Genomic DNA, 144,179 nt, shown 5'->3' with positions numbered 1-144,179 from the left:
GCCAGAAGAAATGACGGAGGAGTCGGTCGTAGGTTTTAGTCACCCCTAGATGACCAGACCAGGGAATATCATGAGCTAGGGACAACACCTTTGTCTGAAACGGGGCAGGAACTACAATCTGGCTAACGGAACTCCAATCATTTTCTAGGTCAGCACGGGGAGTCCATTTTCTCATCAGAAGCCCCTTCTCAAGGAAATACGTGACACCTTTCCTGTTTTTGTCACTCAAAGGTAACATGGAGGAAAAACATTTGGCCAAGCCCACATCCTCTATCTGGGCAGCTATTAGCTCCTCCCGAGTAACTGGCAACCTTAAACAGTCCACCGAGGAAGCCATTGTCTTGTCTTTATTTCCATCATCATGATCAGAACTCACTGGGAACACAGGAGTAGAACACTGAATATCTTCCCCATTCAACATAGGTGCAAGCACAGAGTCAGCTAAGTCTACCATGGTACCTAAGCGACGTGACTGCGCCCGCGTAATGGCACACGCTGGAAATGCGTCGGGAAACGTAGTTCCCAAAACATCAGCACTTAACTGAGCATCAGGCTTGTCTAGTACTTCTAACACAGGCACAACTTTGCCTCCTGCTAGATCGTTACCCATGATTAGGTCAACCCCATGTACGGGAAGCTCGGACTGTACACCGATTCTGAAATATCCACTCACTAGATCAGAAGTCAAATGGACAGTATGTAACGGAACAGGCACACAACCCATTTCGATCCCCCTCAATAATACACTAGAGCCACAATAAGACTCTTCTGACCAAGGCAGAACACTCGAGAGAATTACAGACTGAGCCGCACCAGTATCTCTCAATATCAAAACTGGCTTTTGGTCTCCAGAATCATCTGTCAGGGAAACAAAGCCTTTAAATATGAACGGGTCGTACGTTTGATCAGGACGACTTAGTACAACTTCAGGACTCTCCTTTACAGAGCTCTTATTGGTTACTTTAATCAAACCCACACTTTTATGGAGTTTAGGGGTTGAAGCTGGTGACTTGTGTTTTAGAGACATACATTCTGAAATTACATGTCCTACTTTATGACAGTAAAAACATGCGCGTTCCTCCTTTTGATTCAGCCGTGTACTTCCTGAGTAACGGGGTGAATAGTAGACAGAAGAGGATACAACCGGTCTAGTCTCACTACGGTGTGTGGGAAACACCGTTTTATGTGTTAACACAAATTCATCTGCAAGCACCGCGGCGTCAGATAACTTTAACACTTTCTGTTCCTTAATGTATACAACCAACCGCTCTGGGAGGCTGTTTTTAAATTCTTCCAATAACATTAATTCACGAAGACCTTCAAAGTCATTGATTTTACTCGCTGAGCACCATTTGTCAAAGAGAGACTCCTTCTCTCTAGCGAATTCAACAAAAGTTTTTATAGAGGATTTGGAGTGCTTTCTAAACTTTTGTCTATAAGCCTCTGGCACAAGCTCATACCCACGGAGCACAGTAGCCTTAACTATGTCGTAATTAAGACTATCAGCGAGAGAAAGAGTACCCAATACCTCCTGCGCTTTACCGGACAATTTACATTGGAGTAAAAGCGGCCACACGTCCCTAGGCCAATTCAAAGCCACTGCTATGCGTTCGAATGCACAAAAGTAAGAGTCAACCTCAGACTCACGGAATTGTGGAACTAAAGCAATATGCCGGCTAATGTCAAAGGTAGAGGCAGATCCTGGGGTGGAAAACACACTATTGGAAATGGCAGGGACAGCGGCCAGCCTCGCCATCTCCGCCTCTAATTCCAATTTGCGCATTTCGAAGTCCATCTGCCTTATCTTAAGGTCCTTTTCTGCTTCCAACTCCAGTCGGCGCATCTCCAACTTGAGATGTAGCTCATCCTTTCGGATTTGTGCTCGCTCTTCTGCCTCCATCTGCAAATGTACAGCCGTAGGCATAGGAGAAAGAGGGTCAAATCGAGGCAAGGTGTCCGGGGATTTATACTCGACCTCATCGTCGGGCCTAGTCGGGGTACCCAGAGCATCCACCACCTCTCCAACCGTAGGCCGAGGCAAAACCAACACCTGCTTTTCCATCAGTGCCGCTAATACCAATGCCTTTACCTCCGCCTTAACAAAACCCCTAGGCACGGAGATATCGAAATGGTCTGCCAAAGTCTCTAAATCCACTCTCCTACAATTCTCAAAACCCTCCCACGTTGGGTTATCCAGAAAAAACTTCAGGTTAAAGTTGGCCATATTCTAAATCCACCACCTAACTACTACACAGCACTACACACTACACCAAACACAACAACCACCCAATCCACCTTTACTACCCTAGTGTGCAGGCACAAGCTGGATCAAAAATATCCCGGATGAGCCCCCATCTTACGTTCTCCCCTCGGGTGTAGCTCGTCTGAGGAGGAGACGTAAATGCCTGGGCCTAAACACACCAGGTAATACAGATGAAAAGGGAAGAAATGTGGGGTGCAATGAGCGATAAATAAATCAGACCACAACCAGAACTCAATTTTAACCCTCAGGGGATGTTTAGTGAATTAGTTAAATAAACAATATAACACACCCATAAATAATTAATAAGAAACAAAACAACCACAACAAGGGAAGGTAAGAGAAGGGAAATGTTTGGGTTCGGGGTCCAAGTAATGAAAATAAACAAAAGGTCCCTCCTCTTCTACACACCTAATCCTTCCTAACACATTCTAAACCCTAACCCACTGTCCTACCTGGTTCCAAGAAAAATACAAGGGTGACACCCGCCCGGCTAACCTAGTGTATAAAACAATGGGTTATCTACGTGAGAATGTACACCCATGGGCAGATCTACCTTTTCCCTTCTCCAGGACCTAGGTAGGGTGGAGCGCCTCAGGAGGACAGGCTGAAACACAAGGAAATTAACACAAATAATCAAACAAAAAAACAAGTGTCCTCTCTCTCTCCCCCTCCTCTCTTCTCTTCTCACACGGCAAACAGATATCCTCTCTGTAATCAGCTACAGCCACGCCCACCATCGTTAGCCGCAACTCGGTACACCTGTAATGCCCAAGACAAACACACTAGCAGGGGAAAAATGGGGAACAAGAAAAACGTAACACGTAACACCCACTCTTCCACCAAGGCACCTGCAAGTTCCCAGACATTTCTGGGGGGAATGGCCCTGGCCCTCACTTTCCAATCCAACAGGTCCCAGACATGCTCAATGGGATTGAGATCCGGGCTCTTCACTGGCAATGGCAGAACACTGACATTCTTGTCTTGCAGGAAATCACGCACAGAACGAGCACTATGGCTGGTGGCATTGTCATGCTGGAGGGTCATATCAGGATGAGCCTGCAGGAAGGGTACCACATGAGGGAGGAGGATGTCTTCCCTGTAACGTACAGCGTTGAGATTGCCTGCAATGACAACAAGCTCAGTCCGATGATGCTGTGACACACCGCCCCAGACCATGACTGACCCTCCACCTCCAAATCGATCCCGCTCCAGAGTACAGGCCTTGGTGTAACGCTCATTCCTTCGACGATAAATGCGAATCCGACCATCCCCCCTGGTGAGACAAAACCGCAACTCGTCAGTGAAGAGCACTTTTTGCCAGTCCTGTCTGGTCCAGCTACAGTGGGTTTGTGCCCATAGGCGACGTTGTTGTCAGTGATGTCTGGTGAGGACTTGCCTTACAACAGGCCTACAAGCCCTCAGTCCAGCCTCTTTCAGCCTATTGCGGACAGTCTGAGCACTGATGGAGGGATTGTGCGTTCCTGGTGTATGTGATGTTCGGATGTACCAATCCTGTGCAGGTGGTCTGCCACTGCGAGGACGATCAGCTGTGCGTCCTGTCTCCCTGTAATGCTGTCTTAGGCGTCTCACAGTACAGACATTGCACCTTAATGCAGATGAGCATGGACCCTGGGCATCTTTCTTTTGGTGTTTTTCAGAGCCAGTAGAAAGGCCTCTTTAGTGTCCTAGGTTTTCATAACTGTGACCTTAATTGCCTACCGTCTGTAAGCTGTTAGTGTCTTAACGACCGTTCCACAGGTGCATGTACATTAATTGTTTATGGTTAATTGAACAGCATGGGAAACAGTGTTTAAACCATTTACAATGAAGATCTGTGAAGTTATTTAGATTTTTAGCAACTACCTTTGAAAGACAGGGTCCTGAAAAAGGTACGTTTATTTTTTTGCTGAGTTTATATGAACAAAACTCCTGCTAGTGTAGTGTTGCTCTATCTCCTCTACCCCACCCCTCCCCTCACCCCCTCTCCTCTATCTCCTCTAACCCCTCTATCTCCTCTAACCCCTCTATCTCCTCTAACCCCTCTATCTCCTCTAACCCCTCTAACCCCTCTATCTCCTCTAACCCCTCTATCCCCTCTAACCCCTCTATCTCCTCTATCTCCTCTAACCCCTCTATCTCCTCTAACCCCTCTATCCCCTCTAACCCCCTATCTCCTCTAACCCCTCTATCTCCTCTATCTCCTCTATCTCCTCTAACCCCTCTATCTCCTCTAACCCCTCTATCCCCTCTAACCCCCTATCTCCTCTAACCCCTCTATCTCCTCTAACCCCCCTATCTCCTCTAACCCCTCTATCCCCTCTAACCCCCTATCTCCTCTAACCCCTCTATCTCCTCTAACCCCTCTATCTCATCTATCTCCTCTAACCCCTCTATCTCCTCTATCTCCTCTAACCCCTCTATCTCCTCTAACCCCTCTATCCCCTCTAACCCCCTATCTCCTCTAACCCCTCTATCTCCTCTAACCCCCCTATCTCCTCTAACCCCTCTATCCCCTCTAACCCCCTATCTCCTCTAACCCCTCTATCTCCTCTAACCCCTCTATCTCATCTATCTCCTCTAACCCCTCTATCTCCTCTATCTCCTCTAACCCCTCTATCTCCTCTAACCCCTCTATCCCCTCTAACCCCCTATCTCCTCTAACCCCTCTATCTCCTAAAACCCCTCTATCTCCTCTAACCATTTTACATTGACATTTGAGATATTTAGCAGACACTCTTCTCCAGAGTAACTTACTGTAGTGATTTCATACATTTTCATGTTGTTTCTGTACTGGTCCTCCGTTGGAAGTGAACCCACAACACTGGATTAGCAAGCGCCATGCTTATCCAACAGAGCCTAACCCTAACCCTAACCCTAGCTCCAGTCACAACCCTAACCCTAGCTCCAGTCACAACTCCAACCCTAGTTACAGTCACAACCCTAACCCTAGCTCCAGTCACAACCCTAACCCTAGCTCCAGTCACAACTCCAACCCTAGTTACAGTCACAACCCTAACCCTAGCTCCAGTCACAACCCTAACCCTAGCTCCAGTCACAACCCTAACCCTAGTTACAGTCACAACACTAACCCTAGTTCCAGTCACAACCCTAACCCTAGCTCCAGTCACAACCCTAACCCTAGTTACAGTCACAACCCTGACCCCAGCTCCAGTCACTACCCTAACCCTAGTTACAGTCACAACCCTAACCCTAGCTCCAGTCACAACCCTAACCCTAGCTCCAGTCACAACCCTAACCCTAGTTACAGTCACAACCCTAACCCTAGCTCCAGTCACAACTCCAACCCTAGCTCCAGTCACAACCCAAACCCTAGTTACAGTCACAACCCAAACCCTAGTTACAGTCACAACCCTAACCCTAGTTACAGTCACAACCCTAACCCTAGTTACAGTCACAACCCTAACCCTAGTTACAGTCACAACCCTAACCCTAGCTCCAGTCACAACCCTAACCCTAGCTCCAGTCACTACCCTAACCCTAGTTACAGTCACAACTCCAACCCAAACCCTAGCTCCAGTCACTACCTTAACCATAGCTCCAGTCACTACCCTAACCCTAGTTACAGTCACAACCCTAACCCTAGCTCCAGTCACAACCCTAATCCTAGCTCCAGTCACTACCCTAACCCTAGCTCCAGTCACAACCCAAACCCTAGCTCCAGTCACTACCCTAACCCTAGTTACAGTCACAACCCTAACCCTAGCTCCAGTCACAACCCTAACCCTAGCTCCAGTCACAACCCTAACCCTAGTTACAGTCACAACCCTAACCCTAGTTACAGTCACAACCCTAACCCTAGTTACAGTCACAACCCTAACCCTAGTTCCAGTCACAACCCTAACCCTAGTTACAGTCACAACCCTAACCCTAGCTCCAGTCACAACCCTAACCCTAGCTCCAGTCACAACCCTAACCCTAGTTACAGTCACAACCCTAACCCTAGTTACAGTCACAACCCTAACCCTAGCTCCAGTCACTACCCTAACCCTAGCTCCAGTCACAACCCTAACCCTAGCTCCAGTCACAACTCCAACCCAAACCCCAGCTCCAGTCACTACCTTAACCCTAGCTCCAGTCACTACCCTAACCCTACTTACAGTCACAACCCTAACCCTAGCTCCAGTCACTACCTTAACCATAGCTCCAGTCACAACCCTAACCCTAGTTACAGTCACTACCCTAACCCTAGCTCCAGTCACTACCTTAACCCTAGCTCCAGTCACAACCCTAACCCTAGCTCCATTAACAACTCCAACCCAAACCCTAGCTCCAGTCACTACCCTAACCCTAGCTCCAGGCACAACCCTAACCCTAGCTCCAGTCACAACCCTAACCCTAGCTCCAGTCACAACTCTAACCCTAACCCTAGCTCCAGTCACAACCCTAACCCTAGCTCCAGTCACAACTCTAACCCTAACCCTAGCTCCAGTCACAACCCTAACCCTATCTCCAGTCACAACTCCAACCCAAACCCTAGCTCCAGTCACTACCTTAACCCTAGCTCCAGTCACTACCCTAACCCTAGTTACAGTCACTACCCTAACCCTAGCTCCAGTCACAACCCTAACCCTAGCTCCAGTCACAACTCCAACCCAAACCCTAGCTCCAGTCACTACCTTAACCCTAGCTCCAGTCACTACCCTAACCCTAGTTACAGTCACTACCCAAACCCTAGCTCCAGTCACAACTCCAACCCTAGCTCCAGTCACAACCCTAACCCTAGCTCCAGTCACTACCTTAACCCTAGCTCCAGTCACTACCCTAACCCTAGCTCCAGTCACTACCCTAACCCTAGCTCCAGTCACAACCCTAACCCTAGCTCCAGTCACAACCCTAACCCTATCTCCAGTCACAACTCTAACCCTAACCCTAGCTCCAGTCACTACCCTAACCCTAGTTACAGTCACTACCCTAACCCTAGCTCCAGTCACTACCCTAACCCTAGCTCCAGTCACAACCCTAACCCTAGCTCCAGTCACAACTCCAACCCAAACCCTAGCTCCAGTCACTACCTTAACCCTAGCTCCAGTCACTACCCTAACCCTAGCTCCAGTCACAACCCTAACCCTAGCTCCAGTCACAACTCCAACCCAAACCCTAGCTCCAGTCACTACCTTAACCCTAGCTCCAGTCACTACCCTAACCCTAGTTACAGTCACAACCCTAACCCTAGCTCCAGTCACTACCCTAACCCTAGCTCCAGTCACAACCCTAACCCTAGCTCCAGTCACAACCCTAACCCTATCTCCAGTCACAACTCTAACCCTAACCCTAGCTCCAGTCACAACCCTAACCCTATCTCCAGTCACAACTCTAACCCTAGCTCCAGTCACTACCCTAACCCTAGTTACAGTCACTACCCTAACCCTAGCTCCAGTCACTACCCTAACCCTAGCTCCAGTCACAACCCTAACTCTAGCTCCAGTCACAACTCCAATCCAAACCCTAGCTCCAGTCACTACCTTAACCCTAGCTCCAGTCACTACCCTAACCCTAGTTACAGTCACAACCCTAACCCTAGCTCCAGTCTCTACCTTAACCCTAGCTCCAGTCACAACCCTAACCCTAGTTACAGTCACTACCCTAACCCTAGTTACAGTCACAACCCTAACCCTAGCTCCAGTCACTACCTTAACCCTAGCTCCAGTCACAACCCTAACCCTAGCTCCAGTCACAACCCTAACCCTAGCTCCAGTCACTACCTTAACCCTAGCTCCAGTCACTACCCTAACCCTGGCTCCAGTCACTACCCTAACCCTAGCTCCAGTCACAACCCTAACCCTAGCTCCAGTCACAACCCTAACCCTATCTCCAGTCACAACTCTAACCCTAACCCTAGCTCCAGTCACTACCCTAACCCTAGTTACAGTCACTACCCTAGAGCCCTAGCTCCAGTCACAACTCCAGAGCCCAAACCCTAGCTCCAGTCACTACCTTAACCCTAGCTCCAGTCACTACCCTAACCCTAGTTACAGTCACAACCCTAACCCTAGCTCCAGTCACTACCTTAACCCTAGCTCCAGTCACAACCCTAACCCTAGTTACAGTCACTACCCTAACCCTAGTTACAGTCACAACCCTAACCCTAGCTCCAGTCACTACCTTAACCCTAGCTCCAGTCACAACCCTAACCCTAGCTCCTGTCACAACCCTAACCCTAGCTCCGGTCCCTACCTTAACCCTAGCTCCAGTCACAACCCTAACCCTAGCTCCAGTCACAACCCTAACCCTAGCTCCAGTCACAACCCTAACCCTAGCTCCAGTAACAACTCCAACCCAAACCCTAGCTCCAGTCACTACCCTAACCCTAGCTCCAGTCACTACCCTAACCCTAGCTCCAGTCACAACTCCAACCCAAACCCTAGCTCCAGTCACTACCCTAACCCTAGCTCCAGTCACAACCCTAACCCTAACCCTAGCTCCAGTCACAACTCCAACCCAAACCCTAGCTCCAGTCACAACTCCAACCCTAGCTCCAGTCACAACCCTAACCCTAGATACTCTTTAGTTTTAGAATAAGGGCTAGATTAAACCAGTTCTGACTTGACCCACGCGTTAATTGACAATCATTGTTTTTAGTTAGCCGATGTTGGAGGTGTAACCACTGGAGCTGTCAACTCAGGAAACTGCTCTATCAGGGACATTACCATCGGATGGGCCGAGTCTCATTAGTAATAATCCCATGCAGCCTTGTTACAAATTCAAACACTGTAATGTTGTGATTTAAACCTCAATTAGGCTGATATAAATCCCTGTTATTTTGTTTTATGATTTTCACCCTACACTTCCTGGTTCTGAACTCGGGTGTGTCTTCATGACAATGACCACACAAGCAGTCGCTCACGATATGACAGTACTAATGCAGTTACACCTCCGACATTGTCAAAACACTGTCACGACCTGACCAGCAGAGGGAGTAATTGTATTCGTTTTTGGTCAGGACATGGCAGTAGGGTTGTGCTGTATGGTTTTTCTAATATGTCTGTTTCTTTGTTAGTCTGTGTGGCTCCCGATCAGGAACAGCTGGTTATCGTTGTTCCTGATTGGGAGTCATATATTAGGTGTGTGTTTTTCACCTGGGGTTTGTGGGTTGTTGTCTTTAGCTCTGCTGCTTTATGTTAGCCTGCTAAACTGTTCCTGTCGTGTTTTTGATTTTCTTGTTTTTTCGTGTTCACGTTGTTTAATAAATTAATGATGAGCACTCAACCCGCTGCGCCTTGGTCCTTACATTACGACAGCCGTTACAGAACAACCCACCAAACAAAGACCAAGCAGCGGAGAAAGGAGCAGCAGGTGGAGTACATGGACTATAGAGAGAGATGGACTTGGGAGGAGATTCTGGACGGGGCTGGACCTTGGCACCAGGCTGGGGAATACCGTCGCCCACGGGAGGAAATAGAGGAAGCTAAGGCAGAGAGGCGGCAGTATGAGGCCAGGAACGCGCTGATGGAGAAGCATGAGAGGCACCCCCAATAAAACAAATTGGGGGGGGGCACATGGGTAGTTTGGCTGGGCCAAGGAAGAGCCATAAGCCAGCTACCCGTGCTTACATGGAGGAACGTATGGAGTGGAGGGCGCCGAAGTTTGAGGAAGTGCGCTCGATCTCGCCCATACGCTCGCACAGTCCGGTGCGAGCTATTCCAGCCCCTCGCAGATGCCGTGCTAGAGTGGGCATCCAGCCTGGTAGGAGGATGCCTGCGCAGCGCGTCTGGTCGCCGGTACGCCTCCTAGGACCTGGCTACCCTGTGCCCGCTCTACGCACGGTAACCATCAAGCCCCTGCACAGCCCAGTTCGCCCTGTACTAGCACCCCGCTCGTACAGGGCTGCTAGTTCCATCCAGCCAGGACGGGTTGTGCAGGAGGTGCAATCAAGGCCACCTGTGCGCCTCCATGGCCCAGTTGTTCCAGTTCCCGCCACTCGTGCTGACCCGGAAGTGCGAACCTCTAGTCTGGCACGTCCAGTACCAGCACCACGTATCAAGCTTCCAGTGAGTCAGCCTAGTCCTACTCAGCCTTTTCCCACTCCTCGCACTAGCCCTGAGGTGCGTGTCCCCATCTTTTTGTTTAGGGGTATTATTTTTTTTTTGTGGTATTGGGGGATTTTTGTGTTTTCTTTTGAGGTGCATTCGGGGTCTGCACCTATAGGGGGGGGGGGGGGTACTGTCACGTCCTGACCAGCAGAGGGAGTAATTGTATTCGTTTTTGGTCAGGACATGGCAGTAGGGTTGTGCTGTATGGTTTTTCTAATATGTCTGTTTCTTTGTTAGTCTGTGTGGCTCCCGATCAGGAACAGCTGGTTATCGTTGTTCCTGATTGGGAGTCATATATTAGGTGTGTGTTTTTCACCTGGGGTTTGTGGGTTGTTGTCTTTAGCTCTGCTGCTTTATGTTAGCCTGCTAAACTGTTCCTGTCGTGTTTTTGATTTTCTTGTTTTTTCGTGTTCACGTTGTTTAATAAATTAATGATGAGCACTCAACCCGCTGCGCCTTGGTCCTTACATTACGACAGCCGTTACAAATACCAGCTATGCGGGTGTTAGCTTTCACCGGCTAAAGGCCTAGTGCAGTCAAAAACAGGATTTTCCTGTGTTTTATATATATTTCCATACTAGGAGGTTGGAATGAGACTGTGAAAACTGTTTGAAAAGACCACCTGAAATTTCTGCCTGTTTTGGTGGGATGGAGTTTTGGCCTGCCTGCTGACATCACAAGGTGGTAAATAAGTTAATGAGAAAAATAGTTCAAAACCTCTCTGCCAATAACAGCTAGTTTTCACTTTTTCCCTCCCCACTCAGGCCACTCCAATCCCACATAGTTGTAGCAAAATTCTTGCTTGAGAAATTGCTCTTTGCTAAGAAACCATTTATGTTTATTTTCAGTCATTGTGATTGAAAACAATCACAGTAAGGTATTTCATTGTTACCCAGAAAATGATTTAATTCTGAGATAAAACATTTTTTTTAAAACAGCTGCATTGGACCTTGTTGAGAAAGGGCTTTTAAGGCTTAATCCGATTGAATCCAACCTAAATGTCTTCTATGTTAATCAGATAAAATGAATCCATAGTCATATAATATACAGTTTAACCGATTCTATTTCTATGGATAACGACATGGAACTATTTATCCTATTTCCTTTGGTTTAGAGTGGACAGAACACGGAATGCATGTTCACATATCCCCATTAGCCTCCATCATGTAACAGCGTGAACAGAGGGGACTAAACAGAGACAGCTGTGGATTCAAGTTTGACATTGACATGTTTCTGTATAATAACAGACAAGATAGCTCACCGTTTATAATAGATTATCTGAACCTGGGATGTATTACTACAGAGTTGATTACAGACATTATATCTTTCATATTATCTGAACCTGAAGATGCTTCCCAAATGGCATCCTAGTCCACTATACTATATGGGTGAACTACATTAGGGCCTTATGGTCATCCTGACATTTTGGAAGTACATTCGGTGCCTTCAGAAAGTATTCATATCCCATTCCACATTTTGTTGTGTTACAGCCTGAATTCAAAATGGATTCAACATATTTAAAAAAAAAAATACATATACACATGTCGTGTCTTTGGCATCATTAAAACTCTGTAATTATTATTACGCGATTAACCTGATTAATCATGTAACTGTAATTAACTAGGAAGTCGGGGCACCAAGGAAAACATTCAGATTACAAAGTTATAATTTTCCTAATATAACTTTCAGATATTTTAATATCTGATCAATTAGTCTTCGAATTAATGAATTATTATTTACCTCACGTTAGTCTCATTCCGAACGTCGTAAATTGTTGGTTATCTGCACGAACCCAGTCTTCACTATGGGTCATCCATACATCAATTGTCTTAAAATAATTTATTTACTAACTAAGTAATTCACAGAAATGCATAACAAACAGTAGATATGGTTATAAAGAAATCATAGGGGAATGTGCCCTAGTGGGCTAAACCGGCATGGCGGCTTGTTAGACAAAAGGGGAGTGGGGGTCAGCTGAGAAGGCACTTCAGAGTTGATAATTATAACAATTGAAATACTAGTCCTTTGCACATGAACACTCACTCATTTGGGAATAATTGCAATCAATATATATATATTTACACTCAGTGTGTCGTCGGGATCTCTGTTGAAAAGTTTGTTTCTGTTGGAGAGTTTGTCCGCCCTCTCTCGCTCTCTGTCGTGGTTAGAATGGGTAGTTCAGAGTGACATTCATTCATGTCGTTACTTATTTATGCTTGCCATAACAAAGGACTTGAATACGTATTGACTCAAGAAACTTCAGCAATTTCAAAAAACATAATTTCCACTTTGAAATTATAGGGTATTGTATGTAGGCTAGTTACACAAAATCTCAATTTAATCAATTTTAAATTCAGGCTCTAACATAACAAAATGTGTGAAAGGTCAAGGGGTGTGAATACTTTCTGAAGGCACTGTATGCTGTCTAAAAAACTGTATGGCAAAGATGCTGACTCAAGCATAATTTGGAAGAAGAACAGTGCAGTACAGTACATGATGCTATCTGGAGGGACAACAGTACAGTACATGATGCTATCTGGAGGGACAACAGTACAGTACATGATGCTATCTGGAGGGACAACAGTACAGTACATGATGCTATCTGGAGGGACAACAGTTGGTAGAGCATGGTGTTTGCAACGCCAGCATGGTATTTGCAACGCCAGGGTTGTGGGTTCGATTCCCACGGGGGGCCAGTATGAAAAAAATAAATGTATGAAATGTATGCATTCATTGTAAGTTGCTCTGGATAAGAGCGTCTGCTAAATGACTAAAATGTAAAAATGTAAATGTAACAGTACAATACTGTACATGATGCTATCTGGAGGGACAACATTACAGTACATTATGCTATCTGGAGGGGGTACAGTACATGATTATATCTGGAGGGAGAACCGTACAGTACAGTACATTATGCTATCTGGAGGGAGAACAGAACTGTACGTGATACTATCTGGAGGGGGAACAGTACAGTACAGGATACTATCTGGAGGGAGAACAGTACAGTACAGGATACTATCTGGAGGGAGAACAGTACAGTACATGATACTATCTGGAGGGAGAACAGTACAGTACAGGATACTATCTGGAGGGAGAACAGTACAGGATACTATCTGGAGGGAGAACAGTACAGTACAGGATACTATCTGGAGGGAGAACAGTACAGGATACTATCTGGAGGGAGAACAGTACAGTACAGGATGCTATCTGGAGGGAGAACAGTACAGTACAGGATACTATCTGGAGGGAGAACAGTACAGTACAGGATGCTATCTGGAGGGAGAACAGTACAGTACAGGATACTATCTGGAGGGAGAACAGTACAGTACAGGATACTATCTGGAGGGAGAACAGTACAGGATACTATCTGGAGGGAGAACAGTACAGGATACTATCTGGAGGGAGAACAGTACAGTACAGGATGAAATCTGGAGGGAGAACAGTACAGTACAGGATGCTATCTGGAGGGAGAACAGTACAGTACAGGATACTATCTGGAGGGAGAACAGTACAGTACAGGATACTATCTGGAGGGAGAACAGTACAGGATACTATCTGGAGGGAGAACAGTACAGTACAGGATACTATCTGGAGGGAGAACAGTACAGTACAGGATACTATCTGGAGGGAGAACAGTACAGTACAGGATACTATCTGGAGGGAGAACAGTACAGTACAGGATGCTATCTGGAGGGAGAACAGTACAGTACAGGATACTATCTGGAGGGAGAACAGTACAGTACAGGATGCTATCTGGAGGGAGAACAGTACAGGATACTATCTGGAGGGAGAACAGTACAGTACAGGATACTATCTGGAGGGAGAACAGTACAGTACAGGATGCTATCTGGAGGGAGAACAGTACAGTACAGGATGCTATCTGGAGGGAGAACAGTACAGTACAGGATGCTATCTGGAGGGAGAACAGTACAGTACAGGATACTATCTGGAGGGAGAACAGTACAGGATACTATCTGGAGGGAGAACAGTACAGTACAGGATGAAATCTGGAGGGAGAACAGTACAGTACAGGATGCTATCTGGAGGGAGAACAGTACAGTACAGGATACTATCTGGAGGGAGAACAGTACAGTACAGGATACTATCTGGAGGGAGAACAGTACAGGATACTATCTGGAGGGAGAACAGTACAGTACAGGATGCTATCTGGAGGGGGAACAGTACAGTACATGATACTATCTGGAGGGAGAACAGTACTGTACAGGATACTATCTGGAGGGAGAACAGTACAGTACAGGATACTATCTGGAGGGAGAACAGTACAGGATACTATCTGGAGGGAGAACAGTACAGTACAGGATACTATCTGGAGGGAGAACAGTACAGTACAGGATACTATCTGGAGGGAGAACAGAACTGTACGTGATACTATCTGGAGGGGGAACAGTACAGTACATGATACTATCTGGAGGGAGAACAGTACAGTACAGGACGCTATCTGGAGGGAGAACAGTACAGTACAGGATACTATCTGGAGGGAGAACAGTACAGTACAGGATGCTATCTGGAGGGAGAACAGTACAGTACAGGATACTATCTGGAGGGAGAACAGTACAGTACAGGATGCTATCTGGAGGGAGAACAGTACAGTACAGGATGCTATCTGGAGGGAGAACAGTACAGTACAGGATACTATCTGGAGGGAGAACAGTACAGGATACTATCTGGAGGGAGAACAGTACAGTACAGGATACTATCTGGAGGGAGAACAGTACAGTACAGGATGCTATCTGGAGGGAGAACAGTACAGTACAGGATACTATCTGGAGGGAGAACAGTACAGGATACTATCTGGAGGGAGAACAGTACAGTACAGGATGCTATCTGGAGGGGGAACAGTACAGTACATGATACTATCTGGAGGGAGAACAGTACTGTACAGGATACTATCTGGAGGGAGAACAGTACAGTACAGGATACTATCTGGAGGGAGAACAGTACAGGATACTATCTGGAGGGAGAACAGTACAGTACAGGATACTATCTGGAGGGAGAACAGTACAGTACAGGATACTATCTGGAGGGAGAACAGAACTGTACGTGATACTATCTGGAGGGGGAACAGTACAGTACATGATACTATCTGGAGGGAGAACAGTACAGTACAGGACGCTATCTGGAGGGAGAACAGTACAGTACAGGATACTATCTGGAGGGAGAACAGTACAGGATACTATCTGGAGGGAGAACAGTACAGTACAGGATGCTATCTGAAACTCTTCATCTTAGAGCAGAAGGAAGATAACTCTCTTTGGAGACATGGGTTGCATCCCAAATAGCACTCTATTCCCTGCGTAGTGAATTCCTTTTGACCATAACCCTATGGGCCATGGTCAAAGTAGTGCACTAAGTAGGGAACAGAGTGCTTTTTGAGATGCCGTTGTTTCCTATGAGAACAATATGTGCTGATGGGTCTTGTATCATACTAAGTAGGCCTTGAGTTGTATGGATCAATGTTCAAATACTATCTTCGTGAGATCATGTACTGCATCGTCTTCTACTAACCGAAGCTGGAGTTCGTTTTGAACACCAATTCATATCTAACTCCAAGTATGAACTGGGTGGTTCCAGCCATGAATGCTCATTGGCTGACAGCAGTGGTATATTTATGCACGACGCAACGCGGAGTGCCTGGACACAGCCCTTAGCCGTGGTATATTGGCCATATACCACAACCCCCCAAGGTGCCTTATTGCTGTTATAAACTGGTTACCAACGTAATTAGAGCAGTAAAAAGAAATGTTTTGTCATACACATGGTATACAGTCTGATATACCACAGCTGTCAGCCAATCAGCATTCAGGGTTCGAACAACCCGGAGTATAAAAGATCGTATACCACGGGTATGACAAAACATGTATTTTTACTGCTCTAATTGCTTTAATACCCAGTTTTTAATATCAGTAAGTCACCTGGGGGTTTGTAGTATATGGCCAATATACCACGGCTAAGGGCTTTATCCAGACACTCCGCGATGCTTCGTTTCTAAGAACAGTATATTGGACATATACCACATCCCCTCGTGCCTTTATTGCTTATAAGTAGAAGTTGACTTGTGAGCCTTGTTCGTCATGCTTCAGCATGTTACAAAATGCAATTCATAGTGTGTGGGAGTTTTAAATGATCTTAAAATGATCTTATCTTCCCAACATTAGAAAATCTACTTTCTTAAAAATTCTATATAAACTGAGCAGCTGCATTTCGAAAACCAAATCAAACCAATTTTGACTGTCTGGCAGTTAAGAGGTCGTGGTGGCAAGACTCTCTCCTCTGAAGCGTGGAAGAAACGCCACTATTAGTTATGTTCTGTCATGGCTGTCACGGGTTATGATGACAAATCCATTTTCTTTGTATGAATAACATCTAGAATGAAGTGTTTCCTTTGACATGGAACATCACACAGAAAATGGCCTCCCTCTTAATTAACCCTCTCTCTTTCTCCTCGACCTCTGCCAGGCTCTGGCTTCCTCCTTCTTAACTCTCTCTCTCTCTCTCTCTCTCTCTCTCTCTGTCTCTCTGTCTCTCTCTCTCTCTCTCTCTGTCTCTCTCTGTCTCTCTCTGTCCCTGTCTCTCTCTCTCTCTCTCTCTCTCTCTCTCTCTCTCTGTCTCTCTCTCTCTCTCTCTCTCTCTCTCTGTCTCTCTCTCTCTCTCTCTCTCTCTCTCTCTGTCTCTCTCTCTGTCTCTGTCTCTGTCTCTGTCTCTCTCTCTCCTCAGCCGGTCTCTCCTTCTCCTTTGTCACTCTCAGTCTGAATCCCAAATGGTACCCTGTTCCCTATATAGTACACCATGGTGTATGGGGCCCTGGTCTAAAGTAGTACACATTATAGAGAATAGGGTGTCATTTGGGATGTAACGCAGCTCTTGTGAAATCCACTGTGCTGTTCCTATGGCACCAGCAACACTTTCACTCCTCTCTGACACGACGGCACCAGCCCCAAATACTCAAATCATTTCCTGGAAAACAATCATCACCTTATTTCCTGTAAAAAACAACGGTTCCAAACCTTTTTTTCTGTTACCGTACCACTACCTGCCCCGGAGTGCCCGTGATCTACCCCCTCGTGTGGATTTTACCAGTAAGCCTATGGCCTCATTAGTCTTCTCAAGTACCCGCAGGGGTCCAAGTACACCCCTGGTTGGGAACCACTGCTGTAAACCAACCAGCTTGTTATTTCCTATAAAGCTAGCTGTCTCTGTCTGATCTAATCTATGAGAGATGAGAGGTGTTCTACACAGAGCAGTTATATTTCCCTAGATGTGTTCCTTCTGAAGTTATTGTGGTGAATTTAAACAGCCAAAATCACTGCAATTATGAAACTGATGGAGCCTAGCGCCCTCCGGTGTCTGTTTGTGGTATAAATAATAATAATAAGGTATTTAAATGTTGTTTGATGTCCTTGGGATTTTATTATGTACACCAGGGCTGTCCAACACTCATCTAGAGCACCTGATTCTAATAATTAGCTTGTTGAAAAGCTGAGTCGGGTTGGTTACAGCTGGGGGGTTGGGGTGAAAACCGACAGGAGGGTAGCTCTCGAGGAACAGGGTCGGACAGCCCTGATGTACACCATCAAGTCAAACCACATTGTATAATATCTATTTAGTCTGTTTGTGGTAGAAATAATAACAATGTGTTTAAATGTTGTGTAATATCACTGGGATGTCTCTCTACTTCACCCATCCAGAGTCTGTTTGTGGTAATATCACTGGGATGTCTCTCTACTTCACCCATCCAGAGTCTGTTTGTGGTAATATCACTGGGATGTCTCTCTACTTCACCCATCCAGAGTCTGTTTGTGGTAATATCACTGGGATGTCTCTCTACTTCACCCATCCAGAGTCTGTTTGTGGTAATATCACTGGGATGTCTCTCTACTTCACCCATCCAGAGTCTGTTTGTGGTAATATCACTGGGATGTCTCTCTACTTCACCCATCCAGAGTCTGTTTGTGGTAATATCACTGGGATGTCTCTCTACTTCACCCATCCAGAGTCTGTTTGTGGTAATATCACTGGGATGTCTCTCTACTTCACCCATCCAGAGTCTGTTTGTGGTAATATCACTGGGATGTCTCTCTACTTCACCCATCCAGAGTCTGTTTGTGGTAATATCACTGGGATGTCTCTCTACTTCACCCATCCAGAGTCTGTTTGTGGTAATATCACTGGGATGTCTCTCTACTTCACCCATCCAGAGTCTGTTTGTGGTAATATCACTGGGATGTCTCTCTACTTCACCCATCCAGAGTCTGTTTGTGGTAATATCACTGGGATGTCTCTCTACTTCACCCATCCAGAGTCTGTTTGTGGTAATATCACTGGGATGTCTCTCTACTTCACCCATCCAGAGTCTGTTTGTGGTAATATCACTGGGATGTCTCTCTACTTCACCCATCCAGAGTCTGTTTGTGGTAATATCACTGGGATGTCTCTCTACTTCACCCATCCAGAGTCTGTTTGTGGTAATATCACTGGGATGTCTCTCTACTTCACCCATCCAGAGTCTGTTTGTGGTAATATCACTGGGATGTCTCTCTACTTCACCCATCCAGAGTCTGTTTGTGGTAATATCACTGGGATGTCTCTCTACTTCACCCATCCAGAGTCTGTTTGTGGTAATATCACTGGGATGTCTCTCTACTTCACCCATCCAGAGTCTGTTTGTGGTAATATCACTGGGATGTCTCTCTACTTCACCCATCCAGAGTCTGTTTGTGGTAATATCACTGGGATGTCTCTCTACTTCACCCATTCCAGAGTCTGTTTGTGGTAATATCACTGGGATGTCTCTCTACTTCACCCATCCAGAGTCTGTTTGTGGTAATATCACTGGGATGTCTCTCTACTTCACCCATCCAGAGTCTGTTTGTGGTAATATCACTGGGATGTCTCTCTACTTCACCCATCCAGAGTCTGTTTGTGGTAATATCACTGGGATGTCTCTCTACTTCACCCATCCAGAGTCTGTTTGTGGTAATATCACTGGGATGTCTCTCTACTTCACCCATCCAGAGTCTGTTTGTGGTAATATCACTGGGATGTCTCTCTACTTCACCCATCCAGAGTCTGTTTGTGGTAATATCACTGGGATGTCTCTCTACTTCACCCATCCAGAGTCTGTTTGTGGTAATATCACTGGGATGTCTCTCTACTTCACCCATCCAGAGTCTGTTTGTGGTAATATCACTGGGATGTCTCTCTACTTCACCCATCCAGAGTCTGTTTGTGGTAATATCACTGGGATGTCTCTCTACTTCACCCATCCAGAGTCTGTTTGTGGTAATATCACTGGGATGTCTCTCTACTTCACCCATCCAGAGTCTGTTTGTGGTAATATCACTGGGATGTCTCTCTACTTCACCCATCCAGAGTCTGTTTGTGGTAATATCACTGGGATGTCTCTCTACTTCACCCATCCAGAGTCTGTTTGTGGTAATATCACTGGGATGTCTCTCTACTTCACCCATTCCAGAGGTATCATTCCAGATATGTTCAGATCAAACAGTCCAGGTGATAAACAGACACTACGTCTGTTGTTCTCTCATTGTACCAGTGGTTTAAATCTTCTGGATCATCACCTCATAACAGCATTGATGATTACACTAAAGATACACACTAGGATGAACAGTATTCAATTATCTTCATGGTTATTGTATCCCGCTGTCAGATGTAGTCAGTCTGGTTTATCCTGCTGTTAGATGTAGTCAGGTCAGTCTGGTTTATCCTGCTGTTAGATGTAGTCAGTCTGGTTTATCCTGCTGTTAGATGTAGTCAGTCTGGTTTATCCCGCTGTTAGATGTAGTCAGTCTGGTGTATCCTGCTGTTAGATGTAGTCAGTCTGGTTTATCCTGCTGTTAGATGTAGTCAGTCTGGTTTATCCCGCTGTTAGATGTAGTCAGTCTGGTTTATCCTGCTGTTAGATGTAGTCAGTCTGGTTTATCCTGCTGTTAGATGTAGTCAGGTCAGTCTGGTTTATCCTGCTGTTAGATGTAGTCAGGTCAGTCTGGTTTATCCTGCTGTTAGATGTAGTCAGGTCAGTCTGGTTTATCCTGCTGTTAGATGTAGTCAGTCTGGTTTATCCTGCTGTTAGATGTAGTCAGTCTGGTTTATCCTGCTGTTAGATGTAGTCAGTCTGGTTTATCCTGCTGTTAGATGTAGTCAGTCTGGTTTATCCTGTTGTTAGATGTAGTCAGTCTGGTTTATCCTGCTGTTAGATGTAGTCAGTCTGGTTTATCCTGCTGTTAGATGTAGTCAGGTCAGTCTGGTTTATCCTGCTGTTAGATGTAGTCAGTCTGGTTTATCCTGCTGTTAGATGTAGTCAGTCTGGTTTATCCTGCTGTTAGATGTAGTCAGGTCAGTCTGGTTTATCCTGCTGTTAGATGTAGTCAGTCTGGTTTATCCTGCTGTTAGATGTAGTCAGTCTGGTTTATCCTGCTGTTAGATGTAGTCAGTCTGGTTTATCCTGCTGTTAGATGTAGTCAGTCTGGTTTATCCTGCTGTTAGATGTAGTCAGGTCAGTCTGGTTTATCCTGCTGTTAGATGTAGTCAGTCTGGTTTATCCTGCTGTTAGATGTAGTCAGTCTGGTTTATCCTGCTGTTAGATGTAGTCAGTCTGGTTTATCCTGCTGTTAGATGTAGTCAGTCTGGTTTATCCTGCTGTTAGATGTAGTCAGTCTGGTTTATCCTGCTGTTAGATGTAGTCAGGTCAGTGGCAGGAGAAGTATCCTGCTAAATCATGAGAAACAATATCATATATCAGATATGTGATTGATCTGTTGTTTACATCCTCAATTATTTTAAAGCTAATATAAATAGTTACGTTTGGTCTTGGGCCTGTTTTAGAAGAAACACCAAAAGGGATTTACACCAGGATAAAGGTTTGTTGGGTTTTTTTTTGATACTGAATGTAATGTCCTCTTCACATGAATGAATTATCAGCCTGGTCTCACAGACTAGACGTAACATATTTATCGTAAATCCGGTGACACTCAAATTAGCGTAATATGTTACGTATGGTAATGTTACATAAGACTGAAGGTTACTTAAGGCAAAAACTAAAGGACGGTGGTTGTTCGGGGTGGATTGGTGGGCGTATAACAAATCAAAGGTGGCGTATTCAAATCGCCTCACGGACAATTTTAGCATTTTTGCAACTACTTAGCATCTTAGCTAACCCTTAACCCTAACCTTTCCTTTGCTGAAAGCAAAGTTCTGTCTCTGGAGAAACCATGGTTACGTCCCAAATGGTAACTTATTCCCTGTATAGTAGTGCACCACATAGGGATTAGGTGAATAGGTCTCCATTTAGGATGCAAGCCAACTGATTACAGGTAGACTTTGCCCTGGCGGGACTGTTACAGGAAGAGAACGACCGGAGCCCTGTGTAAGAGGTAAGGTGAGTAGATCTGAGGGTAGAATTATAAGACAATCAATGTGTTTATTAAAGGATTTGTTACGCCAACTGCTGTTGTATATTACATGTATGATGTATGTCAGTAACTGACTTGCCTAGTTTAAATAAAGGTTCCTTATCAACAGTGGTGGGTTATTCCACAATGGCAGGGGAAAATTTAGAGTTGGATTTTACCTATATGATTTACAAATATAATTGTATTTTTTTTAGATGAAATATGAATATATTTTATATCTTTGTAGTTCATAATTCTGCTGCGATTACTAGTGCTTTTCTCTCCATTTCACGGATCATTCAACAGGATCTTGTGTCTATCAGGACAGTGAAAGGAAGAGGAAGGTTTATTGCCAGTTAATGACGCAGGTATATTTCTCTGTGTGTGAATGATTAGGACTTATTACCTGACAGACATCCTTTAGGAGGGTAAACATGGATCAATCGAAAAGAAGCAGAGAAGCCCAACCCCCATCGCCCTACTCTCAGGACTATGGCCAGCAGAACACCGATGGTCAACAGAACACCGATGGTCAACAGAACACCTATGGTCAACAGAACACCTATGGTCAACAGAACACCTATGGTCAACAGAACACCTATGGTCAACAGAACTACAGTTCTCCCCACTATGGTCTGAACGTTGGTCCTGGCAACATAGCAGTGGTCTCTCCAGCGGGTCAGTATGACGACATGGGTCAGGGTCATCCCGAGGACCAGCGACAACAATGGGCTCCACTACCACCTGACTATTCCACCGGGCTGGAGGACACCGGCTGCTTTGATGATAAAGCTATAAGAAGAGGTTAGTCAGTGCCTACGTCTGAAATGGTACCCTATTTGCTATGTAGTGCACTACTTTTGACCAGCGCCCATAGGGTTCTGTTGAAAAGTAGTGCACTACATAGGGAATAGGGGCCCATTTGAGACTCGGACACAGGGTTTTTTGGGGGGTTGGTGTCCTTGTATCATGATGATCTGGAGCCGCATCAAACCTCTCCGAGTAAGAGTGCTGATTTAGGATCAGTTTTCCCTTTAAGATCATAATTAATACGATTGTGTGGACAGGGGAAACCTGATCCTAGATCAGCAACCCTACTGCTTGATACACACGGCCCCTGACGCCATTGAATAAACAAGCGTTGTGGTGAAAGCAGCCCTACTGCTGTGTTCTGTCTTATTTCCCTGAAGTTAACTAGTGGGATCACTGTAAACACCTGGTTACAGTTAAGGGATTTGTTTCCACAGGCTTTATAAAGAAGGTAAACCTAACTCAGTGGGCCCATTGTAAACACCTGGTTACAGTTAAGGGATTTGTTTCCACAGGCTTTATAAAGAAGGTGTACCTGACTCAGTGGGCCCATTGTAAACACCTGGTTACAGTTAAGGGATTTGTTTCCACAGGCTTTATAAAGAAGGTGTACCTAACTCAGTGGGCCCATTGTAAACACCTGGTTACAGTTAAGGGATTTGTTTCCACAGGCTTTATAAAGAAGGTATACCTGACTCAGTGGGCCTACGGTAAACACCTGGTTACAGTTAAGGGATTTGTTTCCACAGGCTTTATAAAGAAGGTGTACCTAACTCAGTGGGCCCATTGTAAACACCTGGTTACAGTTAAGGGATTTGTTTCCACAGGCTTTATAAAGAAGGTGTACCTGACTCAGTGGGCCCATTGTAAACACCTGGTTACAGTTAAGGGATTTGTTTCCACAGGCTTTATAAAGAAGGTATACCTAACTCAGTGGGCCTACGGTAAACACCTGGTTACAGTTAAGGGATTTGTTTCCACAGGCTTTATAAAGAAGGTATACCTGACTCAGTGGGCCCATTGTAAACACCTGGTTACAGTTAAGGGATTTGTTTCCACAGGCTTTATAAAGAAGATATACCTGACTCAGTGGGCCTACGGTAAACACCTGGTTACAGTTAAGGGATTTGTTTCCACAGGCTTTATAAAGAAGGTATACCTGACTCAGTGGGCCCATTGTAAACACCTGGTTACAGTTAAGGGATTTGTTTCCACAGGCTTTATAAAGAAGGTGTACCTGACTCAGTGGGCCCATTGTAAACACCTGGTTACAGTTAAGGGATTTGTTTCCACAGGCTTTATAAAGAAGGTGTACCTGACTCAGTGGGCCTACGGTAAACACCTGGTTACAGTTAAGGGATTTGTTTCCACAGGCTTTATAAAGAAGGTATACCTAACTCAGTGGGCCTACGGTAAACACCTGGTTACAGTTAAGGGATTTGTTTCCACAGGCTTTATAAAGAAGATATACCTGACTCAGTGGGCCCATTGTAAACACCTGGTTACAGTTAAGGGATTTGTTTCCACAGGCTTTATAAAGAAGGTGTACCTGACTCAGTGGGCCCATTGTAAACACCTGGTTACAGTTAAGGGATTTGTTTCCACAGGCTTTATAAAGAAGGTATACCTGACTCAGTGGGCCCATTGTAAACACCTGGTTACAGTTAAGGGATTTGTTTCCACAGGCTTTATAAAGAAGGTGTACCTGACTCAGTGGGCCTACGGTAAACACCTGGTTACAGTTAAGGGATTTGTTTCCACAGGCTTTATAAAGAAGGTATACCTGACTCAGTGGGCCCATTGTAAACACCTGGTTACAGTTAAAGGATTTGTTTCCACAGGCTTTATAAAGAAGGTATACCTGACTCAGTGGGCCCATTGTAAACACCTGGTTACAGTTAAGGGATTTGTTTCCACAGGCTTTATAAAGAAGGTATACCTGACTCAGTGGGCCCATTGTAAACACCTGGTTACAGTTAAGGGATTTGTTTCCACAGGCTTTATAAAGAAGGTGTACCTGACTCAGTGGGCCCATTGTAAACACCTGGTTACAGTTAAGGGATTTGTTTCCACAGGCTTTATAAAGAAGGTATACCTGACTCTGATGATTCAGCTTCTAGTCACCTTTGGAATCATCTGCGCCTTTCTGTATTGGTGAGGCACTTTAAGTGTTACCCAACATTAAAACTTCAACACTTTGTTACTTAACATTAACAACTTCAACACTTTAAGTGTTACCCAACATTAAAACTTCAACACTTTGTTACTTAACATTAACAACTTCAACACTTTAAGTGTTACCCAACATTAAAACTTCAACACTTTGTTACTTAACATTAACAACTTCAACACTTTAAGTGTTACCCAACATTAAAACTTCAACACTTTGTTACTTAACATTAACAACTTCAACACTTTAAGTGTTACCCAACATTAAAACTTCAACACTTTGTTACTTAACATTAACAACTTCAACACTTTAAGTGTTACCCAACATTAAAACTTCAACACTTTGTTACTTAACATTAACAACTTCAACACTTTAAGTGTTACCCAACTTTAAAACTTCAACACTTTGTTACTTAACATTAACATTTTTAACACTTCCACACTTTAAGTGTTACCCAACATTAAAACTTTAACACCTAAACACTTCAACACTTTAAGACTTCAACACTTAAAGACTTCAACACTTTCAGTTGCCCAACACTTTGAAGTGTTGAAAGCAGTTCCTGTTAGATTCAATGTTACATTTTTTTTTAACTCCACAATACCACAGCTTTATAATGTACCTACAAGAAGTGTATAAAACAAAGAGATGAGTTGTCTTCTGTAATCGTAGGGAGGCTCTGAGGGTCTGGTCTATGAACACCTACTGGTTTTCTTCCTGCATGATGTAAGTAATGTCATGACATCCACTGAATTCTACAGAATCTCTCTACTTTGAGTCCTGGGCCAGTATTCAGAAACCTTCTCACAGCAGGAGTGCTGACCTAGGATCTGATTGGTCTTTTAGATCATGTTGTGGAATATTCTAATCAAGTGAGAGAAAACTTTGTCATTTCTTCAAACAATCATCTTTATTCAATATCGATTGATTATTGCAATAATGAGGCTGGTCGACCCAACACCGTTGAGTACTGGACCGAATATCCTAACCTTTACACAAATGCAGAGTTCTTTATACAACTGACACTAAGAATGCTTAGTCATGGTTGGTTCAACCCCTCCCATGCAGACCAAGGAGCATTATAAGCCACTCTGGGTTCATCCGGTCATTATCTGCACAGGGTTGTTGTCATAACCCCACCCTGGCTTAGTTTCCCCGATGCAAGGATGATTTTGAGATAATGAGGGATTGTTCTACTAAGCTATCTCTAGTAAAACACATTCTTGTCTAGGTAATGCAGTTTTTAAGTCATTTGTCAGCACAAGCCATCTATAGTGACTATACGCCCAGATTAGCTGCAGGAAGCTAGAGTGGAGACCATAAAAACAGAGACACTAGCAGGACAGAAATGTCTTACTACTACTTAAATATTAATGGTTAACAATTAATATCAAATAATTCAGGTAAATACGTAAATTGTCTCTCACAATCATAGTGAATGCCATGACATGGACATTGGACCTGATGCCAAATCAGCACTCCGACTCTGAGTCACTTTGAATACAGGCCCTGATATCTAAACAGTGGACAAATTAACCCCACATGAAGACCTTGATATTAAGCTCTGTGATTGTACTATATTGTATTGATATATTGTACTGTTGTTTCCTGAACAGGGCAGTGGTGCTTGTCATCATCATTGCCTTGTCCTGTTGTGTCAATATACGTCGGAAGGTCCCGTTCAATTTCCTAGCCTTGGGACTGTTTGTAAGTATCAATTCCAAAAAGGCATCAATTAAATGAAAACACGTTAGTTGTATTGTCTGACCTTTGTGTTATTTTTCTGTGCAGACCATTGCAGAAGGTCTACTGCTGGGCTCTATGACTGTGTGAGTACTGTATGCCTCTGGAGTGACCCTGATGTACTTGATCTCTGCTGGATAGACTAAATCCGTTACAAACCAGCATGTCAGTCATGCACACGGCGGGTTGGCAGTGAGTGGTTTGTAGTATAAACTTATGTCTAAACCATTCCTCCATGGGAGGTTTGCAGTATAAAAGTTTCCTCCAAAGCAAACCCGACTCTAATAAATCCAGTGATATTTCAGTGTAGGGTTGATAAACTCTGACTCTAATAAATCCAGTGATATTTCAGTGTAGGGTTGATAAACTCTGATTCTGATAAATCCAGTGATATTTCAGTGTAGGGTTGATAAACTCTGACTCTAATAAATCCAGTGATATTTCAGTGTAGGGTTGATAAACTCTGATTCTGATAAATCCAGTGATATTTCAGTGTAGGGTTGATAAACTCTGACTCTAATAAATCCAGTGATATTTCAGTGTAGGGTTGATAAACTCTGACTCTAATAAATCCAGTGATATTTCAGTGTAGGGTTGATAAACTCTGACTCTAATACATCCAGTGATATTTCAGTGTAGGGTTGATAAACTCTGACTCTAATAAATCCAGTGATATTTCAGTGTAGGGTTGATCAACTCTGACTCTAATAAATCCAGTGATATTTCAGTGTAGGGTTGATAAACTCTGACTCTAATCTATGCAGTGATATTTCAGTGTAGGGTTGATAAACTCCAGTAACTTTCCCAAAATGTGGAAATTTTCCAGAAATCATGGTTGGAGAATTCCTGCTTTCCTTCTTATTCCCCCCCAATTCCGGGGGTATCGTCCAACCAGGATTTCTGTAAAAGCCTCGGGAATTTGGGGGAAAGTTACAGAACTGTTGCAACCCTATTTCAGTGAAAGATGAGAGTTTGGTTTGTGTTGTAGGTTCTATGAGGCGGAAGCTGTTATGTGGGCTGTGGGTGCCACAGCACTGGTCTCCCTGGCTCTGAGTGTCTTCGCCATGCAGTCCAGAGTACGTCCTCTCCCTTAGATATAGAAAGATGACACACCTGAAATCCTTGTAATGAACGTGTTCTGTGAAAGCATGGGCAGCGCCATTGTGGCTATCTCCATTTTAAAGTAGTCCATTTCCTCTCCTTCAACTTGTGAGTGTACTGGTAATCTATGAAGAAACAATAACACACTGCATACCACCATCTACTGTGCTGCAGTGTGTACAGTCTGAACAGGTATAAAGTCAGGTTGGTGATTTACTGCCACCTAGAGTGTGTACAGTCTGAACAGGTATAAAGCCAGGTTGGTGATTTACTGCCACCTAGAGTGTGTACAGTCTGAACAGGTATAAAGTCAGGTTGGTGATTTACTGCCACCTAGAGTGTGTACAGTCTGAACAGGTATAAAGCCAGGTTGGTGATTTACTGCCACCTAGAGTGTGTACAGTCTGAACAGGTATAAAGTCAGGTTGGTGATTTACTGCCACCTAGAGTGTGTACAGTCTGAACAGGTATAAAGCCAGGTTGGTGATTTACTGCCACCTAGAGTGTGTACAGTCTGAACAGGTATAAAGCCAGGTTGGTGATTTACTGCCACCTAGAGTGTGTACAGTCTGAACAGGTATAAAGTCAGGTTGGTGATTTACTGCCACCTAGAGTGTGTACAGTCTGAACAGGTATAAAGTCAGGTTGGTGATTTACTGATTTACTGCAGTTATGGAATGTTTGCTGAGGAGTTTAAATAATTGGCTGACCCCTCCTGATGACCTGAATGGAATTCAAATGACTACTTCAAAATGGGGAGAATCTCAATAGCATTTCCTTGATTCGTCACGTCCTCTCTCCTCGCCTCCTTCTCAAAACCCATTGGATGACAAGGTCAGAGGTCCCTCCTTCTCAAAACCCATTGGATGAAAAGGTCAGAAGGGAGGGAGCTCTGACCTTTTCATCCAGAAGAGTGGAGGCTGTTATAGCAGCAAAGGGGGGAAACCAACTCCATATCAATGCCCATGATCTTTAAATGAGATGTTAGACGAGCAGGTGTCCACATAATTTTGGTCACATAGTGTATCTTAGTTCATTAAATGCACTGACTAAGTGGCTCTGATTAAGAGCGTCTGCTAAATGACTAAAATGTAGCTTTCAAGCAGTCTACCATCTTACCTCATTTCTGTTATAGTGGGACTTCACCTTAACCAGTGGGGGCTTGTGGGTGTTCTGTTGGACTCTCATATCCTTTGCATTGTTGTGTGGAATCATGCGATCCCAGGTAAGTCAACAGTCATTTCACAGGTATACCAGTATGTACAAAATATTTCAAAAGAGGTAATCTGCTGTTTAATAAACAGTAGCAATGCCATCCCCGCCACTATTTTGGTAAACAGCTGAAGAATGGGTCTGGACAAATGTAACCACTCTCAAATTCATAGGCTATGGATGTATTGACTGGCCCGAAAATGGATGTACCCATCGCAGATTGCCCCTTTAAATTGTATATTGTAAATGGAGATTGAAGAACATTGACCATGTTTCAGTTTTACACTTGTTCAGAAACTAACTTAGTCTTGTGTTTTAATCTATAGTACCTGTACATTGTGTATGCTTGCCTGGGAACCTTGCTATTTTCTTTGGTAAGTAACATTCTTCCTCCAGCTATTCCATTCATTGGCTAGGGTGGTTGAGAAAGCTATCCCTTTCAAGGACACCTTCATACCACCAAGCAATACACGTTCGCTGGCATCTCTATAAAAATGTATGTAGTCCTTTATACACAATCTTTAAGAAGCTTTGGAATGGTCACCCATGTGGGGTTTTTAAAATGAAAAAGATGTGTATGATTCATTCTGTAAAACAGTCAGAAACAACCTACACAGTAATATATTATTTAGCAATATAACAAACTGATTCGTGTATATGTGTGTATATCTCTCCAGTACCTGGTGATGGACACCCAGCTCATACTGGGTGGGAAACACAAATACAGCATTTCACCAGAGGAGTACGTCTTTGCTGCTCTCAACCTGTACCTGGACATTATCGGTCTGTTCACCATGCTACTGGCACTCATTGGACTCAGCCGTTAATACGTCGTTTTAGGTCAGATAGCGCAACAAGACCACCTGCCCTGATGTAGTGGAGGGACGAGCGTGGAGTAGGAATTAGGATAATGCCTTTAATAAATCAAATCAAATGTATTGGTCACATATACCTATTTAGAAGATGTTATTGAGAGTGTAGCAAAATGCTTGTGTTCCTAGCTCCAACAGTAGATCGGCATCAAAGATTCAGCCAAAGAAAGCACTTCCATGTTTCGTATTCTTTGATGTATAAATTACCATATTGACATTACATGTTATGCAACTTAATACCTTCAGAAAGTATTCACACGCCTTGTCTTTTTCCACATTTTGTTGTGTTACATTCTGAATTTTAATTTTAATTGTAATTTTATGTCACTGGCCTACACACAATACCCCATAATGTCAAAGTGGAATTGTGTTTTTAGAAATGTTTACTAATTAAATAAAAATGAAATGCAACATTTAAAAAGGTATTGTCTGATATTATTCATCCTAATCAGACAGGTTTTTTACATGGACGATACATTGGAGACAATATAAGACAAGTACTGGAAACAATAAAACACTATGAAAAATCTGGGAAGCCAGGCCTGGTATTTATAGCTGACTTTGAAAAGGCTTTTGATAAAGTACAACTGGAGTTTATATATATATAAGTGCCTGGAATATTTCAATTTAGGAGAATCTCTTATATAATGGGTTAAAGTTATGTATAGTAACCCTAGGTGTATAATAGTAAATATTGGCTACTTCTCAGAAAGTATTCAACTGTCAAGAGGAGAAAAAAGAGGAGAGAAAAAACAAGGTTGTTCACTATCGGCATATCTTTTTATTATGGCCATCAAAATCAGATCCAACAATAATATCAAGGGGCTAGAAATCCAGGGCTTAAAAACAAAGGTGTCATTGTATGCTAATGATTCATGATTTCTTTTAAATCCACAATTTGGATCCCTCCACAGCCTCATGAAGTTGTTTGCAATTTCAATTTAATCTACCAGAAAAGAAAGAACAAATATTATGATTAAATTCAATTATACTAATTGATTTAAAAAAATGTTAGTTTTGGAGATACATTTTTAAAAACAGTATAATCTTTGTAAATTATATCAGAAATAGGAATGGTGGAGTTATGTCACACACGCAGCTAACAACAATATATAGAAATGTCTGCTCTACCCAAAATTACAACCAACTAATTGCAGCATTATCGCAAAAATGGAAGAGGCAAGTGGAAGGGGGAAAAGGCAAGAAAGTTGTCTGTCGGCCCTGGATTAAAGACCAAAATTGGTTAAAGAAAATTGTGACGAATAAAAGACTACCAGTTTAATTTAAGGACCAAAACATTGACAGCTGTGCCATATACAATGCATTCAGAAAGTATTCAGACCTTTTGACTTTTTCCACATTTTGTTTCGTTACATCTTTAGGATAAAGATAAATGGAATAGAGCTGAGCACAGGCAAAATCCTAGAGGAAAACCTGCTTCAGTCTGCTTTCCACCAGACACGGAGAGACAAACTCACCTTTCAGCAGGACAATAACCTAAAACACAAGGCCGAATCTACACAGGAGTTGCTTACCATGACGACATGTAATGTTCCCGAGAGGCCTAGTTACAGTTTTTACTTAAATCAGCTTGAAAATCTATGGCAAGACTTGAAAATGGCTGTCTTGAATTGACCACGCAAAGCCTTTTACCCAGAAAGACTCACAGCTGTAATCACTGGGCAAAGGGGATTCTAACATGTATGGATTTAGGGGTGTGAATACTTGTGTAAATGAGATATTTCTGTATTTCATTTTCAATACATTTGCAAAGAAATTCTAAAAACATGTTTTCACTTGGTCATTGTGGTATGAATACTTTGACAGGACTGTATGAATGTAGATAATGGAAAGCATTGGTGAACATTTTATTTTGAATGTTTTATAATAAAAGATAGAAGATAACATTCATCTCAGAAGTAAAACTCCATAGAAAGCACTGGTTATGATTGATATAGATTTGAACGTTTTATAAGAAAAATAACAGCTTGCTAAATGACTCAAATATACATGTAAAACTCCATAGAAAGCACTGGTTATGATTGATATGTTTATGTTTTTGTATTGAAAGAAAATACAATCCACCCCAGTAGTAAAACTCCATGTTTATTGGCCACACATCAAAACAGTATGTTTTTCATTTAAAAGAGGGAATGTATAAAGTATAGACTATGAAAGTGCAAATAGTATTTTCAAGGATTAGTTACTTTATAATAAAAATGTAACAGCTTACAACATGTTTGCCTTTTTTCTTTAAATATATTTCTTTAAGTAAAATGCCAAGAAAGTCCAAATTCAATATAATTTTCTGTTTTACTCATTTCATGCACAGCATACTGTTACATCAAGGACAACTCAACCAATTTACATGACTGAAGTCCCACAAGTTCACCAGCTCCGTGTACGGCACTCACAGCAATACGTTTCTTCAGTGGTTGTTTCAATAGTCACTTTACAATTACTTCAATAAAAATCACACTAGTTTTGGCTAAAAGATCAATTCCAAAATGTGAAACTTTGAAATATCAATATCATTTATATTTCACTAATAATTTATAGACAACAAATCAATACATCTTATTTTTTCAAAATGAGTTATTCATTATATCTTGATATTTATTTTCAATCGTAATAAGACACTTTAAATTTAAATAAATACATCTGTTTTTCCCCCCCCCCACTGTCCTGCATTGTGTTTTCTGATCCAGGATACACTTCACAAATACCTTTCCAAAGTCAACACTCGTCATAAACTTGTAGTTCAGTTATCGACCCACAGATATGTCTGTCCATCCAAGAACAACCCCCTACAGCCCATCCACAACAAAATAACAAACAAACCAGTAGAACAGTGTTGAATATCATCAGGTCAAATCAGAGTTATTCATTAATAAATGCATTATATAAAACACTCTGGAAACAATCTGATATCACACTAAAGAGACGCTCCAATTATAAAAATGTCTTTAAAAAAAAGTATCATGTTTGGACACGTGTTAGTGTTGTGAGTGGAATTTCTATAAACATGTGTTTGTAGTTTGTACACTACATGACCAAAAGTATGTGGACACCTGCCCGTCCAACATCTCATTCCAAAAAAACATGGGTATTAAATCTGGAGTTGGTCCCCCCCTTTGCTGCTATAACAGCCTCCACTCTTCTGGGAAGGCTTTCCACTAGATGTTGGAACAATGCTGAGGGGACTTTCTTCCATTCAGCCACAAGAGCGTTAGTGAAGTCGGCGCATTGATGTCGGGCGATTAGGCCTGGCTCGCAGTCTGCGAACCAATTCATCCCAAAGGTGTTCGATGGAGTTGAGGTCAGGGCTCTGTGCAGGCCAGTCAAGTTCTTCCACACTGATCTCAACAAACCGTTTCTGTATGGACCTCACTTTGTGAACGGGGAACTGTTGCCACAAAGTTGGAAGCACAGAATCATCTAGAATGTCATTGTATGCTGTAGCGTTAAGATTTCCCTTCACTGGAACTAAGGGGCCCGAACCATGAAAACAGTCCCAGGCCATTATTCCTCCTCCACCAAACTTTACAGTTGGCACTATGCATTCAGGCAGGTAGCTTTCTCCTGGCATCCGTCAAACTCAGATTCCTCCGTCAGACTGCCAGATGATGAAGTGTGATTCATCACTCCAGAGAATGTTTTTCCACTGCTCCAGAGTCCAATGGTGGTGATCTTTACACCACTCCAGCCGACGCTTGGCATTGCGCATGGTGATCTTAGGCTTACGTTCGGCTGCTCGGCCACGGAAACCCAATTCATGAAGCTCCCAACGGACAGTTGTTGTGCTGACGTTGCTTACCAGAGGCAGTTTGGAACTCGGTAGTGAGTGTTGCAACCGAGGACAGATGATTTTTATGCGCTACGCGCTTCAGCACTCGGTGGTCCCGTTCTGTGAGCTTATGTGGCCTACCACTTAGCGGCTGAGCCGTTGTTGCTCCTAGACGTTTCCACTTCACAATAAAAGCACTTACAGTTGACCAGGGCAGCTTTAACAGGGCAGAAATTTGACAAACTGACTTGTTGGAAAGGTGGCATCCTAGGACGGTGCCACGGACATCAATGAGCTCTTCAGTAAGGCTATTCTACTGCCAATGTTTGTCTATGGAGTTTGCATTGCTTTGTGCTTGATTTTATACACCTGTCAGCAACAGATGTGGCTGAAATAGCCGAATCCACTAATTTGATGGGGTGTCCACATACTTTTGTATATATAGCGTAGCTACACACACCATTACTTACTGTAAGACCTCAGGAAAATGTGGCAATACACTTTAAAAGATTGACATAAAAGGCACTGTAATGAATTGCGTAGAGAACCGTTTTTACGACCCGCTGAACCCATCTACTGTAGTTGCTGAGTCCCATCAAGGCTTAAACTTTCATAATAGGTTTTTATAAATAGCTTTATAATGGGCTGGTTTCCTCATTAGGCCTAAACCTAGTTCTGGACTAGAAAGCAGGGAGAATCTTCATTGAAAGTGATGTTTAGTCCAGGACCAAGGGGTAAGTCTGAGAAAGCAGCCCTAAAATAGTTCAGAATGAACCAGTGACATCATTATTAGGTATAAAACACTAAGAACATATCTGATTCCAATTCTTCTTTAACTACTGTTATTTTCCTATTGGAGTGAACAGCAGCAGATTGTTCCTCTCTATTGTCCCTTCAGGGCTACTAGCCTTGTCCATCTTCATGAATACTTGACATCAGGCTGTCAGTCAGACAGTCTTCTAATGGGTTCAGTACAACAACATGGAATAGATCTGAGCAGGCACAATTCGTTTTGGAGTCCACTTGGTGATTACAAAACTGTGCTTTTGTTAGCCAGTGTTTGACACTTAACAACTTAGCGATACATTAGGCAGATCTGGACGGGACTGAGAGCAGGTTTTTCTGCTCAGTCAGACTGTACACTGTTATATTGGGATAATAACACTACTAGAAGCAGGTAGCACAGCATTGCTCTCCTGTACAGCTGATTACAGCCTCCCTCAGAACTCTCCTGTACAGCTGATTACAGCCTCCCTCAGAACTCTCCTGTACAGCTGATTACAGCCTCCCTCAGAACTCTCCTGTACAGCCGATTACACCTCCCTCAGAACTCTCCTGTACAGCTGATTACAGCCTCCCTCAGAACTCTCCTGTACAGCCGATTACAGCCTCCCTCAGAACTCTCCTGTACAGCTGATTACAGCCTCCCTCAGAACTCTCCTGTACAGCTGATTACAGCCTCCCTCAGAACTCTCCTGTACAGCCGATTACAGCCTCCCTCAGAACTCTCCTGTACAGCTGATTACAGCCTCCCTCAGAACTCTCCTGTACAGCCGATTACAGCCTCCCTCAGAACTCTCCTGTACAGCCGATTACAGCCTCCCTCAGAACTCTCCTGTACAGCCGATTACAGCCTCCCTCAGAACTCTCCTGTACAGCCGATTACAGCCTCCCTCAGAACTCTCCTGTACAGCCAATTACAGCCTCCCTCAGAACTCTCCAGTACAGCTGATTACAGCCTCCCTCAGAACTCTCCTGTACGGCTGATTACAGCCTCCCTCAGAACTCTCCAGTACAGCTGATTACAGCCTCCCTCAGAACTCTCCTGTACGGCTGATTACAGCCTCCCTCAGAACTCTCCTGTACAGCCTCCCTCAGAACTCTCCTGTACGGCCTCCCTCAGAACTCTCCTGTACAGTTGATTACAACCTCCCTCAGAACTCTCCTGTACAGCTGATTACAATCTCCCTCAGAACTCACCTGTACAGCTGACTACAGCCTCCCTCAGAACTCTCCTGTACAGCTGATTACAGCCTCCCTCAGAACCAAGTCCAAACACAATACAGTATACTTCAGCGGAAAACACTTAAAAATATTAATCATCAATATAAAAAAAATACTAGATCAAAAACTCCTGCAAAGTGTATTCACTATAATAATGCACTATAATCACCTCATGTTGTAATCTAAAACAGATCATCTGAAAGAAGCAACTTGTTCATCATTTTATCAGCAAATATCAATTGTGGGTAATATAATACCAATAACACTCATTCAAACACCTTCCATCCCGCTTTTTAGGAATCCACCCAGTCCTCCGTCCGTCTTTCCCCCGGGAGGGCATCTCATGCCAGTATAGACCAGCTATCAAGTGTTTGATGTGTACTTGTAAACACTGGAAAGAGAAATACACTCCCATCATAATATATCTCCTCCTGCACTACAATCAAGTCAGGATTAAATTCCTCCAACACCATCACTGGCTACTGTCCCCTCTCAGTCAGGATTGGTCCTCTCTCTCTCTCTCTGCATGTCAGTGGTTTGACCCCTCTGAAGGCTTCTGTCTTCCATCAGACCAGGAGAGTTTGCTCCTCCCACTCAGATGTTTCCTCCAATCAGAGTCATAACAGGTGGATTTGCTCCACCAACTCGGAATTTTCTTCCAATCACAAATCAGACCAGGTGCATCTTCTTCTTCCCACTTAGATTTTCCCACCAATCAGACCAGGTGTATCTGCTCCTCCCATTCTGAAGAGCTGGTGCTAGGCAAAAGGTCAGAGGTCACAGAGTCACACATGGGCGTGTCTACGTGAACGACGTTACCCCCAGCGAGCCTCTCCCCGGCCCTGTCCCCTGTCCCGGTAGTCACCATGCAGGACGGGGCCATGACCTCTGACCCCACCGTAAGGTCTAGATGGGTGGGTCTCTCCCTCTCAGCCTCCTTCTCCTCCAGACCCTGGGAAAGGAAAGGGAAACAGTCCCCATCTTCCCCCAGCTCGCCCTCACCTTTCTGGAGCTTGGCACGGGGCTGGTGGAGGTCAGCTTGGACATCCTCCTCCACGGAGGCTGTGTTGGCCGTGGTCTGTGCTGCCGTGTTGAAGTCTAGGTCTGTGTCCGAGGAGGTGGTGTTGGTGGAGGAGGGGATGAGGGTGATGCTCTGAGGATTCATATCATGGAACCAGGCCATGATGTTGCCCAGCAGGTTGGTGTTGGGGTGTGAGGGGTCCTGGAGCCCCGTTGATGTGGTGGTAGTGGAGTCCGTAGTATCACTGGAGGACGAGAACAGAGCCTCACCTGAAGAAGGCTCCCTGAATGGGTTGAGATTGTGATTGCTGTAGTGCTGCTGGGATGGGTGGTGGTGTAAGGCATAGACCCCTGGAACCCCTTCATACAGGCGCTGGCTGCTGATGGTCCCCATGTTGCCTAGTCTCATGACACGATCCTCCAGCTCCAGGAGTTCTGAGCTGCTGATGGCTCCCCGGGGCCCCACTTCCACCCCCTGGGGCTCCGCGTCCAATCTGGACGGGAGGGAGGTGCCGATGGCCCCCAGGGACGCCTCATTGGACAAGAACTCTGGAGTGTCCCCGGCCATCGCCAACCCAGACTCTTGGAGTGACAGCTGGATAGCCAATAGGATGTTGGGATCGTCCTCATCCAATGAGCCCTGTTTAACACATAAACAGAAGGAATGGGGGAAAGTACGCATGTCATGTGGAAAGGGACGAAGGCCTTGTAGAATACTAAATATTTCATCTGTTTAAGACTATTGGTGCTGTTTATATGTCTTGTAAAATGATGTTATGACGCAAGATATATGTCTGTGAAGACAGACGGTATAGAAAAATGTTAGAAAAAGCAAGAAATAAAACCATTTTAGAAATCGGCAAGACTGAACTTCACATTGGCACACAACAACTTAGTTTATTCGACAGACAAAAAAATGATCTGGCTTATGTTTAATAAGAGGTAAAGACGAATACACAGACGACATGAAAAACACACTGAACTCACCATGGGGGGACCTCGTCTTCTCCCACCTCCCATTTCCTGTGTGTCTGCTGTATGAAGAAAGATAAACCCCACAGTCAGTCAGTCAGTCAACCCACCTCCCATTTCCTGTGTGTCTGCTTTATGAAGAAAGATAAACCCCACAGTCAGTCAGTCAGTCAACCCACCTCCCATTTCCTGTGTGTCTGCTTTATGAAGAAAGATAAACCCCACAGTCAGTCAACGTTACAGAACAATCACACTGACAAACTCACAGCTCAAACTATTCAAGGTCTTCCCAGCGAAGGAAAAGCTAGAGATTATTCCTTTTGTTACTGTTTTCCAGGATCGAAGCCATTCATGTAGTGAAAACACTGACCCCATTAATGGGGGGGCCAGAAACACATCAGCCTTTTAATAAACGTGTAGGAAACATCCAGTCATAGCTGGATATCCTGAAGAAATACCAGGTAGACAGATACCTGGAAACACATCCAGTCATAGCTGGATATCCTATAGAAATACCAGGTAGACAGATACCTGGAAACACATCCAGTCATAGCTGGATATCCTATAGAAATACCAGGTAGACAGATACCTGGAAACACATCCAGTCATAGCTGGATATCCTATAGAAATACCAGGTAGACAGATACCTGGAAACACATCCAGTCATAGCTGGATATCCTATAGAAATACCAGGTAGACAGATACCTGGAAACACATCCAGTCATAGCTGGATATCCTATAGAAATACCAGGTAGACAGATACCTGGAAACACATCCAGTCATAGCTGGATATCCTATAGAAATACCAGGTAGACAGATACCTGGAAACACATCCAGTCATAGCTGGATATCCTATAGAAATACCAGGTAGACAGATACCTGGAAACACATCCAGTCATAGCTGGATATCCTATAGAAATACCAGGTAGACAGATACCAGGAAACACATCCAGTCATAGCTGGATATCCTATAGAAATACCAGGTAGACAGATACCTGGAAACACATCCAGTCATAGCTGGATATCCTGGATATCCTGGATATCCAGCTGGATATCCTATAGAAATACCAGGTAGACAGATACCTGGAAACACATCCAGTCATAGCTGGATATCCTATAGAAATACCAGGTAGACAGATACCTGGAAACACATCCAGTCATAGCTGGATATCCTGGATATCCTGGATATCCAGCTGGATATCCTATAGAAATACCAGGTAGACAGATACCTGGAAACACATCCAGTCATAGCTGGATATCCTATAGAAATACCAGGTAGACAGATACCTGGAAACACATCCAGTCATAGCTGGATATCCTATAGAAATACCAGGTAGACAGATACCTGGAAACACATCCAGTCATAGCTGGATATCCTATAGAAATACCAGGTAGACAGATACCTGGAAACACATCCAGTCATAGCTGGATATCCTATAGAAATACCAGGTAGACAGATACCTGGAAACACATCCAGTCATAGCTGGATATCCTATAGAAATACCAGGTAGACAGATACCTGGAAACACATCCAGTCATAGCTGGATATCCTATAGAAATACCAGGTAGACAGATACCTGGAAACACATCCAGTCATAGCTGGATATCCTGGATATCCAGCTGGATATCCTATAGAAATACCAGGTAGACAGATACCTGGAAACACATCCAGTCATAGCTGGATATCCTATAGAAATACCAGGTAGACAGATACCTGGAAACACATCCAGTCATAGCTGGATATCCTATAGAAATACCAGGTAGACAGATACCTGGAAACACATCCAGTCATAGCTGGATATCCTATAGAAATACCAGGTAGACAGATACCTGGAAACACATCCAGTCATAGCTGGATATCCTATAGAAATACCAGGTAGACAGATACCTGGAAACACATCCAGTCATAGCTGGATATCCTATAGAAATACCAGGTAGACAGATACCTGGAAACACATCCAGTCATAGCTGGATATCCTATAGAAATACCAGGTAGACAGATACCTGGAAACACATCCAGTCATAGCTGGATATCCTATAGAAATACCAGGTAGACAGATACCAGGAAACACATGGGTGCTACACATTAGTAGTGAGATGATGTGAGTTGGCAGTGTGATGGCTTGTTTAAAGCCACACCCAGAGGGCGGCCCATATTTCAACGTAATTCCTGTCCTAGAGGGGAAATGCCTGTTTACTTCCCTCCGAATATATATTCAGGAATTGGGGGGCGTGAACTAGAGGTCCTCACGGTTCCAGTAGACCCAGAAATTACGAGATCCCGACCCAGGACCCGAGCGGGTCCGGATTGGGTTATGATAAAATTTCCACGGGTCTCGGGTATCTGCAATTAAAATAGATTTACTAACTGGACCAGTCCTCTGTTTATTTAACACGTGTGTGGTTATGTAATGTAAATGTGATGAGAACTGAGAGAGGTTGTCATCTGTTTCAGCCAATTACAACTCAATAAAACATTCAGTTTATGTCCAGCTGAAACTGGTTCCAGCTGCTCACCTCATGCTCCAGAGGACGGACAGACAGAGAGAGAGAGAGAGAGAAAAGCCTTGGCCTAGCCTATTGCTGAGGGAGGGAGGGAGGGAGGGAGGGAGGGAGGGAGGGAGGGATGGAGGGAGGGCAGATGGACAAGCCTTGGCCTAGCCTATTGCTGAGGACAGACAGACAGGCTAAATATTCAGGAATTGGGGGTCTGAACGTGGGGGTGAATTGCACGTGGACTGGAGAGAAACATAACCACTAGGGCTCTGACACGGACAACGATCACGGTAGCTAGCTAGCATGCTAACCTTATCTAAACCTTTGGTAAGCTAAATTAGGAAATTGGCGCTGGCGGAAGGCTATTTGGCTACGGTACAGCAGAGCCAAGTCAGACATCCTGTGCTCACGGTTCTCACACAGGAAGTGAAACGATAGGTTGCGTAACAACACCCTGACATCACGGACAAACTCTGGGTATCATCTTTCAGTTGAATGTAATCTTTATTTTCTCTCACTGAGACGGCTAGTCTGAAACGCCGAGACGGCTAGTCTGAAGCGCCGAGACGGCTAGTCTGAAGCGCCGAGACGGCTAGTCTGAAGCGCCGAGACGGCTAGTCTGAAGCGCCGAGACGGCTAGTCTGAAGCGCCGAGACGGCTAGTCTGAAGCGCCGAGACGGCTAGTCTGAAGCGCCGAGACGTGAAGCGCCGAGACGTGAAGCGCCGAGACGGCTAGTCTGAAGCGCCGCGACGGCTAGTCTGAAGCGCCGCGACGGCTAGTCTGAAGCGCAGCGACGGCTAGTCTGAAGCGCCGAGACGGCTAGTCTGAAGCGCCGAGACGGCTAGTCTGAAGCACCGAGACGGCTAGTCTGAAGCACCGAGACGGCTAGTCTGAAGCACCGAGACGGCTAGTCTGAAGCACCGAGACGGCTAGTCTGAAGCACCGAGACGGCTAGTCTGAAGCACCGAGACGGCTAGTCTGAAGCCCCGAGACGGCTAGTCTGAAGCACCGAGACGGCTAGTCTGAAGCACCGAGACGGCTAGTCTGAAGCACCGAGACGGCTAGTCTAAAGCACCGAGACGGCTAGTCTGAAGCACTGTGAGCGTCTAGAATAAGCTATAGTATCTATCCATGTATCTTTTAGTTATTGATTCATTATTACCTAAAGTGCTGTCGCTAGGGTCGTCAAGATGGGGAATGTCCCCTCTCTGTCTCCTCTGCTGACGATCCCTGTGTCTCCTCCGGTACTGGAACTCTGCATACTCCTGTAGGGTCAGTCACATGACACACCATGACGTCACAGGTCGTACGTCATAACGTAAACACACACACACATTGGGAGAATCTCAATTGACTCCTGACGTCCTCTCTACTCACCTCTATTTTAAAAACCCGTTGGATGAGAAGATCAGAAGGGAGGGACTTCTGATATTCTCATCCAATCCAGTTAAAGGAGGCGAGGGCATGGGATACACTGACTCACAGGAAGACACATTGAGACAGAGTCACATTCTCCAGACATCCACTGTCTGATAGTGATGCGCAGGGTTGACTCATAACCCGCAGCCCCCCAACGGTTATATCCTCAGGGCGGGTGGGTATAAAATATTGTGTGGATGAAGGGTGGGTGGGTGCCGGGTTGAATAAACAGAAAACAATACCTTTAAAAAAGCCATGAATGTATAATTATTGTGCAATTTATAACTGTAGCAGCTCCAACTTCCTAATAGTCGCATGATGTATTAAGTAGCTCTATTCACTTCCTAATAGTCACAGGATTTAAAAAATATATATAATAATAATAATAATTTAATCTTCATTTAACTAGGCAAATAGTCACATGACAGTGGCAGAAATTAACCCTCACATACTGATCAACTAGACATTAACAGAGGTTGTTGACATTTAGCTAGATATTCAGACCTACAACCGTTAGCTAGATATTCAGACCTACAACAGCTAGCTAGATATTCAGACCTACAACAGCTAGCTAGATATTCAGACCTACAACAACTAGCTAGATATTCAGACCTACAACAGCTAGCTAGATATTCAGACCTACAACAACTAGCTAGATATTCAGACCTACAACAGCTAGCTAGATATTCAGACCTACAACAGCTAGCTAGATATTCAGACCTCCAACAGCTAGCTAGATATTCAGACCTACAACAGCTAGCTAGATATTCAGACCTCCAACAGCTAGCTAGATATTCAGACCTCCAACAGCTAGCTAGATATTCAGACCAACAACAGCTAGCTAGATATTCAGACCTACAACAGCTAGCTAGATATTCAGACCTACAACAGCTAGCTAGATATTCAGACCAACAACAGCTAGCTAGATATTCAGACCAACAACAGCTAGCTAGATATTCAGACCTACAACAGCTAGCTAGATATTCAGACCAACAACAGCTAGCTAGATATTCAGACCTACAACAGCTAGCTAGATATTCAGACCAACAACAGCTAGCTAGATATTCAGACCTACAACAGCTAGCTAGATATTCAGACCTCCAACAGCTAGCTAGATATTCAGACCTACAACAGTTAGCTAGATATTCAGACCAACAACAGCTAGCTAGATATTCAGACCTACAACAGTTAGCTTGATATTCAGACCTACAACAGCTAGCTAGATATTCAGACCTACAACAGCTAGCTAGATATTCAGACCTACAACAGTTAGCTAGATATTCAGACCTACAACAGCTAGCTAGATATTCAGACCTACAACAGCTAGCTAGATATTTACTTACCTCAGGAGATGCAAAGCCCAAATACTCCCAGTCCCACGTTCCACCTCCAAAACTAGAAATACAAAAAGTACAACGTAATAGCAGTTATTCTGTTATGTTATTAAAACAATTCAATTAGTGGAGAGAGAAAACAGAACACAACAACTGCACAAGAAAACATTCTGAGTGAACCCACATTGGGGGTGACCTTTATCTACAATTGATTGAGTTGGGGACTGAAACGGTTTGTGAGGGGTCAGGGATTCCCACCTGCGTCTAGGGGCCTCTGGGGAGTCGCTGGGGGCCACCCCCCGGGCGACGGAGGCCAGGAACTCCTGTCTCTTCTGCTGCACCAAACAGGCCGCTCGGATGATCTTATGACGGGGAGTTCGGAGGTAAGGACGGTTGACTTTCTGAGCTAGGTCCTCTGTCACCATCTCCAAGTCAGTCTACACACAGACAGGAAGAGGCAAGACAAAAAGTCTACAAACTGTAGAGGAAAAAGTAACTCTTAGCTGTATAATTTTAAACCGTGAGGAAGCAGGGCCAGCCCTCGTCAATCTGCCGCCATAGGCGGACGCCTAATCCCGCCTAATGAACAGGCCAGCCGTGTGAGGAAGTCATTAACGAAGAGAGTAAAAAGGGTTCTTCACAACAAGATCTGTTATTTTAAAACCTCAGTGTTTGAGAGGAAGTAGTTTCAAAACCTCAGCGTTTAAGAGGAAGTCGTTTTAAAACCTCAGCGTTTAAGAGGAAGTCGTTTTAAAACCTCAGCGTTTAAGAGGAAGTCGTTTTAAAACCTCAGTGTTTGAGAGGAAGTCGTTTTAAAACCTCAGTGTTTGAGAGGAAGTCGTTTTAAAACCTCAGTGTTTGAGAGGAAGTCGTTTTAAAACCTCAGTGTTTAAGAGGAAGTAGGTTTTTGACAAGACATTTCAGATGTTTTATATACGAAACCTTTCTCTAAGATCCGTCCGTACCTGCATAAGTTCAAAAATCTCTTTCTTGGTGGATTTGATCTCCAGGAAGAAGCCGTAGGGGTAAGAGCACTTGAGTATGCTGCGAGTCTTCAGCAGCTCCAGCACCGCATCTTCAATGAACGTAGTGTCGGGTGGGCCTCCGTCTCCTGAGAGAGAAGAGATCACGGATCAGGATTACTCCCTCTCTCATACACACAAACACATCATATTACATTCAGAAGAAGAAGAAGTGATAGATTTCAAGTAGTTTAGAGTGTCATTAATACATCTCCACTGTATGATTGTAGTCTGTGTGTTGGTCTATTTATGTGAAATGTCTATCTGAACAAAACTATGAAAAAACATTGAGAAATATCCACATACTTCCACTCAAGGCTCTGCTCAGCTGTTCCATCTTGTCTTTGGCTGTCTTCAACAGGCGCTGCTCCAGCTAGATAGAAGGACAGTCAAGGTAAAGGACCCACTACAGGACTTACTAAAGCTACATGACAGTTAAACAAACCCACCGCTGCCCTACTTACCTGGACAGGGTGTCAGGCTGCACAAGGACTTCATAATACAAACTGGCAAGTGTTACAAAAATGCACCACAGACCCTTTTACCTGGTAGCTGTGTTCATGGTTCTGGTAGTGGTCCAGTTCTTACCTGGTAGCTGTGTTCATGGTTCTGGTAGTGGTTCAGTTTTTACCTGGTAGCTGTGTTCATGGTTCTGGTAGTGGTTCAGTTTTTACCTGGTAGCTGTGTTCATGGTTCTGGTACTGGTCCAGTTTTTACCTGGTAGCTGTGTTCATGGTTCTGGTAGTGGTCCAGTTCTTACCTGGTCGCTGTGTTCATGGTTCTGGTAGTGGTCCAGTTCTTACCTGGTAGCTGTGTTCATGGTTCTGGTAGTGGTTCAGTTTTTACCTGGTAGCTGTGTTCATGGTTCTGGTACTGGTCCAGTTTTTACCTGGTAGCTGTATTCATGGTTCTGGTACTGGTCCAGTTCTTACCTGGTAGCTGTGTTCATGGTTCTTGAAGCGGGTGTAGTAGTGCATAAAGCGGTCCAGTTCCTGGAAGCCCTTATGCTTCTTCTCAGCCTGCAATGACAAGAAGACAAGACAGACAGTGTTACCTCTGGTCCAGAGTTGGGTAAACTACGGCCCCCGAGCCCATTTAATCCTGATCCGGGAGGTTTGAGTAATTTTTTTAAAAACAAACAAAAAAAAACACTTCACCCGACTGTCTAAAACTAGATAGAAAGTATGAAGAAATTATAAACAGACCTATACATTTCTATAGCTTATAACAGACCTTTATATTTATATAAATTATAATGGACCTATACATTTATATCAATTATAACGGACCTATATATTTATATAAATTATAATGGACCTATATATTTATATAAATTATAACGGACCTATATTTTATATTTCCCCACCCCGCTCTAGTCTCCAGACTCCCGATGTGGCCCTCCAGACAAAACGTTTCCCCACCCCGCTCAAGTCTCCAGACAAAACGTTTCCCCACCCCTCTCTAGTCTCCAGACTCCCGATGTGGCCTTCCAGACAAAACGTTTCCCCACCCCGCTCTAGCCTCCAGACTCACAGTGTGTCCCAAATGGCATCATAATCCCTATATAGTGCACTACTTTTAACCAGAGCCTATGAGGATAGGGTGTCGATTCAGCCAGCCACAGTGTGCTCTGCCAGCTAAACGACTAAACAAGCGATTCTTATTGCCTCCAGTGTCTCATCTCTCCCTGGCAGGGCTGGTCTTGTTGAGTGGAGTACAGGAATATAACACAGGACAAAGGTGTAGTGCAGAAGTACATTACCAACAGGTTGATGACCCTCTGGTCATCTGTGATGGAGGTGGACTGTCACTGAGTTTCTCTCTGAAGTCTAGAGTTGGTGTGTGTGTGTGTGTGTGTGTGTGTGTGTTCCACACCTCCACAGTCATGTCTTTGTTCTGCTCCTCCACCTGGTTGATGACCTCATAGCGGGTACAGCGGTAGTACCCTCCAGTAGACGAGCTGTGTTTCTTCCATTCCTCCAGACAGATCCAGCAGAAGTCATACTTACACTGCAGAGAGGGAAAGACGGAAGAGGAGGTAGTCAGTCAGTAGCAGGAAATAGCAAGGCCCTAACCTCTGGCATGGCTAAAGGTAGTCAGTCAGTAGCAGGAAATAGCAAGGCCCTAACCTCTGGCATGGCTAAAGGTAGCCAGTCAGTAGCAGGAAATAGCAAGGCCCTAACCTCTGGCATGGTTAAAGGTAGTCAGTCAGTAGCAGGAAATAGCAAGGCCCTAACCTCTGGCATGGATAAAGGTAGTCAGTCAGTAGCAGGAAATAGCAAGGCCCTAACCTCTGGCATGGCTAAAGGTAGTCAGTCAGTAGCAGGAAATAGCAAGGCCCTAACCTCTGCCATGGCTAAAGGTAGTCAGTCAGTAGCAGGAAATAGCAAGGCCCTAACCTCTGGCATGGTTAAAGGTAGTCAGTCAGTAGCAGGAAATAGCAAGGCCCTAACCTCTGGCATGGCTAAAGGTAGTCAGTCAGTAGCAGGAAATAGCAAGGCCCTAACCTCTAAAGCCTGGGACCCATAAGGGAGCCGGCCAAAGATAGCTGGCCTGAAGCTCAGAGGTTGCTGGAACGCGGACTGAACAAGAGTTTTCCCCTGTGGCTTAAAACTAATCAATGGTCCTCTATGTGTTCTTTTGATCTGTCACCAGGGAGACAGACCATCCGTTTACACACTGCATACAGATCTATCCATCTGGGGGAAATGTTCGACAAGAGTTAAAACCACCAAACACTACTACCTTTCAACATGATTTCCAGTCCTATTCAGCCCTCGGTCATTCCCACTAGAAACACTGCTTTGCTGTCTGGTGTGGTGAAAATGTAAAAAGGAAACTAAAACACAAAGCCAACTGCTGAAACCGCTGTTGTCCTGAGGAGACAGGACTTGGACGACACTCAAGATAATCTATACTATATAGTGACTGACAGAGAGAGAGAGAGAGAGAGAGAGAGAGAGAGAGAGAGAGACAGAGAGAGAGAAACAGAGAGGGAGAGAAACAGAGAGAGAAGAGAGAGAGAGAAACAGAGAGAGAGAGAGAGAGAAAGAGAGAAGAGAGAGAGAACTACAACATCATGTAGTACAACAGGCCTGTCACTACAGCCCTACAACATCATGTAGTACAACAGGCCTGTCACTACAGCCCTACAACATCATGTAGTACAACAGGCCTGTCACTACAGCCCTACAACATCATGTAGTACAACAGGCCTGTCACTACAGCCCTACAACATCATGTAGTACAACAGGCCTGTCACTACAGCCCTACAACATCATGTAGTACAACAGGCCTGTCACTACAGCCCTACAACATCATGTAGTACAACAGGCCTGTCACTACAGCCCTACAACATCATGTAGTACAACAGGCCTGTCACTACAGCCCTACAACATCATGTAGTACAACAGGCCTGTCACTACAGCCCTACAACATCATGTAGTACAACAGGCCTGTCACTACAGCCCTGCAACATCATGTAGTACAACAGACCTGTCACTACTGCCCTACAACATCATGTAGTACAACAGACCTGTCACTACAGCCCTACAACATCATGTAGTACAACAGACCTGTCACTACAGCCCTACAACATCATGTAGTACAACAGACCTGTCACTACAGCCCTACAACATCATGTAGTACAACAGACCTGTCACTACAGCCCTACAACATCATGTAGTACAACAGGCCTGTCACTACAGCCCTACAACATCATGTTTTGACTTAAAAAGCAGCTTGAATATCTATGGCAAGACTTGAAAATGGCTGTCTAGCACTGATTAACAACCAACTTGACAAAGCTTGAAGAATTTTTTTAAAGAATAATGTGCAAATATTGTACAATCAAGGTGTGTAAAGGTCTTAGAGACTTACCCAGAAAGCCTCACAGCTGTAATCACTGGCAAAGGTGATTCTAATGTGTGACTCAGGGGCATGAATACTTACAGAAATATCAAATTTAAATATTTCATTTGCAATCAATTTGCAAACATTTCTAAAAACATGTTTTCACTTTGTCATTAAGGGGTATTTTGTGTAGAGTGGTGAGAAAAACATTTAATCAATTTTGAATTCAGGCTGTAATAAAACAAAATGTGGAATAAGTCAAGGGGTATGAATACATTCTGAAGGTACAGTACATTCAGAAAGTATTCAGACCTCTTTACTTCTTCCACATTTTGTTACGTTACAGCCTTATTCTAAAATTGATTAAATTGTTTTTTTTCACTTGTCAATCTACACACAATATACCTCATAATGACAAAGCAAAAACAGGTCAAATTCTTTTTGCAAATGTAGTTCAAATAATATCACATAATATCAAATATCACATTTACGTAACTATTCAGACCCTTTACTCAGTACTTTGTTGAAGCACCTTTGGCAGTGATTACAGACTCAAGTCTTCTTGGGTGTGACGCTGCAAGTTTGGCACACCTGTATTTGGGGAGTTTCTCCCATTCTTCTCTGCAGATCCTCTCAAGCTCTGTCAGGTTGGATGGGGAGCGTCGCAGCACAGCTATATTCAAGTGTCTCCATAAATGTTCGATCGGATTCAAGTCCGGGCTCTGGCTGGGCCACTCAAGGACATTCAGAGACTTGTCCCAAAGCCACTCCTGCATTGTCTTGGCTGTGTGCTTAGGGTCGCTGTCCTGTTGGAAGGTGAACCTTCGACCCAGTCTGAGGTCCTGAGCGCTCCTTCATCAAGGATCTCTTTGTACTTTGCTCCGTTCAGCTTTCCCTCGATCCTGACTAGTCTCCCAGTCCCTGCCGCTGTAAAACATACCCACAGCATAATTCTACCACCACGCTTTAATGTAGGGATGGTGCCAGGTTTCCTCTAGACGTGATGCTTAGCATTCAGGGCAAAGAGTAATCTTGGTTTCATCAGACCAGAGAATCTTGTATCTCATGGTCTGAGAGTCCTTTAGGTGCCTTTTGGCAAACTCCAAGCGGGCTGTCATGTGCCTTTTACTGAGGAGTGGCTTCCGTCTGGCCACTCTTCCATAAAGGCCTGATTGGTGGAGTGCTGCAGAGACGGTTGTCCTTCTGGAAGGTTCTCCCATCTCCACAGAGGAACTCTGGAGCTCTGTCAGAGCGATAACCGGGTTCTTGGTCACCTCCCTGACCACGGCCCTTCTCCCACGATTACAGAGTTTGGCCAGGCGGCCAGCTCTAGGAAGAATCTTGTTTTTTTGCTTTGTCATTATGGGGTATTGCAGATTGATGAGGAAGAAAATGAATATAATCAATTTTAGAATAAGGCTGTAACGTAACAAAAATGTGGAAGAAGTCAAGGGGTCTGAATACTTTCAGAAAGCACTGTATATAAAAGAGAGATCCAAGTTTCAAAGGGTTGAATGTGATTAGACCCTTAGAGCGCCACACCGTCAGAGTTGCCCTACTTTCCCCTGACAGCATTTTCCAAAACAGCATTTTCCAGATAACTCTAGGTCCTCAAATACATTCTCTGGCGTATCTAACATTATAAACTGGGTGGTTCCATCCCTGAATGCTAATTGGCTGACAGTCGTTGTATATCAGACCGTATACCATGGGTATGACAAAACATGTATTTTTACTACCTCTAATTAAGTTGGTAACCAGTTTATAATAGCAATAAGGTACCTCGAAGGTTTGTGATATATGGCCAATATACCACAGCTAAGGGCTGTGTCCAGGCACTCTGCGTTGCGTCGTACATAAGAACAGCCCTTAGCCGTGGTATATTGGCTATATATATCACACCCCCTCAGGTCTTATTGCTTAATTATAACATTCCTCAGATAGATATCCTCCCAACCGGCTCCCTAATCCCTATTTAGTGCACTACTTCTGACTAGGGCCCCATAGACTCTGGTCAAAAGTAGTGCACTATATATAGGGAGTAGGGTGCCATTTGGTACTCAATCCAAGACACTGTGGCCTACCTACCTTAGCACACTGCATGTGGTTGCAGCCTTCGTTCTTCTGAATAGGGGACTTGCAGTTGGCGCAGGGTTTGGCGTTTGACAGTAACCACAAGCAGTTGGCTGCATCTTCATAGGCTTCACTCACACCAGCCACTTCCCAGGGAAAACAACAACACAACAGACCGATAACTGGACACGACTCATTCCACAGCTCAGCATTCAGAGAGGGGGAAAAGTGGTAGTGTTCCTACAACCTACAGAGTGTGTGTGTGTGTGTGTGTGTGTGTGTGTGTGTGTGTGTGTGTGTGTGTGTGTGTTTTTTTCCTCTCTAATAGCCCATTCAACCTGACGGTAATCGCTGCTATTGAAACACTGCGTCTTTATTCTCTGGTAGCATCCTAATTGGCACCCTATTCCCTATATAGTACACTACTTTTGACCAGGGTACATATGGCACATAGTATACTACTTTTGACCAGAGCCTTATGTAGGGAATAGGGTAACTTTTGAGAAAAATCACTGACTGAACAGAATGGAACCGTGACAGCTTTTAAAGCCTGAACAAAAGCACCCAGTGAAACTGGTTTCAAAGCACAACAATAACACCTTTTATTCCTGCCTGAAACCTGGTGTTGTCTGTAGCTAGCATCTGAAACCTAGTGTTGCCTGTAGCTAGCATCTGAAACCTAGTGTTGCCTGTAGCTAGCATCTGAAACCTGGTGTTGTCTGTAGCTAGCATCTGAAACCTAGTGTTGCCTGTAGCTAGCATCTGAAACCTAGTGTTGCCTGTAGCTAGCATCTGAAACCTAGTGTTGTCTGTAGCTAGCATCTGAAACCTAGTGTTGCCTGTAGCTAGCATCTGAAACCTAGTGTTGCCTGTAGCTAGCATCTGAAACCTAGTGTTGCCTGTAGCTAGCATCTGAAACCTGGTGTTGCCTGTAGCTAGCATCTGAAACCTGGTGTTGTCTGTAGCTAGCATCTGAAACCTAGTGTTGTCTGTAGCTAGCATCTGAAACCTAGTGTTGCCTGTAGCTAGCATATGAAACCTAGTGTTGCCTGTAGCTGGCATCTGAAACCTAGTGTTGTCTGTAGCTGGCATCTGAAACCTGGTGTTGTCTGTAGCTAGCATCTGAAACCTAGTGTTGTCTGTAGCTAGCATCTGAAACCTAGTGTTGCCTGTAGCTGGCATCTGAAACCTAGTGTTGCCTGTAGCTAGCATCTGAAACCTAGTGTTGCCTGTAGCTGGCATCTGAAACCTAGTGTTGCCTGTAGCTGGCATCTGAAACCTAGTGTTGTCTGTAGCTAGCATCTGAAACCTGGTGTTGTCTGTAGGTGGCATCTGAAACCTAGTGTTGTCTGTAGCTAGCATCTGAAACCTAGTGTTGCCTGTAGCTGGCATCTAAAACCTGGTGTTGTCTGTAGCTGGCATCTGAAACCTGGTGTTGTCTGTAGCTAGCATCTGAAACCTAGTGTTGCCTGTAGCTAGCATCTGAAACCTAGTGTTGCCTGTAGCTAGCATCTGAAACCTAGTGTTGCCTGTAGCTAGCATCTGAAACCTAGTGTTGCCTGTAGCTAGCATCTGAAACCTAGTGTTGCCTGTAGCTAGCATCTGAAACCTAGTGTTGCCTGTAGCTAGCATCTGAAACCTAGTGTTGCCTGTAGCTGGCATCTGAAACCTAGTGTTGTCTGTAGCTGGCATCTGAAACCTAGTGTTGTCTGTAGCTGGCATCTGAAACCTAGTGTTGTCTGTAGCTGGCATCTGAAACCTAGTGTTGTCTGTAGCTGGCATCTGAAACCTAGTGTTGTCTGTAGCTAGCATCTGAAACCTAGTGTTGTCTGTAGCTGGCATCTGAAACCTAGTGTTGCCTGTAGCTAGCATCTGAAACCTAGTGTTGCCTGTAGCTGGCATCTGAAACCTAGTGTTGTCTGTAGCTGGCATCTGAAACCTAGTGTTGCCTGTAGCTGGCATCTGAAACCTAGTGTTGCCTGTAGCTGGCATCTGAAACCTAGTGTTGCCTGTAGCTAGCATCTGAAACCTAGTGTTGCCTGTAGCTAGCATCTGAAACCTAGTGTTGCCTGTAGCTAGCATCTGAAACCTAGTGTTGTCTGTAGCTGGCATCTGAAACCTAGTGTTGTCTGTAGCTAGCATCTGAAACCTAGTGTTCCCTGTAGCTGGCATCTGAAACCTAGTGTTGTCTGTAGCTGGCATCTGAAACCTAGTGTTGCCTGTAGCTAGCATCTGAAACCTAGTGTTGCCTGTAGCTGGCATCTGAAACCTAGTGTTGCCTGTAGCTGGCATCTGAAACCTAGTGTTGCCTGTAGCTAGCATCTGAAACCTAGTGTTGTCTGTAGCTGGCATCTGAAACCTAGTGTTGTCTGTAGCTGGCATCTGAAACCTAGTGTTGTCTGTAGCTAGCATCTGAAACCTAGTGTTGTCTGTAGCTGGCATCTGAAACCTAGTGTTGCCTGTAGCTAGCATCTGAAACCTAGTGTTGCCTGTAGCTGGCATCTGAAACCTAGTGTTGCCTGTAGCTGGCATCTGAAACCTAGTGTTGCCTGTAGCTGGCATCTGAAACCTAGTGTTGCCTGTAGCTGGCATCTGAAACCTAGTGTTGCCTGTAGCTGGCAAATGAAACCTAGTGTTGCCTGTAGCTAGCATCTGAAACCTAGTGTTGCCTGTAGCTAGCATCTGAAACCTAGTGTTGCCTGTAGCTGGCATCTGAAACCTAGTGTTGCCTGTAGCTGGCATCTGAAACCTAGTGTTGCCTGTAGCTGGCATCTGAAACCTAGTGTTGCCTGTAGCTGGCATCTGAAACCTAGTGTTGCCTGTAGCTGGCATCTGAAACCTAGTGTTGCCTGTAGCTGGCATCTGAAACCTAGTGTTGCCTGTAGCTGGCATCTGAAACCTAGTGTTGCCTGTAGCTGGCATCTGAAACCTAGTGTTGCCTGTAGCTGGCATCTGAAACCTAGTGTTGCCTGTAGCTGGCATCTGAAACCTAGTGTTGCCTGTAGCTGGCATCTGAAACCTAGTGTTGCCTGTAGCTGGCATCTGAAACCTAGTGTTGCCTGTAGCTGGCATCTGAAACCTAGTGTTGCCTGTAGCTGGCATCTGAAACCTAGTGTTGCCTGTAGCTGGCATCTGAAACCTAGTGTTGCCTGTAGCTGGCATCTGAAACCTAGTGTTGCCTGTAGCTGGCATCTGAAACCTAGTGTTGCCTGTAGCTGGCATCTGAAACCTAGTGTTGCCTGTAGCTGGCATCTGAAACCTAGTGTTGCCTGTAGCTGGCATCTGAAACCTAGTGTTGCCTGTAGCTGGCATCTGAAACCTAGTGTTGCCTGTAGCTGGCATCTGAAACCTAGTGTTGCCTGTAGCTGGCATCTGAAACCTAGTGTTGCCTGTAGCTGGCATCTGAAACCTAGTGTTGTCTGTAGCTGGCATCTGAAACCTAGTGTTGTCTGTAGCTAGCATCTGAAACCTAGTGTTGCCTGTAGCTAGCATCTGAAACCTAGTGTTGCCTGTAGCTAGCATCTGAAACCTAGTGTTGCCTGTAGCTAGCATCTGAAACCTAGTGTTGTCTGTAGCTGGCATCTGAAACCTAGTGTTGCCTGTAGCTGGCATCTGAAACCTAGTGTTGCCTGTAGCTAGCATCTGAAACCTAGTGTTGTCTGTCGCTAGCATCTGAAACCTAGTGTTGCCTGTAGCTAGCATCTGAAACCTAGTGTTGTCTGTAGCTAGCATCTGAAACCTAGTGTTGCCTGTAGCTAGCATCTGAAACCTAGTGTTGTCTGTCGCTAGCATCTGAAACCTAGTGTTGCCTGTAGCTAGCATCTGAAACCTAGTGTTGTCTGTAGCTAGCATCTGAAACCTAGTGTTGCCTGTAGCTAGCATCTGAAACCTGGTGTTGCCTGTAGCTAGCATCTGAAACCTAGTGTTGCCTGTCGCTAGCATCTGAAACCTAGTGTTGCCTGTAGCTAGCATCTGAAACCTAGTGTTGCCTGTAGCTAACATCCGAAACCTAGTGTTGCCTGTAGCTAGCATCTGAAACCTGGTGTTGCCTGTAGCTAGCATCTGAAACCTAGTGTTGTCTGTAGCTAGCATCTGAAACCTAGTGTTGCCTGTAGCTAGCATCTGAAACCTAGTGTTGCCTGTAGCTAGCATCTGAAACCTAGTGTTGTCTGTCGCTAGCATCTGAAACCTAGTGTTGCCTGTAGCTAGCATCTGAAACCTAGTGTTGCCTGTCGCTAGCATCTGAAACCTAGTGTTGTCTGTCGCTAGCATCTGAAACCTAGTGTTGCCTGTAGCTAGCATCTGAAACCTAGTGTTGCCTGTCGCTAGCATCTGAAACCTAGTGTTGCCTGTAGCTAGCATCTGAAACCTAGTGTTGTCTGTCGCTAGCATCTGAAACCTGGTGTTGCCTGTAGCTAGCATCTGAAACCTGGTGTTGCCCGTAGCTAGCATCTGAAACCTAGTGTTGCCTGTAGCTAGCATCTGAAACCTGGTGTTGCCTGTAGCTAGCATCTGAAACCTAGTGTTGTCTGTCGCTAGCATCTGAAGTGGTGATGTGAGCAGTGCTGAGTCCCAAATTGCATCCTATTCCCTATATAGGGCTCAAGTCAAAAGTAGTGCACTATAAAGAGAATAGGGTGACATTTGAGTCCATGAAGTTGAACTGTCCATCAATGGATGGTAGATATCAAACCTAGCAGCACTGACTTGATACAGCTGAATTTGTTTTGGGATTATTTGATTTCTAAAAGACAACGTGTCCATATCATCACACAGGAAACAAACATTTTGGGGTTGTGGCTCCCTCAGTAGCAAGCTGTTTGGGTGACTGAACGGCTTTCATAAATAGAGCATCTGTGACTGATTCCACATTTCTGCTTCTGTCAAAAGACATTGTTGTAATGTGTAATGAAGGACAGAAGCCATATTTAGTATGTGAAGAGATGCACAACAACAACAACATCAGATGAGGAAGTCCACTGGGTTTTCCTTTAGAAAACGAACTCATCAATAGTAGAGATGCTTACATTCTTGGGGTCTCATCTCAGTAACTTCAGCCAGCCACATCTTCCATGTCTGGCAGTCGCATGGTTCATGGGCTTCTCCCTGGCACTCCCTGGAGACAGACAGACAGACGACTTTACCCTCCAGACACATCATACTGTCTGTTTATGTTCTGTCTGGGAACACATCCTAAGCATTACTCAGACTACCACAGACATGAAAGGAGTAGACAATAGAATGCAGTATCAAAACATCTCTGTGTTCTAACAAGATTGTAAGAGATGTCTTACTGCTCATACCACACATCTAATCTAATGACTAGACAGGATAGAATGCAGAATCAAAACACTGTGAGATCCCTAGGTCTATATCGAACCTCTCATTGGGGTTGGGTGTGTGTGGGCGGGCGGGGCTGGGGGTGTGGGGGGGCGGGGCGGGGTTGTGTGGGGGCGGGGCTGGGGGTGTGTGTGGGGGCGGGGGGTGTATGGGGGCGGGGCGGGGGTGTGTGGGGGCGGGGCGGGGGTGTGTGGGGGGGCGGGGGGTGTGTGGGGGCTGGGGGTGTGTGGGGGCGGGGCGGGGTGTGTGGGGGCGGGGCTGGGGGTGTGTGTGGGGGCGGGGGTGTGTGGGGGCGGGCTGGGGGTGTGTGTGGGGGCGGTGGGGTGTGCGGGGGCGGGGCTGGGGGTGTGCGGGGCTGGGGGTGTGCGGGGCTGGGGGTGTGCGGGGCTGGGGGTGTGTGGGGGCGGGGGGTGTGTGGGGGCGGGGTGGGGGTGTGTGGGGGCGGGGCTGGGGGTGTGTGTGGGGGCGGTGGGGTGTGGGGGGGCGGGGCGGGGCTGGGGGTGTGCGGGGCTGGGGGTGTGCGGGGCTGGGGGTGTGCGCCCCGTTGGGTCCCCTGGACCAAGATTGAGAAGCACTGCCTTTGAACAATGTAGAAACGTCCTGACCCATCTAAATGTCAGATTGTATGAAGTCATCTGACATTCTAAATCATGAAATGTGTAATAACTTGAAATATGAAACATTTAGAAAAATAACAAGAATAAATATATACAGGTAACTGCCAAAATAAAGGAAACACTTGAGTAAATGAGGGATAGAGAGTATATTGAAAGCAGGTGCTTCCACATCATGTTTAGGGTCAGGTATAAAAATGCCCAGTTGCCCATTATTTTGTCTACCATAGCTAGAAGAGATCTCAGTGTGTGTGTGTGTGTGTGTGTGTGTGTGTGTGTGTGTGTGTCACCAGATCTCAAGCCAATTGAACACTTATGGGAGATTCTGAAGCGGCGCCTGAGACAGCGTTTTCCAACACCAGAATCTACGCCAAGGTTCATTGAAGGTGTTCTGGAGGCTGGTGATGGCCCAATGCCCAATTAAAACACTTTATGTTGGTGTTTCTTTTACTTCGGCAGTTACCTGAATATATATTTTTTAAATGCAATGAACAGGCCCCAATTAACACCACTACAGCCCCGTTGATGTTATCTAACTAGCTATATTAGCTACCATCAAAGACTATGATAACTAACCCTTTCATCTGTGGCGTTATTAGCTACTATGCTAGCTAGCTGACTAGATAAACATGTAGCTAAGATATCTGATAGGACAGGGCTCTCCAACCCTGGTCCTGGAGTGCTACCCTCCTGTAGGTTTTCAATCAAACCCCAGTTGATTCAGCTTAATCCTGGACTATCAAGACAACCATCTTATTACATTTGCAACAAATTATTCACTTAGACCCCAACCAAGGATTATCGAAAGCCACACTATAAATTCTTAGACAACCCAAAGATTGTCTGAGAATTCCTAGATGCCCTTCCAGACTCCCTCCAACTACCGAAGGACGTTGGAGTACAAAAATCAGTTAATCACCTAACCGAGGATCTAAACTTAACCTCGCGAAGAACCTAGCTGCCTTGTATGCAGAAAATACCCGAGCTCTGAAGCAAGCTTCCAGAAAAACGGAAATGGCGCTCCACCAAATTTGAAGTCTTCCGACTAGCTTGGAAAGACAGTACCGTGCAGTATCGAAGAGCCCTCACTGCTGCTCGATCAGCCTACTTTTCCAACCTGAATGATGGAGAATAAAAACAATCCTATGTATTTTTGATACTGTCTTGTTAAGGCTAGTAGCTGATAAAGGTTTTACTGCTAACCTACAATGCATTACATGGACCTGCTCCTACCGATGTCTCTGATTTGGTCCTGCCGTACATACCTACAGAACCAGTCAAAAGTTAGGACACACCTACTCACACAAGGGTTTTTCTTTATTTTTACTATTTTCTACATTTTAGAATAATAGTAAAGACATCAAAATGATGAAATAACACATATGGAATCATGTAGTAATCAAAAAAAGTGTATATTATATATTGTAGATTCTTCAAAGTAAGCCACCCTTTGCCTTACATTTACATTTACATTTAAGTCATTTAGCAGACGCTCTTATCCAGAGCGACTTACAAATTGGTGCATTCACCTTATAATATCCAGTGGAACAACCACTTTACAATAGTGCATCTAAATCTTTTAAGGGGGGGGTTAGAAGGATTACTTTATCCTATCCCAGGTATTCCTTAAAGAGGTGGGGTTTCAGGTGTCTCCGGAAGGTGGTGATTGACTCCGCTGTCCTGGCGTCGTGAGGGAGCTTGTTCCACCATTGGGGTGCCAGAGCAGCGAACAGTTTTGACTGGGCTGAGCGGGAACTGTGCTTCCTCAGAGGTAGGGAGGCGAGCAGGCCAGAGGTGGATGAACGGAGTGCCCTTGTTTGGGTGTAGGGCCTGATCAGAGCCTGAAGGTACGGAGGTGCCGTTCCCCTCACAGCTCCGTAGGCAAGCACCATGGTCTTGTAGCGGATGCGAGCTTCGACTGGAAGCCAGTGGAGAGAGCGGAGGAGCGGGGTGACGTGAGAGAACTTGGGACGGTTGAACACCAGACGGGCTGCGGCGTTCTGGATGAGTTGTAGGGGTTTAATGGCACAGGCAGGGAGCCCAGCCAACAGCGAGTTGCAATAATCCAGACGGGAGATGACAAGTGCCTGGATTAGGACCTGCGCCGCTTCCTGTGTGAGGCAGGGTCGTACTCTGCGAATGTTGTAGAGCATGAACCTACAGGATCGGGTCACCGCCTTGATGTTGGTGGAGAACGACAGGGTGTTGTCCAGGATCACGCCAAGGTTCTTAGCACTCTGGGAGGAGGACACAAGGGAGTTGTCAACCGTGATGGCGAGATCATGGAACGGGCAGTCCTTCCCCGGGAGGAAAAGCAGCTCCGTCTTGCCGAGGTTCAGCTTGAGGTGGTGATCCGTCATCCACACTGATATGTCTGACAGACATGCAGAGATGCGATTCGCCACCTGGTTGTCAGAAGGGGGAAAGGAGAAGATTAATTGTGTGTCATCTGCATAGCAATGATATGAGAGACCATGTGAGGATATGACAGAGCCAAGTGACTTGGTGTATAGCGAGAATAGGAGTGGGCCAAGAACAGAGCCCTGGGGGACACCAGTGGTGAGAGCACGTGGTGCGGAGACAGATTCTCGCCACGCCACCTGGTAGGAGCAACCTGTCAGGTAGGACGCAATCCAAGCGTGGGCCGCGCCGGAGATGCCCAGCTCGGAGAGGGTGGAGAGGAGGATCTGATGGTTCACGGTATCAAAGGCAGCAGATAGGTCTAGAAGGATGAGAGCAGAGGAGAGAGAGTTAGCTTTAGCAGTGCGGAGAGCCTCCGTGACACAGAGAAGACCAGTCTCAGTTGAATGCCCAGTCTTGAAACCTGACTGATTAGGATCAAGAAGGTCATTCTGAGAGAGATAGCAAGAGAGCTGGCCAAGGACGGCACGTTCAAGAGTTTTGGAGAGAAAGGAAAGAAGGGATACTGGTCTGTAGTTGTTGACATCGGAGGGATCGAGTGTAGGTTTTTTCAGAAGGGGTGCAACTCTCGCTCTCTTGAAGACGGAAGGGACGTAGCCAGCGGTCAAGGATGAGTTGATGAGCGAGGTGAGGTAGGGGAGAAGGTCTCCGGAAATGGTCTGGAGAAGAGAGGAGGGGATAGGGTCAAGTGGGCAGGTTGTTGGGCGGCCGGCCGTCACAAGACGCGAGATTTCATCTGGAGAGAGAGGGGAGAAAGAGGTCAAAGCACAGGGTAGGGCAGTGTGAGCAGGACCAGCAGTGTCGTTTGACTTAGCAAACGAGGATCGGATGTCGTCAACCTTCTTTTCAAAATGGTTGACGAAGTCATCCGCAGAGAGGGAGGAGGGGGGGGGGGGGGGGGGGGAGGAGGATTCAGGAGGGAGGAGAAGGTAGCAAAGAGCTTCCTAGGGTTAGAGGCAGATGCTTGGAGTTTAGAGTGGTAGAAAGTGGCTTTAGCAGCAGAGACAGAAGAGGAAAATGTAGAGAGGAGGGAGTGAAAGGATGCCAGGTCCGCAGGGAGGCGAGTTTTCCTCCATTTCCGCTCGGCTGCCCGGAGCCCTGTTCTGTGAGCTCGTAGTGAGTCGTCGAGCCACGGAGCAGGAGGTGAGGACCGAGCCGGCCTGGAGGATAGGGGACATAGAGAGTCAAAGGATGCAGAAAGGGAGGAGAGGAGGGTTGAGGAGGCAGAATCAGGAGATAGGTTGGAGAAGGTTTGAGCAGAGGGAAGAGATGATAGGATGGAAGAGGAGAGAGTAGCGGGAGAGAGAGAGCGAAGGTTGGGACGGCGCAATACCATCCGAGTAGGGGCAGAGTGAGAAGTGTTGGATGAGAGCGAGAGGGAAAAGGATACAAGGTAGTGGTCGGAGACTTGGAGGGGAGTTGCAATGAGATTAGTGGAAGAACAGCATCTAGTAAAGATGAGGTCAAGCGTATTGCCTGCCTTGTGAGTAGGGGGGGAAGGTGAGAGGGTGAGGTCGAAAGAGGAGAGGAGTGGAAAGAAGGAGGCAGAGAGGAATGAGTCAAAGGTAGACGTGGGGAGGTTAAAGTCACCCAGAACTGTGAGAGGTGAGCCATCCTCAGGAAAGGAACTTATCAAGGCGTCAAGCTCATTGATGAACTCTCCAAGGGAACCTGGAGGGTGATAAATGATAAGGATGTTAAGCTTGAAAGGGCTGGTAACTGTGACAGCATGGAATTCAAATGACGAGATAGACAGATGGGTCAGGGGAGAAAGAGAGAATGTCCACTTGGGAGAGATGAGGATTCCAGTGCCACCACCCCGCTGGCTCGATGCTCTAGGGGTATGCGAGAACACGTAGTCAGACGAGGAGAGAGCAGTAGGAGTAGCAGTGTTATCTGTGGTAATCCATGTTTCCGTCAGCGCCAGGAAGTCTAGGGACTGGAGGGTAGCATAGGCTGAGATGAACTCAGCCTTGTTGGCCGCAGACCTGGAACTCCACGTGGGTCGTGCGCGCTGGGACCACCAGGTTAGAGTGGCAGCGGCCACGCGGTGTGGAGCGTTTGTATGGCCTTGATGACAGCTTTGCACACTCAGTAAAGCAGGGCCAGTCATCAATTAATATGCTAGGATATTCTACACGCAACAGACTGAACACACACTGGCATCGTGAGCGAAGAGAGAGAGCAGACCAGCCAGCTGGGATTTACATTTTGTGGTGAACCAAAAAGAAAAAAGCATTTTCCTGTTAGGGATTTTTCTTACCATGAACGATCCCAATTTCATTTAAAGGTTTTAAACGTTAACACCGCTAATGTATACATGTAGATTCTAATCCTATTCTCTGAGGAGAAACAGGTGAGTTAACATTAACAGCAAGAGAAGAACTAAAGTGGTTAAAATAACTTCTGCTAAGTTCGTTAGTGAATATTGCAGGGCACCATAGCCTACATGAAAATAGATGTCTGACAGCAGAGACGTTCTTTGCATTTTAAAATGCAAATTTACAAATGTATATTTAGGCCGGTATCTGTGTGTTCCCCCTATTGACAAAGAACAGCTGACAAAGGAGATGTGTAATGTCGCACAGCACATGTAATGCTTATGAATGATCTGTGAAGCACCTATGCAGTGGCCTATAAAGCCTTTATAAGCTGCTGTTAGTTCACCTTATTAACACATGTAATGGCCCCTGTGGACCAAACAGCAGCAGCAGCAGAAGACGTGTGCCCTGCCACAGTCGATAGTCCCTGATCTACGTATGTAGTGCTTATCAATGCTCTATAAAGCCTTTATAAGCTGTTGTTCCAAGTGCATCACATATAATGACCCCTATGGAAAACAGAGCAGCAGTACTGACCAGGGAAACGGTGTCCCTTGCCACAGTCTATGTATTTTTTAAAATATTTTTTATTGATTTAATCTTTATTTAACCTGTTAGGGCTAGGGGGCAGCATTTGCACGTCTGGATAAAAAAAATGTACCCGATTTAATCTGGTTACTAATCCTACCCAGTAACTAGAATATGCATATACTTATTATATATGGATAGAAAACACTCTAAAGTTTCTAAAACTGTTTGAATGGTGTCTGTGAGTATAACAGAACTCATTTGGCAGGCAAAACCCTGAGACATTTTCTGACAGGAAGTGGATACCTGATGTGTTGTATTACCTTTAAACCTATCCCATTGAAAAACACAGGGGCTGAGGAATATTTTGGCACTTCCTATTGCTTCCACTAGATGTCACCAGCCTTTACAAAGTGTTTTGAGTCTTCTGGAGGGAGATCTGACCGAACAAGAGCCATGGAACGATGATGTCCCATTAGACACCTGGCGCGCGAGTTCATGTTGGGTACCCTCGTTCCAATACGTTATAAAAGAGTATGCATTCGTCCACCTTGAATATTATTCATGTTCTGGTTAAAAAAGGCCCTAATGATTTATGCTATACAACGTTTGACATGTTTGAACGAACGTAAATATATTTTTTCCCCTCGTTCATGACGAGAAGTCCGGCTGGCTTAGATCATGTGCTAACAAGACGGAGATTTTTGGACATAAATGATGAGCTTTTTTGAACAAAACTACATTCGTTATGGACCTGTGATACCTGGAAGTGACATCTGATGAAGAGAATCAAAGGTAATGGATTATTTACATAGTATTTTCGATTTTAGATCTCCCCAACATGACGTCTAGTCTGTATCGCAACGCGTATTTTTCTGGGCGCAGTGCTCAGATTATTGCAAAGTGTGATTTCCCAGTAAGGTTATTTTTAAATCTGGCAAGTTGATTGCGTTCAAGAGATGTAAATCTATAATTCTTTAAATGACAATATAATATTTTACCAATGTTTTCTAATTTTAATTATTTAATTTGTGACGCTGACTTGACTGCCGGTTATTGGAGGGAAACGATTTCCTCAACATCAATGCCATAGTAAAACGCTGTTTTTGGATATAAATATGAACTTGATAGAACTAAAAATGCATGCATTGTCTAACATAATGTCCTAGGAGTGTCATCTGATGGAGATTGTAAAAGGTTAGTGCATCATTTTAGCTGGTTTTATGGTTTTGGTGACCCTGTCTTTGACTTGACAAAACATTACACACAACTCTTGTAAATGTACTGTCCTAACATACTCTAAATTTATGCTTTTGCCGTAAAACCTTTTTGAAATCGTAAAACGTGGTTAGATTAAGGAGATGTTTATCTTTCAAAGGGTGTAAAATAGTTGTATGTTTCAAAAATTTGAATTTTGACATTTATTTGGATTCAAATTTGCCGCTCTTGAAATGCACCTGCTGTTGATGGAGTGCACCACGGGTGGCACGCTAGCGTCCCACCTAGCCCATAGAGGTTAACAAGGCATGTAGCGCTTATGAAGCCTATATGAATTCTCTATAAAGCCTTTATAATCTGATGTATGAATATCAGAGTAGAACTGACCAACAGAAGACGTGTCCCTTGCCACAGTCCACAGCAGGCGCTCTGAGGAGAGGTAGACTGAAAGGGTCCGAGGAGCTGCTACCTGGACCCTGGGATGAGAGACGGACCGCCCGCTCACACCCCGCCTTGGGACACCAGCGGATAGCTGGGTTGTTCTCCACAAACGCCTAGGGAGGAAATACATTAAAAAAACACATGAATACAGTATTAATATTTAGCTACAGAACTGAGGGAGAGAGAGCAGTGTTTTGCAACATAGCTGAAACATTTCTAAACTGTAACATCTGTGCCACTTAAGACTACGGGTTCATTACAGCGCCGCCTGCTAGTAGGGCCAGCGCCGCCTGCGGTTAGGGCCAGCGCCGCCTGCGGTTAGTACACACAGTCTCTGACCCTATGTACTGGGACAGGGTCAGGGACAGCAGCAGATGTCTTCTCTCCTCATTAAAATACATGTTTAAATGAATACAGCTTGACATTCAAAGATAAATAAATCATTTCCTTCCTTTTCAGTTTGCCTGCCTGCAGGTGTAGCTTGTGTACCTCTGTGTCTGTGTGTGTGTGTGTGTGTGTGTGTGTGTGTGTGTGTGTACCTTTGTGTCTGTGTCTGTGTCTGTGTGTGAGTGTGTGTACCTTTGTGTCTGTGTGTGTGCCTCTGTGTGTGTGTGTGTGTACATTTGTGTCTGTGTGTACTGTGTGTGTGTGTGTGTGTGTGTGTGTGTGTGTGTGTGTGTGTGTGTGTGTGTGTGTGTGTGTGTGTGTGTGTGTGTACCTTGATGTCGAACTGCAGGTAGCGCTTGTCCATCTCTCTGGAGACGACACTCTCTATGACCTCCACAGGAACCAGATGGAAGCAGTCGTGCGCCGGGCAGACGATGTTGTGAGCCTCCCCCTCCTGGATCTTCAGATTCAGAAACCTGACACACACAGAGAGACAGAGAGAGAGAGAGAGAGAGAGAGAGAGACAGAGAGAGAGAGAGAGAGAGAGAGAGAGAGAGAGAGACAGAGAGAGAGAGAGAGACAGAGAGAGAGAGAGAGAGAGAGAGAGAGAGAGAGAGAGAGAAAGAGAGACAGAGACAGCGAGAGAGACAGAGACAGAGAGACAGAGACAGCGAGAGAGACAGAGACAGAGAGAGAGACAGAGAGACAGAGAGAGCGAGAGAGACAGAGACAGAGACAGAGAGAGAGACAGACAGAGAGAGAGACAGAGAGAGAGAGAGAGACAGAAAGAGAGAGAGAGACAGAGAGAGCGAGAGAGACAGAGACAGAGAGAGAGAGAGAGAGAGAGAGAGAGAGAGAGAGAGGAGAGAGAGAGAGACAGAGAGAGCGAGAGAGACAGAGACAGAGAGAGACAGAGAGACAGAGAGACAGAGAGAGAGAGAGAGAGAGAGAGAGAGAGAGAGAGAGAGAGAGAGAGAGAGAGAGAGAGAGACAGAGAGAGACAGAAAGAGAGACAGAGAGACAGAGAGAGACAGAGAGAGAGAGAGAGAGAGACAGAGAGAGAGAGAGAGAGAGAGAGAGAGAGAGAGAGACGACAGAGAGAGAGACAGACGACAGACAGACAGACAGACAGACAGACAGACAGACAGACAGACAGACAGACAGAGGCTTAAAGTTAAGTATCCTACTAGTGGTTTATCTTCCCCCTATTAATCACACTTAGTCCTAGAAAAAACAACTCAGTTAAAATCAATGAAGAAACCCCAGAGATAACCAATCTGCATCCCAAATGGCACCCTACTCCCCATGTAGTGCCCTTCACTTGAACAGGGCACTGGTCAAAAGTAGTGCACTACGTAGGGAATAGAAGGTGCCAGTTGGGCCGCAGCCATTGTTTTATGGAAGGAATAAGCTCACCCTTCCCAGCAGGCTCGGCAGAACTCGTGACCACATGACATGTCGACTGGTTCCTCGAAGATAGAGAGGGGGCACATGCAGATACCACACTGTCAGAGAGACAGGGAGAAGAACACAATGTAAATGCTTACAGATCGATTGATTGATTGATTGTATTAATATAGTGCCATTCATCTTCAAGGATGCCCAGCTCACATGGGCTTAATAGCTGCTTCGATATGTTTTGACAATCTAAAAACTGTTCAACAATCTTTATGAACTTTTTTCAAAAAAGGCACAGGGAGAACAACACAGGACGGAGGAATGACAGGAAACACATATTTTGACAGGAATTACAAAGTCTCTTTACAGAAAAATATATTACAAAACTAACACAAATGAAATAGCTGCTTAGATTGTCAGAGCATCAGGAGAAGAGAAAACACAAGACTGACAGAATGACAGGCAATATTTTAGATTCCGTTTAGTACAAATTAAAATTGAAAACACAAATATCCTGCTTGGATAAGTTTGAGGATCTGGCTACAGTGTTACAGTGAACAGGAAGTTCTTTCTTAACCAATACACATTTTAGACTTGACTATCTGTGATGGTGGAGAACAACCAAGAAAAACGTCATCATGTCTTTTGACAAAATGTCTATCCCATTAAAATACAATGCAATGCCCAGGCCCACTCTACTCCACACACTGCTTCCTTGTTGTAGAGTCTGAAGAGGAACAATGGACTGTGAGGCACCCACTGGAATTCAACAATGACTGTATTGATCTCTGAAAGAGAAGCTTGTAATCCCATCTACTAAAACCTTCAGAAAGGACCCTTGAGCAGAGAATTGGTCAATCAACAAAGTATGTAGCCTAACAGTTAGGTTCAGGACTGGAACAATACAACACAGTATAACCTAACAGTCAGGTTCAGGACTGGAACAATACAACACAGTATAACCTAACAGTCAGGTTCAGGACTGGAACAATACAACACAGTATAACCTAACAGTCAGGTTCAGGACTGGAACAATACAACACAGTATAACCTAACAGTCAGGTTCAGGACTGGAACAATACAACACAGTGTAACCTAACAGTCAGGTTCAGGACTGGAACAATACAACACAGTATAACCTAACAGTTAGGTTCAGGACTGGAACAATACAACACAGTATAACCTAACAGTCAGGTTCAGGACTGGAACAATACAACACAGTATAACCTAACAGTCAGGTTCAGGACTGGAACAATACAACACAGTATAACCTAACAGTCAGGTTCAGGACTGGAACAATACAACACAGTATAACCTAACAGTCAGGTTCAGGACTGGAACAATACAACACAGTATAACCTAACAGTCAGGTTCAGGACTGGAACAATACAACACAGTATAACCTAACAGTCAGGTTCAGGACTGGTCTAACTATTCACTGGAACAATACAACACAGTGTAACCTAACAGTCAGGTTCAGGACTGGTCTAGCTATTCACTGGAACAATACAACACAGTGTAACCTAACAGTTAGGTTCAGGACTGGTCTAGCTATTCACTGGAACAATACAACACAGTGTAACCTAACAGTCAGGTTCAGGACTGGTCTATCTATTCACTGGAACAATACAACACAGTGTAACCTAACAGTCAGGTTCAGGACTGGTCTAGCTATTCACTGGAACAATACAACACAGTGTAACCTAACAGTCAGGTTCAGGACTGGAACAATACAACACAGTGTAACCTAACAGTCAGGTTCAGGACTGGAACAATACAACACAGTATAACCTAACAGTCAGGTTCAGGACTGGTCTAGCTATTCACTGGAACAATACAACACAGTGTAACCTAACAGTCAGGTTCAGGACTGGAACAATACAACACAGTGTAACCTAACAGTCAGGTTCAGGACTGGAACAATACAACACAGTGTAACCTAACAGTCAGGTTCAGGACTGGTCTAGCTGTTCACTGGAACAATACAACACAGTGTAACCTAACAGTCAGGTTCAGGACTGGTCTAACTATTCACTGGAACAATACAACACAGTATAACCTAACAGTCAGGTTCAGGACTGGTCTAGCTATTCACTGGAACAATACAACACAGTGTAACCTAACAGTCAGGTTCAGGACTGGAACAATACAACACAGTGTAACCTAACAGTCAGGTTCAGGACTGGAACAATACAACACAGTATAACCTAACAGTCAGGTTCAGGACTGGTCTAGCTATTCACTGGAACAATACAACACAGTGTAACCTAACAGTCAGGTTCAGGACTGGTCTAGCTGTTCACTGGTTTCCTCCCCCACTGAGTTGATTTGCTGATAAAGTCTGACATAAATTGTTATTAGTTCATTTTCATGTCAGAGATGATATGTGATTTTTCTCCAAATCCTATTTGTCTGGTCGATCCATGACACAACCCAATAAGTACTAGAGACTCTGTAGGAAACTGGGAATAAATCTCAATACTGACTCATGGCTTCCTTTCCTTGTGTCTGACACATGAAACTGGGAGTAAATCTCAATACTGACTCATGGCTTCCTTTCCTTGTCTCTGACACATGAAACTGGGAGTAAATCTCAATACTGACTCATGGCTTCCTTTCCTTGTCTCTGACACATGAAACTGGGAGTAAATCTCAATACTGACTCATGGCTTCCTTTCCTTGTCTCTGACACATGAAACTGGGAGTAAATCTCAATACTGACTCATGGCTTCCTTTCCTTGTCTCTGACACATGAAACTGGGAGTAAATCTCAATACTGACTCATGGCTTCCTTTCCTTGTCTCTGACACATGAAACTGGGAGTAAATCTCAATACTGACTCATGGCTTCCTTTCCTTGTCTCTGACACATGAAACTGGGAGTAAATCTCAATACTGACTCATGGCTTCCTTTCCTTGTGCTCTGACACATGAAACTGGGAGTAAATCTCAATACTGACTCATGGCTTCCTTTCCTTGTGTCTGACACATGAAACTGGGAATAAATCTCAATACTGACTCATGGCTTCCTTTCCTTGTGTCTGACACATGAAACTGGGAGTAAATCTCAATACTGACTCATGGCTTCCTTTCCTTGTGTCTGACACATGAAACTGGGAGTAAATCTCAATACTGACTCATGGCTTCCTTTCCTTGTCTCTGACACATGAAACTGGGAGTAAATCTCAATACTGACTCATGGCTTCCTTTCCTTGTCTCTGACACATGAAACTGGGAGTAAATCTCAATACTGACTCATGGCTTCCTTTCCTTGTCTCTGACACATGAAACTGGGAGTAAATCTCAATACTGACTCATGGCTTCCTTTCCTTGTCTCTGACACATGAAACTATAAGTAAGTCTCCTTTTCACCAGAGATAAGAGAGGAAGGGAAGCCACTCTACACTATTGAGATGCCCCCAGTCTTTGATTAGATGAATCTATAAGCACCAGTGTGTGTGTGTGTGTGTGTGTGTGTGTGTGTGTGTGTGTGTGTGTGTGTGTGTGTGTGTGTGTGTGTGTATATTCTTAATCGATTCCTTACTTAGATTGACGTGTATTTTGGGTATATATGTTGTGAAACTGTTCGATATTAATTGTTAGATATTACTGCACTGTCGGAGCTAGAAGCACAAGCATTTAGCTACACCCCCAATAACATCTGCTAACCACGTGTATGTGACCAACACATTATATTATAGTTGTGTTTCCCTGTATGTGTCTCCTCCTCTCGCGATGTTCCCTGCTCTCACCAGTGTTCTACCGTCGTCCCCGGGGGTGAGGCTGATCTCATCAGGGGAGGTGATGGAGGAGCGGGTGGTCCTGGGGGTACGAGGGGAGGGCAGGGTGTCCCAGGCGTTGTACCCACTAGGAGGAGCACTGGGCATGTGGACCCCAGACCGCTGGCAGCATTCCTGAGCGTTAGACATCCAGGCCTCCAGCAGGTTCTCTCTGTCCCAGTCTACAGCAGGAGAGATAGAAAACACTAGTTAGGTAATACCCTTTACAGTCTGAAGGCTGTACTCTCCACTACATCCTCCAGCAGGTTCTCTCTGTCCCAGTCTACAGCAGGAGAGATAGAAAACACTAGTTAGGTAATACCCTTTACAGTCTGAAGGCTGTACTCTCCACTACATCCTCCAGCAGGTTCTCTCTGTCCCAGTCTACAGCAGGAGAGATAGAAAACACTAGTTAGGTAATACCCTTTACAGTCTGAAGGCTGTACTCTCCACTACATCCTCCAGCAGGTTCTCTCTGTCCCAGTCTACAGCAGGAGAGATAGAAAACACTAGTTAGGTAATACCCTTTACAGTCTGAAGGCTGTACTCTCCACTACATCCTCCAGCAGGTTCTCTCTGTCCCAGTCTACAGCAGGAGAGATAGAAAACACTAGTTAGGTAATACCCTTTACAGTCTGAAGGCTGTACTCTCCACTACATCCTCCAGCAGGTTCTCTCTGTCCCAGTCTACAGCAGGAGAGATAGAAAACACTAGTTAGGTAATACCCTTTACAGTCTGAAGGCTGTACTCTCCACTACATCCTCCAGCAGGTTCTCTCTGTCCCAGTCTACAGCAGGAGAGATAGAAAACACTAGTTAGGTAATACCCTTTACAGTCTGAAGGCTGTACTCTCCACTACATCCTCCAGCAGGTTCTAGATCCCAGTCTGTGGCACAGCAGAGAGAGACAATCTGGTCAGCACCTGCAAATTAGTGCAAAGCAATCATTTACGCCAGTCTTTTGTCTGCACAGGAAGAAAAAGGTACCGAGTCAATGTGTGGGGGTACAGGTTAGTCGAGGTAATTTGTAAAATGACCAGGCATTGATAATAAACAGCGAGTAGCAGCAGTGTAATAACAAAAGGGGTTTGTGTGTGTGTGTGTGTGTGTGTGTGTGTGTGTGTGTGTGTGTGTGTGTGTGTGTGTGTGTGTGTGTGTGTGTGTGTGTGTGTGTGTGTGTGTGTAGTCCATACCATGCGCTCTGAGCAGAGCCTCAGCAGTAAAGAGGGGGGTCTGCAGCATGTCTGCCGTCTCCACTATCAGCATGTCCTTCAGACGACGCAGCTCCTGAGGCCTCAGACCCTCGTATAGCTGGAGGGAGAGAGAGAACGAGAGACAGAGAGAGAGACAGAGAGACACAGACAGACAGAGAGACGAGAGACAGACAGAGAGACAGAGAGCGACACCCAGACAGAGACAGAGAGACGAGAGAGACAGAGAGACACAGAGAGGGGAGAGAGAGAGAGACAGATACAGAGACAGAGAGCGACAGAGAGAGAGAGAGAGAGAGAGACGAGAAAAACAGAGAGCAGGACAGTCACATGCATGGGACTCCAACACTAATAATGTTTCTGTAGTTTGGCCATTAGCCCTGCAGCTGACAGTTCTGCCTGGCTGTTCAAGTGGTCAGCTCATTTCCTACAACAACATTGGACTGCTGTGAAAGACAGTCCCCTGTATTGAAAAATACCTTCTGCTAAGTTGCACTGAAGATGACCTTGGTTGGGTCTGACATCCTCTGAAGGTAAAGTGGTATCTCTCTGTGGTCCAGAGCAGTGTACTCTGCCTCTACGCCATCTGGGGCCAGACTGAAGACATGGTGAGATAACTACAGTATCTCTCTACAGTAGAGATATCTAGTATCTAGCCTACCTCTCTGTGGTCCAGAGCAGTGTACTCTGTCTCTACGCCATCTGGGGCCAGACTGAAGACATGGTGAGATAACTACAGTATCTCTCTACAGTAGAGATATCTAGTATCTAGCCTACCTCTCTGTGGTCCAGAGCAGTGTACTCTGTCTCTACGCCCTCTGGGGCCAGACTGAAGACATGGTGAGATAACTACAGTATCTCTCTACAGTAGAGATATCTAGTATCTAGCCTACCTCTCTGTGGTCCAGAGCAGTGTACTCTGTCTCTACGCAATCTGGGGCCAGACTGAAGACATGGTGAGATAACTACAGTATCTCTCTACAGTAGAGATATCTAGTATCTAGCCTACCTCTCTGTGGTCCAGAGCAGTGTACTCTGCTCTACGCCATCTGGGGCCAGACTGAAGACATGGTGAGATAACTACAGTATCTCTCTACAGTAGAGATATCTAGTATCTAGCCTACCTCTCTGTGGTCCAGAGCAGTGTACTCTGTCTCTACGCCCTCTGGGGCCAGACTGAAGACATGGTGAGATAACTACAGTATCTCTCTACAGTAGAGATATCTAGTATCTAGCCTACCTCTCTGTGGTCCAGAGCAGTGTACTCTGCCTCTACGCCATCTGGGGCCAGACTGAAGACATGGTGAGATAACTACAGTATCTCTCTACAGTAGAGATATCTAGTATCTAGCCTACCTCTCTGTGGTCCAGAGCAGTGTACTCTGCTCTACGCCATCTGGGGCCAGACTGAAGACATGGTGAGATAACTACAGTATCTCTCTACAGTAGAGATATCTAGTATCTAGCCTACCTCTCTGTGGTCCAGAGCAGTGTACTCTGTCTCTACGCCATCTGGGGCCAGACTGAAGACATGGTGAGATAACTACAGTATCTCTCTACAGTAGAGATATCTAGTATCTAGCCTACCTCTCTGTGGTCCAGAGCAGTGTACTCTGCCTCTACGCCATCTGGGGCCAGACTGAAGACATGGTGAGATAACTACAGTATCTCTCTACAGTAGAGATATCTAGTATCTAGCCTACCTCTCTGTGGTCCAGAGCAGTGTACTCTGTCTCTACGCCCTCTGGGGCCAGACTGAAGACATGGTGAGATAACTACAGTATCTCTCTACAGTAGAGATATCTAGTATCTAGCCTACCTCTCTGTGGTCCAGAGCAGTGTACTCTGTCTCTACGCCATCTGGGGCCAGACTGAAGACATGGTGAGATAACTACAGTATCTCTCTACAGTAGAGATATCTAGTATCTAGCCTACCTCTCTGTGGTCCAGAGCAGTGTACTCTGTCTCTACGCCATCTGGGGCCAGACTGAAGACATGGTGAGATAACTACAGTATCTCTCTACAGTAGAGATATCTAGTATCTAGCCTACCTCTCTGTGGTCCAGAGCAGTGTACTCTGTCTCTACGCCCTCTGGGGTCACCCTGAAGACCATCTGAGACTCCAGGCTGAGGGCCAGCTCCTTGTGGTGCTGCTTCTCTGCACAGTCACACGGCGTCTCACGGTCCTCATTCTCCGCAAACAGGTCCGCTTCCCTATTTACTAGAATCTAGAGAGAGGACAGAAGAGACATGGCATTCATTGGAAAGAGAGAATAGTCAAACAGGATGGATTCTCTTGCCTGGGAACTAGAGGGAGAGGAGAGTCACTGTTATAAAGGAAACACCAACATAAAGTGTTTTAATAGGGCGTTGGGCCACCACCAGCCTCCAGAACACCTTCAATGAACCTTGGCGTAGATTCTATAAGTGTCTGGAACTCTATTGGAGGGATGCCACTCCATTCTTCCACAATAAATTCCATCATTTGGTGTTTTGTTGATGGTGGTGGAAAACGCCGTGTCAGGCGACGCTCCAGAATCTCAGATAAATGTTCAACTGGGTTGAGATCTGGTGACAGACGGCCACCATGGCATATGGTTTACATCATATTCATGCTCATCAAACCATTCAGTGATCACTGTCCTCTGGATCGGGGCATTGTCATTCTATGGGGACATAGCCATGGGAGACAAAAATAATGGCCTGCCCAGCATTTTTATACCTGACCCTAAGCATGGTGGGATGTTAATAGCTTAATTAACACAGGAACCACACCTGTGTGGAAGCACCTGCTTTTCAATATACTTTGTATCCCTCATTTATCTTGGCAGTTACCTGTATATAAGATGTTAGAGGAAAATCGACAAGACAGATTTTCATTGTTGTGAAATCTGATCAGATCTACAGAGGTGTCTAGAACAGGGCTGTCCAAGCCTCTTCCTGGAGAACTACCATCCTATTGGTTCACTCCAACCCTACAGAGGTGTCTAGAACAGGGCTGTCCAAGCCTCTTCCTGGAGAACTACCATCCTATTGGTTCACTCCAACCCTACAGAGGTGTCTAGAACAGGGCTGTCCAAGCCTCTTCCTGGAGAACTACCATCCTATTGGTTCACTCCAACCCTACAGAGGTGTCTAGAACAGGGCTGTCCAAGCCTCTTCCTGGAGAACTACCATCCTATTGGTTCACTCCAACCCTACAGAGGTGTCTAGAACAGGGCTGTCCAAGCCTCTTCCTGGAGAACTACCATCCTATTGGTTCACTCCAACCCTACAGAGGTGTCTAGAACAGGGCTGTCCAAGCCTCTTCCTGGAGAACTACCATCCTATTGGTTCACTCCAACCCTACAGAGGTGTCTAGAACAGGGCTGTCCAAGCCTCTTCCTGGAGAACTACCATCCTATTGGTTCACTCCAACCCTACAGAGGTGTCTAGAACAGGGCTGTCCAAGCCTCTTCCTAGAGAACTACCATCCTATAGGTTCACTCCAACCCTACAGAGGTGTCTAGAACAGGGCTGTCCAAGCCTCTTCCTAGAGAACTACCATCCTATAGGTTCACTCCAACCCTACAGAGGTGTCTAGAACAGGGCTGTCCAAGCCTCTTCCTGGAAAACTACCATCATATTGGTTCACTCCAACCCTACAGAGGTGTCTAGAACAGGGCTGTCCAAGCCTCTTCCTAGAGAACTACCATCCTATTGGTTCACTCCAACCCTACAGAGGTGTCTAGAACAGGGCTGTCCAAGCCTCTTCCTGGAGAACTACCATCCTATTGGTTCACTCCAACCCTACAGAGGTGTCTAGAACAGGGCTGTCCAAGCCTCTTCCTGGAGAACTACCATCCTATTGGTTCACTCCAACCCTACAGAGGTGTCTAGAACAGGGCTGTCCAAGCCTCTTCCTAGAGAACTACCATCCTATTGGTTCACTCCAACCCTACAGAGGTGTCTAGAACAGGGCTGTCCAAGCCTCTTCCTGGAGAACTACCATCCTATAGGTTCACTCCAACCCTACAGAGGTGTCTAGAACAGGGCTGTCCAAGCCTCTTCCTGGAGAACTACCATCCTATTGGTTCACTCCAACCCTACAGAGGTGTCTAGAACAGGGCTGTCCAAGCCTCTTCCTGGAGAACTACCATCCTATTGGTTCACTCCAACCCTACAGAGGTGTCTAGAACAGGGCTGTCCAAGCCTCTTCCTAGAGAACTACCATCCTATTGGTTCACTCCAACCCTACAGAGGTGTCTAGAACAGGGCTGTCCAAGCCTCTTCCTAGAGAACTACCATCCTATTGGTTCACTCCAACCCTACAGAGGTGTCTAGAACAGGGCTGTCCAAGCCTCTTCCTGGAGAACTACCATCCTATTGGTTCACTCCAACCCTACAGAGGTGTCTAGAACAGGGCTGTCCAAGCCTCTTCCTAGAGAACTACCATCCTATAGGTTCACTCCAACCCTACAGAGGTGTCTAGAACAGGGCTGTCCAAGCCTCTTCCTGGAGAACTACCATCCTATTGGTTCACTCCAACCCTACAGAGGTGTCTAGAACAGGGCTGTCCAAGCCTCTTCCTGGAGAACTACCATCCTATAGGTTCACTCCAACCCTACAGAGGTGTCTAGAACAGGGCTGTCCAAGTCTCTTCCTAGAGAACTACCATCCTATTGGTTCACTCCAACCCTACAGAGGTGTCTAGAACAGGGCTGTCCAAGCCTCTTCCTGGAGAACTACCATCCTATTGGTTCACTCCAACCCTACAGAGGTGTCTAGAACAGGGCTGTCCAAGCCTCTTCCTAGAGAACTACCATCCTATTGGTTCACTCCAACCCTACAGAGGTGTCTAGAACAGGGCTGTCCAAGCCTCTTCCTGGAGAACTACCATCCTATTGGTTCACTCCAACCCTACAGAGGTGTCTAGAACAGGGCTGTCCAAGCCTCTTCCTAGAGAACTACCATCCTATAGGTTCACTCCAACCCTCATCTAGCGCACCTGATTCTAATAATTAACCGTTTATTTTTTTTAATCAGGTTGGAGTGAAAACCTACAGGAGGGTAGATCTCCTGGAACAGGGATGGAGAGCCCTGGCTTAGGGGAAAGGGGCATTAGGGAACAAGTGTCAATGGGGTAGGGCACCGGGGGGGAAGTGCCTAAGGGGTAGGGTTAGGGGTGGGGGTAGGGGAAGTGTCTAAGGGGTAGGGATAGGGTTAGGGGTAGGGATAGGGGAAGTGTCTAAGGGGTTAGGGGTAGGGGAAGTGTCTAAGGGGCAGGGGTAGGGCTATGGGAAGTGTCTAAGGGGTAGGGTTAGGGGTGGGGGTAGGGGAAGTGTCTAAGGGGTAGGGATAGGGTTAGGGATAGGGATAGGGGAAGTGTCTAAGGGGTAGGGTTAGGGCTATGGGAAGTGTCTAAGGGGTAGGGCTATAGGGGTAGGGGAGGTGTCTAAGGGGCAGGGGTAGGGCTATGGGAAGTGTCTAAGGGGTAGGGTTAGGGGTGGGGGTAGGGGAAGTGTCTAAGGGGTAGGGATAGGGTTAGGGATAGGGGAAGTGTCTAAGGGGTAGGGCTATAGGGGTAGGGCTATGGGAAGTGTCTAAGGGGTAGGGCTACGGGGGGGGAGTGTCTACGGGGCAGGGGTAGGGCTATGGGAAGTGTCTAAGGGGTAGGGTTAGGGATGGGGGTAGGGGAAGTGTCTAAGGGGTAGGGATAGGGATGGGGGTAGGGGAAGTGTCTAAGGGGTAGGGATAGGGGTAGGGATAGGGGAAGTGTCTAAGGGGTAGGGATAGGGGTAGGGATAGGGGAAGTGTCTAAGGGGTAGGGCTATAGGGGTAGGGGAAGTGTCGAAGGGGCAGGGGTAGGGCTAGGGGTGGGGGTAGGGGAAGTGTCTAAGGGGCAGGGGGAGTGTCTACGGGGTAGGGTTAGGGGTAGGGGAAGTGTTTAAGGGTTAGTGTTAGGGCTATAGGAAGTGTTTAAGGGTTAGTGTTAGGGCTATAGGGGTAGGGGAAGTGTTTAAGGGTTAGTGTTAGGGCTATAGGGGTGGGGGAAGTGTTTAAGGGTTAGTGTTAGGGCTATAGGGGTAGGGGAAGTGTTTAAGGGTTAGTGTTAGGGCTATAGGGGTAGGGGAAGTGTTTAAGGGTTAGTGTTAGGGCTATAGGGGTAGGGGAAGTGTTTAAGGGTTAGTGTTAGGGCTATAGGGGTAGGGGAAGTGTTTAAGGGTTAGTGTTAGGGCTAGGGGTAGGGGGAAGTGTTTAAGGGTTAGTGTTAGGGCTATAGGGGTAGGGGAAGTGTTTAAGGGTTAGTGTTAGGGCTATAGGGGTGGGGGAAGTGTTTAAGGGTTAGTGTTAGGGCTATAGGGGTAGGGGGAAGTGTTTAAGGGTTAGTGTTAGGGCTATAGGGGTAGGGGGAAGTGTTTAAGGGTTAGTGTTAGGGCTATAGGGGTAGGGGAAGTGTTTAAGGGTTAGTGTAAGGGGTAGGGGAAGTGTTTAAGGGTTAGTGTTAGGGCTATAGGGGTGGGGGAAGTGTCTAAGGGGCAGGGGTAGGGGTAGGGCTAGGGTTAGGGTTAGGGTTAGTGTTAGGGCTATAGGGGTAGTGTTAGGGCTATAGGGGTAGGGGAAGTGTGTAAGGGTTAGTGTTAGGGCTATAGGGGTAGGGGAAGTGTTTAAGGGTTAGTGTTAGGGTTAGGGGTATGGGAAGTGTTTAACGGTTAGTGTTAGGGCTATAGGGGTAGGGGAAGTGTTTAAGGGTTAGTGTTAGGGTTAGGCGTAGGGGGAAGTGTTTAAGGGTTAGTGTTAGGGCTATAGGGGTAGGGGAAGTGTCTAAGGGTTAGTGTTAGGGCTATAGGGGTAGGGGGAAGTGTTTAAGGGTTAGTGTTAGGGCTATAGGGGAAGTGTCTAAGGGTTAGTGTTAGGGCTATAGGGGTAGGGGAAGTGTTTAAGGGTTAGTGTTAGGGCTATAGGGGTAGGGGGAAGTGTCTAAGGGTTAGTGTTAGGGTTAGGGGTAGGGGGAAGTGTTTAAGGGTTAGTGTTAGGGCTATAGGGGTAGGGGAAGTGTCTAAGGGTTAGTGTTAGGGTTATAGGGGTAGGGGAAGTGTTTAAGGGTTAGTGTTAGGGCTATAGGGGTAGGGGGAAGTGTTTAAGGGTTAGTGTTAGGGTTATAGGGGTAGGGGGAAGTGTTTAAGGGTTAGTGTTAGGGCTATAGGGGTAGGGGAAGTGTTTAAGGGTTAGTGTTAGGGGTAGGGGGAAGTGTTTAAGGGTTAGTGTTAGGGCTATAGGGGTAGGGGAAGTGTCTAAGGGTTAGTGTTAGGGCTATAGGGGTAGGGGGAAGTGTTTAAGGGTTAGTGTTAGGGCTATAGGAAGTGTTTAAGGGTTAGTGTTAGGGCTATAGGGGTAGGGGGAAGTGTTTAAGGGTTAGTGTTAGGGCTATAGGGGTAGGGGAAGTGTTTAAGGGTTAGTGTTAGGGCTATAGGGGTAGGGGGAAGTGTTTAAGGGTTAGTGTTAGGGCTATAGGGGTAGGGGAAGTGTTTAAGGGTTAGTGTTAGGGCTATAGGGGTAGGGGGAAGTGTTTAAGGGTTAGTGTTAGGGTTAGGGGTAGGGGAAGTGTTTAAGGGTTAGTGTTAGGGCTATAGGGGTAGGGGAAGTGTTTAAGGGTTAGTGTTAGGGCTATAGGGGTAGGGGAAGTGTTTAAGGGTTAGTGTTAGGGCTATAGGGGTAGGGGGAAGTGTTTAAGGGGTTCAGGGTGTTAGGGTTAGGGGTAGGGGGAAGTGTTTAAGGGTTAGTGTTAGGGCTATAGGGGTAGGGGGAAGTGTTTAAGGGTTAGTGTTAGGGCTATAGGGGTAGGGGAAGTGTTTAAGGGTTAGTGTTAGGGCTATAGGGGTAGGGGGAAGTGTTTAAGGGTTAGTGTTAGGGCTATAGGGGTAGGGGAAGTGTTTAAGGGTTAGTGTTAGGGTTAGGGGTGGGGGAAGTGTTTAAGGGTTAGTGTTAGGGCTATAGGGGTAGGGGGAAGTGTTTAAGGGTTAGTGTTAGGGCTTATAGGGGTAGGGGGAAGTGTTTAAGGGTTAGTGTTAGGGCTATAGGGGTAGGGGGAAGTGTTTAAGGGTTAGTGTTAGGGCTATAGGGGTAGGGGAAGTGTTTAAGGGTTAGTGTTAGGGCTATAGGGGTAGGGGGAAGTGTTTAAGGGTTAGTGTTAGGGCTATAGGGGTAGGGGGAAGTGTTTAAGGGTTAGTGTTAGGGCTATAGGGGTAGGGGAAGTGTTTAAGGGTTAGTGTTAGGGCTATAGGGGTAGGGGGAAGTGTTTAAGGGTTAGTGTTAGGGCTATAGGGGTAGGGGAAGTGTTTAAGGGTTAGTGTTAGGGTTAGGGGTAGGGGGAAGTGTTTAAGGGTTAGTGTTAGGGCTATAGGGGTAGGGGAAGTGTTTAAGGGTTACTGTTAGGGTTAGGGGTAGGGGAAGTGTTTAAGGGTTAGTGTTAGGGCTATAGGGGTGGGGGAAGTGTCTAAGGGGCAGGGGTAGGGGTAGGGCTAGGGTTAGGGTTAGGGTTAGTGTTAGGGCTATAGGGGTAGTGTTAGGGCTATAGGGGTAGGGGAAGTGTGTAAGGGTTAGTGTTAGGGCTATAGGGGTAGGGGAAGTGTTTAAGGGTTAGTGTTAGGGTTAGGGGTAGGGGAAGTGTTTAAGGGTTAGTGTTAGGGCTATAGGCGGTAGGGGGAAGTGTTTAAGGGTTAGTGTTAGGGCTATAGGGGTAGGGGAAGTGTTTAAGGGTTAGTGTTAGGGCTATAGGGGTAGGGGGAAGTGTTTAAGGGTTAGTGTTAGGGCTATAGGGGTAGGGGAAGTGTTTAAGGGTTAGTGTTAGGGTTAGGGGTAGGGGAAGTGTTTAAGGGTTAGTGTTAGGGCTATAGGGGTAGGGGGAAGTGTTTAAGGGTTAGTGTTAGGGCTATAGGGGTAGGGGGAAGTGTTTAAGGGTTAGTGTTAGGGCTAGGGGTAGGGGAAGTGTTTAAGGGTTAGTGTTAGGGCTATAGGGGTAGGGGGAAGTGTTTAAGGGTTAGTGTTAGGGCTATAGGGGTAGGGGAAGTGTTTAAGGGTTAGTGTTAGGGCTATAGGGGTAGGGGGAAGTGTTTAAGGGTTAGTGTTAGGGCTATAGGGGTAGGGGAAGTGTTTAAGGGTTAGTGTTAGGGCTATAGGGGTAGGGGGAAGTGTTTAAGGGTTAGTGTTAGGGCTATAGGGGTAGGGGAAGTGTTTAAGGGTTAGTGTTAGGGCTATAGGGGTAGGGGAAGTGTTTAAGGGTTAGTGTTAGGGCTATAGGGGTAGGGGAAGTGTTTAAGGGTTAGTGTTAGGGCTATAGGGGTAGGGGAAGTGTTTAAGGGTTAGTGTTAGGGCTATAGGGGTAGGGGAAGTGTCTAAGGGGCAGGGGTAGGGTTAGGGGTAGGGGGAAGTGTCTAAGGGTTAGTGTTAGGGCTATAGGGGTAGGGGAAGTGTTTAAGGGTTAGTGTTAGGGCTATAGGGGTGGGGGAAGTGTTTAAGGGTTAGTGTTAGGGCTATAGGGGTGGGGGAAGTGTTTAAGGGTTAGTGTTAGGGCTATAGGGGTAGGGGAAGTGTTTAAGGGTTAGTGTTAGGGCTATAGGGGTAGGGGGAAGTGTTTAAGGGTTAGTGTTAGGGGTAGGGGGAAGTGTTTAAGGGGTAGTGTTAGGGCTATAGGCGTAGGGGGAAGTGTTTAAGGGTTAGTGTTAGGGCTATAGGGGTAGGGGGAAGTGTTTAAGGGTTAGTGTTAGGGCTTAGGGGTGGGGGAAGTGTTTAAGGGTTAGTGTTAGGGCTATAGGGTGTTTAAGGGTTAGTGTTAGGGCTTAGGGGTAGGGGAAGTGTTTAAGGGTTAGTGTTAGGGCTATAGGGGTAGGGGAAGTGTTTAAGGGTTAGTGTTAGGGCTATAGGGGTTCGCACCTCAACACACTTCTTCATCCCTGCGGCGGCTGCGTAATGCAGCGCTGTATTCTTCTTGTTATCAGTAGCATGGAGGTTAGCGTTCTCATACTCTCCCTGGTCCAGCTTGGCTCCGGTCCATTTCAGGATGATCTGGAGACACTCTGCCCTCTTCATCTCGTCCAGCTCAGGCCGGGCCAGCCGCGGCTGCAGAGCCCCCTCCCCCATTAGGATCTGGGGGCCCATACAGAGGAGATGGAGAGACGTCTCACTGTGAACGTTACGCTTGTTGGGGTTTCCGTCCTTACTGAAGAGAAAGGACCTGGAGGGGGGAAGGGAAGAAAAAGGGACACGGTTTACTTGGTACTAATATGACCCTTTTGAAAAATATCACCGTCACCCTTAAAGGGATTGTTCAGGATTTTGGCAATGAGGCCCTACGTCTACTTCCCCAGATTCAGATGAACTTGTGGATACCATTTTTTATGTCTCTGCGTTCAGGTTGAAGGAAGTTGCCAACTAGCGTTTGCGTAAAATTGCTTACTTGCGTTTGCGCAATGACTTGAAGTCTATGGGAATGGCTAACATGCTAGCTGTTCCTGTAGACTTCCAGTCATTGCGCTAACACTAGTTAGCATTGGTTCGTGAAACTAGCTCTAACTTCCTTCATACTGGATGCAGAGACATAAAAATTATATCCACAAATTTCTCACACTCTGCGGAAGTCCCGAACTATCCCTTTAAGTACAAGTACATAGTGAGTACCTCAGACTATTTTACTATAGTGAAGTAATATTTGATGTGTATACACACACACACACACACACACACACACACACACACACACACACACGAGACTCGTAAATAAGACTAGCCTATTAAAATGTTTATCTGACTCCATAACGATAAATAGCAATATGCAAAAGACTACAGTTTTATTTTTTATTTCACCTTTATTTAACCAGGTAGGCCAGTTGAGAACAAGTTCTCATTTACAACTGTGACCTGGCCAAGAATAAAGCAAAGCAGTGCGACACAACAAACAACAACACAGAGTTACACATGGAATAAACAAAACATACAATCACTAACACAATAGTTGAGCTGAGTTACAGCAATAGACCATGAAGAAATGTCTGAACGGAATTCTAAATACAAGTGTATTTAATTACTTTGTCAAATGAATGGATTCACATACAAGGCATAAAGCTTAACTTACAAAGCATTAACAAGCATTACAAGGCATTATTCTAAGCATGGTCAGAGAGAGAGATGAAGAAACCATGGCCCAGAGGTCATGGGAGAGATGAAGAAACCATGGCCCAGAGGTCACGGGAGAGATGAAGAAACCATGGCCCAGAGGTCACGGGAGAGATGAAGAAACCATGGCCCAGAGGTCACGGGAGAGATGAAGAAACCATGGCCCAGAGGTCACGGGAGAGATGAAGAAACCATGGCCCAGAGGTCACGGGAGAGATGAAGAAACCATGGCCCAGAGGTCACGGGAGAGATGAAGAAACCATGGCCCAGAGGTCACGGGAGAGATGAAGAAACCATGGCCCAGAGGTCACGGGAGAGATGAAGAAACCATGGCCCAGAGGTCACGGGAGAGATGAAGAAACCATGGCCCAGAGGTCACGGGAGAGATGAAGAAACCATGGCCCAGAGGTCACGGGAGAGATGAAGAAACCATGGCCCAGAGGTCACGGGAGAGATGAAGAAACCATGGCCCAGAGGTCACGGGAGAGATGAAGAAACCATGGCCCAGAGGTCACGGGAGAGATGAAGAAACCATGGCCCAGAGGTCACGGGAGAGATGAAGAAACCATGGCCCAGAGGTCATGGGAGAGATGAAGAAACCATGGCCCAGAGGTCACGGGAGAGATGAAGAAACCATGGCCCAGAGGTCACGGGAGAGATGAAGAAACCATGGCCCAGAGGTCACGGGAGAGATGAAGAAACCATGGCCCAGAGGTCACGGGAGAGATGAAGAAACCATGGCCCAGAGGTCATGGGAGAGATGAAGAAACCATGGCCCAGAGGTCACGGGAGAGATGAAGAAACCATGGCCCAGAGGTCATGGGAGAGATGAAGAAACCATGGCCCAGAGGTCACGGGAGAGATGAAGAAACCATGGCCCAGAGGTCATGGGAGAGATGAAGAAACCATGGCCCAGAGGTCACGGGAGAGATGAAGAAACCATGGCCCAGAGGTCAGGCGAGAGATGAAGAAACCATGGCCCAGAGGTCATGGGAGAGATGAAGAAACCATGGCCCAGAGGTCATGGGAGAGATGAAGAAACCATGGCCCAGAGGTCATGGGAGAGATGAAGAAACCATGGCCCAGAGGTCACGGGAGAGATGAAGAAACCATGGCCCAGAGGTCATGGGAGAGATGAAGAAACCATGGCCCAGAGGTCACGGGAGAGATGAAGAAACCATGGCCCAGAGGTCACGGGAGAGATGAAGAAACCATGGCCCAGAGGTCATGGGAGAGATGAAGAAACCATGGCCCAGAGGTCACGGGAGAGATGAAGAAACCATGGCCCAGAGGTCATGGGAGAGATGAAGAAACCATGGCCCAGAGGTCATGGGAGAGATGAAGAAACCATGGCCCAGAGGTCACGGGAGAGATGAAGAAACCATGGCCCAGAGGTCACGGGAGAGATGAAGAAACCATGGCCCAGAGGTCACGGGAGAGATGAAGAAACCATGGCCCAGAGGTCACGGGAGAGATGAAGAAACCATGGCCCAGAGGTCATGGGAGAGATGAAGAAACCATGGCCCAGAGGTCACGGGAGAGATGAAGAAACCATGGCCCAGAGGTCACGGGAGAGATGAAGAAACCATGGCCCAGAGGTCACGGGAGAGATGAAGAAACCATGGCCCAGAGGTCACGGGAGAGATGAAGAAACCATGGCCCAGAGGTCACGGGAGAGATGAAGAAACCATGGCCCAGAGGTCACGGGAGAGATGAAGAAACCATGGCCCAGAGGTCACGGGAGAGATGAAGAAACCATGGCCCAGAGGTCACGGGAGAGATGAAGAAACCATGGCCCAGAGGTCACGGGAGAGATGAAGAAACCATGGCCCAGAGGTCACGGGAGAGATGAAGAAACCATGGCCCAGAGGTCACGGGAGAGATGAAGAAACCATGGCCCAGAGGTCACGGGAGAGATGAAGAAACCATGGCCCAGAGGTCACAGGAGAGATGAAGAAACCATGGCCCAGAGGTCATGGGAGAGATGAAGAAACCATGGCCCAGAGGTCATGGGAGAGATGAAGAAACCATGGCCCAGAGGTCACGGGAGAGATGAAGAATGCCCTGGCCCATAGGTCACGGGAGAGATGAAGAACCACTAGAGTCAACATGTAGGACTATGGACCACTAGAGTCAACATGTAGGACTATGGACCCCTAGAGTCAACATGTAGGACCCCTAGAGTCAACATGTAGGACTATGGACCCCTAGAGTCAACATGTAGGACTATGGACCCCTAGAGTCAACATGTAGGACTATGGACCCCTTGAGTCAACATGTAGGACTATGGACCCCTAGAGTCAATATGTAGGACTATGGACCCCTAGAGTCAACATGTAGGACTATGGACCCCTAGAGTCAACATGTAGGACTATGGACCCCTAGAGTCAACATGTAGGACTATGGACCCCTAGAGCCAACATGTAGGACTATGGACCCCTAGAGTCAACATGTAGGACTATGGACCACTAGAGTCAACGACATGTAGGACTATGGACCCCTAGAGTCAACATGTAGGACTATGGACCCCTAGAGCCAACATGTAGTACTATGGACCCCTAGAGTCAACATGTAGTACTATGGACCCCTAGAGTCAACATGTAGGACTATGGACCCCTGGAGTCAACATGTAGGACTATGGACCCCTGGAGTCAACATGTAGAACTATGGACCCCTGGAGTCAACATGTAGGACTATGGACCCCTGGAGTCAACAACATGTAGGACTATGGACCCCTGGAGTCAACATGTAGTACTATGGACCCCTAGAGTCAACATGTAGGACCCCTGGAGTCAACAACATGTAGGACTATGGACCCCTGGAGTCAACAACATGTAGGACTATGGACCCCTGGAGTCAACAACATGTAGGACTATGGACCCCTGGAGTCAACAACATGTAGGACTATGGACCCCTGGAGTCAACAACATGTAGGACTATGGACCCCTGGAGTCAACATGGAACACTGGAGTCAAAGCAAATGAATGTTGTCTTCAAGAAAAAAAAAAACATTTCTGAGCACATACCACCAAATCATTTTTCAGAGTAGCAGTCCTGTGGGAACAGTTAACAGACAAGATGGAGGTTGTTCTCTACAGTAATGGTTAGGCCAGGGGCTACTGTCAACTCCACTGTTGTTATGATGAAAACACTCTTATCTGACTTTAACCGTTTGACTCATTTATCCTCTCTATGGTCTAGAAAACCCCCGTGTCCACAGCAATAACCAACCACAAGTTTACAGAGGACCACGGCCACCAGTATTGACGGCCAACAATCGATTACAAATAACAGCATAGAATAAACGTCTCTCTGAACGTGTGATGAACTCAAGAGAGCTGAAGCAGGAGTACACACACAGCTACTCTGACAGGTTCAGCCAATAACGCCAAGTCTGTGTATGTAGGGAGACCTGGTCAAAAGAAGTGTACTACATAGAGGATAGGAAGCCATTTGAGACACAGCCTAAGTAAATGACAGTATGATGAAGAATGCTGGGAAAATGAGAGTTTCCGGGTCAATGTAGTTCGCCGCAAGTTGTCCTAGAGAAATAACACACACACACACACACACACACACACACACACACACACACACACACACACACACACACTCATGCCCTATTAAACCTTCATAGAACGTATAGCGCTAAGTAGTACCTAAGTAGTACCTAAGTAGTACAAAAGTAGTAGCTAAGTAGTACCTAAGTAGTACCTAAGTAGTACCTAAGTAGTAGATAAGTAGTAGCTAAGTAGTAGCTAAGTAGTAGCTTTCTGGAAACTGGTACCCTGATACAGAACTACATCCTGTTGGAATCCTTCAGAAATGCCTAGTGTGCTTCCTTTTTGTTTTTAAATGGAATATTATTTAACTAGGAAAGTCAGTTAAGAACAAATTCTTATTTACAATGACGGCCTACTGGGGAACAGTGGGTTAACTGCCTTGTTCAGGGGGCAGAACGACAGATTAATACTTTGTCAGCTCGGGGGATTCGATCTAGCAACCTTTCGGTAAACTGGCCCAACGCTCTAACCACTAGGCTACGATGCCGACCCCTCCTTTGAAGTGATCACCTATCTGAACTGGCTGGGTCGGTAGAAGTAATATAAAACGGTAACCTTGGTTTCCACCTGTCCAAATCATTTACAGATCTGTGCTTAGCTCAATGCAACAAGGAAGGAAGGATGGATTTATAACGTAGGGGCCCCTGGTGTTAGAGACTGGAGGAACTAGTAGTGGAACCCTACAGTCCAGGTAGTCACTTCCTGTTTCAGTAGGATTTATAACGTATTGTAACAGGGGCCCCTGGTGTTAGAGACTGGAGGAACTAGTAGTGGAACCCTACAGTCCAGGTAGTCACTTCCTGTTTCAGTAGGATTTCTTCTGTTTGGTGCCTGTTTGGTGCCATTTTGGTGCCTAATGAACACGACCCTGGCTTTATAGGTGTTGGTGTCCTGCAAAAGAACTACAGCGGTAGAGAGTGAAGGAGGCTTGTAGCTCAGTCTCAGGGTGGAACATTCCTGTGACGTGTCTAACAGATGGTTCCTAGCAGGGGCAGATGGGACAGAGAGACACACAACACTCTTCCCCCATCCTGGACACAGAGAGCAGGGAATAGCTGCTACCACATAGGCTTCATACAGCTAAAAGAAATGTGCTTTATACAGCTAAAAAGGTGCTTTATACAGCTAAAAAGGTGCTTCCTACAGCATAAACGTAGTGGTGAATAACTCCCATTTGAAAAGCCATTGAAAACAAAAATGGAAAAACAATCCCCATTTTTAATACTTGACAAGTCATCTTCAAAACTAACCGCTTAATTTAATCACATTTTAAAAAGCATGTTTTCATCTGTCTGTTGTGCAACTCGCTGCCACCATTTTGTCCTTTTGGAGATAATAAAAAAATCAACTGAATGTCATTTCCAAGTCGTCACGGTAACCTAAATGCAACTATCTCATCTGACTGGCTGTTGCTGGATAAATAAAAAGGTTAAACAAACGGTTAGATAAACACATTGAATTAGGGGTGAAACCAAACAAGCCGTTTGTTGCTGGGTCCAGACAAAAGACATTCAGGACGAAACGGAAGGTTGCACAACAAAACTGCAGGAACACTCCCCAGCGAGCGGCCTGGGTACTGCAGGAACACTCCCCAGCGAGCAGCCTGGGTACTGCAGGAACACTCCCCAGCGAGCAGCCTGGGTACTGCAGGAACACTCCCCAGCGAGCAGCCTGGGTACTGCGGGAACACTCCCCAGCGAGCAGCCTGGGTACTGCAGGAACACTCCCCAGCGAGCAGCCTGGGTACTGCAGGAACACTCCCCAGCGAGCAGCCTGGGTACTGCGGGAACACTCCCCAGCGAGCGGCCTGGGTACTGCGGGAACACTCCCCAGCGAGCGGCCTGGGTAATCTATGCTAGAATCCATGGACCATCAACTAGATTTCAGCAGCAGGTCCTTTTTTTTCTGGCGCGGATGGTCAGCCCAAATCAGATGTAATATTTGACAACAAAAAAAATCATTTCAAACCTTGCTCACATTTGTATACGATCACATATAAACAAGTAAGTGGACACCCTTTCAAATTAGTGGATTCGGCTATTTCAGCCACACCCGTTGCTGACACGCATAAAAATCGAGCACACAGTCATGCAATCTCCAAAGAAAAATATTGGCAGTAGGATAACCTTACTGAAGAGCTCAGTGACTCAACGTGGCACCGTCATAGGATGCCGCCTTTCCAACAAGTCAGTTCGTCACATTTCTGCCCTGCTAGAGCTGCCCCGGTCAACTGTAAGTGTTGTTATTGTGAAGAAGTGGAAACGTCTAGGAGCAACAACGGCTCAGCCTCGAAGTGGTAGGCCACACAAGCTCAGGAGAACGGGACCTCCGAGTGCTGAAGCGCGTAAAAAATCTTCTGTCCTCGGTCGCAACACTCACTACTGAGTTCCAAACTGCCTCTGGAAGCAACGTCAGCACAAGAACTGTTCGTCGGAAAGTTTCATGAAATGGGTTTCCATGGCCAAGCAGCCGCACACAAGCCTAAGATCCCCATTCGCATTGCCAAGCATCGGCTGGAGTGGTGTAAAGCTCCAGTGGTGTAAAGCTGGACTCTGGAGCAGTGGAAACACGTTCTCTGGAGTGATGAATCACCTTTCACCATCTGGCAATCCGACGGACAAATTTCAGCATGACAATGCCCCCGTGCACAAAGTGAGGACTAAACAGAAATGGTTTGTCGAGATCGGAGTGGAAGAACTTGACTGGCCTGCACAGAGCCCTGACCTCAACCCCATTGAACACCTTTGGGCTGAATTGGAAGGCGAACCACGAGCCAGGCCTAATCGCTCAACATCAGTGCCTGACCTCACTAATGATCTTGAGGCTGAATGGAAGCAAGTCCCCGCAGCAATGTTCCAACACCTAGTGGAAAGCCTTCCCAGAAGAGCGGAGGCTGTTATAGCAGTAAAAGGGGGACATATTTTGCAATGAGATGTTGGACGAGCATGTTGTGTATATCTCTATTATGCATGGGAATACTTTGGAACAGATTTACAAAATGAAAATCACTTTACAGTCTTTTATGTCTAACAACAAAAATATATATACATTACTGGTCAAAAGTTTTACAACACCTACTCATTCAAGGGTTTTTCTTTATTTTTACTATTTTCTACATTGTAGAATAATAGTGAAGACATCAAAACTATGAAATAACACATATGGAATCATGTAGTAATCAACAACAACAACAAAAAAGTGTTAAACAAATCAAAATATATTTTATATTTGAGATTCTTCAAAGTAGCCACCCTTTGCCTTGATGACAGCTTTGCACACTCTTGGTATTCTCTCAACCAGCTTCAGGAGGTAGTCACCTGGAATGCATTTCAATTAACAGGTGTGCCTTGTTAAAAGTTAATTTGTGAAATGTCTTTCAATCTTAATGCGTTTGAGCCAATCAGTTGTGTTGTGACAAGGTAGGAGGGTATATAGATGATAGGCCTATTTGGTAAAAGACCAAGTCCATATTATGACAAGAACAGCTTAAATAAGCAAAGATAAACGACACTCCATCATTACTTTAAGACATGAAGGTCAGTCAATATGGAACATTTCAAGAACTTTGAACGTTTCTTCAGATGCAGTTTCAAAAACCATCAAGCGCTATGATGAAACTGGCTCTCATGAGGACCACCACAGGAATGGAAGACCCAGAGAGTTACCTCTGCTGTAGAGGATAAGTTCATTAGAGTTACCAGACTCAGAAATTGCAGCCCAAATAGATGCTTCACAGAGTTCAAGTAACAGACATCGCAACATCAACTGTTCAGAGGAGACTGTGTGAATCAGTCCTTCATGGTCGAATTGCTGCAAAGAAACCACTACTAAAGAACACCAATAAGAAGAGACTTACTTGGGTCAAGAAACATGAGCAATGGACATTAGACCGGTGGAAATCTGTCCTTTGGTCTGATGAGTCCAACTTTTAGACTTTTGGTTTGAGACGCATAGTAGGTGAACGGATGATCTCCGCATGTGTGGTTCCCACCGTGAAGCATGGAAGAGGTGTTATGGCGTGGGGTGCTTTGCTGGTGACACTGTCTGGGATTTATTTAGAATTCAAGGCACACTTAACCAGCATGACTACCACAGCATTCTGCAGCGATACGCCATCCCACCTGGTTTGTGATTAGTGGGACTATCATTTGTTTTTCAACAGGACAATGACCCAACACACCTCCAGGCTGTGAAGGGCTATTTGACCAAGAAGGAGAGTGTTGGAGTACTGCATCAGATGACCTGGCCTCCACAATCACCCGACCTCAACCCAATTGAGATGGTTTGGGATGAGTTGGACAGCGGAGTGAAGGAAAAGCTGCCAACAAGTGCTCAGCATATGTGGGAACTCCTTCAAGACTGTTGGATAAGCATTCCAGGTGAATCTAGTTGAGTAAATGCCAAGAGTGTGCAATGCTGCCATCAAGGTAAAGGGTGGCTATTTGAAGAATCTCAAATATATTTTGATTTGTTCAACACTTTTTTGGTTTTCTACATGATTCCATATGTGTTATTTCATAGTTTTGATGTCTTCACTATTATTCTACAATGTAGAAAATAGTAAAAATAAAGAAAAACCTTTGAATGAGTAAGTGTTCTAAAACTTTTGACCGGTACTGTATATATTTTGTTTTTGCTCAGAAAACTTGGGCGGCAAAATAAAAATCACGTTATGAAACCTTCCTATAAGCCCATCACACAGAGGGAAGTACATTTTGAGCTCCTTTGTTAAATAAAACATTTTTCCCCAGGTTCTTTCCACAGTTTTCATATTTCAGGTTATTAACACATTTCATGACTCAAAATGTCAGATGACTTCATAGAGTTAAGATGGGCCAGAGGGTCAGGTAACACTGTATATTTTTTTTAAAAGGGAGACGTATCAGTCATGTCCTCACCTGATGAGTCGTGTCATGGCGTGCCTGGCGGCGTAGTGCAGAGGAGTGTTGTGCTGGTAGGGTTCGCCATACGAAGTGTTGGGGTCCAGGCTCTCTTTAAACTGGGGGCTCCCCTCATACAGCTGATAGGCCAGACTCTCGTCACCGCTGATCAGAGCCTTGCGGAACTTAGTGGCTGTGTTCCCCATCGCCCCTCAGATTCTACCAGGAGGAGCTTCAACCTGAAGGTGTTTGGTGATATTCAACCTGACCAACTGCAGAAGAACAGCATATCGAAGCTCCTAAAAGGACAGACGGAGAGGATAGAGAGGAAATTACAGACAAAGAAATGGAACTGGGCCTAAGAGCAGACAGAGAGGATAGAGAGGAAATTACAGCCAAAGAAATGGAACTGGGCCTAAGAGCAGACAGAGAGGATAGAGAGGAAATTACAGCCAAAGAAATGGAACTGGGCCTAAGAGCAGACAGAGAGGATAGAGAGGAAATTACAGCCAAAGAAATGGAACTGGGCCTAAGAGCAGACAGAGAGGATAGAGAGGAAATTACAGCCAAAGAAATGGAACTGGGCCTAAGAGCAGACAGAGAGGATAGAGAAGAAATTACAGCCAAAGAAATGGAACTGGGCCTAAGAGCAGACAGAGAGGATAGAGAAGAAATTACAGCCAAAGAAATGGAACTGGGCCTAAGAGCAGACAGAGAGGATAGAGAAGAAATTGCAGCCAAAGAAATGGAACTGGGCTAGGTTTGTGATTCTATCAGACCATAACAATACATCATGCTCGCATTTAGGAGGGTGCAATGCATGGAATAACATTTAGGAGGGTGCAACACATGGAATAACATTTAGGAGGGTGCAACACATGGAATAACATTTAGGAGAGTGCAACACATGGAATAACATTTAGGAGGGTGCAACACATGGAATAACATTCAGGAGGGTGCAATGCATGAAATAACATTTAGGAGGGTGCAACACATGGAATAACATTCAGGAGGGTGCAACACATGGAATAACATTTAGGAGGGTGCAACACATGGAATAACATTCAGGAGGGTGCAATGCATGAAATAACATTCAGGAGGGTGCAATGCATGGAATAACATTCAGGAGGGTGCAACACATGGAATAACATTCAGGAGGGTGCAACACATGGAATAACATTCCTTTAATCTAAATGATTCCTTTACTCAGAGGTATGTATGTTTTAGGCTATATATATTTCTGTCTTTACATTCCACAACATTGGTCCCTACTGAACGCGACCCAGATTTCAACAAGACAACAACAACAGGATGTCTCAAACCAAACATCGGTTCACCAGAAAAAAAAATGGCTTTAGCTAAGACTGTCATTCTGATTTATCCTAACAACAAGCTTTTCTACTGACAACAAACACAATATCATAAAATCCTACAAAACCAGCCTACTTACCAACAAAAAAACAGGGGAGAAGAGTAGCCTAACTGAGTAACTGCAAGTCCAAACTGAGGAAGAGGAGAGGCTGCTTCCACACAAGTCCCCTTTCCACCCATACACCGTGTTGTTCTGCTAAGGCTAATGCTATTTTCTGACTGGCTCACCATGCCAGCTCATCTCATGAGGAGAGAGAGAGAGAGAGAAAGAGAGAGAGAGAGAGACAAGACTTCCTCTAGTATCACCAGGGGCTTCCTGCTTCCCTCAGCCAACTGTCCTCACCCTGAGACCAGTGCCCAGGCTCAAATTGAATCCTATTCCCTATGTAGTGCACTACTTTTGACGTTAACCCTGGAATAGGGTGCCATTTGGGACTAACCATAAGACCCATTGTGGACTTGGACTCCACCGATGCCATATGTTGTTATGTCGTTGTGGGCACACAGGCACAGGGCAGTGGGCACGGACAGGCTCCTACTACCATCCTGTCCTGCTCACAATAGGGACATCTCTACAGTACTCAGAGTGTAGGAGACAGTACCCAGACAGGCTGTGGGAGACAGTACCCAGACAGAGTGTGGGAGACAGTACCCAGACAGAGTGTGGGAGACAGTACCCAGACACAGTGTGGGAGACAGTACCCAGACACAGTGTGGGAGACAGTACCCAGACAGGCTGTGGGAGACAGGACCCAGACAGAGTGTGGGAGACAGGACCCAGACAGAGTGTGGGAGACAGTACCCAGACAGAGTGTGGGAGACAGTACCCAGACAGAGTGTGGGAGACAGGACCCAGACACAGTGTGGGAGACAGGACCCAGACAGAGTGTGGGAGACAGGACCCAGACAGAGTGTGGGAGACAGTACCCAGACAGAGTGTGGGAGACAGGACCCAGACAGAGTGTGGGAGACAGTACCAAATGTGTACTGTAATAGATTACAAAGACATGTACACAGTGTCGACTAGGACTACATTGTCACGTCTTACAAAGGCACAGACTGTATTAAAACCTCGGCTCCACTCAACAGTACAAATTACAAAACATGCTACTAGCTAACGTTTGGGAATTCATGTGACAAACCAAGTTATTGTATAACTCTTCCAAGGCATGTTACACAATGTTTGTTTACTTGGCTCAGCCTCCACATATTCAATGTGATTGTCTTGTGATGGTTTTATTGTGGGACCTGTTGGGGCTGTTTTGATGGTTCTATTGTGTGACCTGTTGGGGCTGTTTTGATGGTTCTATTGTGTGACCTGTTGGGGCTGTTTTGATGGTTCTATTGTGAGACCTGTTGGGGCTGTTTTGATGGTTTTATTGTGGGACCTGTTGGGGCTGTTTTGATGGTTCTATTGTGTGACCTGTTGGGGCTGTTTTGATGGTTCTATTGTGAGACCTGTTGGGGCTGTTTTGATGGTTTTATTGTGGGACCTGTTGGGGCTGTTTTGATGGTTTTATTGTGAGACCTGTTGGGGCTGTTTTGATGGTTCTATTGTGAGACCTGTTGGGGCTGTTTTGATGATTCTATTGTGGGACCTGTTGGGGCTGTTTTGATGGTTTTATTGTGGGACCTGTTGGGGCTGTTTTGATGGTTTTATTGTGGGACCTGTTGGGGCTGTTTTGATGGTTTTATTGTGGGACCTGTTGGGGCTGTTTTGATGGTTCTATTGTGGGACCTGTTGGGGCTGTTTTGATGGTTTTATTGTGTGATTAAATGGTTAAAAATGGGAACACTGCCTACCAGGCGCCCAGGGATCCAGAATCAAGTCCACCTATCGCAAACAGCGCAAGACGAATTGAAAAATAGACATTTCTACAGAAATGTTTGATGATCGACTAGGAATGCCTTGAAGAAGATTGGCCAGTCGATCTGAATCGACCGGTTGGCGATCACTGCTCTATGCACTCCCTGATGAACTCAAGTCACTGAGTCAGTGTACACATTTCACATTTTAGTCATTTAGCAGACGCTCTTATCCAGAGCGACTTACAGTAGTGAATGCATACATTTCATTCATTTTTTCCCCATACTGGTCCCCCGTGGGAATCGAACCCACAACCCTGGCGTTGCAAACACCACGCTCTACCAACTGAGCCACACGGGTTCACGTCATTGATGATTATTCTCAGAGGCAACCTGGAACCCATCCCAGTCCGCGTGATCACATCCCAGTCCATCTGGAAACATACATTCCGATTGGTCAAACCAACGTTGAACAGTCACTTCTTAGGCTTCGTTTACACAGACGGACAAATTCTGATCTTTTTTTTTTCTACACTAATTGTTCTTTTGACCAATCAGATCACTTCTGGAAAATATTGGATGTGAAAAGATCTAGTGAGATATCCAATGGGCTAGACGATTCTCTTCTCATCTCGAAAAAAAAATCACTTTAACTAACAATGTGGAAGTCAATCAATCCACCATCATCATCATCATCATCATCATCATCGAAACAACAGACCAAATCTAATTATTGAAATAGCCTGGGCAACCGAGAAAAAACTACTTCATACAATTTAAGGCCAAGTGGAAAACAATACTGCAGGCAGTATGAATGGAGGTGTCAGCACGCAGGTCTGGGCAGGTGAGATGTAATCATTGTTTGTCTCTTAACACAAGTTACAATTCTTAGAAGTTCCCTTAGTTTTCCTGATGCTGCATGAGATGTCCAGTTGAGTGACATGATAAATCTGATTGAACATTCATGAATACCGGGTGGCAGGTAACCTAGCTATTAGAACTGTCAAATGGTCTGGAGCTGTATGTTGGATCTGGCCTGGTTTCATGACATTGTGTCAGTCTAGTGTTAGCTAGAGATTTCTCATCATCTAGCTCAGGGATGGGCAACTTTGATGGAGGTTGGAGACACAAAAAAAAACTGAACTCTTCATGAGGGGCTGCAGTGGCTTATGGGTCTGCATATCCCCGCAAGCCAAAAAACAGTTTTAGCTAATTTCCTGCAATTCTACCCAAAAAAATTCCATAGGGTGGAGGCAAATGTTTACCGTTTTTAATATAATAACTGATGATCAATGGCCCCACCCCTGTCGGTAATTCAACCATTACTACAATCTTAGATAAATTACCTGGAATACCAATAAAACATTTCAATGCTGACATGGGCTTAACACATTTTCGAAATTGCACCTTGTGTATTCTAATTATTCTAACTCAACAGTAATTTGAGACCCCGAATTAGTCCCCCCCCCCCCCCCCCCCCAATAAAATGTTGATGATACTGCCCACTAAGCACATTCTGTACCAAGGCCGAAGTTAGAAATAACACGTTTCTTGGAAACACTGGGTCACTTGTTGATACGAGTGTTCAATCTTTGATAAGAACGTACAACTAACTTGGCAAACATGATAGCTAGCTAGCTATTTATTATCTAAAAACTGTCATCCAAAACACTGTCCACATTGGCACTGCCTTTTCAAAGGTGATCATGTTTGCATGTTCATCGCCTGACTGCTTGCTAATCCGTAGCAACCAAGATATTCAACAACAACAGATAAAGTAGCAATGCCCAGAGCCAGACTTGACTGTAAAGATTAATTTTAGGCCATTACGGGATATCAAGTGGCTGGCATGTTTTGTAACTAGCATTGTTGTATCTACCTAGTTAGCATCATCATCATCCAACTTTTAGTTGTTTCAACGAAAGCCAACATTTTAAAAACGTACAAATGGTACTTGCTAGTTAATGACTTACTAATTGTTCGTGTTTGTAAACTAGTTAGCGAACACATATCGGTGTTTAGGCAGATTAGCTAGCTAAATTATCGTTAGCTAGCCAACTAGCTAAAGTTAGCTAGCTGTTTTGACCTAGCTAGCTACCTGGAGAAAGCTAACTAACTAGCCAACGTTAGCTAACAACTCGCAGTAGTTGACAGTGACTAGCTAGCAAATGTCATGGGTTTTTTTTTATTACAAAAAAATGTCTACACTTCTGGCTTTTCTGTGTTTGTTAACTAGCAAGATAATAAAAAAACATTGATTACCTAGTTAGCTAACTAGACTTACAAAAGAGGTTCGTACGGTTCCCCAGAATGTTGTCCTGCTGCCAGTGTCTATTATCCTGTCAGGCAATGCTGATATTCCATATTGAATGTGTAACTCAAAAGCTTGTGTTGTTCTTCTAGCTGTTCTTCTAGCTGTTAGTGTGTAGCTGTCTGTCTGCACTCTGCCCTCCCTCTGGTTTTGTTAGCCACTGACGCTCAAATCAGCAGACTGCCAGTCCAGTGTTTTCAGGAATCAGGGCTGCACTATAAATTGCAGGATGTTTACGTTCCAGGAAGTTTGAAGTCAAATAATGATTCCTTTTTTTTTTCGAAGAATCTTTCAAAAATAGTTTTATGTAAACAATTGCTCATATCCTGTGTGTTTACTTTAAATTAACCGGTAAACGCTTCCACCCTTCCAGAGAGTGAATATTCCACATAGGGAAAACAAATGAGTGGTTTTCTCTTGTACAACTAGCATTTGTAACTTTCTCCCACTCGAGGGCGGCAGAGTCCATCAATTCAATGGTCATTCTTCTCTTGGTCCTGGCTTTCTCAAGCAATGATGTATCTGTATTTATAAATCAATGGGGGGATTCGATTATGCTAAGCCGCAGGAATCTGGTATATGGCCCGTGACATGAACGCGTTTAACTGTGCGGGAGGAGCTCCCACTGCGCCACTCTGTCATGTTGTCAATAAGGCAGCAGGGTGCATCGTCCAGAAACATAGGCAACAATAACTTTGTTCCATAAAATACAGGTTTGAATTTTCAAACGAGTTTTTATTGGCAAGGCAGACAAAGCGTTTTTTTATCAAAAGCAATCCTTTTTTCATGTGAAAACAGAATACTCATTCACAGAATCCTCATTACTCCACGTGCTTAGATACAGGGCACAGACATCAGTTCAACATCTAGTTTTGATTTACATTTGGTTGAGTTGTCAACTAACATGAATTCAACATGAAATGAACAAAAAAATGTCACCATGCCTTTACATGGATGATTTGTTTTGCAAATCAAATCAGTTTTCCACATTGATTCAACATCCTTACATATATTTTATTTATTTAAATGATGTAGAAACAATGTTGATTAAACTAGTTTTTGTCCAGTGGGTAATGGGTCGAAATATACAGAATGGAGGAAAATGGGGGAGGGTCTTGCTTTTTCAATTTCAGTCAATGGGAGGATTTATGATTTTTTTTTCTTCAAATCTAGCCCAGTGGAGGGTCATGCGATTTGTAATTGATTAAATGCAAATATTTCTCAGTGTTTTAAAAATAGTTGCTTATTAGGCTATATATCCACGTGTGCCCGATGCCGCACCTCATCTATGATTCTCTGCTGGGTGCACAATATCAAGTTCACCTGTAGGCTATTTAGTGTGATCTCAATCAAATGATCCATAGCCTATATAGGCTAAAAGGTACGAAGTGCATGCTGGGAGAAGCACAGAGCAAAGTTATACTTCTAAGATAGCTGCTAGTATGGTATAAATAAAATGATAAACAGTGGTTTGAGCCCTGAATGCTGATTGGCTGACAGCTGTGGTATATCAGACCGTATACCACGTGTATGACAAAACATTTATTTTTACTGCTCTAATTATATTGGCAACCAGTTTATAGTAGCAATAAGGCACCTAAGGGCTTTGTGGTATATGGCCAATATAGCACGGCTAAGGGCTGTGTAAAAACACTCCGCAATGCGTCGTGCATAAGAACAGCCCTTAGCCGTGGTATATTGGCCATACGCCACACCCCCTCGTGCCTTATTGCTTAACTAGGCTGCATTAAACACTGAAATGGATATTCCAACCCTGAGCCCCGCCCGCTCTGCTCTTGCTGATCCAAAACGTGTTTGTGTGCTGCTTAACCAATGGCTGTGCTGTGTGCTGCTTAACCAATGGCTGTGCTGTGTGCTGCTTAACCAATGGCTGTGCTGTGTGCTGCCTAACCAATGGCTGTGCTGTGTGCTGCCTAACCAATGGCTGTGCTGTGTGCTGCCTAACCAATGGCTGTGCTGTCTAACCAATGGCTGTGCTGTGTGCTGCCTATGATGGCAGTTCAGGAGGAGAATCAAAGGTTTCTTCCCATTTTATTTATTTTGATTAAGGCCGTCCAAAGTAAATTCCCTATCTTCCACGTGGACTAGCCTATAGGCTGTTCTGTTCAGTTTGACAAGGAGAGCACGAAGATGAGAAGGAAGACTGGAAGTCAACTTTGATAGCTGGCTACTACTATAATTGATGTTTATTAAAAAAACAATGATGTTTCTTGCCCCATGATGTATTTATCAGAGTCATTGACCTCACAATAAGCCAAGTACCTTACATTAAGGTGCTGAATCTTGAAACAGCAGCTGCAGGACAATCAATCAGACTATAAGCTGCTACCGTTGATCCAGAGATGTGTCAGTCAGTTCCTCCACCCACCACACACTCTTTAAACAGCCTACCTACATGTCAGTGAGGGGCTGTTAAGTTAAAACCAAGACTCAAATATGAGGGGTTATGAGAGGCTATGCCATAGGCTTACCTTTTTATGAAAGAAAATGGCAAAAAGCACAGGCCTACCCATTGTTAGCTTAAATACAGATCCAATTATAGAAAGTGATCAATAACAGGGCTTTGGTCCAGCGATGCTTTCTGCTAGAAACAAGCTGCAAAGTACCCTGGGAAAGATGTGACTCCGATGTATTGTGGGAATATCACTGTTTAATTTCTTTGACGTTCAGAGGCTGAGCTACAACCTTCTATAGCCGAGGAGACAAAAAATAGACCTAGGAAGTAATCTAATTCCGTCACTGTCAATTGATGAAGCTATTCACTTCCTGTACAATAGAAGATGTTTAAACCCAGACAGCTTTTAGGGAAAAATTTGTGACCTTCTGTCGTTGGGTTAAGTTCTGTCTCTGTCGTTGGGTTAAGTTCTGTCTCTGTCATTGGGTTAAGTTCTGTCGTTGGGTTAAGTTCTGTCTCTGTCGTTGGGTTAAGTTCTGTCGTTGGGTTAAGTTCTGTCGTTGGGTTAAGTTCTGTCTCTGTCGTTGGGTTAAGTTCTGTCGTTGGGTTAAGTTCTGTTTCTGTCGTTGGGTTAAGTTCTGTCTCTGTCGTTGGGTTAAGTTCTGTTTCTGTCGTTGGGTTAAGTTCTGTCGTTGGGTTAAGTTCTGTTTCTGTCGTTGGGTTAAGTTCTGTCTCTGTCGTTGGGTTAAGTTCTGTTTCTGTTGTTAGGTTAAGTTCTGTTTCTGTCGTTGGGTTAAGTTCTGTTTCTGTCGTTGGGTTAAGTTCTGTCGTTGGGTTAAGTTCTGTCGTTGGGTTAAGTTCTGTTTCTGTTGTTGGGTTAAGTTCTGTCGTTGGGTTAAGTTCTGTCGTTGGGTTAAGTTCTGTCGTTGGGTTAAGTTCTGTTTCTGTTGTTGGGTTAAGTTCTGTCGTTGGGTTAAGTTCTGTCGTTGGGTTAAGTTCTGTCTCTGTCGTTGGGTTAAGTTCTGTCGTTGGGTTAAGTTCTGTTTCTGTCGTTGGGTTAAGTTCTGTTTCTGTCGTTGGGTTAAGTTCTGTTTCTGTCGTTGGGTTAAGTTCTGTCTCTGTCGTTGTGTTAAGTTCTGTCGTTGGGTTAAGTTCTGTCGTTGGGTTAAGTTCTGTCGTTGGGTTAAGTTCTGTCGTTGGGTTCAGCCACGGAAGAAGAGTAGCCAGTTAAAGCTTACATTCTTTTGGTCAGTAGGCCTACTCTGTCTGGGGAGGAATGGTGGAACTACTCTGTCTGTGGTGGAATGGTAGGCCTACTCTGTCTGTGGTGGAATTACATTTACATTTACATTTACATTTAAGTCATTTAGCAGACGCTCTTATCCAGAGCGACTTACAAATTGGTGCATTCACCTTATGATATCCAGTGGAACAACCACTTTACAATAGTGCATCTAAATCTTTTAAGGGGGGGGGGGGGGGTTTAGAAGGATTACTTTATCCTATCCTAGGTATTCCTTAAAGAGGTGGGGTTTCAGGTGTCTCTGGAAGGTGGTGATTGACTCCGCTGTCCTGGCGTCGTGAGGGAGCTTGTTCCACCATTGGGGTGCCAGAGCAGCGAACAGTTTTGACTGGGCTGAGCGGGAACTGTGCTTCCTCAGAGGTAGGGGGGCCAGCAGGCCAGAGGTGGATGAACGCAGTGCCCTTGTTTGGGTGTAGGGCCTGATCAGAGCCTGAAGGTATGGAGGTGCCGTTCCCTTCACAGCTCCGTAGGCAATCACCATGGTCTTGTAGCGGATGCGAGCTTCAACTGGAAGCCAGTGGAGAGAGCGGAGGAGCGGGGTGACGTGAGAGAACTTGGGAAGGTTGAACACCAGACGGGCTGCGGCGTTCTGGATGAGTTGTAGGGGTTTAATGGCACAGGCAGGGAGCCCAGCCAACAGCGAGTTGCAGTAATCCAGACGGGAGATGACAAGTGCCTGGATTAGGACCTGCGCCGCTTCCTGTGTGAGGCAGGGTCGTACTCTGCGAATGTTGTAGAGCATGAACCTACAGGATCGGGTCAGCGCCTTGATGTTAGTGGAGAACGACAGGGTGTTGTCCAGGGTCACGCAAAGGTTCTTAGCACTCTGGGAGGAGGACACAAGGGAGTTGTCAACCGTGATGGCGAGATCATGGAACGGGCAGTCCTTCCCCGGAGGAAGAGCAGCTCCGTCTTGCCGAGGTTCAGCTTGAGCTGGTGATCCGTCATCCACACTGATATGTCTGACAGACATGCAGAGATGCGATTCGCCGCCTGGTTATCAGAAGGGGGAAAGGAGAAGATTAATTGTGTGTCATCTGCATAGCAATGATAGGAGAGACCATGTGAGGATATGACAGAGCCAAGTGACTTGGTGTATAGCGAGAATAGGAGAGGGCCTAGAACAGAGCCCTGGGGGACACCAGTGGTGAGAGCGGAGACAGATTCTCGCCACGCCACCTGGTAGGAGCGACCTGTCAGGTAGGACGCAATCCAAGCGTGGGCCGCGCCGGAGATGCCCAACTCGGAGAGGGTGGAGAGGAGGATCTGATGGTTCACAGTATCAAAGGCAGCAGATAGGTCTAGAAGGATGAGAGCAGAGGAGAGAGAGTTAGCTTTAGCAGTGCGGAGAGCCTCCGTGACACAGAGAAGACCAGTCTCAGTTGAATGCCCAGTCTTGAAACCTGACTGATTAGGATCAAGAAGGTCATTCTGAGAGAGATAGCAGGAGAGCTGGCCAAGGACGGCACGTTCAAGAGTTTTGGAGAGAAAAGAAAGAAGGGATACTGGTCTGTAGTTGTTGACATCGGAGGGATCGAGTGTAGGTTTTTTCAGAAGGGGTGCAACTCTCGCTCTCTTGAAGACGGAAGGGACGTAGCCAGCGGTCAAGGATGAGTTGATGAGCGAGGTGAGGAAGGGGAGAAGGTCTCCGGAAATGTTCTGGAGAAGAGAGGAGGGGATAGGGTCAAGTGGGCAGGTTGTTGGGCGGCCGGCCGTCACAAGACGCGAGATTTCATCTGGAGAGAGAGGGGAGAAAGAGGTCAAAGCACAGGGTAGGGCAGTGTGAGCAGGACCAGCGGTGTCGTTTGACTTAGCAAACGAGGATCGGATATCGTCAACCTTCTTTTCAAAATGGTTGACGAAGTCATCCGCAGAGAGGGAGGAGGGGGGGAGGGGAGGAGGATTCAGGAGGGAGGAGAAGGTAGCAAAGAGCTTCCTAGGGTTAGAGGCAGATGCTTGGAATTTAGAGTGGTAGAAAGTGGCTTTAGCAGCAGAGACAGAAGAGGAGAATGTAGAGAGGAGGGAGTGAAAGGATGCCAGGTCCGCAGGGAGGCAAGTTTTCCTCCATTTCCGCTCGGCTGCCCGGAGCCCTGTTCTGTGAGCTCGTAGTGAGTCGTCGAGCCACGGAGCAGGAGGGGAGGACCGAGCCGGCCTGGAGGATAGGGGACAGAGAAAATCAAAGGATGCAGAAAGGGAGGAGAGGAGGGTTGAGGAGGCAGAATCAGGAGATAGGTTGGAGAAGGTTTGAGCAGAGGGAAGAGATGATAGGATGGAAGAGGAGAGAGTAGCGGGAGAGAGAGAGCGAAGGTTGGGACGGCGCAATACCATCCGAGTAGGGGCAGAGTGAGAAGTGTTGGATGAGAGCAAGAGGGAAAAGGATACAAGGTAGTGGTCGGAGATTTGGAGGGGAGTTGCAATGAGATTAGTGGAAGAACAGCATCTAGTAAAGATGAGGTCAAGCGTATTGCCTGCCTTGTGAGTAGGGGGGGAAGGTGAGAGGGTGAGGTCAAAAGAGGAGAGGAGTGGAAAGAAGGAGGCAGAGAGGAATGAGTCAAAGGTAGACGTGGGGAGGTTAAAGTCACCCAGAACTGTGAAAGGTGAGCCATCCTCAGGAAAGGAACTTATCAAGGCGTCAAGCTCATTGATGAACTCTCCAAGGGAACCTGGAGGGCGATAAATGATAAGGATGTTAAGCTTGAAAGGGCTGGTAACTGTGACAGCATGGAATTCAAATGAGGAGATAGACAAATGGGTCAGGGGAGAAAGAGAGAATGTCCACTTGGGAGAGATGAGGATTCCAGTGGATTCCAGGAATGGTAGAACTACTCTGTCTGTGGTGGAATGCGGGCCAGAAGGTTCTAGGCCTACTCTGTCTGTGGTGGAATGGTAAGCCTACTCTGTCTGTGGTGGAATGGTAGGCCTACTCTGTCTGGGGAGGAATGGTAGACCTACTCTGTCTGGGGAGGAATGGTAGGCCTACTCTGTCTGGGGAGGAATGGTAGGCCTACTCTGTCTGGGGAGGAATGGTAGCCCTACTCTGTCTGGGGTGGAATGATAGGCCTACTCTGTCTGGGGAGGAATGGTAGGCCTACTCTGTCTGTGGAGGAATGGTAGGCCTACTCTGTCTGGGGAGGAATGGTAGGACTACTCTGTCTGGGTTGGAATGCGGGCCAGAAGGTTCTAGGCGTACTCTGTCTGTGGTGGAATGGTAGGCCTACTCTGTCTGGGGAGGAATGGTAGGCCTACTCTGTCTGGGGAGGAATGGTAGGCCTACTCTGTCTGTGGAGGAATGGTAGGCCTACTCTGTCTGGGGAGGAATGGTAGGACTACTCTGTCTGGGGTGGAATGCGGGCCAGAAGGTTCTAGGCGTACTCTGTCTGTGGTGGAATGGTAGGCCTACTCTGTCTGTGGTGGAATGGTAGGCCTACTCTGTCTGGGGAGGAATGGTAGGCCTACTCTGTCTGGGGTGGAATGGTAGGCCTACTCTGTCTGGGGTGGAATGATAGGCCTACTCTGTCTGTGGTGGAATGGTAGGCCTACTCTGTCTGGGGAGGAATGGTAGCCCTACTCTGTCTGGGGTGGAATGATAGGCCTACTCTGTCTGTGGTGGAATGGTAGGCCTACTCTGTCTGGGGAGGAATGGTAGGCCTACTCTGTCTGGGGAGGAATGGTAGCCCTACTCTGTCTGGGGTGGAATGATAGGCCTACTCTGTCTGGGGAGGAATGGTAGGCCTACTCTGTCTGGGGAGGAATGGTAGGCCTACTCTGTCTGGGGAGGAATGGTAGGCCTACTCTGTCTGGGGTGGAATGATAGGACTACTCTGTCTGTGGAGGAATGATAGGCCTACTCTGTCTGTGGAGGAATGGTAGGCCTACTCTGTCTGGGGAGGAATGATAGGCCTACTCTGTCTGTGGAGGAATGGTAGGCCTACTCTGTCTGGGGAGGAATGGTAGGCCTACTCTGTCTGGGGAGGAATGGTAGGCCTACTCTGTCTGGGGAGGAATGGTAGGCCTACTCTGTCTGTGGAGGAATGGTAGGCCTACTCTGTCTGGGGTGGAATGGTAGGCCTACTCTGTCTGGGGAGGAATGGTAGGCCTACTCTGTCTGGGGAGGAATGATAGGCCTACTCTGTCTGTGGAGGAATGGTAGGCCTACTCTGTCTGGGGAGGAATGGTAGGACTACTCTGTCTGGGGTGGAATGCGGGCCAGAAGGTTCTAGGCGTACTCTGTCTGTGGTGGAATGGTAGGCCTACTCTGTCTGGGGTGGAATGGTAGGCCTACTCTGTCTGGGGAGGAATGGTAGGCCTACTCTGTCTGGGGAGGAATGGTAGGCCTACTCTGTCTGGGGTGGAATGGTAGGCCTACTCTGTCTGGGGTGGAATGGTAGGCCTACTCTGTCTGGGGAGGAATGGTAGGCCTACTCTGTCTGGGGTGGAATGGTAGGCCTACTCTGTCTGGGGAGGAATGATAGGCCTACTCTGTCTGGGGAGGAATGGTAGGCCTACTCTGTCTGGGGTGGAATGGTAGGCCGTACTTTTGAAAGTACCATGCTCAGATTCATAATGAAGTCTTAGATTTAATTATTTGCAAATGGGGACAGTTGCGTTGCAAACAAGACACAGTGATTTGGCCTTGGAGAAATATGATCAGATGAACACATAGGTTTATCTCTCTGTCCGTTCTTAGCCTGGAAGATTCCGCTAATATGTAAAATGACCTAGATTTCCCTGAAATGTTTATAAATTCTTGGACCTACAAATACGATGATAGATTCATGCAATGCTTTTAAATATTTAAGCAGATTCTTTCCACCACCTACTCTTGTCCATAGTGGTCTGCGAACCCAGAACCTTCTGGCCCGCAGCCCTGTTTGCGCTGTCAAAATTCCTTTGTTGCCATGTAATGCTTACAGGATGAAGAACGCTTTCTAAAACTGCGTATCTACGGCTCTGGTCTGTCCAAGACGTGAGGTTAAATGGTAGACGCTCTCTGCTATCCACTTTGTTTTAATTGTTATTTTGGGTGTAGGGGAGGGTCACTTGTTTTTTCCACCCACCAAGCATTCAGGGAGGGATTGGGTAAAATATATTTTGCTGAAGAGAGGGTCATCCATTTTCATTTCAGAGAGGTGTGATATTCTTCATGTAACCCTTATTATAAATGATGTTCTCTCCTTTACATCCCTTTGAGCAGAGTTCACCGTGGGCCAGAGCGGGGAACCTGGTTCAAGCCCTGGAAGCAGTCCGGTTCCAAAACCAATGCAATTAACTTTCACCCGTGCCCGGAACAGACTCATTCAAATCCCCTCATTGTTCTCAATGGAGGGATGTGATTGTTTGTGGATAGGCTCAGAGCTTTCCATTTACATAGGATTGTCCTCGGCCTTTCATTCTGATCATGGTTCGAAATCCAGCGATTATAAAGTATTCCCTGACACTGATTATTTCAGAAAATAAGTTATTGAAAGTCTCTTTCAGCGATTGCTTTGCTTTACCAGATACAGGATACTATTTTGTGTTTGACAAACTCTCAGACTTAGTGGTCACTAACCAGTGGATCATGATCGACTGGTCGATCTTCAAGGCATTACTAGTCGATCACCAAACATTTCTATGGAAAAGCCAACGATAAAGCCGATTTTGTTTTTCTATTTGTCTTGGTTTGTTGGTGGTAGGTGTACTTCATTCAGAAGCCCTGCGCGCCTGGTAGGAAAAGTGTTCCCATTTTCAACCATTTCATTTGTCTGATGGGATAAACATCCTGGTTACCCAGGTGACCAGGAGAGCTAAATAAAATACGCCTACCGCGCTGGCCAATCAGATAGCTCAAATCACAGTGCCTACAACTTCCACGACCCCAAAGCAAAGTTTGATACTAGCCTAGGTGAGATTTAATAACCTTTCAAACCATGACCAGAGATAGACTGTCAAAGAGAACAGTAAAGTTTGATACTAGCCTAGCTCAGCGTGCCCTCATTATCGAGCTTCAGCCCTCCTCCTTCCCCTCGGATTGCTCCAATGTAGCCTTTCTCATCACGCTGATGTCCAGGAGGACTCCAATATAGCCTTTCTCATCACGCTGATGTCCAGGAGGACTCCAATATAGCCTTTCTCATCGCGCTGATGTCCAGGAGGACTCCAATATAGCCTTTCTCATCACGCTGATGTCCAGGAGGACACCAATGTAGCCTTTCTCACCACGCTGATGTCCAGGAGGATTCCAATATAGCCTTTCTCACCACGCTGATGTCCAGGAGGGCTCTCACCTGGGCTACTGCTGTATTTTGAATTTTAGGACCCCTTTAGGTATAAAATATATTTATATATTAACAAATTATTTGATGAAACATTGGCCTTACTGCTATTAGCCCATAGAAACACATTGAATAACAGATTCATACATTGAAACACAGATAGTAAAAACAAATCTAAAGGAAGTTTTTTTTGAAGCGTCTGTCTGATATCTCAGAGATATAAGAAAGATCTGGAAACGGCTTTCTTTAAACATATTTAACCCCTTTTTTAGACACTAAACTACTTCCATTAACGTTTTTAACTGGTACCGGGCTACCTTCATGACAGTCTGCTGAGGCTTCTGGGAAATCCACTCAACAGGGTTAAAAAAAATCATCTGAGTGGTAGATCTCGGCTTGCTTTTTGACTCCGAAGGTGATCTTGACTCCGAAGGTGACCTTGACTCCGAAAAGGTTGGTGACCATTGCTCTGACTGATGATCAGAGTCAAATCCAGCCTATTGCCTCTTTATAACGTGCCAATATGCTCCAGGAGCGTTGTACTACTGTGGCCGACCCTGTAAAACAACACATTTCACTGCACCTATAATACTACTATGGCCGACCCTGTAAAACAACCCATTTCACTGCACCCGCATTCCAACCCAGCCTTAGTAGTCGGCAGGTAGCCTAGTGGTCGGCAGGTAGCCTAGTGGTCGGCAGGTGGCCTAGTGGTCGGCAGGTGGCCTAGTGGTCGGCAGGTAGCCTAGTGGTCGGCAGGTAGCCTAGTGGTCGGCAGGTAGCCTAGTGGTCGGAGCGTTGGGCCAGTAACCAAAACAGTTGGTGGATCGAATCCCCCGAGCTGACAAGGTAAAAATCTGTCGTTCTGCCCCCTGAACAAGGCAGTTAACCCACTGTTCCCTGGGAAGGCCATCATTGTAAATAAGAATTTGTTCTTAAATGGTTTGCCTAGTTAAATAGAATATAAATGGTACAGATGGAGACCGTATTGTGTTGTAGATATAGAGTCGATGGTATAGTCGATGATTTATGCTGTTATCTTAATCCGCTTCTCTGATGGACCAAAGACTTCTATTCTTTCAGTAGTTGGATAACGAAGCTTGAAGCGTTTTTTATTACAAAAAAAAACCAAAAAACTTCTTAGCATTGCAATGTACAGTATATTTGATACAAGATCCCTCACATTTTACAGTGCACAAATATCCTATTCACAAGCCTTCAATAAATTAGTCACATATGTAAACAAAACTTCAATGTGAAGGCATATTTTGTACAAACACACATCACTGGGTACATTGAAGGACAATACACATTAGAGCACAACCCACTGGGTGTATCGAGTACTCTGGCCCTTTAAGAAAAATCACACCGTCCAGTCACATGTTGTTAAACACCTGGTGAGTACGGTTGGTACAGGTAGCACTGGTTTGGCAGAATATCAACCGACTTGGAACTTCCAACAAATACGAAAAGGGGGAAATCTGGCATCAAAGATGATTTTTTTTTAAAGGTGACAAGAAACAAGCTAATTAAGGGCTTGTGTAGAAGGAATAGTAAGCCATGCTTTTAGAAACAGAGGACTCTTTGCTGTAGGTGTTAGTAGCAGTCAGATCCTCACACTTTATAGTGGAGGAGTTCTCTGGGCCGGGTCCATTCAGAGACGCTCGTCTCCTTTTACACACCATGGCCCCAGAGTCAGCTTTCTCCAGGCTCAGCGTGGAAGACTGAGTATCAGTCCACGTTGAAGCTATGTTACCAACACTACTGCTGTTGATCTCTTCCCCCTGAGCCTTGTCTTTGTCAGGCACAGACAGCTGGTCCTCTGGGAACCCAGTGGGGCTGGGTCTAGGGGACCAGGGCAAGCCTGTGGTCACCTTTCTCTGATAAGATCCTCTAGAGCCCCATCCTGCTGCCATGGAAGTGAAGGGAGAGTCCGGGTAGTAGGTGAGACCGTGGGAGTTCTGTAGAGGCAGGGACTTAATACCATAAGGGAGCAGGCTGCTAGAGTAGTCCCCTTCATAGGAACTGAGATCCAGCTTGTTGGGGCCAGCTCCTCCCTGTTGCATGGAGATAAACCACCTCTGGGAGGCGCTGTCCTCTGGCTGGGGGGAAAAGAGACTGTTGGTCTGGGGTACTGTCCTCTCACCGCTGTAGAAGCGGTTCTGGGGCAGGTTGTTGATGACCTGGTCCTGGAAGAAAGGTTGCATGGCGTAGCGGGCACCTGGGACGATCTGGTGGGAGCGGTGGGAGTCAGTGGGGGAGGGGGTCAGTCGGTCACCCTCTGGAGCTGTGTACATCCTACAATACCACAGGAGAAGAGAGATGGAGAATGTACACTGAGTATACAAAACATTAGGAACACCTGCTCTTTCCATGACATAGACTGACCAGGGGAATCCATGTGAAAGCTATGATCCCTTATTGATGTCACTTGTTAAATCCACTTCAATCAGTGTAGATGAAGGGGAGGAGACAGGTTAAGGGGAGGAGACAGGTTAAGGGGAGGAGACAGGTTAAGGGGAGGAGACAGGTTAAGGGGAGGAGACAGGTTAAGGGGAGGAGACAGGTTAAGGGAGGAGACAGGTTAAGGGAGGAGACAGGTTAAGGGGAGGAGACAGGTTAAGGGGAGGAGACAGGTTAAAGAAGGATTTTTAAGCCTTGAGACATTTGATATATGGATTGTGTATGTGTGCCATTCAGAGGGTGAATGGGCAAGACAAAAGACTCAAGTGGCTTTGAACGGGGTATGGTAGTAGGTGCCAGGCACACCAGTTTGAGTGTGTCAAGAACTGCAACGCTGCTGGGTTTTTCACACTCAACAGTTTCCTGTGTGTGTCAAGAATGGTCCACCACCCAAAGGACATCCAGCCAACTTGACACAACTGAGGGAACCATTGGAGTCAACAAGGGCCAGCATCCCTGTGGAACGCTTTCGACACCTTGTAGAATCCATGTCCTGACAAATTGAGACTGGGAAAAGGGTCTGCAACACAATATTAGGAAGGTGTTCTTAATGTTTTGTACACTCTGTGTATAAGGAAATGTGACAGGGATAAGACATCACGCAAAAACCTTTGTTGTGTTACAGTCATTGTAAGTGAATATAAATATTGAAGATACTCACGAATCATAGTTATCCCTGAATCCTTTTGCAAAAGGGTTGTGGTCAATTTTCAGTTGTGTGATCTATGGAAAAAGAGAGAAGCAGTTAGAAAACTCAATGTCTTATAATGAGATAAACATTGAGAGAGAGAGAGAAAGAGGACAGAGAGAGAGAAAGAGAGCAGAGAGAGAGAGGACAGAGAGAAAGGGAGAGAGTGAGAGAGAGCGAGAGAGAGAAAGAGGGAGAGGAGAGAACGAGAGAGAGCGAGAGAGAAAGCAGAGGGAGAACGAGAGAGAAAGCAGAGGGAGAGGACAGAGAGAGAGAGAGAGAGTGAAAGATGCATTCTTACATCAGTGTTCTGATAAGCAGTGACGGCTATAAACTGGTTTTCAGGGAAGGTGAAGGTCTGGGTCTTTGGGTCACTGCTCATGTCCTCCAGCCCCTCTGTCACCTCAACAATGTGCAGCCGCGGCTGATACTTATGAAGAGACTGAAGGACTATCATCTGTACACAGAAAAACAGAACAGAAAGTCAATGGACAAGACTTATTTGTGGGCCAAATCCTATACAGGTGCAGGTGGTGGGGCAGGTAGGTAGCCTAGTGGTTAGAGCCAGTAACCGAAAGGTTGCTAGATCGAATCCCAGACCTGACAAGGTAAATATCTGTCGTTCTGCCCCTGAACAAGGCAGCTAACCCACTGTTCAGGGGCCATCATTGAAAATAAGAATTGGTTCTTAACTGACTTGCCTGGTTAAATTAAAGGTAAAATACATTTAAAAAAATATTGACACATACCACTGACATCAATGCAATTTTATGCGAAAGTTTTCAGGATTTGACTTAATCAAGATATCTATGTATGTATGGATGATCTTCATAATAATAACAATAAAATAAATAGGTGTTTATTTTGTTTTGCATTTAAAACATTGTGGGTGAGTCTAGAAGTTACACATTAACCACAGTAGGAAGATTTTTTTTACTTTTTTACTTTTAAATGATGAAAATATTTTGTACATAAATCAATACATTCCCAGGCTTATTAGAATATCTATATTTTTTCCTTATTAAAATGATCCCCCATGCAGGTGGTATATAAACCGCATCACCTGTGCGTTGTTGTTACTGCCTCCCTTGTTGTTGGTGAGCTTCAGTTTGCCGAAGGAGATCTCCTGTCTCATCCAGTGTGCTCCCGTGTTGGGAGATTCAGGGTGGACGTACATTTTGTTTCCTAAACAAGGAAAATGGGTATAAAAAATAAATTGTTTCATAATTAAAAAATGTTTTATTAATTGCTGTGGTTAATGTAATTTAAAAAACAACTATTTAGAAATAGTTTATAATCTTTATACTGCCTATACTTTCTAGGATCATACCCTGCATATTATTGTCCGCTTTTCCACAGGTGATCCATTTCCCGCCTTGGAACCTCCAGTGGTTGGGGTCAGCGAGCATGACCTCCACAAACACGTTGTAATGAGCAGAGAGATTCAGACCCATCAGGTTGAAACTCAGGAACGGGAACATCCGCCTGATAAACAGACAGGGATTCAAATGTGTGTGTGTGTATTTTTAAATGTGCCAGATCTGGTGAGAATTTGACAACAAATGAATGTGTGGGTGCGTTTCAGAGAATACAGTTTCACAACATCGAATATAAATAAAATCGAACTGATGATGGCATCCTTTTCAGCATGCAGGAGCCGTTTCCTATATTTTAAACGGAGTTTAAAAGCTCACTCCGCACCCGCGGAACCGAAGCATTCGGTTTAGCGGTTGGCCACATCGCACTCACCTGCCCTGCTTGGTGATGATCATTTCAGTCTGATGCCGATGGAACCTGAGCCAGAGAGGCCGGTTACAGAGGTAGACCTGAGCCCTCACCCCCGTGCCTGAGGGTAGGGGCACCGAGCCGATCCCGGACCCGCTGCTGTATGGAGGGTAGAGACATCCACCCTGTCCTAACTGGTAGGCCGAGCCGAACTGATTACGCCCCGCGCACACCGCCGAGGAGAATCCCGTGGGAGGCAACACCGAGCTGAAGTGAAGAGATGTCGAATATCTGGATCCGCCGGATGCCGTGTAAACGGTACCGGACTGGGAATAAGGGAATAACGAACATGGACTCGCCATGTCTCCAGTTTGTTTGGATGAGGGTGAGATATAATAGCGGTCCGGCCCGAGTCCGTCGGTGTATCGGCTAGCGCTGCCGGCCATAGCCGGGTCATCTGCACCCACCACCGGGGACTTTCTCCTCTCCTCCGGGCGGGGGGCGTCCTTGGGGGAAGGAAAGGTGTTGCTCTCTCCCTCTCCGAGCATGGTAATTTTTGTCAGGCAAGATTAAATGTTATTCGGTCCCACGGTCTTTTTTATTCTTGTCCGGGGCTTCTGTCAGAAGGATTGGAGACGAACCGGAACCAGAGATCTTCCTGAAAAGTTCTGCATCCTTTTGAGAAATAAAAGTACAATTATTTTTTGTTTTTAAGTATATCCAAAAATATCCTAATTAGAATCGCATAGGCTATAGACCTATACTCTCAAACGGGCTAAGTGGCTAAAGGCTGTAAATCAAGAGGCAGGGAAGTCCTCCTGCCAGTCTGGCTGGCCGTGTGCACTGAGTTACCACTGTGGAGACTGACGTGCTGATCTCCTGTGATAACCTGCACGGGTGATTACGTGATTCCCGTTTCACACTCCCAATCTGCTGTGAAGGCCATGGGTGTGGCTTTTAGGATGGATCGTGATAGATGGCTCAGTCCACATAGATTTACCATTTTGGGGGTGGGATATTAACTGATAAAAAAACATGTTTTAGTTCATAAAATATATTATTGCGCAGTAAGACTGATAGTGAAACTTTGCGCTGCACTATATCTCCCAGATAAGGACCCTGTCAGAGAGGAAGGATTCTTATTCTGCTCTGTACATTTTATTAATAAAGGAGTAACCTACTTCCCATGGCTAGCCTATATTTGGCTTTTTATTATTATTATTATTATTATTATTATTTGAATACATTTTATTCATTTAGCAGACGGTCTTATCCAGAGTGACTTATAGTCAGTGTATTAATCTACAGATTGTTAGGTGGGACAACCACATATCACAGTCGTAGTCAGTACATTTGTCCTCATAAAGTAGCTAGGTCAGAGTTAGTAAGAGGGGGGGGGGGGGGGGGGGGGGGGTCAAGTGCGAATGTTCACGAAAGTCTTTTTTCTTGTTATATATTTGAACTTCTTGGAGTAAATGTTGTGTCTGTTTTTTTGTAACATCCTAAATAAAAATGTACATCCAGGTTTCCCGTGTCCCCCCACCCCCCATCTCTCTAGTTATTTGTGTATTCCCGGCAGACAACGCTCGCCGAACCATCTCTCTACAGCCCATCAGGTCACTGACCGGCTGATGAGCGACAATTATCACCTCATTAAGGAAGCCTTCACTAAGACATATAGGATTTACCTCCCGGGGCCCCGCGGTACATCTAAATGTTTGTTTAAGCTCTCTTTTCTGGCAGACTGATTTATAACAGCAATATGATAAAAACAATTTAATTATGGTGTAGCAATTCAATTGATAGCAAAGATATTTGTAGTAAAATTCGTCTGTTAGACCTATAAAGAGGAATTAGCTACGGTAAAATATTGCATCGCTTGGTATTTATACCTTTCACTTAACTATTCGTTTTCTTGTAAACCACATGACGAATTGTAGATTTGTTTTCAGAAAAGCCGAGAGCTGAGGGTTTGTATAAAGGTGTGAAAACGCTCTATGGAAAGTTGTCACCCTCATCGAAACAGCTACTAGTATTTTTTGTGTTCACGCTTTCCACGGTATTTCTCATGTAGCGCCACGGAATCACGTTTGGGCGACAAAGGTTTGACTTGTTATGTTCCCTGATATATTAACTAGGCCTGTAATGTTTTCAATGTTTTTTTTTTCTTCTATTTAATTTTGTTAATTGTAATTTTTTTTGTCTATAAAATGATTAGGCTATAGGGCTAGCCTAAACGGATTGTTCAGACAATTATTAGATCATTTTAGAAATTATTTTCCAAACAGTTTGTTTAGACTATGGCTATAATTTACTATATTTCCTTCAATTTTAAGATAATTTAATTAATATATTTTCACATCCGGAGTTCACAATAAATTTAGAGTCATGAATTTGCATTAATTTCCCAGAGAGACGAGTTCACGTTATTCTGTCCCACCGGACTGCCCTTTGTGAACAGAGTGGAAACGGTCAATTATCTTTCCGTTTGAAGAAGCCTGTGATGTATTGCCGAACCGACAGCCTGCTGTAGGAACTGCTGTAGGAACTGCTATACAGATACAAGCATATTGGTGACACAAAGCTCCGACTGAATTGTAGCAGCAGTGATCAGTCAAATATAGTGCACTGATTTCACTGACAGAATATATATTTTTAAATGAAATTCTTAAAATATAATTTCTGTAACTTATCTTGTAACATTGTAAATAAGAACTTGTTCTCAACTTGCCTACCTGGTTAAATAAAGGTAAAATAAAACAATAAAATAAAAAACATATAGCCTACGAATTGTTAATGCATGAATCTATACCGATACATATGTTTAAATAGGGTTAGTCGATTTATATTATATACAAATCAATAGAACAAACTTACCAATCTTGGTCCTTGTTTGGCCTACTTCGTTTTCAAATGAGGCTAATATATATAGCTAATACATAAAAATAAACAAATATTGAAATATAGGCTGCAATTTGGAAATAAATAAATACGCGACATATATTTTGTTTTCAATCACAATAATGAAAATAAGAGAGAACGTTAATTTGTAAGTATTTCAACGCATCTTCTCTCCTCTCCTTGTTTTGAAGGAGATGGTTAAAAGTATGCGCTTATATGTAGACTACTGGGTCTACAATCCTTTCTTGCGGTTCAGCTGCAACCGTCCCCCGTTTAGGAGCGCTCTCTTGTGTCGAAGTTACGCACATAGCAGCCTCTTATAAATGTAGCTTTCGATTCCCAAGAGTGACTGGGCAAGCAGAATATATACAGAATATAGGCCTACAACACGAGAAACACGCTGCCAGCAATAACGCACGTTATGCTGTAGCGATTGTTTCACTCGGTGATACTCATTAGCGGCCCCCTGAATAGTCGTATAATTTCAGGCTTAATTAATTGTAGTTGTGTTAGATTGTAGAAGGTCGGAGCAGAACGGGAAAACACATCAGTAATAGGGGGTAATGAAACGGCCAGGATGCTCCTAGTCAACTGATGAGGCGTATTTAGAGGCACAAACCTGCACATGACTGGGGACTGACATCCATCCACGTCATATCAGACTGAAATTCATTATCACACACCAATCAACTACTTGGTACTTGATGTCTTTCTCTCTGTCTCGCTCTCTCTCTCCCTCTCTCTCGCTCTCTCTCTCTCTTGCCAAAGTGAAATATATAATAAACAAAAGTGAAATAAAAATTAAAAAATTTACATTAAACATTACACTCCCAAAAGGAATAGAGACATTTAAAATGTCATATTATGTCTATATACAGTGTTGTAACGATGTGCAAATAGTTAAAGTACAAAAGGGAAAATAAATAAACATAAATATGGTTATATTTACAATGGTGTTTGTTCTTCACTGGTTGACCTTTTCTTGTGACAACAGGTCACACATCTTGCTGCTGTGATGTCACACTGTGGTATTTCACCCAGTAGATATGGGAGTTTATCAAAATTGGGTTTGTTTTCTAATTCTTTGTGGGTCTGTGTAACCTGAGATGACTTGATATATATTATTTACAAGCATTTCGCTACACTCGCATTAACATCTGCTAACCATGGGTATGTGACAAATAACATGTGAATTGATTTGATTTTTATAAACCAGTGGTCCATTGTACATGATGAGATTAGTGGTACAGATATCTTTGTTTAGGTTAACGGTAGAATATATGCTTTTGGGTAGACAGGGTAGTATCAGGGACATGGTTGATCATTGCTGCCAATGGATAAACTTGTAGAAGTTGTTTGAGAGCTGGTTTCTCTTTGTGATGGCCTTTTCCTGATCAAAGACCAACAGATTGATCACGCTGTGATTGGATCCCATCATGATGAATAAATCAAATCTAATTGTGTTTGTCACATGTTTCGTAAACAACATATGTGGACTAACAGTGAAATACTTAGTTACAGGCCTTTCCCAACAATGCAGAGATAAAAAAAAATAGAGAAATAACAGAAAAATAATAGCATGAGGAATAAATTCACACTGAGTAACGATAACTTGGCTGTATACATTTAAGTCACTTAGCAGACGCTCTTATCCAGAGTGACTTACAAATTGGTGCATTCACCTTATGATATCCATATATACACGAGGTACGAGTCCATGTGCAGGGGTACGAGGTAATAACTTGGCTATATACACAGGGTACCAGTACTGAGTCCATGTGCAGGGGTACGAGGTAATAACTTGGCTATATACACAGGGTACCAGTACTGAGTCCATGTGCAGGGGTACGAGGTAATAACATGGTTCTATACACAAGGTACGAGTCCATGTGCAGGGGTACGAGGTAATAACTTGGCCATATACACGAGGTACGAGTCTATGTGCAGGGGTACGAGGTAATAACTTGGCTATATACACGAGGTACGAGTCCATGTGCAGGGGTACGAGGTAATAACATGGTTATATACACAGGGTACGAGTCCATGTGCAGGGGTACGAGGTAATAACATGGCTATATACACGCGGTACGAGTCCATGTGCAGGGGTACGAGGTAATAACATGGTTATATACACAGGGTACGAGTCCATGTGCAGGGGTACGAGGTAATAACATGGCTATATACACGAGGTACGAGTCCATGTGCAGGGGTACGAGGTAATAACATGGCTATATACACGCGGTACGAGTCCATGTGCAGGGGTACGAGGTAATAACATGGCTATATACACATGGTACAAGTCCATGTGCAGGGGTACGAGGTAATAACATGGCTATATACACGTGGTACGAGTCCATGTGCAGGGGTACGAGGTAATAACATGGCTATATACACGCGGTACGAGTCCATGTGCAGGGGTACGAGGTAATAACTTGGCCATATACACGAGGTACGAGTCCATGTGCAGGGGTACGAGGTAATAACTTGGCCATATACACGAGGTACGAGTCCATGTGCAGGGGTACGAGGTAATAACATGGCTATATACACGCGGTACGAGTCCATGTGCAGGGGTACGAGGTAATAACATGGCTATATACACGAGGTACGAGTCCATGTGCAGGGGTACGAGGTAATAACATGGCTATATACACAGGGTACGAGTCCATGTGCAGGGGTACGAGGTAATAACATGGTTATATACACAAGGTACGAGTCCATGTGCAGGGGTACGAGGTAATAACATGGCTATATACACAGGGTACGAGTCCATGTGCAGGGGTACGAGGTAATAACATGGCTATATACACGAGGTACGAGTCCATGTGCAGGGGTACGAGGTAATAACATGGCTATATACATGTGGTACGAGTCCATGTGCAGGGGTACGAGGTAATAACATGGCTATATACATGTGGTACGAGTCCATGTGCAGGGGTACGAGGTAATGGAGGTAGATATGTACTGTATGTATAGGTAGGGGTAAAGTGACTAGACAACAGGATAGATAATAAACATTAACAGCAGTATACTATATGTGTTAGTGCAAAAAGGGTCAATGCAGACTGTCCGGGTAGCTATTGGTTAACTATTTAACTAACTATTTAACAGTCTTATGGCTTGGGGGGGTAGAAGCTGTTCAGGATCCTGTTGGTTCCAGACTTGGTGCTCCGGTACCGCTTGCTGTATGGTAGCAGAGAGAACAGTTTATGACTTGGGTGGCTGGAGTCTTTGATCATTTTTATGGCCTTCCTCTGACACCGCCTGGTATAGAGGTCCTGAATGGCAGGGAGCTCGGCCCCAGTGATGTACTCGACTGTACGCACTACCCTCTGTGCCATCGGATGACAAGCAATTGTCATACCAGGCGGTGATGCAGCCGGTCAAGATGCTCTCAATGGTGCAGCTGTATAGCTTTTTGAGGATGAGGGCCCATGAAAAGTATTTTCAGCCTCCTGAGGGGGAAAAGGGGTCTTTACGACTGTGTTGGTGTGTGTTGACGATGATCATTCATCTCTGGATCTGTTGGGGGGGTCATCTGTTGATCTGTTGGGGGGGTCATCTGTTGATCTGTTGGGGGGGTCAACTGTTGATCTGTTGGGGCTGAGGGTCATCTGTGAATCTGTTGGGGGGGTCATCTGTGAATCTGTTGGGGGGGGTCATCTGTTGGGGGGGGTCATCTGTTGATCTGTTGGGGGGGGGTCATCTGTGAATCTGTTGGGGGGGTCATCTGTGAATCTGTTGGTGGGAGGGTCATCTGTTGGGGGGTCATCTGTTGATCTGTTGGGGGGGGGGTCATCTGTGAAACTGTTGGGGGGGTCATCTGTTGATCTGTTGGGGGGGTCATCTGTTGATCTGTTGGGGTTCTTTAAGCTGATAGCAGCTTAAAGACCCTCTGAAACACATCCTGTCACAACATGAACTTCAAGGCCACAGTCAAACCTCCAGACGCTGCTTACTGGGTCTTTTACATGTGAAAGACAGGCTGATGGTGAAGAGATTAGTGTAGCTGTCCCACCTCAAATCAACTCCACAGAGACTCTATCTTTTCATTTATCCTGTTTTAATAAAACCAATTTAAATTCAATCTGAACGGCATCCAGTTAAAACGGTCCCCTTTTCAGGACGGTGTTTATCAAGGTATATTCATCTGATGAATATGTGTTTTGATCAAACTCTGAGTAGCCTGCCATTTCTTGTGCTTGTCCTGTGACCGTAATTTGTATTTGACCTTTATTTAACTAGGCAAATCAGTTAAGAACAAATTCTTATTTTCAATGATGGCCTACCGGGGAACAGTGGGTTAACTGCCTTGTTCAGGGGCAGAACGACAGATTCTTACCTTGTCAGCTCGGGGATTCAATCTTGCAACCATTCCGGTTACTAGTCCAACACTCTAACCACAAGGCTACTAGGCAAGTCTTATTTACAATGACGGCCCACCTCAGACAACACTGGGCCAATTGTGCTCCGCCCCTATGGGACTCCCAATCACGGCCGGTTTTGATACAGCCTTGATAAGGCTTTGCTTCTCTCCGGCCTCTCTTTATCTCCGTCTTTCTCTCAGGAACACACACATAGACATCCCACATTACACCCAGATCCAACTCCTGCTCCAATGTGGAGTTTGAAAAAGCGTTTTTCTTCCCCCTCCTCAGTAGAAGTGACTCCTGATGTTGCATCACTGTCTTCTCAGACCAAGATGGAGGTGTTTGGAGTCAGAACGCTGTCTGCAAACCCTGTACTTCAAAATGCTCCAAGATTTAACAAAAATAAATACAATTATCACATGATTTTAATTATATTTTTTTATAAGAATTCTAAACCTAATACTTTTTTTTGCACTGTTGGTTAGAGCCTGTAAGTATGCATTTCACTGTAAGGTCTATACCTGTTGTATTCGGCCCACGTGACAAATAAACTTTGATTTGATTTGTTGTTCTCTGTAGAGATTGATTGTACTGCAAAATGTGTGTGAGTGTGTGTGGGGGTTTGTGTGTGCGTGTGTGCGAGTGTGCGTCTGTGAGTGTGTGTGCGTCTGTGAGTGTGTGTGTGTGTGTGTGGGTTTGTGTGTGCGAGTGTGCGTCTGTGAGTGTGTGTGAGTGTGTGTGTGTGTGTGCGTCTGTGTGTGTGTGCGTGCGTCTGTGTGCGTGTGTGTGAGAGAGTGTGTGAGAGAGATAGAGAGAAACCCTGGGTCGGCCGCCAGACATGTGGTTTGGCTTCCCCTGGTGTGGCCCAGGTTGTGATGGGTTATGTAGTTTTTGTGGGTTTGGTTCTCAAGCGAAGATACGAAAGACACACTTGATCACTGTCTTCACACAGACAGTAGAACACAAACATCAGGATGTACGCACAGATGCATGTACACAAACGGATAAACAAGTGTTGGTTGGCAACAATGTGTGTCTGTGTTTGTGTGTGGGGGGTATGTGTGTGTGTGTGTGTGTGTGTGTGTGTGTGTGTGTGTGTGTGTGTGTGTGTGTGTGTGTGTGTTTGTGTGTGTGTGTGTGTGTGTGTGTGTGTGTGTGTTTGTGTGTGGGGGGTATATAGGTGTGTGTGTGTGTGTGTGTGTGTGTGTGTGTGTGCGTGTGTGTGTTCAAGATGTGGGAGTATTGGCTGTTCTCAGTGACTCATTGACTCTTTCTGCTGCCAGCCACAGGTGTGAAGAGGTGGGCTCTCCTCGCTCTCATAGCTCAGACCCCTTCAACACCTCTTGCCCCCTCAACACCTCTTGTAGCGAGAGAAAGCGACAGAGAGAGGGGACAGACGGGGACAGGAGGGGACGACGGGGACAGAGGAACAGACGGGGAAAGGAGGGGACAAAGGGGCAGACGGGGACAAAGGAGCAGGCGGGGACAGAAGCGGACAAAGGGGCAGACAGGGACAGGAGGGGACAGGAGGGGACAGAGAGGCAGACGGGGACAGGAGGGAACATACGGGGACAGGAGGGGACAGATAGGCAGATGGGGACAGGAGGGGACAGAGGGGCAGATGGGGACAGAGAGGCAGACGGGGACAAGAGGGAACATACGGGGACAGGAGGGGACAGAGAGGCAGACGGGGACTGGATAGGACAGGAGGGGACATAGAGGCAGACGGGGACTGGAGGGGACAGAGGGGCAAACAGGGACAGGAGGGGGAGGGGCAGAAGGGGACAGGAGGGGACAGAGAGGCAGACGGGGACTGGATAGGACAGGAGGGGACAGAGGGGCAAACAGGGACAGGAGGGGGAGGGGCAGAAGGGGACAGGAGGGGACAGAGAGGCAGACGGGGACTGGATAGGACAGGAGGGGACAGAGGGGCAAACAGGGACAGGAGGGGGAGGGGCAGAAGGGGACAGGAGGGGACAGAGAGGCAGACGGGGACTGGATAGGACAGGAGGGGACAGAGGGGCAAACAGGGACAGGAGGGGGAGGGGCAGACGGGGACTGGATAGGACAGGAGGGGAGGGGACAGAGGGGCAAACAGGGACAGGAGGGGGAGGGGCAGAAGGGGACAGGTGTCACGCCCTGACCTTAGAGAGCCTTTTTATTTCTCTATTTGGTTAGGTCAGGGTGTGATTTGGGTGGGCATTCTAGTTTTCTATTTCTTTGTTTGCCGGGTATGGTCCCCAATCAGAGGCAGCTGTCTATTGTTGTCTCCGATTGGGGATCATACTTAGGCAGCCTTTTTCCCCCACCTTAGTTTGTGGGATCTTGTTTTTGCATAGTTGCTGTGTAGCCTGTAGAACTTTACGTTCGTTTGGTATTTTGTCGTTTTGTCGGTGTTCATTTTAAATAAAAGTAAAATGTTCGTCTACCACGCTGCACCTTGGTCCAATGTTTACGACGAGCGTAACAACAGGAGGGGACAGATTTACTGCATGTTCCCATCACAACTCTGACAGAACCAAGTTCATTTTGATATTCATTTGATCTGCCTATGTAAAGTATAACTAATAAATTACAACCATTTTGTGAAGGAAAACCTTTAAACCAACATTCATTATTGGTTATCTAGTCTGTACCTCTATAATGTGTAATGTTATCTGGTCTGTACCTCTATAATGTGTAATGTTATCTGGTCTGTACCTCTATAATGTGTAATGTTATCTGGTCTGTACCTCTATAATGTGTAATGTTATCTGGTCTGTACCTCTATAATGTGGAATGTTATCTGGTCTGTACCTCTATAATGTGTAATGTTATCTAGTCTGTACCTCCATAATGTGTAATGTTATCTGGTCTGTACCTCTATAATGTGTAATGTTATCTGGTCTGTACCTCTATAATGTGTAATGTTATCTGGTCTGTACCTCTATAATGTGTAATGTTATCTGGTCTGTACCTCTATAATGTGTAATGTTATCTGGTCTGTACCTCTATAATGTGTAATGTTATCTAGTCTGTACCTCTATAATGTGTAATGTTATCTGGTCTGTACCTCTATAATGTGTAATGTTATCTGGTCTGTACCTCCATAATGTGTAATGTTATCTAGTCTGTACCTCTATAATGTGTAATGTTATCTGGTCTGTACCTCCATAATGTGTAATGTTATCTGGTCTGTACCTCCATTTTATTTTTATTTTTTTATTGAACTAGTCAAGTCAGTTAAGAACAAATTCTTATTTACAATGTGTCATATTCTTCATCGTCTGAAGAGGAGAAATTATCGGACCAATACGCAGCGTGGTAAGTATACTTTTATTTACTGGTGAACACTGAACCAAAACGACAGTCCTGTAAGGTACTATGACTAAACATGGAAACAACCACCCACAAGCACAAGAGAAAATAAACCCACTTAAATATGGCCTCCAATTAGAAGCAACGACAACCAGCTGCTTCTAATTGGAGGTCGTTCCCAAAACTAACATAGAAATAGAAAAACTAGAAAACCCACATAGAAATAGAAAACATAGAACATACACCAAAAACCCCGAAACACACAAAACAAACAAAATGACCCCTTTGCTGGTCAGGACGTGACACAATGATGGCCTACCAAAAGGCAAAAACCCTCCTGCGGGGACAGGGGCTTGGATTATAATAATGTAAACAAATAAATATATATATATAGGACAAACACACATCACGACAAGAGAGACAACACAACACTACATAAAGAGAGACCATAAAAAGAGACCTAAGATAACATGACATGTAACAGGGTAACAGTAGAGTTCCTGAATGCAGGGTGGACAGTCTTGGAAGGGAGATTATCTCGACCGTCACGCTTGATGAGCAGCTTCCCCTGTGTTTTCTTTTTGACACGTCTAAAGGGTTGTTTCTGACACCTTGCCATCCTGCCCCCCCCCCCCCTCCCCCCGCCGTGCCCAGGCAGGAAGAAAGAGCTTGTGACCCAGGCCACCGCTGCCGAGGGTGAGGCCAATCCCACCCTGCGGAGAGCAGAAGGTCCGGTCCCCCTGCGCCATGCCAGGAACACCACGCTCCAACGCTCCTCATGATGTCATAATGACAGGGGCCGGTGAGAGGCTGCGATTGGTGGAATGGTGAGTTCCATCTTTCTCCGCAGCTCTGATTTGCTTCTAGAACTGTCAACCTGATTTGGCAGTGGGAAGACCTACCATCTGATGCTCAGCAAATAGTGGAATTCAGATTGACTCAGGGGTGTACAGTTTTACATACAATTATTGGAATGTGAATAACAGTACATAAACCCCTCCATGCAGTCAAATGTACCATGGGGACATTTTGGAGAGGGAAGGTACGGATGCCAGAAGGTGAAGAACTCCAGTGACCCTCTTCCCCTCTTCTCCCCCCCCCCCCCCCCCCCCGCCTTTCTGTTAATGGTAGAGTCCAGTGTCCTGTGCAGAGCAGCAGCAGGAGCGGACCATCACATTTGGTGCCCATCGTGGGGGGGGTGGGTGGTCGAGCTGACATGTTCCAGGTCTCCTGTGGAGCTCCTCTTCTGCCTCGCTGAACATCTCAGCTTTTCTCCTTTTGCATTTGCTAATTAGATTCTATTAGCATAATTCTTTTTTAGATGCAACACACTTTTAGAAGGTAGTGAATTTGAACGTCTGTCGAGAAAAAAACCCGATGCTGATGTTATTTACTGCCGTTAAATCCGGGACGATATGCGAGGAGATGTCACGTCAAAAACTTGAGTTACCTGAAGACAAATCGAGAGATTTGAACAGAGCTCTTAGATTAAAATATCAAATCAATTAAAATCACTCACATCAAGCAAAAAAAAAAAAAAACATTTGAATTAAACAACTTTGTCTTAAATTTTCCTTGATTTTGATCTAAGCGCTCAACTCACAAGTGAAATATTGTCAAACTTACTCATTGTCACAAGAACACAGAGAGACAGAGAGAGACAAAGAAACGTCAACACAATCCCATACATATCAATTAGAATGTATCTTGTGACCACCAAGGAATAGCTCCTACAATACATTATCTGAGGAAATGGAGAGTGGTATTACTATTGCCCTTATTGCGGTTCAGAGCTAAAGACGCCTGCCTCTGGTGTGGAATGTGCTGAGTCTGTCCTCACATTTAGGATTAACAACCTGCAAAGGACTCTTGTGTTGTTTTCATTGTTTTTCCACAGATGATTGGTAATCAGAGCACATAGATAATAAGCAGTGGAGATGCTCAGGCTTCGTTGGGATTCATTGATTTGATGTACTGTTATCGGTTCTGTGGCTAATCACTTCCCCAGGGGGGGTAATGGGTAAGCTCCTTAAGTTTCCCAGCGGCGGCACGGGGGAAGGGGTACAGATCTCCCTAACTCGAGCACTCTGTTCTACCGCCTCTGGTCTCTCGGTACTCCCGGCCAAACCCCCGGGTTCCCGCTCAGCCGAGTCCAAGCTCTTTTCTGTCCTGGCACTCCATTGGTGGAGTCCCTGGCCAGCTTCAGAAAAATAACTGATACCCTACCTCTTCAGTGTATCTTAAATAAGCCCACAGCCCCCCCCCCCCCCTTAGTGAACGAACACTCACACTTGACCCCCCCGATTAACTCTGACCTTGACCCCCCCCCGATTAACTCTGACCTTGACCCCCCCCGATTAACTCTGACCTTGACCCCCCCGATTAACTCTGACCTTGCTGGTAACTACTTTATTGAGGAAAAATGTAATAAAATTAAATCCAATTTTATTTCTCACATTCACCTTACAGTGAAATGCTGACTTACAGGCCCTTAAATCAACAATGAAGCTTTAAGAAGTTAATAAAAAATAAGTGTTAAGTAAAAAATTGAAAATAGAAAAAAATAAAAGTAACAAATAATTAAACAGCAGCAGTGAAATAACAAGCGTCCTAGGAGGCCATGTACTGACTATGCCTGTGATATGTGGCTGTCCTACCTGTTCTACCTGTCTTACCTGTCCACCTGTCCCACCTGTCCTACATGTCCCACCAGTCCTACCCGTCTACCTGTCCCACTTGTCCACTTGTCCCACCTGTTCTACCTGTCCCACCTTAACACCTGTCCCACATGTCTACCTGTCCCAACTGCCCTACCTGTCCTACATGGCCCACCAGTCCTACCCGTCTACCTGTCCCACTTGTCCACTTGTCCCACCTGTTCTACCTGTCCCACCTTAACACCTGTCCCACATGTCTACCTGTCCCAACTGCCCTACCTGTCCAACCTGTCCCACCTGGTCTACCTGTCCCACCTTAACACCTGTCCCACATGTCTACCTGTCCCAACTGTCCTACCTGTCCAACCTGTCCCACCTGTCTGACCTGTCCCAACTGTCCAAACTGTAAGTCTCTCTGGATGAGAGCGTCTGCTAAATGAATAAATCATGTAAACTCTAGATCGTTATCATCACGGGCTTTGGGAGAAGTTTTAAAGGAAGTAGAAATGTTCCCATGAATCTGAGGTGGACTACAGACAGAGTAGGAATATGAAGCATTCACGTCAAATCAAAGGTCGAACAAGATAAATGTGATCAGACTTTAGAGATGTAAAGTTATATTTTTAAACCCCTTTTCTAAATTAATTACATTAGAAATGCTCTTGAGAAATAAGGGGTATTCGAAGCCACACATATCATTTAACCATTTTATTCCTTTCGGCTGCTCAAAGATTAACAAAAAACAAATCGTCATGGAAATTGGTTCCCACCCGCAGGCGGAAACATGTTACCTCCTTTTTTATGTTCCTACTCCCCCCCCCCCCCCCCCCCAAGCTGCTGGGGCAGATGCTAAATACAAGGGTATCCCCCCTGCTCCCATCAACGCCACCCCCTCAACCCTGAATCTTGTGGTCCTCATAAGGATAGGTAAACCACACACACACACACACACACACACACACACACACACACACACACACACACACACACACACCACACACACACACACACACACACACACACACACACACACACACACACACACACACACACACTTTAGGTGCTGTGGCCTTTGTCTGTCACTAATTGAGGACCCTGCTTCATTTAATAGGGTTTTTAATGGTGGTTGAATGGTAGCTGGTGCTGTGGGTTAAATGCATCTTAATCAGAGTCACTAATCCTGTGATTAACAGAAACAGACGAGGTGTGAGGAGCTGTGAGGAGCTGTGAGGAGCTGTGAGGAGAGGTCGTTAATTGAGAGGCTGCTGCTCTGCTCCCTGTGCTTGGGAGAGGAGAGAAGGGGAGATGGGGTTGGGGGGAGAGATGGAGAGATGGAGAGGAGAGAGGAGGAGCATGGGGATGGGGATGGAGTGAGAGATGGAGAGGAGAGAGAGGAGGAGATGGGGATGGAGAGGAGAGGGGAGGAGATGAGGCTGGGTGGAGAGATGGAGAGGAGAGCGGAGGAGATGGGGATGGAGAGGAGAGAGGAGGAGATGAGGCTGGGTGGAGAGATGGAGAGGAGAGAGGAGGAGATCGGGCTGGGTGGAGAGATGGAGAGGAGAGAGGAGAAGATGGGGCTGGATGGAGAGATGGAGAGGAGAGAGGAGGAGATGGGGATGGAGGGAGAGAATAGGGAGCCAGTAAACACAGAGAAAGAAAGGAAGAAAGAAAGAAAGAAAAAAGAAAGCGAGATGGAAGAAACACCTCAATAAGACGTTCACAACACTGTGATGATCGTGATCGTTGTGGTCGCTGTCAGTGGATCTACGATCTCCACAATCCATCTCTGGATCTGACCTTGGTTACCTCCTCCATATCTCTGGATCTGACCTTGGTAACCTCCTCCATATCTCTGTATCTGACCTTGGTAACCTCCTCCATATCTCTGTATCTGACCTTGGTAACCTCCATATCTCTGGATCTGACCTTGTTAACCTCCTCCATATCTCTGGATCTGACCTTGGTAGCCTCCTCCATATCTCTGTATCTGACCTTGGTAACCTCCTCCATATCTCTGGATCTGACCTTGGTAGCCTCCTCCATATCTCTGGATCTGACCTTGGTAACCTCCTCCATATCTCTGGATCTGACCTTGGTAGCCTCCTCCATATCTCTGGATCTGACCTTGGTAACCTCCTCCATATCTCTGTATCTGACCTTGGTAGCCTCCTCCATATCTCTGGATCTGACCTTGGTAACCTCCTCCATATCTCTGTATCTGACCTTGGTAACCTCCTCCATATCTCTGGATCTGACCTTGGTAACCTCCTCCATATCTCTGGATCTGACCTTGGTAACCTCCTCCATATCTCTGGATCTGACCTTGGTAACCTCCTCCATATCTCTGGATCTGACCTTGGTAACCTCCTCCATATCTCTGGATCTGACCTTGGTAGCCTCCTCCATATCTCTGGATCTGACCTTGGTAGCCTCCTCCATATCTCTCTATCTGACCTTGGTAACCTCCTCCATATCTCTGGATCTGACCTTGGTAGCCTCCTCCATATCTCTCTATCTGACCTTGGTAGCCTCCTCAATTCCTTTGATGAAGACAACATCATATAGAAAACAACCTTAGATGTAAATAAAAAACTGCTCAGAGGAGAATTTCCCCTGAGAGTGAAGGCAGATTGGTGTAGTCTCACAGAACTGAAACCCAAATCAACCCCCTCTCCTCCTTCTTCCCCCATATGTTTCCTCTCCTCCTTCTGCTTGCTCTCTACTCCTCTCTATCACATTGGGAGTTTTTTTTTCTCCCCTCGCTGTATATTTTAGCACCTTTTCCTCTGAAGCTTGTCCTCTCTTCTGTGATCTGCTCCACGATTCAGGATAAATAGGAGCCAGTAGGAATTAGAAAAGCTAGCGACTGCTGAAATAACCTGCTGCTTTTAGATGTGATATTATGAATCATGGGTCCATCGTCCCTGTAGAGGTGTTGTTGAGGAGTGTTTTCTCATCTTTAGGTTCATCATTCGTTAGATAATAAAGACCCATAGACCATCCTGTTCTTGTCATAATGGACTGAGAATTGGGTCACAAGGCTCTGAAGCAGCAGTTCCTAAAACTAGGGGTCGCGACCCCATGTGGAGTCGCCTGGTATGAAAATGGGGTTGCGCGAATTTCCCAAATTCTGAAATAAATATATATATGTATGCATACAAAAATATATTTATTATAATATCGTCTTTGTATGTCAAAATCATTGTAATGTGGTTAACCTTAAAAATCAAACTAAAATGTATTAAAATCTAAAAGATACATTTCAACCAGAGATTGCGTTAGATCGTGGGAAAAGGCCACACTTAACCATTCATTGCACTTGAATCATTCCCACGGTGAATGGTTAGGACACTATGCTATTAAACCACACACTATTGAATCATTCCCACGGTGAATGGTTAGGACACTATGCTATTAAACCACACACTATTGAATCATTCCCACGGTGAATGGTTAGGACACTATGCTATTAAACCACACAGTATTGAATCATTCCCACGGTGAATGGTTAGGACACTATGCTATTAAACCACACAGTATTGAATCATTCCCACGGTGAATGGTTAGGACACTATGCTATTAAACCACACAGTATTGAATCATTCCCAAGGTGAATGGTTAGGACACTATGCTATTAAACCACACAGTATTGAATCATTCCCACGGTGAATGGTTAGGACACTATGCTATTAAACCACACAGTATTGAATCATTCCCACGGTGAATGGTTAGGACACTATGCTATTAAACCACACACTGTTGCAGAGACTTTTATAAAACCAGATGCAATTGTTATGGTGAAAGCAATGTGTTTTTTTATTTTATTTAACTCGTCAAGTCAGTTAAGAACAAATTCTTATTTTCAATGACTGCCTAGGACACTGGTTAGGACACTGGTTAGTGGGTTAACTGCCTTGTTCAGAGCGACAGTTTTTTTTTACCTTGTCAGCTCAGGGATTCGATCTTGCAACCTTTCGGTTATAAGTCCGAGACAAAGAAGAGACAAAGAAACACACATCAATACCTTTCGTCAGATAAAACGGTTAAACTAAGAATTGATACTATAGCTAACAATCAACAGCAAACTGACTGAACGACACAAAAACTCCCCAGCTTCTGCTCTCCAAATGGACGTTAGCTGTGAGGGCCGAGACGCCCCATGCATTGACTTCTGTTCGCTATACATGTCGGGGGGGGGGGGGGGGGGGAACGCTATTCACGAGGACATATTGTTCTGTCTCACGATTCCCGAACAGGAAACGAACACAGGGGATGTTCAGTGTGCTGCGTGGCTATCACAGGAGGCTGCTGTTGGGAGGACAGCTCATAATAATATCTGGAACGGCATCAAACACCTAGAAACCATGTGTTGGATGTATTTAATACCATTCCACTGATTCCGCTCCAGACATTACCACGAGCCCGCCCTCCCCAAATGATGGAAAAACAGATTCCATGGGGATGGAATGGTGGACTTTTGTACAGATGAGGCTCCATCTATGGTGGAACGGTGGGCAGGCCTCTGAATCTGTCTCTCTCTGCCATATGGACTCATTGTATGAAACACAGAGAGCAACTGGAGGCAAAAGAGCTGAGCACAGAACTCTGAGATATCCTGCATCGCACACGCATGTTCGCAAAACTATGTGAAGACACGGGATCAGAGCGGGACCAGTAGCGACCCGTCGTTCAGAACTATGTGGAGACACGGGATCAGAGCAGGACCAGTAGCGACCCGTCGTTCAGAACTATGTGGAGACACGGGATCAGAGCAGGACCAGTAGCGACCCGTCGTTCAGAACTATGTGGAGACACGGGATCAGAGCAGGACCAGTAGCGACCCGTCGTTCAGAACTATGTGGAGACACGGGATCAGAGCAGGACCAGTAGCGACCCGTCGTTCAGAACTATGTGGAGACACGGGATCAGAGCAGGACCAGTAGCGACACGTTGTTCAGAACTATGTGGAGACACGGGATCAGAGCAGGACCAGTAGCGACCCGTCGTTCAGAACTATGTGGAGACACGGGATCAGAGCAGGACCAGTAGCGACACGTCATTCAGAACTATGTGGAGACACGGGATCAGAGCAGGACCAGTAGCGACCCGTCGTTCAGAACTATGTGGAGACACGGGATCAGAGCAGGACCAGTAGCGACACGTTGTTCAGAACTATGTGGAGACATGGGATCAGAGCAGGACCAGTAGCGACCCGTCGTTCAGAACTATGTGGAGACATGGGATCAGAGCAGGACCAGTAGCGACCCGTCGTTCAGAACTATGTGGAGACACGGGATCAGAGCAGGACCAGTAGCGACCCGTCGTTCAGAACTATGTGGAGACACGGGATCAGAGCAGGACCAGTAGCGACCCGTCGTTCAGAACTATGTGGAGACACGGGATCAGAGCAGGACCAGTAGCGACCCGTCGTTCAGAACTATGTGGAGACACGGGATCAGAGCAGGACCAGTAGCGACCCGTCGTTCAAAACTATGTGGAGACACGGGATCAGAGCAGGACCAGTAGCGACCCGTCGTTCAAAACTATGTGGAGACACGGGATCAGAGCAGGACCAGTAGCGACCCGTCGTTCAGAACTATGTGGAGACACGGGATCAGAGCAGGACCAGTAGCGACACGTTGTTCACGGCCTGTTTGGAGTCACAGCTGTTTAACTAAAAATGTGTAAAAACATTTTTTTAAATAATAATAAAAAATATTTTAAAAAATCAAATAAAAAATGTGTTATTTTGGCATTAATATGTGTCACATATCAGTTTGCAAACAATGTAAAAAATAATCTATATAATTGAGTTAATAAAGCCACATACAAAAATGGTCTCTTTTTTTGTTTTGTTTTCGCAAGGCAGCTCCAAAATGCAGGTGTTTCAGCCCAGCTCAGTGCTTTCTGTGGTGGTGGGGCAGCCAGGGGAAAATACGGAGCGTAGGGGGGTTGGGCATTTTCTTGGCTCACTGTTTTGTCACTCATGGGGACACCACGTCACCTCAAAATCTGTGTAGTTGCTTAGCTGGTATTCACCCCCCCCCCCCCCAAAAAAAAATTGCCCCACCAAGACTGACATGCTAAAATCCCCACTGAGCATGACAATGCTCTATTTCACACCCAGGCTTGGTTGTTATCGAGGGGGAGTGTTGGAAAGATTTTTTTGCGTTGAGAGAGGAGCTGTTGTTATTCACAATTGATGGAAAAAATAAAATAATGACTTGGTTAAATAAAATGTCTCTCCTTGCCTATGTAACAGACATATTTGGGAAACTGAACGAACTGAATGCAAGCATGCAGGGGAAATACAACAACATTCTACAGATCATTGACCGAATCAGGGGATTAAAAGGAAGGAATTCTTATCGGAGAGAGTCCTTCGAAAGCGAACCCTGCCCCCTTCCAGTGGTGGAAAAAGTAACCGATTGTTATACTTCAGTAAAATTCTAAAAGTATTTGGTTTTAAATATACTGAAGTATCAAAAGTAAAAGTATAAATTATTTCAAATTCCTTATATTAAGCAAACCAAATGGCACCATTTTCTTTTCTTATTTTTTATTTTTTTTACGGATAGCCTGGGGCTCCAGACATCATTCGCACATTTTCAGATATCAGAATGGAGTTGTGGGCCAAAGAAGTTGGGAAGCCCTGCTCTGAAGCCCTGCTCTGAAGCCCCGCTCTGAAGCCCTGATCTGAGCCCTGATCTAAAGCCCTCAGTCAAGGAAGAGGTCTTGTGCTTCACATTTGTCAGTGCACCTTTACTACACAGAAGATTAGAAATCAGTCAGCAGTCCGTCCAAGTCTACTTCTGATAAGCTTCCCAGTAAAGCATTGAAAACATTCAAGCAACCCAGAAAAGTGTTAAAATAGCCCATATTAACATATGTAGCCTAAGAAAAAAGGTTAATGAAGTCAATAACTAGTTTGTAACAGATGACATTCATATTCTGACTATCTCTTAAACTCAGTTAGATAATACCTTTGATGATACAGTGGTAGTAATACATGGTTATAACATCTACAGAAGAGACAGAAATGCCAAAGGTGGAGGTGTTGCGGTCTATATTCAGAACCACATTCCTGTAAAGATTACAGAGGATCTCATGTTAAATACTGTTGAAGTAATCTGGCTACAGGTTCATCTGCCTCACCTAAAGCCCATTCTGGTGGGAAGCTGCTATAGACCACCAAGTGCTAACAGTCAGTATCTGGATAACATGTGTGAAATGCTTGATAATGTATGTGATATCAACAGAGAAGAATATTTTCTGTGTGATTTAAGTATTGACTGGCTTTTGTCAGGCTGCCCACTCAAGAGAAAGCTTCAAACTGTAACTAGTGTCGGCATCCTGGTTCAGGTTATTAGTCAACCTACCAGGGTCGTTACAAACAGCACAGGAATTAAATCATCAACATGTATTGATCACATCTTTACTAATGCTGCAGAAATGAGCTTGAAAGCAGTATCCAGATCCTCTTGATTTAGTGATCACAATATAGCAGCCATATCTAGGAAAACCAAAGTTCCAAAGGCTGGGCCTAATATAGTGTATAAGAGGTCATACAATACGTTTTGTAGTGATTCATATGTTGATGATGTAAAGAATATTTGCTGGTCTGTGGTGTGTATTGAGGAGCAACCAGACGCTACACTTTTACACATGTATGACATTTCCTATTCCAGTTACTAATAAGCATGCACCCATTAAGAAAATAACTGTAAAAACGGTTGAATCCCCTTTGGATTGATTCATAAAAATAAACAAATTGTATGGTTGAGAGGGATGAGGCAAAAGGAATGGCAAATAAGTGTGGCAGAACAACCGATTGGCAAACACACCGAAAAGTGAGAAATCATGTGACTAAACTAAATAAAAAAATAAACTGTATTATGAAAGAAAAATAAATGATTTAAAGAATGATAGTAAAAAGTTTGGAGCACCTTTAAATTATGTTTTTGATTTAAAAAGGCAAAATCCGCTCCATCAATCATTGAATCAGATGGCTGATTCATCACAAAACTCACTGATAATGCCAAATACTTTAATGATTTTTTTCAATGGCAAGATTAGCAGACTCAGGAATGACATGCCAACAACAAATGCTGACACTACACATCCAAGTATATCTGACCAAATTCTGAAAGACAAGCATTGTACTTTTGAATTCCCGAAAAGTGAGTGTGGAAGAGGTGAAAACAACGATTGTTGTCTATCAACAATGACAAGCCACCGGGGTCTGACAACCTGGATGGAAAATGACTGAGGATAATAGAGGATGATATTGCCACTCCTATTTGTCATATATTTAAGTTAAGCCTACTAGAAAAGTCATTCCGCTACCCAAGAATAGTAAAGCCCCCTTTACTGGCTCAAACAGCCGACCAATCAGCTTGTTACCAACCCTTAGAAAACTATTGACGAGATACAATGCTATTTTAACAGTAAACGAATTGACAACAGACTTTCTTCACGCTTATAGGGAAATACCTTCAACAAGCACAGACAGCACTTACACAAATCACTGATGATTGGCTGAGAGAAATTGATGATAAAAAGATTGTGGGACTGTTTTGTTAGACATAGTCTGCTGCTGGAAAAACGTACTGTATGTGTTATGGCTTTACACCCTCTGTTATATTGTGGATAAAGAGTTACCTATCTAACAGAACACAGAGGGTGTTCTTTAATGGAAGCCTCTCCAACAAAATCCAGGGAGAATCAGGAATTTCCCAGGGCAGCTGTTTAGGCCCCTTTCAATCTTTACTAACGACATGCCACTGGCTCTGAGTAAAGCCAGTGTGTCTATGTATGCGGATGACTCAACACTAAACACGTCAGCTACCACAGCTACTGAAATGACTGCAACACTAAACAAATAGCTGCAGTTAGTTTCAGAATGGGTTGCAAGGAATAAGTTAGTCCTAAGTACTTATAAAACTAAAAGCATTGTATTTGAAACAAATCATTCACTAAACCCAAAACCTCAAATAAATATTGTATTAAATAATGTGGAAATTGAGCAAGTTGAGATGACTAAACTGCTTGGAGTAACCCTGGATTGTAAACTGTCCTGGTCAAAACATGTTGATACAACAGAAGCTAAGATGGGGAGAAGTCTGTCCATAATAAAGCCCTGCTCTGCCTTCTTAACAAAACTATCAACAAGGCAGGTCCTACAGGCTATCAACAAGGCAGGTCCAGGCGGCTATCAACAAGGCAGGTCCAGGAGGCTATCAACAAGGCAGGTCCAGGAGGCTATCAACAAGGCAGGTCCAGGAGGCTATCAACAAGGCAGGTCCAGGAGGCTATCAACAAGGCAGGTCCTACAGGCTATCAACAAGGCAGGTCCAGGAGGCTATCAACAAGGCAGGTCCAGGAGGCTATCAACAAGGCAGGTCCAGGAGGCTATCAACAAGGCAGGTCCAGGCGGCTATCAACAAGGCAGGTCCAGGCGGCTATTAACAAGGCAGGTCCTACAGGCTATTAACAAGGCAGGTCCAGGAGGCTATCAACAAGGCAGGTCCAGGCGGCTATTAACAAGGCAGGTCCTACAGGCTATTAACAAGGCAGGTCCAGGAGGCTATCAACAAGGCAGGTCCAGGCAGCTATCAACAAGGCAGGTCCTACAGGCTATCAACAAGGCAGGTCCTACAGGCTATCAACAAGGCAGGTCCTACAGGCTATCAACAAGGCAGGTCCAAGAGGCTATCAACAAGGCAGGTCATACAGGCCCTAGTTTCGTCACTCCCGGACTACTGTTCAGTCATGTGATCAGCTGCCACAAAGATGGACTTATGAAAATGACAATTGGCTCAGAACAGGGCAGCACGGCTGGACCTTAAAAGTACACAGAGAGCTAACATTAATGACATGCACGTCAATCTCTCATGGCTCAAAGTGAAAGAGAGATTGACTTCATCACTACTTGTTTTTTGTAAGAAGTGTTGACAAGCTGAATGTACCGAGGTGTCTGTTTAAACGACTAGCACACAGCTCAGACACCCATCCATACCTCCACAAGACCTGCCACCAATCTCGTCACAATCCCCAAGTCCAGAACAGGCTATTGGAGGCCCACAGACTTGCCTTGGCAGCAGCTAATGGAGATCCCTAATAAATACAATACCTCTGAACTGCTCTCATTCTCCGGTATAGAACGGACAACCACGGACAACAACAGCAACACACCGTATATCACCCTCTTATCCCAAATCCTCTCTAGTGACAATCTGAGCACTCAGGACAGGACGCTGTCTAAGCTTTGACACACTCTCTCTAGAAGTGTCAATAGATCTGATGTCATCTTCGTTTCTCACTTGGCTGAGACGAGGGGGGCGGGGGGACCGTGGCGTTGTGAGTGGGGCACACAGAGTGTTGGTTGGATGAGTAGGGTTCACAGAGGAGTCAGGGGGTACATGGAGGCACTGTGATATGACAAGTACACCACCGTCTATTCAGGAGCGCTCTCAGCCAAGACCCTAGCACCAATATCACCAGGCAACGTGTTAAACATTTAAGGCCCTTTACAGCACAAGATTACCTGTCACTCAGGGTCAACCAGGGGCACAGACAGACTGCTGTCACGCTATCTCTTCCCTATCCTTCCCTCAGCATGGGCTGAACAGAGGTAGGCTGTAGAGTCACAGAGCTAGGCTGTAGAGCCACAGAACTAGGCTGTAGAGCCACAGAGGTAGGCTGTAGAGTCACAGATGTAGGCTGTAGAGCCACAGAGCTAGGCTGTAGAGTCACAGAGCTAGGCTGTAGAGTCACAATGCTAGGCTGTAGAGCCACAGAGCTAGGCTGTAGAGCCACAGAGCTAGGCTGTAGAGCCACAGAGCTAGGCTGTAGAGTCACAGAGCTAGGCTGTAGAGCCACAGAGCTAGGCTGTAGAGCCACAGAGCTAGGCGGTAGAGCCACAGAGCTAGGCTGTAGAGCCACAGAACTAGGCTGTAGAGTCACAGAGCTAGGCTGTAGAGTCACAATGCTAGGCTGTAGTGTCACAGAGATAGGCTGTAGAGTCACAGAGCTAGGCTGTAGAGCCACAGAGCTAGGCTGTAGAGTCACAGAGCTAGGCTGTAGAGTCACAGAGCTAGGCTGTAGAGTCACAATGCTAGGCTGTAGAGCCACAGAGCTAGGCTGTAGAGCCACAGAGCTAGGCTGTAGAGCCACAGAGCTAGGCTGTAGAGCCACAGAGCTAGGCTGTAGAGTCACAGAGCTAGGCTGTAGAGCCACAGAGCTAGGCGGTAGAGCCATAGAGCTAGGCTGTAGAGCCACAGAACTAGGCTGTAGAGTCACAGAGCTAGGCTGTAGAGTCACAATGCTAGGCTGTAGAGCCACAGAGCTAGGCTGTAGAGCCACAGAGCTAGGCTGTAGAGTCACAGAGCTAGGCTGTAGAGTCACAATGCTAGGCTCTAGAGCCACAGAGCTAGGCTGTAGAGTCACAGAGCTAGGCTGTAGAGCCACAGAGCTAGGCGGTAGAGCCACAGAGCTAGGCTGTAGAGCCACAGAACTAGGCTGTAGAGACACAGAGCTAGGCTGTAGAGTCACAATGCTAGGCTGTAGAGCCACAGAGCTAGGCTGTAGAGCCACAGAGCTAGGCTGTAGAGTCACAGAGCTAGGCTGTAGAGTCACAATGCTAGGCTGTAGAGCCACAGAGCTAGGCTGTAGAGCCACAGAGCTAGGCTGTAGAGTCACAATGCTAGGCTGTAGAGTCACAATGCTAGGCTGTAGAGCCACAGAGCTAGGCTGTAGAGCCACAGAGCTAGGCTGTAGAGCCACAGAGCTAGGCTGTAGAGTCACAGAGCTAGGCTGTAGAGCCACAGAGCTAGGCTGTAGAGCCTGGAACTTGCCTTCCAAGGAAGACATCTCCATTTCCTTCTCCTCCTCAATTCCCTTGAATTGATGAGGAATTGAAAAATTGTATGGTTGAGAGGGATGAGGGAAAATAAATTGCAAATAAGTCTGGCTGCACAAACGATTGACAAATGTATTGCAAATTGAGAAATAATGTCAGTAAACTACACTATGAAACAAAGAAAAATTACTTAAAGAATGATAGTAAAAAGCTTTGGTACACCTTAAATTACATTTTTGGGCAAAAAGGCAAACTCAGCTCCATCATTCATTGAAAGCCCACTGATATTGCCAACTACTTTAATGATTTTTTAAAATTGGTAATATTAGCAAACTTAGGCATGACATACCAGCAACAAACGCTGACACTACACATCCAAGTATATTTGACCAAATTGTGAAAGACAAGCTTTGTAATTTTTGAAATCTGAGGATAATAGCTGGCAATATTGCCACTCCTATTTGCCACATCTTCAATTTAAGCCTACTAGATCGTGTGTGGCTTCAGGCCTAGAGGGAAGCAAAAGTAATTCCCCCACCTAAGAATAGTAAAGCCCCCTTTACTGGATCAAATTGCCGACAAATCGACCTGTTACCAACCCTTAGTAAACCTTTGGAAAAAAATTGTGTTTGAGCAGATACGATGCTATTTTACAGTAAACAAATTGACAACAGACTTTCAGCATGCTTATAGGGAAATACATTCAACAAGCACAGCACTAACACAAATGACTGATGATTGGCTGAGAGAAAATGATGATAAGAAGAATGTTGGGGCTGTTTTGTTAGACTTCAGTGCAGCTTTTGACATTATTGATCATAGTCTGCTGCTGGAAAAAAGGATGTGTTATGGCTTTACACCCTCTGCTATATTGTGGATAAAGAGTTACCTATCTAACAGAACACAGAGGGTGTTCTTTAATGGAAGCCTCTCCAACAATATCCAGGTAGAATCAGGAATTCCCCAGGGCAGCTGTCTAGGCCCCTTTCTTTTTTTCAATCTTTACTAACGACATGCCACTGGCTTTGAGCCAATGTGTCTACGTATGCAGATGACTCAACACTAGATTCGTCAGCTACTACAGAAACTCAAATCACTGCAACACTGAACAAAGAGCTGAAGTTAGTTTCAGAACGGGTGGCAAGGAATAAGTTAGTCCTAAATATTACAAAAACTAAAATAATTGTATTTGGGACAAATCATTCACTAAAGCCTAAACCTCAACTAAATTGTGAATTGAATAATGTGGAAATTGAGAAAATTGAGGTGAGAAAACTGCTTGGAGTAACCCTGGATTGTAAACTGTCATGGTCAAAACATACTGATACAACAGAAGCTAAGATGGGGAGAGGTCTGTCCATAATAAAGCGCTGCTCTGACTTCTTAACAACACTATCAGAGAGGCAGGTCCTACAGGCCCTAGTTTTGTCGCACTTGGACAAAACTGTTCAGTCGTGTGGTCAGGTGCCACAAAGAGGGACTTATGAAAATTGGCTGAGAGCAGGGCAGCACGGCTGGACCTTGGATGTACACAGAGAGCTAATATTAATAATATACATGTCAATCTCTCCTGGCTCAAAGTGGAGGAGAGATTGACTTCATCACTACTTTTATTTATGAGAGGTATTGACATGCTGAAAGCACCGAGCTGCCTGTTTAAACGACTACCACACAGGTCGGACACCCCATTCATACCCCACAAGACATGCCACCAGAGGTCTCTTCACAGTCCCCAAGTCCAGAACAGACTATGGGAGGTGCACAGTACTACATAGAGCCATGACTACATGGAACTCTATTCCACATCAAGTAAAAACCGATAAAAATACCCCTTATGGAACAGCAGGGACTGTGAAGCAACACAAACATAGGCACAGACACATGTATACGAACACATGATAACATACCCACTATACACTCACGTACACATGGATTTTGTGTTGTAGATATGTGGTAGTAGAGTGGTGGCCTGAGGGCACAACCTAATGTTTTATGAAAGATGTTATGAATGTATTGTAATATTTTTAAAATTGTATAACTGCCATAATTTTTCTGGACCTCAGGAAGAGTATCTGCTGCCTTGGCAGGAACTAATGGGGATCCATAATACACCCCAGGAAGAGTAGCTGATGTCTTGGCAGGAACTAATGGGGATCCATAATAAACCCCAGGAAGAGTAGCTGCTGCCTTGGCAGGAAATAATGGGGATCCATAATAAACCCCAGGAAGAGTAGCTGCTGCCTTGGCAGGAACTAATGGGGATCCATAATAAATACAAATACAAATACAGAACTAGGCTGAAGAGTCACAGAGCTAGGCTGTAGAGTCACAGAACTAGGCTGTAGAGTCACAGAGCTAGGCTGTAGAGCCACAGAGCTAGGCTGTAGAGTCACAGAACTAGGCTGTAGAGTCACAGAGCTAGGCTGTAGAGCCACAGAGCTAGGCTGTAGAGTCACAGAACTAGGCTGAAGAGTCACAGAGCTAGGCTGTAGAGCCACAGAGATAGGCTGTAGAGCCACAGAGATAGGCTGTAGAGTCACAGAGCTAGGCTGTAGAGTCACAGAGCTAGGCTGTAGAGCCACAGAGATAGGCTGTAGAGTCACAGAGATAGGCTGTAGAGTCACAGAGCTAGGCTGTAGAGCCACAGAGCTAGGCTGTAGAGCCACAGAGATAGGCTGTAGAGTCACAGAGCTAGGCTGTAGAGCCACAGAGCTAGGCGGTAGAGTCACAGAGCTAGGCGGTAGAGTCACAGAGCTAGGCTGTAGAGCCACAGAGCTAGGCTGTAGAGCCACAGAGCTAGGCGGTAGAGTCACAGAACTAGAATGAAGAGTCACAGAGCTAGGCTGTAGAGCCACAGAGATAGGCTGTAGAGTCACAGAGCTAGGCTGTAGAGCCACAGAGCTAGGCGGTAGAGTCACAGAGCTAGGCGGTAGAGTCACAGAGCTAGGCTGTAGAGCCACAGAGCTAGGCTGTAGAGCCACAGAGCTAGGCTGTAGAGTCACAGAGCTAGGCTGTAGAGTCACAGAGCTAGGCTATAGAGTCACAGAGCTAGGCTGTAGAGTCACAGAACTAGGCTATAGAGTCACAGAGCTAGGCTGTAGAGCCACAGAGCTAGGCTGTAGAGCCACAGAGCTAGGCTGTAGAGTCACAGAGCTAGGCTGTAGAGCCACAGAGCTAGGCTGTAGAGTCACAGAACTAGGCTGTAGAGTCACAGAGCTAGGCTGTAGAGCCACAGAGCTAGGCTGTAGAGCCACAGAGCTAGGCTGTAGAGTCACAGAGCTAGGCTGTAGAGCCACAGAGCTAGGCTGTAGAGTCACAGAGCTAGGCTGTAGAGCCACAGAGCTAGGCTGTAGAGTCACAGAGCTAGGCTGTAGAGTCACAGAGCTAGGCTGTAGAGTCACAGAGCTAGGCTGTAGAGCCACAGAGCTAGGCTGTAGAGCCACAGAGCTAGGCTGTAGAGTCACAGAGCTAGGCTGTAGAGCCACAGAGCTAGGCTGTAGAGTCACAGAGCTAGGCTGTAGAGCCACAGAGCTAGGCTGTAGAGCCACAGAGCTAGGCTGTAGAGCCACAGAGCTAGGCTGTAGAGCCACAGAGCTAGGCTGTAGAGTCACAGAGCTAGGCTGTAGAGCCACAGAGCTAGGCTGTAGAGCCACAGAGCTAGGCTGTAGAGCCACAGAGCTAGGCTGTAGAGTCACAGAGCTAGGCTGTAGAGCCACAGAGCTAGGCTGTAGAGCCACAGAGCTAGTCTGTAGAGTCACAGAGCTAGGCTGTATAGAGCCACATAGAAAGAGAGCCACTGTCAAGTCAACTAGTGGACTCTGACACACACTCACACACAGTTACTTCTGAAAGGTTCCAAAAAACGAATTACTCTTGACTTTACATTAAAAAGGTATCCATCAATCTTTATTTTATCTATGGGAGATGGAGATGTTGATAATTTGTCTCTGTGATAAAGGAAAGGCTGTCAGCCTATTCTTCATGATATGTACAGTAATTATGGATGAGAAAAGTTAAATAGGTTTTTTTCTTTCTTCCTTTCACATGCCTGCTTTCAGAGGAACTCTCTCTCATCTCAGCATTCTTATTAGAGATGTATCTCTCTGAAAAGCTCTGTATGGTTTTCTCTCCGGCTATCCGCTGTATCTCGCCTTTGTTGGCATTAACAAGCCAACGAACCAAAAAGGGGATCTTTTCAACAGGTACAAAGTTTTCTTTCTTGTAATTAACTGAATTCAAGCACTCAGTGGTTCGCCAAAATGAAGAAGCCAAAAGAAGTATACTCCTGGAGAGAAGAGAGAAGAGAAAGGTGAAGATGTTCTCTGTGGAGCCGTTTAGTGCTCTTCCTGGATTCTATATGAAGTCCCATTCAAACAACATCTTCATCTCCCTCCTCTTCCTCCTCCCCAGCTTCGTCCTTTTAACACTTTGGAGTGAGCAGCACTGTACCTTATAATGAGACAACACTGGGATAGGTAGGTCGGAGATCAGACAGACAGACAGACAGACTGACTGTCTTAATGACCAGTTTAAACACTGTACCTCATAATGAGACAACACTGGGATAGGTAGGTCGGAGATCAGACAGACAGACAGACAGACTGACTGTCTTAATGACCAGTTTAAACACTGTACCTCATAATGAGACAACACTGGGATAGGTAGGCTGGAGATCAGACAGACAGACTGACTGACTGTCTTAATGACCAGTTTAAACACTGTACCTCATAATGAGACAACTCTGGGATAGGTAGGTCGGAGATCAGACAGACAGACAGACAGACAGACTGACTGTCTTAATGACCAGTTTAAACACTGTACCTCATAATGAGACAACTCTGGGATAGGTAGGTCGGAGATCAGACAGACAGACAGACTGACTGACAGACAGACAGACAGACAGACAGACAGACAGACAGACAGACAGACAGACAGACAGACAGACAGACAGACAGACAGACAGACAGACAGACAGACCGACAGACAGACAGACAGACAGACAGACAGACAGACAGACAGACAGACAGACAGACAGACAGACAGACAGACTGACTGACTGACTGACTGACTGACTGACTGACTGACTGACTGACTGACTGACCAGTTTAAACACTGTACCTCATAATGAGACAACTCTGGGATAGGTAGGCTGGAGTGCAGACAGACAGACAGACTGTCTTAATGAATAGTTTAATCATGACAGAGAGAGAGATAGACTGAATGGTCTGTTTTGTTCCCCATGCCTCGTGCCCCCCCAGCCCGCCCCCCAGGTAGGCAGCCCGCCCCTCAGGCAGCCTGTTGAAGAAGGACCATCTGATGCCGATCTCTTGTTGCAGCCTTAAAGCCAGAAAAGCACAAGGCAGGAAAAGTAATTTTCTTCCAGCCATTCTCTTTGTGGCTTCTTCTTTTTCGTCCACTTTTCCTGTGTGCTCTCCTGAAGCTCCTTAATTACCTGGGTGAGTGGTCCCTCAAGTGAGAACCCAGGAGGCTGCTTTGTACCTTTCTTTCCCCCCGTCTCCTCTCTCTTCTTCTCTCCAAGATGGAAGTCATATTAACATTTCTTCTTCTTCTTCCCCACTTTCTCCCTGACGACGCAGTGGCAAAAAAAAAAAAACAGCCATTTTGTCTCACCACCTCCCAGTTTCCCTTCTGTCAGACATGATGATCTCGGGGTGCAACTTGTTGTACACAGTAACTACACTATATAGCGTACAGATTGGGGACAGTTTTCCAGTTGTTATACATTATCTGCAGATAATGTAGTTCTAGAATACGAACAATACATACAGTTAAAGGGGCAGTCTGCAGTTTGTTTTGGAGTAATACATGTATGATTTGTACCCATTGATTCTTCAATAATATATTCGTATAAATTCCTCCCCCTCCCCAATCAGATTCCCAAAATATAAGCCTGTTTTACTCCAATGTTTGTAAACAAACACTGTATAGCCTCAAAACATGGTTAAAACTATACTTTTGATATCATAAATGGCCGGTCCTTACATTCACAGCCCTGACTATGAATTTGAGAGTGGTTACATTTCTCCGGCCCCAATCCCTCAGCTGTTTACCAATATCCTCTTCTGAAATGGGAGGTTTTTCCTCCGCCAGTATATTTTTCCTTGAGTTCAATGATAAATGGATTCAGTCACCTTCCTAAACCCTTAAAGACACTAACCGTCAACTCCTTGTCTTTAGGATGACACATTTTCTGTGCTTTGTTCTGTGGAGAAGTTGTGACACAGCCCTGGGAAACGTACCTGTCCCTGTACTGGAGGTTATAGCAGGTATGACCCTGGACGGGCAGGACCCCGGACGGGCATGACCCCGGACTCCGGACGGGCAGGACCCCGGACGGGCAGGACCCCGGACAATGGTTTCCAGGAAACGGTGTGTGTCTCAGAGCCCAGAGTCTGGCTGTATCTGACAGATCTCAGAACAGATCATAGTGTCGTAGCGGGGAACAAAACCTCAAGCTGAAATCAGAGAAGCATCTCTGTTTCCTTATGCCCAGGAGTTACGCTATTAATGCTGCTCTCCATCATGTAAACTGACAGTGTGTGTGTGTGTGTGTGTGTGTGTGTGTGTGTGTGTGTGTGTGTGTGTGTGTGTGTGTGTGTGTGTGTGTGTGTGTGTGTGTGTGTGTCTGCATGCCTCTGTGTGAGTGTGTCGTGACTGAAGGTGCTGAAGCGTCTCTCCCTGCTGGCTCCACCTGAGGGTGAGTCCTCCTTTTAGGAGCCCCTCCGTGTCACTTCCTGCCAGCTCCTCGTAACACCTGCCAGACGCTGGTCCTCTCTGTTTATTCATCCCATCTGACACCGTAACAGAGAGCAGAGGGGGGTCTTAATAACATCAGATCTCCCATGGCCAGCAACACAGTGTTTACGTCCCTAATGACACCCTATTCCCTATATAGTGCACTACTTTTGACACCCTATTCCCTATATAGTGCACTACTTTTGACACCCTATTCCCTATATAGTGCACTACTTTTGACACCCTATTCCCTATATAGTGCACTACTTTTGACACCCTATTCCCTATATAGTGCACTACTTTTGACACCCTATTCCTTATATAGTGCACTACTTTTGGTACCCTATTCCTTATATAGTGCGCTACTTTTGACACCCTATTCCCTATATAGTGCACTACTTTTGACCAGAGCTGGGCCTTGGTTAAGCAGCAAGCAATGCAGGTGTAGAAGCACGGTGGCTAGGAAAAACTCCCTAGAAAGGCCGGAACCTAGGAAGAAACCTAGAGAGGAACCAGGCTATGAGGGGTGGCCAGTCCTCGTCTGGCTGTGCCGGGTGGACATTATAACAGAACATGGCCAAGATGTTCAAATGTTCATAGATGACCAGCTGGGTCAAATAATTATAATCACAGTGGTTGTCGAGGGTGCATCGACCTGGCTAAGGCTTTCGGCTCTGTCAATCACCACATCCTTATTGGCAGACTCAACAGCCTTGGTTTCTCAAATGATTGCCTCGCCTGGTTCACCAACTACTTCTCTGATAGAGTTCAGTGTGTCAAATTGGAGGGCCTGTTGTCCGGGCCTCTGGCAGTCTCTATGGGGGTGCCACAGGGTTCAATCCTCGGGCCGACTCTCTTCTTTGTATATATCAATGATGTCGCTCTTGCTGCTGGTGACTCTCTGATCCACCTCTACGCAGACGACACCATTCTGTATACTTCTGGCCCTTCTTGGGACACTGTGTTAACTACCCTCCAGACGAGCTTCAATGCCATACAACTCTCCTTCCGTGGCCTCCAACTGCTCTTAAATACAAGTAAAACTAAATGCATGCTCTTCAACCGATCGCTGCCCGCACCTGCCCGCCCGTCCAGCATCACTACTCTGGACGGTTCTGACTTAGAATATGTGGACAACTACAAATACCTAGGTGTCTGGTTAGACTGTAAACTCTCCTTCCAGACTCACATCAAACATCTCCAATCCAAAATTAAATCTAGAATTGGCTTCCTATTTCGCAACAAAGCATCCTTCACTCATGCTGCCAAACATACCCTCGTAAAACTGACCATCCTACCGATCCTCGACTTCGGCGATGTCATTTACAAAATAGCCTCCAACACTCTACTCAACAAATTGGATGCAGTCTATCACAGCGCCATCCGTTTTGTCACCAAAGCCCCATATACTACCCACCACTGCGACATTTACATTTACATTTACATTTTTAAGTCATTTAGCAGACACTCTTATCCAGAGCGACTTACAAATTGGTGCATTCACCTTATGATATCCAGTGGAACACTTTACAATAGTGCATCTAAATCTTTTAAGGGGGGGGGGGTTTAGAAGGATTACTTTATCCTATCCCAGGTATTCCTTAAAGAGGTGGGGTTTCAGGTGTCTCCGACCTGTACGCTCTCGTTGGCTGGCCCTCGCTTCATACTCGTCGCCAAACCCACTGGCTCCAGGTCATCTACAAGACCCTGCTAGGTAAAGCCCCGCCTTATCTCAGTTCGCTGGTCACCATAGCAGCACCCACCCGTAGCACGCGCTCCAGCAGGTATATGTCACTGGTCACCCCCAAAGCCAATTCCTCCTTTGGCCGCCTCTCCTTCGAGTTCTCTGCTGCCAATGACTGGAACGAACTACAAAAATCACTGAAACTTGAAACACTTATCTCCCTCACTAGCTTTAAGCATCAGCTGTCAGAGCAGCTCACAGATTACTGCACCTGTACATAGCCCATCTATAATTTAGCCCAAACTACTACCTCTTCCCCTACTGTATTTATTTATTTATCTTGCTCCTTTGCACCCCAGTTTTTCTACTTTGCACATTCATCTACTGCACACCTACCATTCCAGTGTTTAATTGCTATATTGTAATTACTTTGCCACCACGGCCTATTTATTGCCTTAACTCCCTTATCTCACCTCATTTGCACTGACTGTATATAGACTTGTTTTTCTACTGTATTATTGACTGTATGTTTTTTTATTCCATGTGTAACTCTGTGTTGTTGTATGTGTCGAACTGCTTTGCTTTATCTTGGCCAGGTCGCAGTTGTAAATGAGAACTTGTTCTCAACTTGCCTACCAGGTTAAATAAAGGTTAAATCAATAAATAAAGGGAAGAGGGTGCCATTTGGGACGAATGTCCAAATATTAAACGGCCTCCTTTAGGAGGAAGCTCCTTTAATGCCTGGAGCAGGAGGAGATAGCAGAAGGAGATAGTAGGAGGAGATGGCTGGAGGAAATAGCAGGAGGCTGGAAGAGAGAGGCTAGCAGGAGGCAGGAGGATATAGCAGGAGGCTGGAAGAGATAGCAAGAGGCTGGAGGAGATAGCAGGAGGCTGGAAGAGATTGCAGGAGGCTGGAGGAGATAGCAGGAGGAAGTAGCAGGAGGAAAAGCAGGACGCTGGAAAAGATAGCAGGAGGCTGGAGGAAAAAGCAGGTGGCTGGAGGATATAGCAGGAGGCGATATCAGGAGTCTGGAGGAGATAGCAGGAGGCGGGCGGAGATAGCAGGAGGAAAAAGCAGGAGGCTATAAAAGATAGCAGGCTATAAAAGATAGCAGGAGGCTTGAGACTTGCAGAAATCTCTGGAACATGCTAACATCTCTGACGAGTCTACGATTCGTATAACACTAAACAAGAATGGTGTTCATGGGAAGACACCACGGAAGAAGCCACTGATGTCCAAAAAAACATTGCTGCCCGTCTGAAGTTCGCAAAAGAGCACCTAGATGTTGCACAGCGCTACTGGCAAAATGTTCTGTGGACAGATGAGGAGATAGCAGGTGGAAAAAGCAGGAGGCTGGAGGAGTTCGCAAGAAGCTGGAGGAGATTTCAGAAGGCTGGAGAAGTTCGCAGGAGTACTTAGGAGGCAGGAGGATGT

General features: G+C 45.5%; 3 protein-coding genes across 5 annotated transcripts; 1 reads left to right on the top strand and 2 right to left on the bottom strand.

Annotated features, from left to right (window-relative positions):
• The first annotated feature begins 21,469 nt into the window (after window positions 1–21,469).
• LOC106606129 (protein lifeguard 1) lies at window positions 21,470–30,072 on the top strand. Of its 2 annotated transcripts, none has more exons than XM_082975994.1 (10): window positions 21,470–21,730; window positions 22,140–22,547; window positions 24,629–24,707; window positions 25,396–25,449; window positions 26,340–26,430; window positions 26,515–26,552; window positions 27,455–27,542; window positions 28,703–28,792; window positions 29,176–29,275; window positions 29,457–30,072. In XM_082975994.1, exons 2-9 carry the CDS (start codon window positions 22,178–22,180, stop codon window positions 29,269–29,271), a joined length of 906 nt encoding a protein of 301 aa, XP_082832120.1. In that variant the 5' UTR covers window positions 21,470–21,730; window positions 22,140–22,177; the 3' UTR covers window positions 29,272–29,275; window positions 29,457–30,072. The 2 variants fall into 2 exon arrangements, with proteins under 2 accessions (XP_082832120.1, XP_082832119.1); XM_082975993.1 differs by lacking the exon at window positions 29,176–29,275 and adding an exon at window positions 29,106–29,153 and having other exon boundaries at window positions 21,472–21,730.
• Window positions 30,073–31,736: 1,664 nt separating this feature from the next.
• On the bottom strand, window positions 31,737–94,675 carry LOC106593896 (ankyrin repeat and IBR domain-containing protein 1). 2 transcript variants are annotated; one of them, XR_014392486.1, is made up of 21 exons: window positions 94,344–94,675; window positions 88,901–89,181; window positions 79,201–79,501; window positions 71,340–71,516; window positions 69,271–69,388; window positions 68,051–68,259; window positions 64,318–64,406; window positions 63,233–63,377; window positions 62,461–62,627; window positions 54,659–54,747; window positions 49,647–49,777; window positions 45,582–45,716; window positions 44,639–44,725; window positions 44,013–44,079; window positions 43,650–43,795; window positions 42,943–43,121; window positions 42,694–42,745; window positions 41,094–41,196; window positions 37,450–37,496; window positions 35,438–37,102; window positions 31,737–35,307 (listed from the first exon to the last, which is right to left on the bottom strand). XR_014392486.1 is itself a non-coding variant. In XM_082975992.1 (20 exons), exons 2-20 carry the CDS (start codon window positions 89,086–89,088, stop codon window positions 36,158–36,160), a joined length of 3,375 nt encoding a protein of 1,124 aa, XP_082832118.1. In that variant the 5' UTR covers window positions 89,089–89,181; window positions 94,344–94,675; the 3' UTR covers window positions 31,737–36,157. The 2 variants fall into 2 exon arrangements, 1 of the variants encoding a protein (XP_082832118.1); XM_082975992.1 differs by having other exon boundaries at window positions 31,737–37,102.
• A 10,883-nt stretch (window positions 94,676–105,558) lies between these two features.
• On the bottom strand, window positions 105,559–110,042 carry LOC106606130 (eomesodermin). The gene is made up of 6 exons (XM_045719378.2): window positions 109,244–110,042; window positions 108,825–108,979; window positions 108,558–108,679; window positions 107,796–107,951; window positions 107,468–107,529; window positions 105,559–106,641 (listed from the first exon to the last, which is right to left on the bottom strand). The coding sequence occupies exons 1-6, from the start codon at window positions 109,765–109,767 to the stop codon at window positions 105,873–105,875; spliced, it is 1,788 nt and encodes a 595-aa protein (XP_045575334.2). The 5' UTR covers window positions 109,768–110,042; the 3' UTR covers window positions 105,559–105,872.
• Between the last annotated feature and the right edge of the window lie 34,137 nt (window positions 110,043–144,179).

The sequence above is a fragment of the Salmo salar genome, chromosome 05 (genome assembly GCF_965601325.2).
Source record: "Salmo salar chromosome 05, fSalSal1, whole genome shotgun sequence".
In the NCBI taxonomy this organism is placed as follows: Eukaryota; Metazoa; Chordata; class Actinopteri; order Salmoniformes; family Salmonidae; genus Salmo; species Salmo salar.
Note: the sequence above shows the minus strand (reverse complement) of the source record. Positions and strands in the feature narration are given on the sequence as shown.

Coding starts and splice junctions, on each gene's coding strand:
- LOC106606129 (XM_082975993.1), top strand. CDS start 22,178: ATGGATCAATCGAAAAGAAGCAGAGAAGCCCAACCCCCATCGCCCTAC. Junction 26,553..27,454: donor CTGCTGGGCTCTATGACTGT/GTGAGTACTGTA, acceptor TTTGTGTTGTAG/GTTCTATGAGGCGGAAGCTG. Junction 28,793..29,105: donor GTGGAATCATGCGATCCCAG/GTAAGTCAACAG, acceptor TTTAATCTATAG/TACCTGTACATTGTGTATGC.
- LOC106593896 (XM_082975992.1), bottom strand. CDS start 89,088: ATGGGGAACACAGCCACTAAGTTCCGCAAGGCTCTGATCAGCGGTGAC. Junction 71,517..79,200: donor GGATGAAGAAGTGTGTTGAG/GTGCGAACCCCT, acceptor TCCTCTCTCTAG/ATTCTAGTAAATAGGGAAGC. Junction 49,778..54,658: donor TGAGATGAGACCCCAAGAAT/GTAAGCATCTCT, acceptor TTCCCTGGGAAG/TGGCTGGTGTGAGTGAAGCC.
- LOC106606130 (XM_045719378.2), bottom strand. CDS start 109,767: ATGCTCGGAGAGGGAGAGAGCAACACCTTTCCTTCCCCCAAGGACGCC. Junction 108,680..108,824: donor AGCGGACAATAATATGCAGG/GTATGATCCTAG, acceptor TTCCTTGTTTAG/GAAACAAAATGTACGTCCAC. Junction 107,952..108,557: donor GCAGTAACAACAACGCACAG/GTGATGCGGTTT, acceptor TTCTGTGTACAG/ATGATAGTCCTTCAGTCTCT.